This window comes from Dendropsophus ebraccatus, chromosome 9 (assembly GCF_027789765.1).
Source record: "Dendropsophus ebraccatus isolate aDenEbr1 chromosome 9, aDenEbr1.pat, whole genome shotgun sequence".
Lineage (NCBI taxonomy): Eukaryota > Metazoa > Chordata > Amphibia > Anura > Hylidae > Dendropsophus > Dendropsophus ebraccatus.
In genome coordinates this window covers 40126086-40255354 of record NC_091462.1, presented here as the reverse complement: position 1 = coordinate 40255354, position 129269 = coordinate 40126086, and the positions used below count along the sequence as shown (strand labels likewise).

The window sequence follows — 129269 nt, the reverse complement described above, 5'->3', positions numbered from 1 at the left end:
ATCAGTGCTGAAGAGGAGCACTGATTGGCTTAAGAGGAGCTGTTTGAAATTCCCGGCTCCCCTCTTCAGCCAATCAATGCACTGAAGAGGGGAGCCGGGAATTTCGAACACCCGCTACGCCGAGCAGGTAAGGTATGCCCATGGCGGGGGCTATCGGAGCGGTGGCGGGGGCTATCGGAGCGGCAGCGGGGGCTATCGGAGTGGCGGCGGGGGTGGCGATCGGCGTGTCGATTAGGGTGGCGATCGGGGCGGCGGGGGTGCTGATCGGCCGGCGGTGGTGCCGATCGCGCCGGCGCAGGGGGCTGTAGGATGTGTGGCTGGGCTGCGGATGAGCGGGGGGCCGGGCTGTGGGCAGGGGGGGTCGGGCTGCGGATGAGAGGGGGGACGGGCTTCGGGCGGGCGGACTTTCGCAACGACTGTTTACACGGAATGATCTGCGAATTTTTTGCGAACGACGATTTAAGAACATGTAGAAAGATCAAAATGAACAATTTCTCGTTCTTCGTTTGATCGTACGCTGCGTTTACACGTACGATTATCGTTCGAATTTGATCGTTATCGAGCAAATTCGCACGATAATCGTTACGTGTAAACGCACCTTAAAGCTTTCTTCCAGAAACAGCGTTACTCTTGTACTTAGTTTGTATGTGGTATTGCAGCTCAGTTCCATTAAAGTTAAAGGAGTAGTAATAATAAATAGTTAGAGTCTTACACACAGCCTGAGGACAGGACTGGTGCTGTTATTTGAAAAAAATAGCTATGTTTTTCAAATACTGAATAAGCACTTTGATATATTTTATTTATGGTAACAGTACTGTATATTTTTTTCTTTTACAGAGCGGATTGCTGTGACTTGTCTTTTTCACCTATAAGCAACCATCAGTCAACATCCCACCACAAGTAAGAACGTCCATTTTCTCTGCAGTAGATATCGAGGGGTTTACATCAGTTTGTACCTTTTTTTTTTTTTTTTTTATTATATATATATATATATATATATATAATCACTTATCCTTGAAGAAACTTGTGACATATTTCTATAGGCTTTGACCCCAAACGGCCGGGTTTCCTCCATTTTTCATAATTTTGACCACAAATCAAAATTCTGAAACTAACGGAGCCCCTTTAAAGTCAATAAATTATTTTTGCAGCCATTTAGTCAGACATAAGATCCAGCAGATTATATAAGTAGAAGATATTACTCCGGAGAGAATTTAATCTTATAATTGTTGCATTGAAATAAATAAATAAATAAATATATAGATATATGTATTCTAATGAACACTATAAAAAAAGTCCCTAAATTTTATAAGACTGTCCAGGAACTCACAGATGATTGGTAGCTCTGCTTATGTTCTTATCCATCAAATTTCTGTTGCAAATGTGTTGGATGACTGTCGATGACTGATTCTTTACTGATAGTTTTCTTTACTGACACAGAACACCTTACTTTCCTTATTTTTGGGTTGTGGAATGAATCGTCTGTTTTTCAATTACTTCTTATTGGAAAATTAGCTTTGATATGAGATAAACCACCGTGGTATAAAATGGATTATAACAGATTAGTTATAACATGAATATATTCTGCATAAACTGAGTATTCCCTATTATGTAATACAATACTTCTATTGCAGTTTTTCCATTAATTTCATTATAGATGTCATTCTATTTTTTTTATATATTTTACAGATGGCAAACTACCCCATATTAACATTAAAATTCATTTTATTTTCTCACAGGAAAAAAAATAAGGATGATTTCCTGGAGTATGGTAAGTGTTATGTCAGTGGGCTCAATGTCTTCTATATAGAGTACTGCACCTAAGGGTCCTTTAATATGGACAAACTCACGCACGTTATGAGCACCGATTTAGTAGATGTATGAGCCTTCTATATCCCCCTGTTACATGGTCACACATATGATTGCTGATCATATCTGTAGCCTTCACATACATGATTGTCTGCTAGACATCCCCTGTATACAAGACAAGAAAAATTGGTGCGTCCCCTAGGGTAGCATTCTGAAACGCAACCTCCAGCCATGATATTTAGTTAAAAAACTAAAGCTTCCACCTACACCAACCAATAGCTGGTTATGTTCTACATTAAAAATCATGGTGTTAATCTGATGGGCTAGGCGAGGCAATACCTCCTACTTTTGGCACAATTATTCATTAATAGGCGCCTATTATGTTTTCTTCTTTCAGAGACTAAGGATGAGTGGCAGCACGCTCAGGGCCAGTTACTGAACGTCAGCATTATGGCAATCCCCTGCCTTTGTTCCATGGCCCCAAGAGGCTTGGCACCTAATACCAGGTCAGTAGAGGCTTACAAGAATTACACTTCCCCACACCACCAGTTTGTTTAAAACCTTTCTAAAAATGTTTCTGCAGATTGCTCAAGGATTCATGATCTCCCAAGATAGGTTGCCGTCAGTCTAAAGGATTATAAGCAATTATAGGATCTGCAAAATTAGGTCAAGCAGTCTAGCTGGAATATTTCGGATATAATTACTGTGATCGTATTACTTATAACAGCAGGCTGGGCTAAAACAGTTCCTTGTCGTACGCTTACCAACACTTGTTCACAGCTGAGAATTCAGTTTGAGGGGAGATGTCAGAAGTGTTACCCCATGCCTAAATGTTACTTACTGTACATATGGCTTACTAGGCTTAATTCATTGGAAATATTGTATATTGTATATTCTCGGTCATGGATCTTGTACTATCTTCCTATATGATGGTGGGGTTGCGTGTCATTGTAATCTTGCCTATAATGGTTATGATGGGATGACTGCTGAGAAGTGATCTCTACAGAACAGGAAGTGTCAGTCTGTTATGAGACTCGCTGATTAATGTAAAAATGGCAATAGGGTTGAATTTCCTGGAGGTGTCTGTAATATGGAAAATGATTTAGCTTTACTAGATATGTGGTCAAAACAATGGAAACTGCAGTTCAATGTTTCCAAATGTAAAATAAACCACTTTGGGAGAAGGAGTCTTCCATCCTAGTATCATATCAGCAGACTTTAGTGCAGACTTCAGAAGAGAAGGATTTAAAACCCTTATTACACTGAGCGATTATCTGCCGATTCAGGCAGATATCAATCTGTGTAATAAAGAAAATGATCAGCTGAAGAGCCAATCATCAGCGGATCATTGTCTTTTAGCATGTTTAAAAATCAACGGCCACCGGCCGCACGTGTGGCTGCGTATAATAGGAGGTGTGTGGCCGACAGCTGATGACAGTGTAAAGAAAATAATAAAGTTTATACTTTCCTGTCCAGGCTCCTGGTGTACTGCTGTCTTTTCCCACATTCCTTGCAGCCGCCACTGACACTTTTGGCTCCGTCTCTTCAGTGACAGGCTGCTCAGCCAATCACTGGCCCTGCTGTCCCGGCTTGTCACTGAAGAGACAGTGCCAGAAGTGTCAGTGGCAGCTGCAGTGAGCAAGGAATGTGGAAAAAGACAGCAGTACACCAGGAGCCTGGATAGGAAAGTATAAGCTTTATTATTTTCTATGTAAAAAGCTAGGGCTGCACAGACATCGCCGTTGAAGTCTGTGCAGCCCTCATGCTTGATTATCTAGTTGTATATAGGCTCAGTAAGCGAACGCTGAACCAGCTGATCGGCGCTCACTTACAGTGCAGTGTCGGCCTGTCTAATATGGCCCATAGAGGTAGTGATTTCTCGCAGCGCAACCAGGCGGGATGTAAAGCTAATCGTATGCTGGGCCGTATAGCTAGAGATATAACCAGCAAGGGAAGGAAGATTGTGAACCCGCTGTATAGATCTCTAGTGACACCGCATGTGGAATATGTGGATATTTCTTTGCACATATACAATTGGCCAAATTATTAATGATCTTGTTTCATCTCCTTATTCACTTCTAGGTTAAATGATGGCACAATGGCACTGATAATTGTACGCAACACTTCCAGACCGGAGTTTGTGAAGCACTTGAAACGCTACGCCACTCAGAAAAATCAGGTAGTGAAGCAGATTATTGCTGATGACCTCTTAAGACGTCTTTACTCCCCGGCCTCCATCAGAGTACATTAGCCATTATGTTACAGATTTGGAAGTTGCCAATCAGTTTAATGTAGCTTAATCCATTTTAATCCACCCCTATACTATTTAGAACATTTCAGTGCTGAAGAGGCTAGACAGGAAACTAAGCATATACCTTGTAGCACTAGGAATGGCTATATACTATACAAGCAGCTTACACCACATACATGCCATGATAGTAATTTGCTCCACCATTTCTCTGTATAGTGGGTTCAATGTATATAATGTAGCAGATACAGTGCTATAAGTGTTAATGGTATACAACATTTATCATCATTATAATTTGTTCTAGTTTGACTTTCCTTTTGTTGAAACTCACCTGGTTAAAGAAGTTAAGCTCCGCACTCAGAGCAATAGTCATTATGAAAATAGCTTGTATGAAAACCATGGGGAAGTACATACAGGGCTCAGCGAAGATCTCCATCCATGGAATATTGATGGGGATTTACTGGCGGCATCTTCTGAAGTTCACGTCCGGTGAGTAATAAATTCCTGTCACTACAAAAATGGATTCCATATGACTTATAATGTGGAATCTGCATTGGTAATCCTCAAGAAACTTATAAACACACTGACTGTAACGGAAATGGAAAATCTGCGTCAAGAATTTACATGTTAATTCTTGATATAGATTTTCCCAATTAAGTCAATGGGACTTTAAAAGGCTGTATATCTAGAGGTATAACCAGTAGAGGGAGAATCAGATCCAGCCTTGTGAAACTGAAAACAAGAATAAGGGGACACAATCTGAGGTTATAGGCTATGTTTCCACAGCGCCTTTCTTTATGGACGTTATTAATGATTAATAGCGTCCGTCATTATCAAAAGACAGACGTTCACGTAAAAAAGAACATAGCCATGAGAACATAGCCATAGCATGGGGGGATATTACTTTACTGAAAGAGTAGTAGATGCTTGGCACCAACCTCCTGCAGATTTGTTAGGTAAATTCATAGTAATTGAATATAAGCCTGCCTGGGATCAACATATATCTATATATAATCCCATATTTAAAAATCTGCAAAAAAGAGTTTGTGTGGAATTGGGACTCACATCTGCTTCGAAGGCTTTTAGGTGCCTCCTATGCAGAATCTGCCTAGAGGACTGGCAAGATAAGCAGTGTCAGGATACAGCACCAAGGGTACACTAGAGAATCTACTTACAGCACATAGCAGTGGTAGGCAGTGAGTCAGGGAATTGTTATAACTCTGCAGCTAACCCTGGCTTCCTGATATCAGCAGCATTCTATAAATGGAGGGACAAACAGAGCTGGGTAATCTTGTAGTTCAGAGGAAGTCAGCTGATACAGAACAGACCACTTCCTGTTACACATAAAAGCATCTAATTTTTAGGTAATTAGACTGGTAGTTACAAAAAGAAATGTAAATTAATGTGGCTGAGCAGGGGTAAAACAGATGACACTGCAGGAATACAGTGATTGTATGTGCATTCTATGGGCAGGGAAAAAACATGGAGCTCCTCCTCAAGAAATGAGGGTCTTCAATGTGGGACCCTACTCATACCCATTCTCTATTAGATTTATTGATTCTTTTTAAAACAACCAGTTCAATTAAAAATATTCCCTGTGAATTGAAAACAACATATTCTTCTTTGCCACAATAAATCTAAAATGTGTGTTCTTTATTTTTCAGCTTGCATCCCGAGCTTATAAATCTGTATGGGTGTAACATAGAAGAACTAGGCGAGGTGAAAGCTAAATGCAGCTGTTTGTAGCCAAAGCTTCCTATAAAATCCACATCCCGATTTTCTACAAATGTCATTTTTATTGAATTGTGACAGCAGAGACATTTGAATGGCAATGTTTAGTTAGAAGGGATTGTGTCCCCGTGAACACAAGTACAGCCAGAAACATACAATGCATTGAAACTTTAGACAATAGTACAACATTTTTACACAAAATAAAGATTGTAGACAAGCCTATTTTACAATATATTTTTTATAGAATTTGTAAACTTGCACTAGTTTTTGTAGTAGCATTTTTATAAACAATGTGCAATAAACATCATTTTTGCAAAGCCGCTTTTCTGTTTTTCAGTTGAGTTTATTGATTTATGTCCTTTTATATCATATTCCTATCTCTCATCACCTGAATACAGTCGTTGTAGATTATGAGTTCTCTTAGTCAGCCTTAGTTAAAGGGGTTCTCAATTGCAAATATAAGGGCCCTTTTATATGGCCCAATCAGTTGCAGTCGGGGCAGCAAACATTATTGTAGAATCCATGACACATTAATGTCATCACTGTCGGATGTACACCCTCCGATGGCGATGTGCGGCCAATGACAAGATGCAATTAGCAATAAACTATATTTCTCTGTCGGCTGGCCCTTTTACATGAGCCAATTATCGGGATAAGGTGTTCATATGAATCCTTATTCAGTCAATAATTAGCCCAGGTAAACGGCCTTAAAGGGAATCAATCACTCCCCCAAAAAATCTGAAAGCTATATGGTGTAATGAAGCCCCCTGCACCCTCTTTCCCTGGGAGCTTTGGTGCTCAGGGACTGCCCCTTTGGGAGTTATTCTCAATGAAGGAGCCTGCTGCATGTCACAAAGGGGCTGTCCCAGGGCACCGATGCTCCCAGAGAGGTAGGATTACAGCCACTTCGAGCACTCCGTTAGTGACTAGTTTGGCGCTGATGAACACCCACATGACTATTTGAGGGTAATTTGCATACAGCGCAGAACATTTACAAGCTTCATTTTTTGGGGGGTATGTGCAAAGCTCAATGGGATCAGTTATTCATATGAAAACAGGGGGCTAAATGTGTCTACAAATTGATGACCATATTTCTCCTCGCTTCCAACATTTAATGGTGTTGTTGTACCATTTAAGGGTAGTGGTACCCTAGCCCTTGTTCTGCCTGGGTTTAACCCCAAGATCGTCCAGGAATATCCCTTGTAATACTGATAATCAAAATTTTTTCCCTTTGGTGGCCCAGTCCACAGGACAATTATCAGCCCTGTGTATACTTACACCGGGGCAACCCCTTCGAATATACAAAAGGTTTATGGAAAAATATTAAGTAGACAAAAGGGTATAAACACCATAAAAACATTTTTACCACAGTTTTGAATTTCACACAAAACAACCTAATGTATTAATTTGAAGAAAACTGGATAACCCCTTTAAGCATAGAAAAAGACTGCCTCCACAGTGAACAGCCTATAATAACTCATTGAAAACAGCTTTGATTGTCTTTGCAGTTTCCTGTTACCTCATCTGTAGTATTCAGTAAGTGGTACTTCTTATTTATCATATGGGTAGTATGGCTCAGGATTAGAGATGATCGAACATCAGCAAAAGTTAGGTTGTATCGAACTCGAACCTTGTTGAACCTTCTGCATTTGATTCCTGATGCCTTCCCAGTCCGTGGGGAAGGAGGAGACAGCCCTGGTACTGTCTCCTCCTTCCCCACGGAACGGGAAGGCATAGGGAATCAAATGCAGAAGGTTCAACAAGATTTGAGTTGGATAGAACCTAACTTTTGCCGATGTTCGATCTACTCAGGATCCCTACAGTGGAAAGGCATAAAGAGGGACATTTATCAAGACTATAAAAAAAAAAAAAAAAAAAAAAAGCCTGTGGAGCCTCATTTAAGAGTCTCAAAACCCAGGTCTAGCCAGATATCCCTTCGGGATATCCATCTGGCTAGGCCTGTGTTTCAAGACTCTTAAATGAGGCTCCTCGGGCTCTTTTTTTTGCATATTCATGTTTCCCAGGGGGCAATGCACCTAGGATTTCACTGCATTGAGCGCTTTAACAAGAAGCAGACAGTGTTATCTTTGGCTGGTGTCCCTGAAATCAGTGGTCTGTTTATCAAGACTGGCGTGCTCATACTTCGGTATTAAATAAAGCCCTGCCCCCTTTTCCTGGCCTGATTTACTAACAGTGAACGCCTCTTAGTACAGCGAGCCAGCCCTGTGCCCAGCGCAAGCATTTCTCAGAGCAGGTGTAAATTTCTGCCTGGTTTACACCTATTTCCAGGCAGAGCACAAGCATTTTGTTTGCATCAATAAAAGTCAAGTTTATCAGTCCCAATGGTGATGTCTCTGCTCACTAGGCTGCGTTACTGTAACATTCATTTCATTGTGCCAAGTTGAAGGTGTAAGTGTATGGTCTAACACAAAAAGTATCGACATCAGGGAATTCCATACAAAAATGTCCAAATACTAATTTATGAGAAGTTTCTACATGAGCAATGTGATTTTGTTTTTAACTTTTTACCATTTTACGCTATTGTCATTGAAGCCATTCCTTCTAAATATGATATTGCTTTTTTCCAGTAGCTTCACAGCAACACAATGTACTGATCTTCCAGTGTTGGAAAAAAATTCAAAATGGAGTGACAGTGCTTTAAAAATAAAAGCAAAACATACTCATCTGCCCTGATTCCCCACAACTACCCTTACAAGGACCCCCAGTTCTCGCTGCTCACCGCTGCTCTTTTCTACCTCTTATTTGTCAACCATGCAATAAATCAGCCAATGCTCAGTCAATCACTGATCAGTAGGCTTTTTATTTTTTATTTTTAAAGCATCTCAACTCCATTTTCCAACAGTGCAATACCCAATAAAGGGGTTTTCTACTGTGGACAGTCCTTTTATATTAGAAGGGCAGCATGATGATTACTAAAGCACTGCACAGCAGTCACTAAATTCAGTGAGTATTTTGCTTAGCTCTTTGCAGATTTCCTCAGAAACCATAATAAGCCTCGAAAAAAAAAGATTTTCAAAACCAGACAACCCAAAAGGCAGCATGAAAGTGATGACGGGTTCCTTTCAACAATATATGCTGGAGGCTACTGCAAAAGTGATGGACAAGTAGGTTCTCTGACCTATCGGTTACCATTCTTTGAGTATCATTACATCTTCTGATTTACTATATGTGACCAAGTTTTTGGTAGAATCTTCCTTCATCCTTACATAAGAGTTGTTGGCTACACCCCTGGCTTATTATTAAATAAGCAGGCCGGGCGAGGCTAAACTTTCATTTTTTCCCACTGTGTTAGATCACTGCCCTCATCTCCTTTTGTGATACTTCAGTCCAGTTTATTTCTAACCAGCTTTGTATATGGCGGTATCTGTAGGCTGAATTACAGTTTAGCCTGGTAAACAATGTAGGAATGAATATAATTCTAGTGGATTGTGGGTAGAACTTAACTTTTAGACGAGGTTTGGTACTACTGGTCAAGCAGCAAAAGAGAAGGTGGGAACTAAATGAACCTCAGTCAACAAGTAGCCAGGACCTATGATCAACGGATCATCACTCAGTAGGTCCTGGCTTCATTTTCTACATCACAAATTATTGCCAACTAATGCTGATATCCATAGGTGATTCCATAAACCGTAGTGTATTAAAACTAAATTGTTTCAGCTGAAGTGAAAGGCAGCAGTCTTAGAAGACCTCTATCACCAGGGATCCACCAGGGATCACCTCCACCAGTGATTCACGTCTCCCCTCCGGGGAATATCATTGCGCTCCATGGGATTCATTGCATTTCTTCTATTATAATAAAATTGTCACTTTCCTGAGATCTTTGGTTGAACATATCCATGTAATGAAGCCGTAGAACATGAAATAAACATCTTGGAAGGCCTCACAAGTTCTTCATAAGATCTAGATAAATATCTGAAAAAAATCAGTTCTCTTCTGTCAAGAAAAATAACTTCATTTCTTTTCCTTGTGGTTTTTCCCATAATTTATGGAGTATTTAAAATTTCTATAAGTCCAGAAATATATTTATTTTTCTTCCTTCTCTTCTTGAGTTAGGAAGCTCCAACTTTCTTTTCTACTCGTGTCCTGATCCAGTGATTTGTATTTTCTCTTGAAGAATCCCACCTAGGAAACAATGGGAAAACTTAGCAAAGTTTGATACGACCCAATAGAACTGTCAGTATAAATTTTGTTAGCTGTTTCCTTATGGATGACATGCTTAATAGGTTTGATTTTTCAATTATCAAGTGCTATAAATAAGGCTACACATGTGAACAGAGCTATGATCATCTGTCACCAAGAAATCGTAGGAAAGAGAAGGTGCTAAAATCCATCTGGGTGACAGTGCGGAAGAATGTGGATATAGTTACACCTATTGTTAACTAGTTTTCTTTTCTTCATTTAAAATAGTTAAAGGGGTTATTATTTATTCAGCCAGTCCGTTTATTTGTTAAAGTTAACCTGTCAAGTCAAAAGATTTTTATTTATTTTTTTAAATCTCCACAATAATACTGTGACAAGAGGATTTTAGTGGGAGGTTTTTGACCTCCATGGTGCACAGCTTTTTTCTCCCATTCATTTGTCCATTTCAGAGGAAGATAGGCTGTTTGCCAGTAATAGTTACTTTCTTTCCCTTAGTTGCCTAGACAATCACAGCACAGCACTTACTCCTCTCTGCTATGTCATGACACAGTGCTGGTAAAAGTGACCTGGACTAAATAGAGTGCACTGGGTGATGAGATGCTATAGAAGGCATGTGGAGAGATTACACTAAGCACTGAAATGGTGATGCTAAGATAAAAGGGAAGCCTTGATTTATCTTTAAGGGACAACTGTGCCTTCACTTCCCAACTCGCTGCCTTTTCCATCTTGCTGCAGGAGACAATCTCTATTGTAAATCCATGGAAACACATTGCAGTGATTCAGGCAGTGAAGCTTAGCTTAAGTGCTTCTCCCGGCTCAATCTAACTGAACATTTAAATCCCTACTGAGAAAAACTGTGGACATGACTTTTTTTTTTTAGTAGTGTTGAAGCCAAAACCTTACCTTCCATAATACAATAGTTATTAACATGAATACCAGAAGTCCAAGACCTAAACTGATGCCAATGATTATATACATAACATGTCTTCTTGGTCTTTGATTGTGGACTGCTTCTAAAGTAACCTGCAGCAAAATAAAAAATTACACAATTTAAAAATAGGGTGAATTTCTCATTTGCGCCTTTTTCACTCTACTTTTCTAGCTTGGACTTTTTCCCTTGTGCCTATATTTAACGCCCAAAATTTATCAGATGAATCTGGCACGTTTTTCCAATTACTTTTTTGCTTTGAGGTTTTCTATGCCACCCATTCAGTACAGTGAGATTGCATAAACAAAATAGAATTTTTTTTATTGCAAGCTTAAACCATGCCTCTTTTGAAGAAACCACCCTCTTTGTTGTATACCACAGAGATAGAACTCCGGTTTCACTATTACTTGTTGACAGATTATGACTTGTGATTGATCTCCCCCAATGATATAAACATTTAAGTTTCTTACATGTGTGAAATGTTTCTGGTTGAGATAGATTATTTTAGAGCTTTCTCCAGATATCACTTTTCCTGTTGTATGGAACCGAAGCGATGAAACACCTTCCTAAATACATAAAAATGAGAAATTAGTAGTCATTTAATAAAAAAATATTCTATTTGATATAGGATATAAATTAAATGACGCATTTTAATAATTCAAATATATATATATATATATATATATATATATATATATATATATATATATCTTGTGTAGTACTTGATTGCAAAAACTAAGCTGCAATGTTCTATGTAATGCAGTACTGCATACAGCCTCTAGGTGTCACCCTTCTTGGTGTCAGTTTAGTGAAGGATCTTGAGCCACGACATACACAACAGTGACACCTGTTGGTTGCAATGATCAATACACATTTTCATGACAAATATTTATCCATCATAAACACTAAAGTGGAGATTTATTGAAACAGACATATATAGAACCAGAAATAAGTGAATCAATTTGATTACAGTGAAGAATCATCTCTGTACTGGACATAAGATGTTTAGGTCTCTAGTCCTACAACACTGGGAGATACATTGTACATTGACTTACAAGCTCCAGAAGCAGATGGTTCGTTTCAACCTTCACTTCCACAGTTGCCTCGCTGTCACTTTCCATGTCTCCAAAGGTGCAGTCAACACGTAGACAGGTTTCATCATCTTCAAAGCAGTACTGGAAGATGGACATAAGGATATATGTGGCTATACGTACAGTAAATGACCTGTTACATGTTATATGCAGAGCTGTATCCGGAAGCTCTCGGATACCAATGCAGTATATGTTATAGGGTCTCTGAACGATCACCTCATTTATACCACTGGTGTCCTCTTGGGGGACCTCTTGAGCAATCTCAGTCTTTGTTTCCTCTATAACATATGCATATGTATTTCAGTGTCCAGAAGTTTAAAGATCTTGGTCTCATTGAATGGAGATTGAAATGGCATAAGATGTTCATTTACAGCCCTGACATCCAATAACTCTTAATGTTAAAGCTTTGTTAACATTTCCTATTCCATGTCCTGAAGAAGTGAGCTGTAGATCAATCCCTTCCTGGAGACTGTAACTTACAACATGCCTTTGTTAATGCCTTGTAAAGGGAATCTGTCTTTATAAAATGCTTAGAGCTGTAGATAGCTGAAGTTAGCAATGAGCGTTGTACATCACAGGGAGAGGTAGGGAAGGAAGGAAATGTGCATGCTGCAGCTCAGCACGGCCTCAACAGCCTGAATTTCTACAGAAAACATAATTAACTTTGCAAACAGCCACCGACTAAGACAGGTATCCATTGTTCTATCTCCCTATCTGTCCATGCCTGCAGCTTTGAGCTTTATATAGAACTATGTCTATGCCATAACACATAGAGAACCAGTTTTACTATCTATGCGGACCATACAGGAAGGATTGTATTTCATATGGCTGCCACCATCAGAAATAAGTATTTAGGAAAGCATTTTTTTTTCTACAGATAACTTCTAATGAAATAACTAAACTTCAATACAAGAGCAAAAGTTTTCTTTAGATTCCCTATAGCGGTATTGGAACACCCTGTAGTTGAGTCTTCTTATCACAATGCTGTTGCATCAGTATGGACCATTAGGAAACCCCATAGACACGTAGAGTTAAAGGGGAAGTCTGGCGAAAATTTTTATTAAAGTATTGTATTGCCCCCCAAAACGTATACAGATCCCCAATATACACTTATTACGGGAAATGCTTATAAAGTTCTTTTTTCCCTGCACTTACTACTGCATCAAGGCTTCACTTCCTGGATAACATGGTGATGTCACGACCCGACTCCCAGAGCTGTGCAGGCTGTGGCTGCTGGAGAGGATGATGGCAGGGGGACACTGAGGGACACAGGGCACTGGAGGGACACTGAGCATCTCTCTGCCATCATCCTCTCCAGCAGCCACAGCCCGCACAGCTCTGGGAGTCGGGTCGTGACATCACCATGTTATCCAGGAAGTGAAGCCTTGATGCAGTAGTAAGTGCGGGGAAAAAAGCACTTTATGTGTCTTTCCCATAATAAGTGTATATTGGTGATTTGTATAACTTTTGGGGGCAATACAATACTTTATTAAAAATTTTCACCTGACTTTTTTAATACTACAGCGTATAAAAGGAGTGTTCATACAGTATGTGATAACCAATTGCTGGGCTTACCAAGAATCTACTTCCAGATCTCGTGAAGAAGGACACAAAATCATCAAATACTGTTTTGTTGGTTGACAATGCGCCACAGACATCTGTGTCAGAAGTATACCGGCACTTTCCTACATTTGTCTGGAAAAAGATTGTATAAATTACTGCTTAACCAAAATCTGGATGAATGAATGTTGTGAACAGAAAGTACATAGAAGTGTTGTTAAACTGCACTGCAAGATAAAGAGGTATATGCTGTGCCGGGTCTATATGGGCCTGGGCCGACTCACCCACTAACATCGATGGTGTACATCAAGGATGGGGAAACTTCGGCGCTCCAGCGGTTGCAAAACTACAATTCCCATCATGCCTGGACAGCCGGAGTTGTAATTTTGCAACAGCTGGAGGGCAGAAGGTTCCCCGACCCTGGTGTACGTTATCTCTGGACTGAATAAAACAGTGATTTTACATCTAGTTCAGTTTTTGATAATGTACTAACTATAAAAGGGTCAATAAACTAACATGGCCACAGTTTAGCCTTTTACTGTCCAGAACGATTACCTTGACTTCCAAAATATTAAACAGCTTGAAGTCCCTTGGAGCAAATATGTTGGGCATCAAGATCTGAAACGTAGCGTTGGAGACGAGACCTGGTCCAACATTGATCACCTTGATTGACACAGAATTTTTATTAACCAGGTAATATTATAACCAATCACCGATATAGTAAAATATCTATTCATGATATATGAGTGTGAAATCCTTACATTGAATGTATATTCTATTGTCTCCTTGATACAGAGCTTGTCCTCATCTTCAGGAGGTCCGTACAAAAATGAAATCGGAGAGGCATAGCTAAAACCAAGAAGATAAGGGAATGAGTTATATCCACACTGCCATCTAAATGAACATTATTGACTGAAAATACATTTTTCTGAAATAACTGTATATCCTAGGACCAGGAAGGGTCATGGCATAGGGATATATAGGAGAGTCATAGATTTGTGAAAATAACCAGAAAAAATTGCTTTTGATATGTTGCAGCAACATGTCAGAAGTTTTGATCGGTGAAGGTCTCACTGCTGGGACCCATCACAGATCGGGAAGACTTCAGGAGAGTTGTGTGGTATCACATTTCACTCCCCGACGTGTAGCGATCTCTGCCCAGGCAGCTCCATTATAAGTCTACAGGGCAGACTGGATGGAGATGACTGACAGCAGGAAAGACCCCCCACTGACATGTCCTTGAGTAAGAATTAGACAATTTCAGTTAATCTGGGCCATGGTGTTTCTTTGAATGGTGAGGCCATTGCTATATTATGCAAAAGAAGAGCCCGTGGAGCCTCATTTAAGAGTCTCAAAACACAGGACTAGCCAGATATCTCTCCGGGAAGGACCCAGCCAAGGAGTGGCTTCTGTAGGGAGACCACCAAAACCACCAAATTAAGTGGCCCTACAAGTCAATGTAATGACAAGGGAAAAACCAAGCTCAGATTTCCATACACAGACAGCTGTTTCGGGGTGTTGCCCCTCATCAGTGTGGAGCAGGATTCTGGCTAGGTGGGAGCAATGCCTAGTAGAGCCATAAGAGAAACAGATTACTGATCTCAGGGAGACCAGCCAAACGATAACACTGCCAGCTACCGGTTAAATCGCTCAATGCAGTGTTATCGTTTGGCTGGTCTCCCCGAAATCAGTGACCTGTTTCTCTTATGGCTCTACTAGGCATTGCTCCCACCTAGCCAGAATCCTGCTCCACACTGATGAGGGGCAACATCCCGAAACAGCTGTCTGTGGATGGATACCTGGCGTTGGTTTTTTCCTTGTCATTACATTGACTTATAGGGCAACTTAATATGGTGGTTTTGGTGGTTTCCTTACAGAAGCCACCCCTTGGCTGAGTCCTTCCCGGGGGGATATCTGGTTAGTCCTGTGTTTTGAAATTCTTAAATGAGGCTCCGCAGGCTCTTCTTTTGCATATTCATATTTCCCAGGGAGCAATGCACCTAAGATTTCACTGCATTGAGCGTTTTAAGCAGCAGCTTGCAGTGTTGTCTTTTGGCTGGTCTCCCTAAGATCAGCGATCTGTTTCTCTTATTGCTATATTATGGACTTATTCTCCCCTACGCTTTCAAAGAAGAAATATGTGATATGACATCCAAAAAGCAATGCCACATATATTTCGCTGTGGTATTCCATGTGTCTCCATGTGAAATTAAGACTTGGGTTCCTTTACTCCACATTTTTGGTGAGTCACTATTGAATACCTCTGCCGTAGAGCCATGACAGATGCCACATAGACTCCCATGCTTAACATAACCATGTGGTATAATTATTTAACTAGATCCTGTTCTATGGAATTGTACAGAAGTCTGTATTATTGTACCCAGAAGTAAAATGCAAACTCTAATAGAAACCACCTATAGATATGTTTGCCTTCCCTATGCATACAGCAGATGGACATTACAGATGGATATTACATGGACCAATCTGGAGGAGCAAGTGAGAGCCGACCTGTTAGATCAGCGCTCGCTTACTCCTCATACCCCACTCGCTACATGCACCGACAGCGAGTGGGTAAGGGCGCGGGGGATTTAATGATCGTCTGGGGAGCCCATAGGAGATAGTCACGGTCTGCTGGCCATCGCCCCATGCAACAGGAGCGGCTGCAGCAGACCGTGACTATCTCCTATGTTAGTTATCGTTAACGTTTTTTTCAACATGTTGAAAGACAAGGATCAGCTGACATTGTGCGTATCGACTGATTGCTGCCTTTTAACACTAGCTGTTACACCAAGCGATTATTGGCCGTAACTGCCGATAATCGCCTAAATACGGACGATAATGGCTTGCTGTAATAGAACCTTTACTCTCCAGCCTTTTCCAGCTGATCATTACTACAGAAAACCCTGTAACAGAGAGAACTATATCCATTGTTAGTGAGTAACTTGTAACTCACCCGCCGACATTGACATTGACTTCATATCTTGTAGGGATGGTGAAAATGGCTTCGTTGTTCCGTAAAGAGTTTGGATCCACTTCATTCTGACTGGTTTTAGATAAACAAATAATTTTCATATTAATTAACACAAATAAAAAACGACTTAAGGTTTCCCATTGTACTCCTCATGAATGTGATATGTGTTACAGATCAGGCGATAAATGGCAATGCCTCGGTGTTACTACGCCTGTGAGCTTCCTGGATAACAATGCTGACTACTTGAATCCCAGATCATTGTCATTCTCACATTATCATTCAAATAACTTTCAATATAAAGGAGGCGACAGATTTGGCGAGCCGTAAAATTCAGATACTTAGTATGATGTCTCTACAATGTTTAATGCTACTTACCAGTTCACAGTTACATTGATTATAAGATCATCCGCTGTGGTAAGGGAGCTTGTATCCAGCAAGAATGAAAACTGTTGCTGTTGGTATAAGAATTTTAAAAAACACATGAGACAATAAACTATATGTTGTGTTCATATGTTGTGTCTCTCGGTTTTTTACCTGTTCCTATTTTTATATAATATATACCTCCAACTCATCATTACAGCAACCATTTAATTGTGTTATTTAATTGGTAATCAAAGTCCTTCTTCTTACTGAGCTTCTGCTATACTGCCACTCCTGCTGGACACTATAGCACATGACTGTTACCTAGGCATCAAAGTTCCTCTTGAACCGAAGGTTCACAGGGCTCTGCTGATGGAGCGTAAAGGGGTTGTACTACAAAATCGAGTTATACTTTATCGTTATGATAAGGGATTACTATCTGATAGCAAGAAGTCTTACTACTGGAACCCCTGTAGTATTTAGAATGGGGACATGGGTTGTCTCTGAAAATTTTTGTTTTTAGTCTCCTATTCTTGAGATTGTGGCAGGTGTCAGTGGTTGGATACCCCTGTGAGCAGTAAGTTACCCCTGTCTTAAGGATAATACATAACTTGATTTTGTGGGTTGATCCTTTTAACCTCGTAAGCCTCTGTGATGTACTGTAACTATATAAAGCTATACTTGTGCCATCACTTCTGGAGTCTGGCATTGACTAACAGTCTTTCTTCCACAGTAATGGTTGGGATCAGATAATAATGACCTTGGCATCTAGGAGGTTTGACAATTGGAAAAGGTTCTCTCACCCAGGGGCAAGCAAATTTGATCATGGGCTTTTCATGACAGCTGGGGCCAAACAAAGGCCCTGTGATGGTGAGTCAGTTTTAATAAAATATTTTCTGTTACAAGTTTTTTTTATATATCCATCACAAAATAATTTATGTCCATCACAAAATAATTATTAATAAAAATAGTGACTACACTGATGGGGAAAAAAGTGATGGTTCTTGGAAAGTGATGACATAAAAATATTTTTGTCAATGAAATAAACCCAAAAAGTGAGAATGTTCTTATTGGCAGTAAATTTTTTCTCCACCAAAATTTTGCTTCTGTTCTAGTTGTGAGTAGAGAAGAACATTTAAAAATTTGGTTTGTGACATTCATAAATTTTTACTAAAACTTCGCAAACCATACTTAACAAATAAAATCTATACAAAATTATCATCTGCGCTCCCCCAGTGTCCTCTTCCAAGTCTTCAGCCAGCTCAGGCAATCACTAACTGAGGGACAGAGCCATAGCCAGTGATTGGCTGAGCAGGCTGTCACTCTGGAGTTACAAGAGTGACAGCCTGCTCAGCCAAGGCGGAGGTGCTGTCCCTTCTTACTCAGTCAGTGATTGTCTGGGTGGGCTGTCAGCCTCCACTCAGCCAATCACAAAGAAACAGAGAACGGATAACACCGCGGCCAGTGATTGGCTCAGCAGGCTGTCACTTTTGTGTCTGGGGAGTGACATTCCACTCACCCAATCACTGGCCATAGTGCTGTCCCTCAGTCAGAGATTGGAGGCTGGAGGTTGGCTGAAGGCTTGGAAGATGGTAACGGGGGAGTGCTGACAGGGGAATAAACCTTTTTTTTTTTGGAAATTTTATTGACCAACTTAGCAAAATTTTGCTTTGTCAATTAATAAAATTTTTTTTGCTAAATTCACAGCAAATTCATCGTTGTTGGCTTCGCTTCACTCATCTCTAGTTGTCAGTAGCAGGTCAACCCTGAAGATAAATTACTCCTACTGTACTCATCCTCACCTAATCTCTATACAATTTGACAGTCTAGTGACTTTTTACAGTATAGTAAATATGACTTCCACACTAGCAGTGATATCATAGTTCATGCTCTGTTTTCCCCAGTGCATCGGAGTGCTGCTACTCTCCTCCTCCCTCCCTGACACTCCTGGGTGTGATATTGCCATGTGTGACCAATTTACAAATTCACACGCTTTTCCTAATGTCATTTGGAAGCAATTTGTCACCTCTTCACTTAAAAAATGCTGATCATAGAGAATTGTGAAGAAAGACCTGCATTGCAAAACTACTGTTTTCCATCAATGAACATGAAATGAACCTCTGAACATTTTATTATGGTGCATGATGGATATCCAGACAAAGCGATTTTACTTTCATGACCCCATATATTAACCATGGTTACCTATCTGGAACTTACTTTTGAAAAAGAGTCCACATATAGATGACCCACATCGCAGTCCAGCTGATTGTCCTCCTCATTCATGGCACAGTTTATCTGTTCCTCCAACTGAGGAGAAAGTGCAGAAACAAATATATTTTATTATAACTATAATAGAATTTGGGTAAAATCTAATTTAATTTATGGCATGACTTTATTTTATCCAAATAGTCCTACAAGACCAATATACTTTATATCTGAAAAAATAGATTTTTTTGGGAATGTTCAACCCATTCTAAGATGGCATTGTACCCCATGAACCCTCTATGGGTAGAGGTATTGCTCTGCATAAAACTTGCTCACTCAACAAAGTAGAAGGGGTGTTTCCATCTGAAGAAGTCATCCCCTATCCACTGGGAATACCTGTCAGCCTCGACCAAGTGGTATATTATACAATACTTTTGCCTGTTTATTCATGCAAAAAGCTTATTGGGTTTGAAGAGTAACCACCATGTTGTTACTTATGTTGTATATTTTCTTTTAAATCAGCTGCTATCAGAGAGTTATGTAGATTTGTAATTTACTTCTATTTAAAAAATCTCAAGTCTTCCAGTACTTATCAGCTGCTGTAAGTCTTGCCGGAAGTGGTGTATTCTTTCCAGTCTGACACAGTGCTCTCTGCTGCCACCCCTGTCCAAGACAGGAACTGTCCAGAGCAGGAGAAGTTTTCTATGGGGATTTGATGCTGCTCTGGACAGTTCCTGTCTTGGCCAGAGATGTCAGCAGAGAGCAGAGTGTAAGACTGAAAAGAAAGCACCACTTCCTGCAGGACATACAGCAGCTGATAAGTACTGGAAGACTGGAAATTTTTAAATAAAAGTTATATACAAATCTTTATAACTTTCTAAAATCAGTTGATTTCAAAGAAATAGATTTTCACCAGGGTACCCCTTTAATGAAGGCATAGACATGGTCAGTGATCAGCTGTGACAGCGGGAAGCCACAACGCTGGCATGGCACAGGTATTAAAGGTCAGAAAATATTACCAGATCCACAACTTTAATGAAGTAGATGCCTTTAGGAAGTCTCATGTGTAGTGTAGACTGGTAGGCATCATCCCCAGCATTGAACAGGGACATATTGAGCATTACAGTCTTCGTGCCTCCAATAACAAGATAGGTTTTGTTTGCCGATGATCTGCAAATAAGCACATGGCAGGACAGCAAGATTTACTTCCTGTTATTTCTAAAAAAAAAAATCAATGAATTGCAGGGATCTAGTACAAAGCAATGTTTTATTGTGAGGCTATGGGAACATATACAAGAAGCAGTATAACATATATAACAAGGGTTTATTATGACACAAAGAATTTACATTGCCAAGGACGGCCACGTGTCTTATCACGTCATTGGTTAGATATAATATGGCAGCGTGGCAGGAAGAAAAATGCACATCCAGATGTTAAAATCTGCCTTCAGGAGACTGGACCTGGATTTCTGGTAAGTACAGCTTTGTTTTACAGCATGTTAAAAAATACATAAATAAATGAATGTATATTGCAAACTTGCTTTATATCACATCTATTGTTGATTTAGATTTTGAAAGTTACAACAACAGGTACACTTTAATAAAAGTTGACAATGTTAACTATTGTTTGATAGTAGTAGCTACCAGAGAGAGTAGATAATGGGATATTGTAATTAATATTAGTATTGTGATTAGTTATTTAATTAATTAACTAAGTTTTGCATAAGCTGGAGAGCCGAATGTTGGCTAACACTGCAAAAAAAGAGAGTTTGTATTCTAGGACGTTAGGACGTTTCTATCAATACTTGTATCGATTATAATGTATATCAAAATGTATGTCTCTTTGAGTAACACCCCTTGACCTCCCATTCTAATGCTGCCAATAAAGGTATTTGGGAAGATACTATTTGTGAGTACTGAATTATTTGCACTATTGTGGATTAAAGGGGTATTAAGGGCAAAAGTATTAGATTGCTTATGCTGCGTTTACACGAAGCGATAATTCGCCCAATCGATCGTTTACCGATTTTGAAGCAACGATTTGGTTTTTATAATGATCAGCATTTAGACGAATAAATCGTTCGAAAAATCGTAAGAAAAATCGTTATTGCAATCGTTTAAAGATCGCTTAAGCCCATCTTTTACATAGGATAAGACTGTTTACACAAAGCCATCTGTGAATTTTTAGCGAACAATGAACGACAATTTGAGAACATGTTGAAAGATCAAAATGAACGATTTTTCGCTCTTCGCTTGATCGTTTGCTGTGTTTACACGGAACGATTATCACTCAAATGCGATCGTTATTGCGAAAATCGGAGCGATAATTGTTCCGTGTAAACGCAGCATTAGGATGGCTTATCAATCGCTGACTGGTGGGGTCCCAGCGACTCCTTTGATTCTGTGTGAATATCCTGTGGATAGGCCATCAATCTTGCTTTCTTTATTTTATTAAATTTGGTACATTCTCAGACTGTCTAATCTAAGTTTACACTGTCTAAGGGCCTTTTTAGATGGACCAAGGCTGTTACATGGCTCAACTATCATACTTTTGTGTGGCTCTTTACCCCCATAGTTTGTCGGGCACACGTCATCTATTATATAGGAATAGCCGACAAACAAGAATTTTTTAATCTGCTACAACAATGCGATCAGTAAATGAATGAATGAGATTTCAGGCTGTATCACACATTGCAGTTTCTTTGCAATACTGTCATGGTACTGTACTGCGATAAAACTGCAATGTGACTGAACACAGCCTCATGGGCTGATTGCTGGGTCTACTACACAGGTAAGTTTAACCAACCATCTCTCCATGTAATAGCAACCCAAATTCTGGATCTCAGCCATTCTAGTGGTTTGGTAATTTAGATAAAAATTTAGATGCATAATAAGCAAATTGCATATAATTAAAATTGATCTATCTATTTCCTATCTATCTATCTACTATCTATCTATCTATCTATCTATCTATCTATCTATCTATCTATCTATCAATGATCTATCTATCATCTATCTATGCATCTATCTATCTATCTATCAATTATCTATCTATCATCTATCTATCCATCAATCATCTATTATCTATCAATGATCTATCTATGCATCTATTATCTATCTATCAATTAATTATCTATCATCTATCAATCAAATTAATTATCTATCATCTATCTATCAATCAAATCAATTATCTATCATCTATCAATTATCTATCTATCTTTCATCTATCAATTATCTCTCTATCTATCTATCTATCTTTCATCTATCAATTATCTATCTATTATTTATCTATCAATTATCCATCTATTATCCACCTATCAATTATCTATCTATCTATCTATCTATCTATCTATCTCCGATCTCAGAATAGGCTCGGCAATATCCCTTTAAATGTTCTATAAAAAGAATAACAAAACAGCAGGTTTTAGATGAAAAGTGAAATACAGATGTATTTAATTCATTTCAATACGGTAAAAAAAATCATGCAAATAAAAATTACATTTATAGAATGATCTGGCACAAAACCAAAACATTACTCATTGTACACCTTAGGGAGAGAAGCTGGCACAGACATAAGCAACAGAAGGTGAAAGCACTGCATAAACAGCTAGGTTCCAAGACAACAGCAAATTAGAGAGAAACATATTGCTAGCACTGTAGCAATTAAATTTCTGAGTTTTTTTTTTAGTCCTGGTGCTTATTTATATATATTTATTCCATTACAGCATTGTATCTGAGAGTGAGAAAAAAAATAACCTTTCAAATGAATGGGGGTACGATCACCTACAGGAATAGATTTCTTCAAAGTTTGTATTCATAATGGAAAATGTATTCAAAACTTCAAAGAAATCAGAGCATAATTGGCATATAGTCAGGGGATCCTGTATTAGTATATAGATAGTGATTAGACAGACAGATACAAGGAATTGCTAAAGTATGAGTGTTTTCCAGGACAAAAACAGTTCATGTTTTTATAACTTTTATATATTACATATTTATCAGCGTATGGGGGGGGGGGGGAGGTTAAGGATTGAATAGTTTTGCATGGCACTGTATACAGGCAATGATGGAAGTGACTGAATGTGGGGAAATGATGCTAACATGCTATTTATTGCAATGCTTCCATCACCCTTGCGTGCTATTAGTCTTTTTTTCTGGTCTAGCTGCATGTCTCATAGCACCCACTGGTTCAGGCAACACTCAGAAAGCTGATAAATAAGAGCAACTAATACGACTTACACATCTCAACTAATTCTGTCTAATTTTTCTATAATTTGAAGACATGGAGCACAAAGGATTGAACTGGGGAAGGCAGACCTGCTTCTTCCTATTAATAAATATTTTCTCTTAAAGGGATAGTCTGGGAAAAAAACCAAAATTGTTTTCAAATCAACTGGTATCAGAAATATATAAAAATTTGTAAAATTACTTCTGTTTAAAAAAAAAAAAAAAATCAAGTTTTCCAGTACTTATCAGCTACAGTATGCACTACAGAAAGTGGAGTTTATTTCCAGTCTGATATAATGCTGTCTGCTGCCACCTCTGGCCATGTCAGGAACTGTCCAAAGCAGTAGCAAATCTCAATAAAAAAACCTGCTCTGGACAGCTCCTGACACGGACAGCGGTAGCAGTAGAGAGCATTGTGGGGGAGACTGAAAAGAATACACTTCCTGAATAGAAGTAATTTATAAATCTTTGTATCTTTCTGACACCAGTTGATCTAAACATTTTTTGTCCTAGAGTACTGCTTTAGGCTTTTTTAATAGCTTGCTGCTGGTAAATATAATACAACAAACATATTGGGGGAGATTTATCAAACATGGCGTAAAGTGAACCTGGCTCTGTTGCCCCTAGCAACCAATCAGATTCCACCTTTCATTTTCCAAATAGTCTTTGAGGAATGAACGGTGGAATCTGATTGGTTGCTAGGGGCGACTGAGCCAGTTTCACTTTACACCATGTTTAATAAATCTCCCCCATTATCCTTACCTGTCTTTGCTCCCTCAGTGTCCTCCTCTGATGTCACTGGTCTCCTTGCTGACTGAAGAACCTGCACTTCCGAGATAAACTCATCTTGTGAGTGACAGCCCTGTGACAGGCTGTCCAATGTCAGTCAGTGATTGGATGAGCGGGCTGTAACTCACAAGATAAGTTTGTGTTGGAAGTTTTATATTCACCAGCAGCAAGGTATTAAAAAAGGCCAACCACCAGACAACCCCCTTAAGGGTGCATGGTATGGGGGGGGAGGTCAGGAAAGATAGCTGTATATGGCCAGTGTATTACACGGGACGATTATCAAGCGAAAAATCGTTATATCGTTCAAATTTAAACGATAATCGTTCTGTGTAATTGCAGGCAACGACTGAAAAATCGTTCGTATGTCGTTGATTATTGATTTAGATCTGAACCTAAAATCATTGTTAATCGTTCGCTGTAATTCCACATTCGTTCACTCTAGTTCCGCATTTTGTCACTAATCGTTCAGTGTAATTGCACATTGTTCATTGTTTGGCTGGGATCAAATGGAGTAAACGATCATAGTGACGGTCGCAGTATCAATTGCAGTAACGATCGTAACTAACAGCCATCCTTCTGTGTAATATGGAGAATGATTTCAGGTTAATCATAAACAATCTCGTTTGCGATCGTTTAGCATTAGTCGTTAATCGTTAAAAATCGATACGTGTAATAGGACCCTAACACTGTAGTGTCATCTCTCCGGCTTATAGAATGGATCCCTTGAATACAGCCATATGCCCTTAGAAGAGACAACTGCAGTGGCGTAGCTACCATAGAGGCAGGGAAGGGGGTTGCTATGGGGCCCATGGAGGGAGGGGGCCCAGGGAAGATAAGAGCCTCATGTGTCCTTTTGCTTAACCCCTTATATACTGCAGTGTGTAAGTGACCCAGTGTTCTCTAACATGCTGCAAAACAAAAAAAAGGGTTAATACAGAAAACACACACACATACACTCACACACACACATTAATGTGTAGGGGAGGGGGGGTCATACAGTTTTTTGCTATGGGGCCCCATGAATCCTAGCTACGCCCCTGGGCAACTGTCTTGTCTTTATGAAAGAACAGTAACCAAAACAATTCCGCTCTATGGGTGAATAAAAAAAGAACAGTAAACCAGTCTGATTATCATCTGTGTATGTTACTGCCGCTATATCCCTGCAAAATAAGACTGCAAATAATTGTGCTTGCCAAGACAAATAAACATCCAATCCAATCTCCATTCTAGCACTGTCCTCCATAGACTTTGCAGTATTACTTCTCTTTCTAACTTACTGTAACCAGCTCAGTGGATTTTGCGGCTTACTCTCTACCCTCCGGGAGGTAAACACGAGCAGTTCTCCATCTATGCCCAGGTCCCACCAGTGTGCCAGGTTGTTATTATTGGCACAGTAAGGGGAAGAGCTGGGAAATGGAGGAGTTTTTCATTGCAAACACAATTACTTTCCATGCAAAAATCACTGTTAATCCGTCCAAACCCGTCTTGATCTTTCAGTCAGATATAACATCAAGCAGTGACTGACTGTGTAGGGAGGTATCAGGGCCTTTCATCATTTATATGGGACTGAGATCACATAAGAACCTTCTTCTCCTCAAAGGATTGTCTCCCTTTTATAATAATTCCTTTATTTATATAGTGCCAACTTATTCCCAGCACTTTACATAGCTTATCACATAGCTTGTCATCACTCAGTTCAGTCTCTGTTCCCATTAGGGCTCATAAAATCACCTACATGTATATATTGAAGGAAACAAGGGAAACTCATGCAAACATGGGGAGAACAAACAAACTACTGAACCACCGTTCTGCCCAGTACCACAATGATCTATCTATCTATCTATCTATCTATCTATCTATCTATCTATCTATCTATCTATCTATCTATCTATCTATCTATAATCTTGGTGTTCTACACTAGTAGCATAGAATGGATACAGTGCTAATCATTGTAGAACGATGGATGAATATTCATGAGCAGGGGTGGATTGGTGCAGTGTGGGTGTAGAGTCCCGCCCCCAGTGCACCACCTGGCTAATTTACATATTAATTAAACTAAAGATTTAATGAAAACAGCTCTGAGGATTGAGGTAAGAAAATTACCTTCATTCTCAGTGTCCTTGTCACAGCCGTGGTGGCGGTTCATGTCCCGAACCACCGCTGCTGCTGCCCTCCCTGCCGGCTCTGCCTGGCAGACGCTGAAGCCCACATGCAGGGGCCCATGCCCAACCTCCAACGGTGTCTCAGATTTAAAGGGACAGTGCATCCCTGACTGGTTTATGCACCTAACACCTCCCTATAAATTCCAGCCCTGCTCTGACCCCTCTGTCGGAGCCTCTGCATGCTTCCATAATGTGTGGTCCCAGCTGTCTATGATTCCTGTCAATCCTGCTATCTGTGGTTCCTGCCTGTGACTGCTATCCCAGTTCCAGCCGTGTGTCCTGCTGTGTTCCTGCCTGCCAACCAGTCTCCAGCTGCACCTTGCCTGCTGCTAGCAAGCCAAGGGTAGTGACCTGGGGGTTTTCTGCCACAGCAGGTCCATACCGCCTTGCGGTGGGCACTGTGGAAGACCAGCGGCTACTTAGACTCTGCTCCCTGGTGCGGCTTATGCCATTGCTAGCAGCGGTACAGTGGATCTATGACTCCAGTCGTTACAATCCCTTTAAGGATCCTATAGAAGGAAGGTTATGCAACGCAGCTCTCTAAAGCCACCTTTTGGAGGTAATGTATAATTCAGGTCAATGTTCTGCACATTTCAGAAGCCTTTAGAACTGGAGATCTACTAAGCCAATTGAGAAACTCCTCCAGGTGACAGTCATCTGTTTTGGGGTTGTCGCCCCTAACCAGTACCAAGCAGGATGCTGGCTGCCTGCACCGAGGCCTATAGTGATGGGACCAAAGAGGTAATGTTTCTCCTTGCATGTAGAAGCACTCTTCTTTGCTCTTAAAGTAAGTAGGCTCCCTAAAGTTGCATCCCCACTGGAAGATTGCAGAATGCAATGGCAGTGTGTGAAGGATAAAAGTTTATGCTGTATAAGTTGAGCTTTGGGATTGTTTTGGACACTGTAGTTTACCTCTGTATGATAACCACATCCCGGTACATAACTGGGGAGGGGGTTGGCTCGCCAATGTACCGCACCGTAGTGGCTCTTACAGTTATTTCTAAATCTTCTTATGAAAAGAATTACAATATCTCCCTAGGTTATAGGAAAGGAAGCGAACAGAGTATATGATAAGCCTGGGATAACATTTCCTTTTCAATTACGTCTAATCCTTTTTCTGACTGGACACCATTAGCTGGCTGATGTGTTGCTGATAATGTAGTGATATGGGGTAAGTGTGAATGTGCCATCTTCCCGCACCTCTACAATGCCTGGAAGTGTTGGTCTCTTAGCGCTTCCTAATTGACTGATAAGCGCTACTGATATAATTGTTCCTTATCTACCAGTTTAGCCTCATCCCTATGATTAAACAGTCTAATCTAAAGCACAAAGCAAGTCAATACTCTATAACAATGCCATTCTCATATACATATGTAAAATTACAAGTGACTGCAGAATTATGGTTGATTGTCATTTTTGCAGCTATTAAAGTGACCACAAAAACCTACAAATATCCATTTCATTTCCAAAGGTATTTCAACATATACTACCGTATACTAGTATTTTAGCGGAATAAGGAGATATAAAACTAGATATCCCCTAAGGCATAGTGTAGATAAAAAACTCCTTTTCACCTTTCATCCATCGGAGCATATAGTATATAGGCTATTATGATTGTTACGCTGGTTTCCTTTATTTTCCGTTCACAGTAAATGAGGTGATATGTTGTTTTTTTTTTTTGTTTTAATATTATTACCTATGAACAGATGAGGGGGGGGATTTTTAAAGACTGACGTTCTCGCCCCCTCTTCCCTGGCCAAATTCACTGAAAGGCGAATATGGCTGGCCGGGCGCCCAAACCTGCGCCCGGCGTACCAAATCTACACCTGCTTCCAGAGGGTGTAGATTTGGATCGTCAGGTGTAAATCATGATAAATGAGGCACGGGAGGAGGCCACGCTTCCTCCCCACCTTGCTGCGCCCCCCCTCCCCCCAAGCTCCCCCTGCCCACCCATCGGGCTGATCAGAAGAGGGGAGGCAATCTGCGCCTTCTCCCTGGCGTACGCCTTAGGCGGGACCATCATAAATGTCCCTTAAATTGTTTATATCTTTATGATTCCTTTTGGTTTCTGTCCATTAAACATGTTGCCCGCCTCTGATTTTTGGATAATTTGTCCTTAAAATACTAAATCAGTCTGCAGCCATGTCCTCTGCCCTGTTATCCTGCGGGTTTCTTGGCTGTTAACCGACTTCCTCAGTCTTCCTCTCCCTTGATTTCTGTCTCCTGGCTGTTCATCTCTGCTTTGCTCTCTATCTGCCTGTCAGTATTAACAGCAGCGGAGACATCAAAACGCCATACGAGGCACTGAGGACTGAATGTTCACTCCCCAACCTGTCAGTAAGTCTTGACAGGTTACAATCTGGGTGGATCTTAGCAGGGACGCGTTGCATGACGTCTACATCCTATCCACTGAACATTATAGTGAAAACCTATAAAAATAATCCCATATACTACAGATGGAAAAAAAAAAATTGTAGACTGTCTGGAAATCCTTTGCCACAACTTCTGAAACTGGCAAACACAGTCCCGTCCCTTAGGTATTGCCAGAAATGTTAAAATTCAATTATGTATTTGTAAATGAAACGTCTATACACTTTTTTTTACACAGTAAAATCTTACATTGGAATATGTATTATATATGTATTATAGAGAAAGGTACACACTGTACATTGTAATAAGCTGTTAATAGGAAAAATGCAAAAAAAAAAGAATAATAGATTGACTCACCCTGGGAAGGAAACTTTTCCCGAGACCTGTAAATCAGCGGAGCAGTTTGCCAAGGCACAGTATCTTGCAAAAGAAACCTGACAAAAGAGTATAAATTTATTGAGCAATGTAAAATAAGCTCAAGGCCACACTTTATTTTTGGTTTCCAGGGCATGTATTATTTATCAGACAACCACAGACATAGGAGAACGTCAGGCCAAAGAAACAGAAAAAAAGGTTGTTCCCTCTACGGAGATTACAGGGTGCGGATCTGTCAAGACACCAATAAACATCTGTTATTTTGAGGAGAAAACATTGACAAAGTTTAGCAAAAATCTAACTTCTTCTTGGTAAGGGAGGGGAAAAACAATGAGGAATTCTGAGTGCACAGATATTTGTCACCCAATGTGGCCAGATCTGATGGTACAGTGATAGCGTAGTGTCTATGGCCAGATATACAGGCAGCCATTACTTTCACCAGGACAGGATTGCATATGACTAAAGCATTAGAAAACCATTTTGTGTACAGAGAAGAAAGGAGAAATACAACACAAAATAGGAGCTGTGCAAAATCTCTCTCAGGGCCCCTCAACTTTACAGTACTACCCACTTTATAAAAGGAAGAGAGGCCTTATGGGCCCCTTCAGGCACCTGGGCCCAGGTGCAACTGCACCCTCTGCACTCCTTATAGCTATGAATGGTGAATGGTGGATGGCCATAGAGGGAACACTCTAACCATAAGCACCACATGGCTACCTTGGTCAGACTGGCACTAATATTTTTTGCATGTAGCAAAAATTTTGATTATAAGTGTCACCAGGCAACAATATGATGTAAGCAGTTGAATAATCTAAGACAGGGCTGGTTTGCCCATCTGGAAATTCTGTCAGATGCCAGATGGGTTGGTGTTTGTAGTAGACCACTCCCCCCGACATTCTATTAACCAGGAAAAAAGTGGCCTGGCTTGAATCTTAGAATTGCCTTCAGAATGTCGCTGTCACTTTAAAAAAAAAATTGACATATCATAGAGGCAGTTAAAAAAATGTGATCGGTTTGGGTCTAGGTGTTAAGACCACCATGAACTGTTAAGGTCTAAAGAAGCACTTAGTCATGTAACATGACTGAGCGCTTCACTCTCTAGCTAATTGCCTTTTACGTCTCACTGCAAGAGACAAGTCTAAATTGTACATCTATGGAGCCTATCGTCGGCGGCATAAAGATGGAGATTAAATTGAGTAGGGGAATGAAGTGCTTAGCCAAGTGCTTCTCCCAGGTCTGTCTGATAACTGGCGAGAGTCTGAACACCTAGATCCTAACTAATCAAAACTTTTTTAGGACATGTTAAAGGGTTTATTTTAAAGTAGGCACCTATAAGTTATTTCTTCCTTTGCAGCCATATCTGTAATAGAAACCCCAATCTAGAGAAATGGTAAAGGTGGACAGCATATGCTTGATTGTTCTTTGATTGTTTGTATAGAAACCATGTGGTCTCTATTACAAATATGACCCTACCCCCTTCCAGTGCAATCACCATTTTCTTGAAGTGAGGTTTATATTCCACATGGTGTCATTTTCGTTTCGAGTGCAGTTCAAAGCAGTATATATCCTGTAAATGTAAGGTACAACCCCCCGCCCCCTCCCGATCAGCCATAGCGTACAAGTGTACAGCCTGTCCCTACATAGAAAACAGGCCTGTATGCATGATAATCTTAGGGCTGAATTTCACTCACATTCTGGCCCTTAATAATATGGTAAGTCTACCTCCACATTTCTTTAAGAAGTTTATTGTAATATTGATCATCTCATCCCTATTACATATTGGACCAATAAGATATCCTAATTCCAAATCATTTCTTTCTATTGGCTAATCCAGCTCTGAACAAAATAAAATCTTCAATGATTTAGTGATCCATCCAGTATGTCACCAAGGCGTTTCAGACGCATGCGAGCCCCATGACTATGAACGCTTGCATGCGTTGGTGACATACTGGCTTTTTAAAATGGATCAATAAGTTTTGAAGATTTTATTGTGTCTTGGAGCTGAAGTTTTTTTTCTTTCTAGACATCTACTAGTGTAACACCTCATCAACACAATAAGAATAATTATATCAACTATATATCAAACACCCTAACCTATCAATGAATAATGTATAAATTTAGAATTTGTAACATGACAAATAGGGGCCATTAAAACTCCCACCCAAGACTCAACAATTACATTTGGATCGGCAAGTCACAGTTTCCTGGGAGATCTAAATTGAATCTGTCACCAGTGATATTGAACCATCTGCTTTCAGGATGCTATATACCAGTAACTCATAAGTAAAGCCAGGTGTTTGGAAATCAGAATACATGCTATACCACGTGTATATTATACACAGAATAGGATTTTTTTTCTCTCTAAAATTAACACTCTGTAATATTGAATTTCAAAAAAATCAGTAAATTTAATTCTGTTCGGAGCAGTTGTGCGATAAGCGTTCAACATCATCTCTTGTATAGAGACTAATGGAAGGATACATGGTGTTTCTCATTCAAGTCAAATGTTATTAATTAAGCACCAGCAAAAGTGCCATCTGCCATCCATGAAGTGCGCCACTTCATAAAAACCTTACACGTTACTTGACATATTTTGACAAATACAGTGGTCTCCTACTGGCAGTGGTGGGCTTGTTTTACACGTTATGAGCCATTCATGTTATCAAGAACGTGACAGCAATAGAGACAGCCTGACATTGCTGAAAGTTAGAAAACTATATGGAAAGAATGGAAAATTTTTATAGTTAATGCAATTATAAAAAAATTCTTATATTAGGACCTATTTAAGCATTAAATGCAGCCATATAAGCTGAGCTTCTGCTCCCTTATCAGCATTCTACAACAGTTACATGGCTATAGGAAACAATAGATTGGAGAGGACTTATTGACTTCAATGGGAGAGTGTTGTAGGTATGCTTTGTGACTTGTTCAGAGGTTTTTGTGAAGAGAGGAGGAAAAGGAGAGATGTAGCCATCGCCTATTGCGAATGGTTTCTTCCTATCTTATCTGTATACTGGAGTCAGTTTTCAGTGTAATTAAACGTTTTTCCTCTACAGCACAGAAGTGTTGAATTAACTGAAAACAAAATTTCATAATTATTTAGAAATATTGATAGGCAGTGATAGAACTAGAAAAAAAAAGAAAAATGATGTCGGTGAAGATAGGGGTCGGGCATAATAAATTTTCACTGTCTGACCCCCTTGTTTTTGGAGAGATAAGCAACCGCCAGAGCAGTCTGGCTGTGCCAAACGTTTATGTGTATGGGGAGGACGGGAGAGATGACAGTTATTGAAGGTCAATATAGAATCTCAATCCTTTTGTTCTCTGGGGGAAATTAGCCACCAGAGATGTCTAGCAGCGACATTCTCCATTCGCCCCTTTCAGAATATATGCAGTGTAGGCCTAACCGAGGGTTCATGTGAATGGGGGATATTAAAGATAACTCATTAAGCCAATAGCTGTATGGCCACCTTTAGTGTGTACATTAGAGTTGATAGAGCACTTAAATGCTCCAATGCTCATTACTTGAGTCAATCATTTTTCAGTGCTCAAGTGCTTCAGTAACGAGCCCCATTGAAAACAATGGGTACCTGGTTAACCTAAAGTTACAGTCTGGCCCGAAGGGGGTTAAGTTAACTTAAGACTGTGCTCTGTTGGGATTGGGGGTGGATGGCATCACTCATCTCTAGTGTACTTTAAAAACAGAGTACAGTGTAAGGCTATGTTCACACAACGTATATTTTCGTAAAACCACGGCCGTTGTTGCACATTGCAACAATGGCCGTGATTATTACGAAAATGTACGTTATTACGAAAATATACATACCTTGCCATCTATGGGATCACGTCCGGAGCGTATACGCATAGTATATGCTCAGTCCAGGATCCCTAGCAGCGCCGCAAACAACTGACATGTCAATTTTCTGTGGCCACAATTCATTGAATAGCGGCCGCAGAAAACCCTGTCAGCGCACACTATGGAGTGAGCGGCTTCGGCCGCACGCTCCATAATTTGCGGTGGGGAGTTCTGATGTGGGCGCGCACGGATGAGCCCGCATCAGAACACTTCTGGGCTAAAGCTCATCCGGCCGCTACTGCAGTACCAGCCGGGTTGATCTTATTTGAGAACTGGCCCGTCTCTTAAGTAGTCTGCACATGGCCAAACACTGTATTTTGCCACCACTACTACTAAGGAAGAATTCATAATGAGACCAAACTTAATTCTTGACTAACTGGAAATCATACTGTACAAACATGGTAACCAATAATGCCCTGCAGACAAAATGGGAAGATAGTTTGGCACAGAATAAAAAATCATTAGTCTGTTAGCCAATGTGTCTAGTAATTTATTGCAGATCCTTCTGAGCAGTATAAGAAAATTTCATTCATCTGTATTTTAGGTATTTTCTGGTCCTCCCCTTGGTATATTCCATTAATGGGGAGATGACCCCTGGTTCCCTTGCTAATAAGGTAAATTAAAAGGCCCTCTGATTGTCTACAAGGATGCTGCAGCTTGTCCGGCATATACCGGCAGAGTAGTACTTAAAAGTGCAGATGGCCTCAGTTTTGAGACCTTCAAAAATGGGAAATAAACTTGGAAAAGGGCCAAACATAATCACTAGTAGACTTCATTTGGTCATTGGAAATCAATGGACATGCCATTGTACACCATCCCCATACCCTGCACCAGCATATCTCTCCTATGTAAGCTACTCAGATGTGAATGTAGACTATTTCGATAATATCCAGTACAGAAATAATATACGGTATTTAAGGGGTTAACTGAAATTGTCATTAAGGCTCGTGGAGAGAAGTTTTTAAAAAGTTATTTCGATAAAATCCTAACCCATCACAACAACACCCCATATTGTTCCATGAGAGTTATCATGTGCACCGTCTCTAGTATCACTAATGAAGGTTTTGGATTGTGTGTAATAGACACAGGCTGCTGGGAGCGATACACGCATGACATTTAGGAGCCACATGCAGAGCACTAGACAGCTGCACCAGACCTGATATTATCCCTTACCACCCAATGAAGCAAACGCCAGGAACAAGCTATGACTCCCTCTCCATATGTTTTCCTCAGTTCAGAAGCAATCGGAAGGTACTACCAGTTCCCTGGTGTCCCGTGAGGATCATCTATCTCCGTCTCTCCACTTTAACCCTATCATAATGTTCTTTTGTAATTTCTGTTTTATACATAGATCTTAACAAGCAGGAGGTGGAATTATGTGCAATTATTCGGGGGACGGTGCTCATTTTTGACTTATGAAATAAGGATTTTACATAAATAAGTACATTCTGCCATAATGTTATACTGTATTTTATGGACTAAGATTATGAAAACTTTATATAGGCATGAAAGGAGAATAAACTAACAAATCTTCCTAGCAGAACTGCATCTTATTATTAATAATCATCTGTCACTTGAAATAGCCATTTTCTACCTGAGGGACATCTCTGGGAGTATTCTTGCATATTTTGACCTAATATATATCCATGTTGGAGTGAGGTGGTCGGCAACCGAGATGAAGTTCTCCTGGGCTGCCAACCACTAATGAAAACACAGGTATTGGCATAGGGTCTTATAGGGCCTAGTACTGCCAGAAAGACTGAACGTGATAGGCCTGTGAAAGTGATAAAAAGGCAAAGCTCTTTATGCCAAAAAGAGATACGCTGAAGAGACCCTTGTGAGATGCAGGGTAAGTGGCTTCTGTACCTGGAAAAGTTGACCAGATCTTGGGTTCGGCTTGCTTCTTTGCATGGAGTATGGAAGAACTGCATAGGGGAGGAGGGGATGGTTTACTGGAGGCCAGGCTTTTGTATAGCTGATCAGGGGTAGCCTTCTCAGTATTACTGTTAGTACTGCTATGGTATGTAAGACATGCACAGTCTATTGGGGCTGTGGGACAAGGTCAGCCCAGTAATGGTAATCTGTAGGAAGAAAGCAGCCTGGAAGAGGATGTGGATGGATTCATTTAGGGGACTGAGGAAGAATCCCTAGTCTAGGTAGGCTGATGGTCATGTACAGTGGGGACAAGATGCCCTGCAGGTCTATAAACTATACTGTATATATATCTAACTGTAGGGTTGTAACAGTTGGCCTGGTAGGAAAAATCTGGTAAATACAGTAGTTGGCTTGGTTAAGTACACTATGGTAGGTGTGGGGAAGAGTCTATAGGAGTAGGGTCAATATATGACTGACTACCCTCTAGCTCTTTTGGAAGGAAACTAACAGCAGGTTCATACATATGTAGGGAAAGAAATCCTGATTCCAGTGCTTGTCTTCATCCATGGCGTGGTTGTGGGATATTTTTATTGAAAGGAAATACGTAACTTTGCTTATTTAATGCACTGAAGGTGTACCCCAGCCTCTCTGGTGTACAAACCTACTGTTAGTTTTCCTTTAAATAGATTAAAATATCTCTCCCTGATTTCTTAAACATTACTGGGAACATTTATCAAGACTGGCATACAAGTACGCCAGTCTTAAATAAAGCCCACCCCCTTTTCCCAGGCCACATTTACTTAGAGGCGCACACCTGTTAGTACAGGAGGCCGCCCTGCGCCCAGCGCAGGAATTGTTCAGAGATCTATACCTGCTCTGAAGCAGGTGTAGATGTTTGCCTAGTTTATGGGAGGAGGCCATACCTTGTTAAGCCCTCCCCTGTTCCCGCCCATCAGGCGAGCGGGAGATACAGCAGGCATACATCACAGAAAGGGGGCAAAGCTGACCCTTTTTCATGGCACACACCAGGGGCGCACAATTTAAAATCCTCCCCATGTGTCATATTTTTTCTATATATTTTATCCTGATTTTAGAATAAACACAAATAGAAATAGAAATCCCCCCAAAAAATATTTTTCTCACCTCTTTACGTAAAATATTTTCTTTCCCATCTTTCTTTTGTAGAATCGGTTGCATGGGCTTGAATTCATCTGCATTTCTTTTATATACAATATGTTTTCCAAGATGATATCTAGACTCCATATGTATGGGAGTCAAAATATCCCTTACATCTTTCTATTAAGAAAACAAAAAAAGTATATGAAAGTATATGACATGGTATTATTACTTTAATTATTACATAATAATTATCTACAACTTTAAAGGGGTTATCCAGCGCTACAAAAACATGGCCACTTTCTTCCAGAGACAGCCTCACTCTTGTCTCCAGCTTGGATGTGGTTTTGCTGCTCATTTCCATTGAAGTGAATGGAGCTTAATTGCAAACCGCACCTGAACTGGAGACAAGAGTGGTGGTGTCTCTGAAAAAAAGTGGCCATGTTTTTGTACCACTGGATAACCCCTTTAAGAAGAACATGTAATAAATCCTCCTGGATCCAATGTTTTCATGATTTTAAAATATACTTGCTGTATTGCTGATATTGACCTTAAAGGGATTGTATAGCTCAACAAAAATGTTGCAGTTTCCTCAGGGTTATATCAAACTATGTGTAGAAAGTCATACTCTTCTTCCCTAATCCCTCTCAACTGCTGTTCCAGTGCTGATGGTCTCCACTGCTTCCGACAGCTGTGGAGGGATTAGGGTGTAGGTGAGTATGACTTTTTTTTTTGTCAATTCTAAAATGTTTGCCGGTACTGGACAACTACCTTAACAGAATGTAAATATAAAAAAACACTTGAAAAGTACCATACTGAATAATCTTTCCATGATAATATTGCTAAATGTATATATAGAACATATCTTGACTACACAAGTATAATCAATGCTTCTAGGGCAGAATACCTCTGTAATAGGGTTCACAATGGAGAAACATATGACAGCCCACATATACAGCTCTGTATAATGAAGCAGCAGGGATAACTCCCCTATGCATAAGGCCTTATTGTTACAAGGGCTCATTATTAGTCAAAATATTCGTAAAATTGAAGCAACCCAGCCTACTTAACGTCACCCAGAACTACAAGAATTATAATTCGCAGTCAATGTCTTTTCTTATTCTATGAAGAAAATTAATTGGCTATTAATTATTCTTCTTTCAGATTTAATGAAATGTGAATATATTCCAAGGAATAAAAAATCAGATAAAAGTCTCCATGTTTAATTTACTGCGCTCGAATTTCCACCGCAGAGCCAAAGAGGTGAACATAATATATATTACATGAATATTTACAGTTTTATGAATACAATAATAATTTTATGATAATTTATTAATTGCATTGAATTGGAAAACATGACAGCGCTTAAAATTAATTAATCTGCATTTATACAATTTCCCGCAGGAATAGACTGTCTGCTAATAAACGGAGATACTTATTTGAACTATTAAAAAAAAAAAAAAAATGATTAAATTTGGACAGAACATTGTGCAGACGGAAATTTTACTTTTTATGCAGAATTTTCAGACGTTGTATAATCATTATATAATTTTACAATAAAAAAATGGCTTTTTGGGCACTATCTTGCTCGACTGTTTCTGTATATGGTCTGTATATGAAAGGGCAAAGGACAAGGCAAAGGACAAGGAATTTGTATGTCTGGCCACCTCTCCTTTGAGTCCAATAATCAATGAAATTCTGGTGAAATAGCCTAATAAGAGTAGACTGTAAAGATTCTCTATAAGCGAGGGAACTGATGAAGCTCTGGCTGGATTAGATAGTACAGCTAAAAAGCGTTCTGTGATGCCCAACACTAGGGAAATAGGTAAAGCCTCTATTCCTCTATTTATGGTGTAAAATAAAAACACTCACCCGCTCCTGTCTGTGGCTCTGCCTAAATCAGGGTTTTCCTTTAAAGTATTCTAATGACCACTTAAAGGAGAAGTGTGATAGATTATATAAAATCCGGAAGGGGGGGAAATTGATTAAAAGCACTATACCTCCCCGTGACCAGGGTGAGAGGCAGGGCCAGACATGGGATCCACGCCAGGCTCCGGGATCTCCGGAGCTGACACATCACAACAATGCTCATGGGCTGGCCGCTCAGCCCGTCAGTGACTGAGGTGGGGCTCTGCTCCAGTCACTGATTGGCTGAGCGGCCAGTCCATCGAGACAGGCCTTTTTACCCCTTTACATTATCACAACCCACTTCACAACCCCCTTCCAGCGGGGGTTCCGAGGCCAATCCCGACACTCACCACGGGCATGGGGAGAGGTAAGTTGGTATTTGCAATGAATATACCCCCTGTCGGCTGCCAGATTTTATAATCCAGCTTCACCTTTAAGTGGTCATTAGAGTGCCATGACCTGGTCATGGATAGGATTGGATAGTGGTTATGTATTTGTACACTACACGGGTTAGGGAGTATATCCCAACCTTTTGGGTGGACAATTTGGGACAATGGTTTACACGAATTTCTGTATACCTGTATACCACTAATATCATTATGATTCATCTGAATATAACAACACAGGATAATAATCTTGACAAGATTAATTTTTCTTCCTGCCCGTCATTTTGAGGCCTAATAGAAGTAAATTACATATTTTTGGCACCAGCTGACTTGAAAGAAAACTTTCTTTGCTGAACTTCCCCTTTAACATTTAATAGCCGACTTACCCTCATGAATGCCTGGTGTGTTCTGCAGCTTTCACTTGTCTGTCGAAGATCAATTTTCCCTGAATAAATCTCTGTTGTTCCATTAGCAGAGAAGTAGAATCTGGCTGGAGTGCCCTTCTTTCTTTTAACGTCGGAGCTGATATTATAATGCAGGACTGAAAACCAAAGAAATAGCTGGTTATTCCAGATTCTAGAGAAGTCACCAAAGATCCATTATTTCAGTGGGGGCGCTTTATGATCTTCCTCAGGGGTATTAGGAGCGATGCATGGTAACTGGGATCATGGATTTGGTGACTTGTGAGATTACTTTATTACTGCACTATTTTCACAGAATTTTTGCTTCATATTGTGCTTACATTTCCCTTTGTTTTGGGAGTTACTTGCATGTTTGACCAATAGGTGGTCTGACTCCTAGTAGGGTCAGAAATATTCCTTTTATGCCTGATGGTTTTAAAGTGACTCTGTACCCACAATCTGCCCCCCCCCCCCAAACCACTTGTACCTTCAGATAGCTGCTTTTAATCCAAGATCTGTCCTGGGGTCCGTTCGGCAGGTGATGCAGTTATTGTCCTAAAAAACAACTTTTAAACCTGCAGCCCGTGCCAAACGGGAGTATCTGTGCCCTAACTTTGCACCACCCCTCCGTAGCTTCTCCCCACCCTCTCCATCATTAGGAATGCCACTGGAACATTTTCTCCATGCTGAACATTGCACAGGTGATTAACGATCCAGCCCATGTGCTGGGCTGCCACAGGTGAGGAATAGGAAGCAATCTGCCTGGAGCATTCCTAATGAAGAAGAGGGTGGGGAGGAGGGACAAAGGGGTGGTGCAAAGTTGGGGCACAGATACTCCAGTTTGTCATGGGCTGCAAGTTTAAAAATTGCATCACCTGCCGAACGGACCCCAGGACAGATCTTGGATTAAAAGCAGCTATCTGAAGGTACAAGTGGTTTGGGGGGGTCAGATGGTGGGTACAGAGTCGCTTTAAAGTGTTGCAATCACAATTGAATATTATCTGCCTTATATATTTTTTTCATTTTTGTGTATTGGGCCATAAGGCCTTTTGTATGGAGTAGTTATACTTTGGGATGATTGGGATGTGCAGTCCATTTGTTTTTTGCATGTTGCTTTGGTAAAGGTTGTTCATGTTTTTTTTCACGCACATGAGCATATTTAGTGGTGCCCACCAGCCAATTACACTTACTGTATACGTCATTTGGCATACTTTATGCTTAAGATGCAATTTATTAATGCAAGTGCTTGCAGCAACCAGTTTTAATAGAAAACTACAAAGAAGACATCTGATCATCATAAGCTATTGTAAGGCAACTTCAAATCTGGCATAAATCTAAATAAACAGTCAGTGTAAGAGCCTTATAATAAGATATATGCACAATGACATGGTGTCTTACCAATGTGACCAGGAACACCCTTCCCTTTATATATAAAGCAAATTGTGACATTCATACAGACTGCCGGATGACCGTTCTCCACACATTCCAATCTTGTCCGATTCACAGAATTCGGGAGATTTAAGGTAGCATCAATGGTTACAACTGGTCTTGTTCTAAAGGGCATAGAAAAGAAATAATAAGATTTTGATCATTTATATGTCTTCTCTGTGTATGTTCTTTGTAGGTTCCTAAGTGTTTTTAAAACATCGGACCAAAATGATAATGCAATGTTTATGGCAATTTTAGTTCATTTCAGTAAACCCATAGAAGTTGAGATGCTAAAGATCACTCCTGAATTTTTTTCACTATTTAGCTAGTCAGCCAATATATATAATTCATCTACTATTACTTCCTTTAGTTTTAGTTTGGATCTAAAATTTCCTGTAATCCTTTTCTTCACTTAGGTCATATGATCTCATGGTGACCCCCTGGAAATTACATGTGTTTCTGTACTTTCAGTGAGATCTTAGCCAGAACTTCCTATGTAATAAAGTTGTATGGACTGTTCCAAACAAACTCCCCACAGGGAGAGTCAGAATCTCCCATTAGTCTCACCTTAGCAGGACAGCAGAGTCTGAAAGAAATGCACCAACTGCAATATCTGTAAAGGGAACACAGAATACAGGGAATTAGACAAGACGGATTACTGTGTAGGTTCGCTTATATACAGCTATGGCCCTATACAGTCATTTATACCAAATCATTGAAACAATAATATATAGGAGAGGTTGATCAAATATTATTGTATGAACAATTATTTTCCAACAAAGTTGTGTATAAAAACTAATGCAGTCAAGAACCTGCAGAGGTTTCACACATCAATCACACATCGTAAAGTGACATCCCTGATCCGACTTGTTGTTATAGATAACATCTCTAGTTGTTCTGCATAGGTCATAGTCTGGGATAGTCTTATGCACAGTACCCAGCATGGTGAGTATAGTGTATTTTATAAGAAAACCACTTTAAGTTTGTAATCACTGTGTCTGTTATTTACTGAAAAAAAGTTTTTTGCAACTTTTGGTCCCCCCATAGATGGATCAAATAACAGGTCAGTGTCGATCATTGCTACCCCTCAAGGCAGTCCCTATCCGTTGTCATCACATATTATGCCCTTGTTTGCTATATTTCTACACAGTTATAGTTCCGTACAGTAATATTTGTTTTAGTCTTTTATGTGTGTATATACCAATGCTAACCGGCCCATTAATTTATGTGTTATTAGTTTGGACGGATACAATACAGCTGGTGCTATCACACTGGGTTGTTACACTTTGTCCCTGAGATATCTCCCGACTGAATGGATAAGAACATTGTTTTACATTGTATGAATGTCTTCCCCATTGTCAGAGTGATGTATGAGGCTTGTTCTGTACTGGCTCTGTACACAGGAAGTTTCTATAATTGTCTGTTCGAGGATTGATGGTTAAAAGGGAAATCCAGCTTCAAATCTTCTGACATGTCAGAGTGATTGAAGGGTGTCAGCCATCTTTAGAGCCCGTACTCCTTCAGAGTCGGAGATTTCAGTGACTGCACCAGGGGAAGCGGAGCAGGAATAGTTTTTGGAACCTCTGTGTAGAATGCCATAGCACCCTCGCTGTCTACCACATGTCAGAAGATGAAGCTTGATTTCCACTTAAAGTGAGTTTCTTTACAAAAAAGTCCTCTATGAACTAGTACAGATCCTGTGATATCTGCTCCCCAGGTGCAGAGCTGCCTGAGATTAAAGGGGTTGTGGGATGACAGGGAAAGGTACTCTAAGGTTTTCAAATGGAAATGAATAAAACTAATATACTTTAATTTTTAAAACTTTACAGATGACCTGATTTCAGTCCATGTCACATGATCCTGGAAGTGGAGCTTCTACTGTTTCATAATTCGATGGTAAGCCCTTCCTGTGTGTTAGTGATGAGTATTGGTTGTATAGCACAGTTATTTAGCTAAGATGCCCCCCTATATTGTCTCTAGGTCAGTGTGGATGAGAATAGTACCATACACCCAGATTTGGAAACAGCTGGCTTCATTCACTGTTTAGTGGCCGGGCCTGGCAACTGCAGATTAGCTGCCATTCATTTGAACAGGAGCTAACCTGCAGTTACACATTACCACTACTACATAGTGAACAGAGCCAACTTCTTCCAGCCCTGTTCTCTGTGTAGTGAACAGCTGATCGGCATGGGTGACTGATGGCCTATCTTGTCTAATCTGTTTGGCCTGGAAAAGTTAGTATTATTTACCTTGATATCCGTTTCCATCTGCATCTAATCCTGCGGATACCGATTGTCCAAACGTGCTCAATGAGTAGCCAAGTTTCTTTCCCTGTATTCTCTATAAAATTCATAATACATAAATTGCAGTCATTCTACTTGTCGCAAATGATGTAAGCAATAAACGGATCTACATTGAGCACATTTTTCAAAAATTCAGTTTGCCAGGTTTGCAAAATTTTTGGTGTAAAATTTGCAAACTTGCGAATCGGACCTTAACAAATTGCAATAAAACAACTAAATAATTGTTCAGCTGTTTTGATGCAGTTTTGGTGCAATACTTACCTGCCAGTCACTCACTGATTGGCTGAGCAGGCTGTCACTCCAGAGATAAGTAAGATGGCCGACTCAGGCAATCAGTGATTGGCTTAGACAGGACAGCGCCACGACCACTGATTGGCTGAGCAGGCTGGCACCCTTGTCTGGAGAGTGACAGCCCGCTCAGCCAATCACTAGCTATGCTCTCCCACCTCAGTCAGTAAGTGGCTGAGCGGGCTAGAGGCAGCACAGAAGAGAATACTGGAGACACAGAAGAGAGCACCAGGGGAACACGGACAGGTGAGCATGTTAAAACGAAGGTTGCAAAAATTACCTTAGTGAATTTTTGCTAATTTTGCTGCATTCGCTTAGCTCATCTATTTTAATATAGCATAAAGATGATATTCTGTACTGTGATTAAACAGAATCTTTTACACTGAACATGCAGTCTGATCTGAGAGTCATGTCACAGAGCAGGAGGAGCTGTACAGATTGATATACAATTTTGTGGGAAAACATTCAGCATATCTTGTATTTTAGTCTTTTGAACCTCAGCTTTTTCTGGGCTTAGGAGTCCAGTGGGTGGTCCTAATTACTGACTGACACATCCCCAAATATATTCTTTGGCTCCGTACACACGTAGCAAAACTGGCGGAATACCGCGGCGGGGCCTCCCTGTCATATTGACAGTCTGTGGGAGGCTTGCTCGCCTCCTCTCTCCACGCTGAAGAGACATGAAGAGAGAGGAGGTGCGCAAGCCTCCCATGGACTGTCATTATGACAGGGAGGATGGTGGGATTCCGCCGCAGAATTCTGCCAGCTTTGCTCTGTGTGAACAGAACCTTATACAGGGAAGGCTACTAATCATTCAATAAGACCTTCACTGGACTCCTACGCATAAAATGAAAAGGAATTTCAATCAATAAGTTACACGTTATCCTTAACAGTGGCTGGTGTCGCTGGGGTCCTGGGTTCAAATCCCACCAAGGGCAACATCTACCAGGAGTTTATATGTTCTTCCCATATTTCTGTGGGTTTCCTCCGGGGACTCTGGTTTCTTCCCACACCCAAAAACATACAGATAGGCACATTTAGACTGTGAGCCCTAATGAAGACAGGGACCAAAATTGACAAATCTATGTGAAGTGCTGCGGAATTAGTTGGTGCTATACAAATAAAGGGATTTTTATTACTCTTATTATTAATAAATCTTTTTTCCACAACACTATATATCAATCTGCAAAGATCTTCCTGCTCTGTAATATGATGCAGGTAGATCAAACAGCACTTTCTCTTGAAATTATATGGCCATTCTTATCTTGAGATCAGACTATAGGGGGTGTGAGAAATTGGGATCAGTCCCTGGTGCCTATGGGGGAACAAAGATTCCTCTACCATTTTAATCATCACCAGAAAGTTGTGAGGTTAGGGACCCTAATCCTAATTCTAGTCCTAAATTAGAGTTAGGATCAGAAAGTGCAACCATACCCCTAACCCTACTAAGAACAACTTAGAGTTGGGGGAATGCTTTCTTGGCATTTAAATGCTTGGATAAAGTGTATACAGTCCTAGGATCTCAGATTACTGTTCTTGGGAATCTTAGTGGTTAGTTGTAACCTGTGATAGTTTCCTGCAGTGCCTCTACTGGTGAAATATAGCATTACATGGTGAATTAAGTGTCCAAGTAATTCACAGACATATTGGGTCCTCCAGAGACCGAGATGCTCCATATAACCTCTCTCTATTTGTCTCATAGCTAGAGGCCCCAAATGAAGGACCCAGTTTAGTAAGGTTAAATGGTGAGATAGGAGAAACTGCATGTCATAATAGGAAGAGATTCAGTAAAATGAAAATACCTGTGTAAATGAAGGTGTAATCCCTTGTTTTCGCCCATTATAAATATATATTGCTCCAATCATGTTTTCTTCATGTGGTGCCCCAATAGCAACATCTGAAACAAAAAAAAATGTATAAATTATTCAAAGAGATAAAGTACACTGAAATATATACCACATGTATGTTTCAAGTCATTCTTTGTCAGGTTTCATAAAGACATGTACAGCCCCCTGATGAAAATGAAGGAAAATGTGCTGTCTGCAAAGAAGGGCAAAGTACTTTTAGTCACTTCACAGACTTCACCAGAAATGTGAGAGATATCTTGTTTAGCCACAAGAGGGCAGTGTTGCACATCACCTATCTGATCGCATCATTTTCATTTCTCACACGCTGATGCTTTCAATAATATATATATTTTTTAATAATTTACGATTACTTATATATCTATATACCTATAAAAAAATATGCAGTAGATTGTAATATTCAGCATATTTTATAAGGATTTTAAAAAACGGATTTGGTGCTTTATTCACCCTGGCATTTTTATTTCCTTTTTCTTGACTAATGCAGTGTGTCCTCAGTTTCCTTCTCATAGAAATGAATGTGACCTGAATCATTCTATGCTCTTGAATCACGTACATGAAACCAGACCCTTTTCTCAGTATATTAAACACTGCTATCTGTACTGCAGTAGCAGGAGGGCTGAACAGATTCTCGTGATAAGGTTCAGAGTCATTTGCAATGGATTGATATAAAGCTGGTCCTCTCTGGGCCTCTGAGTCTGAGGTGGCTGTTACTCAATGACTGAAAGGCTTCCCTGTGTGAGCATGCATACAGAGATTGCTGTCAATCACTGAGTAGGACCACCCACTGGACTCCTGACACCTCCGAAAGAGCAATGACTTGCATCAATAACTTTATTAATTATTAATTAATTAATATAATATTTTAATCTGTTCAACTCTTTCTACTCCAAAATACACTTCTACATAGGAGGCAACATATTAGGGGGGGGAGGTATTATCTCTCTCTCTTTTTCTCTTTCTCTCTCTATATTAAGGCAATATCTCAACATTTTTTTCATGAGTATACTTTTTCAACAGTAAATGAAGATTTTTCCCACTTTTCTTTCAACAGATTCAATTATTGATGTAAAAAAAAAATAATAATAAAAAAATAAAAATAAATTATTGTCTGCCGGCTGTGCATTGCTACATGTAATAGGTGTGTGGCCGACGGCTGATGACAGTGTAAAGAAAATAATAAACATTATACTTTCTATATAAGCAAGGGTTGCGCGGACATCACTAACCCTTGCTTCACATTTAATAGGCTCTGTAAGTGAGCATCAATCTAGCAGTGTTTACTTACTGCGCAAATCGAACCATGTCATAACACCAATAGACCACAACGTCATGTAGGAATAATCTAAAACACTTCAAAGGGGTTTTTCGATTTAATAGATGGAATAGGTCATCAAAATTAGATCAGCAGGATGCCAACACCTGTCACCCCCCACGATCAGCTGTTTGCCAGAACTGGATAGAAAGGACTTTTATAGAAGGTGAGCTGCAGTACACCAGCATGGCCACTACACAATGAACGGCGCTGTCTGCTTCTGACTCTTTTTTGCAACCATGGCTAATCGATAGGAACCAATTTAAGCCCTTCTCCTGGCTAATAGAAAATCACACACTAGTTACTGTATATCTATATCACCCTTGACACATACCATGTAGTATGTGACAATATGACTACACATCTATAGGAAGCCTGTGGCCTACATGTTAAATGTGCATCACCAGAGCTGCTAGTTATTGTGCAGTAAAAACAAACATGTTTTGTATTCATATTAAAGGTGGTTTATGTTACATTTTCCACTGACCTTTCTTAATATTTTCACAGCAGGGATGATAGTGGTGTGCGGTTTTTATAAAGCATCAGAACTACACCCCTAAAATTCTTTAGAAAGGTCATTTACAATGAGGAACCTTAAAAGACAACTTCACATATGCCAACCCCACCTTACAATAAAAAGAAGTCTATATACTCTTTACTCTCTCATTGCTCTTCTTGTACTGTAAAAGTGACGGCAATGGAGAGCAGAAGTGCTGATGTTCTGCTTACTTTGCCTTTTCAACCCCTTGCACATTTTGCAATTTATGAAAATCTATGGGGAAATCATTGGATTTAGTTATGTAATTCAATTCTGTAGCTTTCCAACAGCTTCTCATGTCCACTTCCTTCTTGATGTAGTTCAGCAATATTTATTTCAAAGCAAAAAAAGGTTGCTACATGATATATATATATATATATATATATATATATATATATATATATATATATATATATATATAAAATGTGGGAGGTTCCTGCACCTATGCAACTGGCAGCATACTGGGTGAGCACATCAGCAGGGAAAATTAATCCAACCCATTGTATGCTGGAGTCACTGCAAATGATGAACTCCCATACATTTAACACATCCTGGATATTTCTTATTAGGGTTGACATCTGTTGCAGTTCATTGACAGTTTTTGTTTAAAATTGTAAAACTGTGAATTTAAAGGGGAATTCCATTCACTATGTGTGTACTAACCTTTTAAATACTAACTCTCAACTATTTTGGCATAAATGAACAGTAGAAGCAAACGTATAAAACTATAATATACCTTATCAGAGAAAAATACCTTTTTCTTCTCTTATCAGAGATTAGCTCAATGAAAGATCAAGTTACATGATGGCAATAGAATTCTACAGACAAGGAACAAAGAAGAAAGGGGGGTCAGAGACAAAGGGAGAGGCCCCAGCAGCTTGGTAGAGATTATAGTAAATATACCTCACCAAAGGACTTGAATCACAGCTTAGACTTCTCAATACTGCTATATAATGTTATCCCTGTTTCTGCTGTTTCCGAGAGTGTGCTATAGAGATAGAGGGGAACAGAATATTTATGTCTGTTCTATCTGTATGTGTGTGTGAAGGCTGTGGTTGGTGCCACTTTAAAATGCCGCCATACAATATTTGTTAGATTTTTAGTGTTATTACAGTCTGTTTATTATAATATCTTTGAACAATGTACTCTATATCTGTATTAAGAATCTGCTTCAAAACATTCAAAAACCCATGACCTTTTCAGTGTCAGCCTTCCTGCGCTTTCCAGAACACACGTTAAGTCAATCATTGGTCTAGGGAACGAAGAAAGAAAAAAAAAAAAAGCAGCTGACTCCAATCAACATATATAAAGAAAAGGATCAAATTTCAGAAAGCAAGCCAAAATCTGTGCGAGTGGTGCCAAACAGAAAATGAGGACTCGAGTGAGTTGAACATGATGCATCTTAAGGCCAAGTATAACCACTCACAGAAAATAATTATATGATTACATTGTATTTTCCAAATCTGAAAGCAGAATGAAAAATTAAGATATATAATTGCTAATAATAGTCTGATAGAATCTGGATGACTTATCACCGCTTACAGATTCAATCAAATCTTAGTGGAAGGCAGTAGTCCACATCCTGTAGTTCCCTGAAGGTAGCAAAACTACAATTCCCATCATGCACTGACAGCCTATTAGTTATCCTACAAGGCTATGTTCACACAGCGTAAATTAACGGCCGTTGTTTTCACCCGGCCGGACACGTATGCCTGAAACTACGGCTGTAGAAATACGAGCATACGGGCTAGTCGTGAAACTACGGCCGTTGTTTAAATTTGCTTCGGCAAGTTTAATTCGGCAGATATAAGTTTTACGTTCGCTGCCGCATTGAAATCCACAGCCGTTGTTGGAGAATTACCGGCCGTAAATAATTGACATGTTCATTTTTCACGGGGCCGTATAAACAACGTCCGTTGTCTGATACGTAGTGTGCATTGTACGACCGTAGTTCGTATATATTGCAGCCAAGTTTATAAACCTCAAAACAACGGCCGTAGTTTTGCGGCGAGGACTACGGACGTTGTTTTACGTAGTGTGAACATAGCCTAAACTTGTATAAAATCAAATAGCATATAGAGCTACTCCTTAACTCTTTGAGGACCAAGCCTAAAATGACCCAGTGGACCGCGCCAATGTAAGGGCTTGTTTTTTTCATGGTGATCGCTGCAGCCTGTCATTAACGGTGAGGGCTTGGGTGCTGATAGCAGTCGGCCCCCACCTGGTATGTACATTTACGTCATGGGTCGTCTGGTGACATCCATGATGTAACTGTGCGTCCAGGGTCGTCTAGGGGTTAAAGAGGCACTCCAGAGAAAAAAATGTTTTATACCACCTGGTGTCAGAAAGGAAGGCTGGGCTCACACTGCGTTTTTGCAATCAGTTTTTTATCCGTGTTCATGCATTTGTGTTTTGATCCATTTTTGCATTGACTTCCCTGTAAAAAATAAATTCAGCTCCATGTATAGCGCTTGTTTGAAAGTGTGCAATACAAGCATTCTTGGCAGCCCACCTACCATATGTACTTTATAATACTGTTTTTATGTAGTAGAGATACAGTTGGTCTCAGGGGTTGGGTACATCTTCACCTAGTATAGTTTAACCCTTGATTCCAAGTCAGTAATTATAATATTCTAAAATATTTTTATTCATTAAAGACACTACAAAGCACATCCAGCTATGCACAAAGTAAAAGTCAGGAGTATAGCATCATTACTGCCTAGAAATAATAATGAATCTGTTATACAGAATTCCGAGCTGTGATCCATGTGCTTCCCATAGCCTTTGGATATTTACATAGAGGTATAGTGAGCATATGGTCAGTGTTTGTTTATGTAGACTTGTAATGACAGCTGTAGAAAGTGACAAGCCGCCGTCTAGGAAATCACTTGGAGCGATTAGTCTCCTGGCTGTAGGTTTTACCCCCCACCGGTTTTTTAGGCATTTAAATAAACAGCAGCCACATGATGGGATAAGTTCTTCTGCACACTCTAGATGTGTATAGGACACACTGAACTTTTCACTGTCCCTTCAAATGAAGAATTTCATGTTCTCTACAGGATTTGAAAAACTACGACAAAATTACTGTCAGGAAGCCAACGCTAATGATACAGTCAGGTATTCCTGGTCCCATAAACAGGCAGTCATCTGGAAAAAATGGTTTGAACACTCGGAACACCACCAATTTCTAGAACCAGGAAAACAGGGAGCTCAGCGTGTTCACTCCCCGTTCTGTCCATGTGATGGGAGATAGATTTCAATAGAAAGTCTAAGGGCCTGTCTTCTGTCTTTGTATGCTGTGCTGTACGGGTATATAATAATAAAGTATTCTTTGCAGTCTGACGTCTGACACAGTGCTCTCTGCTGCTACCTCTGTCTATGTGAGGAACTGTCCAGAGTAGTTGCAAATCCCTATAGAAAACCTCTCCTGCTCTGGACAGTTCCTGTCTCGGACAAAGGTGGCAGCAGAGAGCACTGTGTCAGACTAGAATGAAAACACCCCTTCCTGCAGGACATACACCAGCTGATAAGTACTGGTAGACTTGAGATTTTTAAATAGAAGTAAATTAAAAATCTATATAGCTTTCTGACACCAGTTGATTTGAAACAAAAAGATTTTCGCTGGAGTACCTCCTATAAAGAACATGGTTTGGTTATTAGGCTACTTATTTGGGGTCCTATAGTCCAGATTTCCTGACACTATAGGAGTTGTTAGCTCTTCAGTTGAGCAGCCTTAGTTTTTAGTTTTTATTGTATTGATTTATTACCCCTATGAATGCAGGAAATCTTTTGTTCCTACACCAGTCAACAAAAGTCACACTGGATCACATTCATATCATAGTATAACCAGAAGTGATGAGCAAACATGTTTGTAAATCTTGGTACAAACATGACGCTAATTGTTTGTGTTCACCAATCAGGAACAATTTGTCAGATGATCAGAATAGTTATAACCATCATTTTCTAACATATTCGAACTTGCGAACGTACACCACTGCATACTTTTCGTTTTGCGCCTGATAATCTGTACGCATGTGTGTAACTCTAGGCCAAAACGCAATCTGCACGCAATCTGTACACAAATGACTGCAAATCTAATGCGTACACAATTGCGTAATTTAAGTTTTGCACCTAATAATCTGTACGCATGTGCGTAGACCAAAACGTACGCATCTACTGTATGTTTGTTATTTGTTCGTGAATGTTCGGCACACACAAACACAAACCGATCACGATCATTTTTTTTTTTTAAGTACATGATCGTGATCAGAAATGAACATCGGGATGTTCGCTCATCACTAATAACTAGAGATGAGCGAATCTCGAGCATGCTCGAGTCGATCCGAACCCGAACTTTCAGCATTTGATTAGCAGTGGCTGCTAAAGTTGGATAAAGCCCTAAGGCTATGTGGAAAACATGGATATAGTCATTGGCTGTATCCATGTTTTCCAGACAACCTTAGGGCTCGTTCACACAGAGCAAAAGCAGCTGAATTTCTGCGCTGAATCAGCGCTGAAATTCCAGCCGTTAAAATAGGTGCAGAGCTAATTTCCATTGTGTTGAATGGAAATTCTGCTCTGCAGTTCACACGGTGGAATTTCCGCACTGAACTAATAAGCTTTCCGCCAGAAGAAAGAACATGTTTATTCTCCCGCTAGCGGAAGCCTATACAAACTTATGGGGCTCTGATTTTCTGTTTCAGCGCGGAATACGTGCATATTTAGCGCGGAATACAAGCGTAATACAAGCGGAAATTACGCGCTGAATCAGCGCGGAAATGGGGAAAAAAGGGGGGGAGGAGGAATCTAGTATATATTCTGGTATAGTCTAGTTTACTCGCCAAATACTTGCTGAATTTCAGCGCTGAATGCATGTGGATTCAGCGCGGATTCCTCGAGTATTCCGCGCTGAATTTGTCAAGAGCTGATTACGAGCTGAACACTTTTCTAGCGGAATACACAGGGATTCTGCTTACATTCTGCTTATATTCTGCTCGGAATTCAGCGTCAGTTGATTTCAGGCGGAAATATTTCCTCGCGTAATCTGCCCCTTTTGCTCTGTGTGAACGTAGCCTTAGAGCTTTTTTCCAAGTTCAGCAGCCCCAGCTAATCAAAAGCCAATCGTTCGGTTCGGATCGACTCAAACCCGAACCTGGTTCGCTCATCTCTACTAATAACCTGTGATCATCAAACAGGGTTAAATGAGAGAATCTAAGAGACCAAGAAAGATAAGGGGAATACCATTCTGCAGTTAAAGTATACAATACTTGGAGTAGTTTGCTAACATTCACTCATTCTTTAAGGAATATGTCACGCTTTACTCTAAGGGAGGCCTAGGAATTCTGGGCTCCATGTCAAAAATGTAAAGTACTCCCAACCCATAGTCACACCCTGAAGGGGAGATCAGCCACGTCCAAACACAGTACACTACTACTGCCGGATCTATATCCATTCCACCTCTATCTGACAAGTTGCCACAAATAAGAGTTGATCATCCTGTGAACAACAGTTTTATCAAGGTCCTTTAAGATATACTGAATAGGAAGGACAGGATAACAGAAGTCCTAACCTGTTCAGCTTTGTATGTATTTCTTATTATTTGCTGTGTAACCTGCAATATCTGATGTATTCCCCTCCCGTCCTCCTTACCCCGCTTCCTCTTCTCTCTTGTCGGTTATTGAGTCGCTTTCTGTTGTGTCTTAGTTTAGAACATCTTGTGCAGCGGCCATTCATCTTGGTGACAGGCGTATCTCAGCATCTGCATCATTACTTGTCTCCTGCTCTCTGTAGATTTGTCGGAGAGCTGGTGACTACGTGATTTTTATTAACTTGCTAGTCTATGCGCTGAGGCTTTTCCATTTAATGCAACGCAATGAATTTAGAAATATTGAAAAAAAAAAAAAGCATTTAAAGGGGTTGGGCTCATGTATGGTATATCCACAGGGTAGTTGTGGGTCTAACCTGTGGCTTGCGCACCTAACTCCAAATGGGGGGGGGGTGGTTGTTCTCCTGATTCTGCGCTGTGAAAGAGGCTGCTGTGAATGGAGGGTCAGGATTATGGTAACAGCTGTGAATTGTAATAGTAGAGACAATGTAGCTCAGAGAACTATGCTATTTCTGCAACTCCCTTTCACTTTAAAAATTATGGAAACTCAGTAGCACAGTGACCTTGACTGTTTCTGTAGTCCTCGACACCTCTTCAATCATGGCAGCTGCTTCAGGGGGAGGGTTGTGGAACCACCAATCTGGAGAAAGCAGTTGAGACTATGACATGAAAGTCTATGATGAGAATACCCCTTTAAAAATACCTGGAGTATTCTGGGAATCTATCTTACATGTGGCATTACTTTATATGTATTGGGCATCTTAGCTGGAGATTCCACTTAAGAATCTCCTATTTAATTTTTATGGACAAAGGGGAAAGGGGTGTAATCTATTATCCCTCTGCCTGGCTTACATTGCCAAAAAGTTGCACTAAGGTGCTGGCATGTGGGTGCCAAGGCACAGGGATGAGGGAGAGGGGTTGGGGGGCATGGCTTCTCCTTCTGGGCCCAATTTACAATGTTTGCAGGTCATCCAGTTTACTTTTTAAATCCATAACTGAAAGATATAGTTACATATTCTGTTTCAGGTTCTGTTATTATTAGATGCCATGTTCATGTCTATGTCTATTATTTAAAACCCTCAATAAACATAAAATTATAATTTTTTTCTGTTGTATATTTTTTGTTTAAACTGCTCATTTTAGATCCATTGACCAATTGACTAATTTCTATGGGACTCCTTCCTCTGTGTGCCAGAAAAAGTCCCAGTAGAAAAGTGCAGAAGGGAAATGGATCTTTGAACTGATCCCATTCATTTAAATGGGACAGTGCAAAGCATCCGGCACTTCAATTGGGACGCTGGCTCCCAGGACAGGACAGATGGTGGATGCATCTTGTAGCATTTTGCACTCCGGCCTTGATAGTTAAAGCGACTCTGTACCCACAATCTGACCCCCCAAACCACTTGTACCTTCAGATAGCTGCTTTTAATCCAAGATCTGTCCTGCGGTGCGTTCGGCAGGTGATGCAGTTATTGTCCTAAAAAACAACTTTAAACTGGCAGCCTCGTGCTCAACGGCCGGTGCTTAGATTGTGTATGCATTAGGCTGGCACAACCTCTCTGTCCCTCCTCCCCGCCCTCTTTATCATTAGGAATGCTCCAGGCAGATTGTCTCCTATTCCTCACCTGTGTCAGCACAGCACATGGGCTGGATCGTTAAGGCACCTGTGCAATGTTCAGACAGGAGAAAATGTTCCAGTGGCATTCCTAATGATGATGAAGGTGGGGAGCAGGGTGGTGCAAGCCTAATGCATACACAATCAAGTTTAAAAATAGTTTTTAGGAGAATAACTGTATCACCTGCCCCAGGACAGATCTTGGATTAAAAGCAGCTATCCGAAGGTACAAGTGGTTTTGGGGGGTCAGATTGTGGGTACAGAGTCGCTTTAATAGAAAAAAGGATACGACTACTGATGCATTTTTGCTGTTACTTATCATCAAAACAAGGATGTCAGATCGCCTGATTTATATAAACCGAATCTTACAGGATGACTGGGGTGGATTAGATGGTTTATTGCAGGGATTAGCTTTGGCTGTCCAGGCATGATGGGAGTTGTATTCTGTAACAGCTGGAGGGTTGAAGGTTCCCTATCCCTGGTTTAACAAAAACTGACACAAGTTTTGGCAATCAATTCAATATAATTGTAAAGTCATCCTTAGTAGACTTGCATGGGAACCAATCCAGAACAATGAATACAGATTTCTAGAGGTTGATTATAACCACCTGTTAGGTCAGACTTCTCTGTTTTGGCTATTTTTGCCTAAGTGTCACCCCACACAAATCGCACCCATTTCTCACAATAGACAGCACGGTCATTTCTCTGTATTTTCTATACTACATGCTGTAACCATATTACGTGGCTCTTGTTTTTGGTTGTGTGATTTCTTATCAAGCTGTTGTTTTTCCAGAAACTAGAAAACAATACACTTCTTTTCTTTTTTTGTTTTAAAAATGATTTAATAGAAACGATTACTTTTCACAACTAAATAATCATTTATTTATTCTCAGAAGTTGCAGATTTAGTTTTATGTGTTGCACAAGTTAGATGTGCAGGTTCTCGGGAGGCTTACAATCTCCTGGTGAGAGGGTGGAGCAGCTCTTTAAGGGATAATATGGAGACACAACCTACACTTATCAGACTATATAAATGCCATATTGTGCCATATCATCATATTACTAGACTTCCCATTCCAGGATGGTAACTGCAATACAAAATGCAAGGGGGTTCCCAGCTCGACTAATATAGTTACTTAAACTTGTAGAACTTGGCAAGTTAAACATTTTTGCAAACACTTTTATTTAAAGGGGTTATCCAGCGCTACAAAAACATGGCCACTTTTCCCCCTACTGTTGTCTCCAGTTCAGGTGCAGTTTGCAATTAGGCTCCATTTACTTCAATGGAACTGAGTTTCAAAACCCCACCCAAACTGGAAACAACAGTAGGGGGAAAGTGGCCATGTTTTTGTAGCACTGGATAACCCCTTTAACAATAAATCTCCCCCTAGTATACATATACTGATATATATGCTATATATACACTAATACACCAGCCGAATGACTGCTAGAGCAGTGGCCGGTAACCTAGACAATAAGCTGTGAACAATCAAAGTGGGCAAATCACCAAGGAACAGACACATTTCTAAATAAATGTATCTGCATAAATATTTAATTTGATGAGTCCTACAAATTTAAATATGTTACTTCCGATAGAAATATCCCTTTAGGGTAGCTTCACACCACGTACCGGATCTGCAGCGGATTTCACACTGCAATTTGCAGAAATCCGCCACCTGTATGGGGCCCGGCTCCTTTAACCCCCCCTGCCGCCGGCATCCCGCAGCCCCGAGCATGCATTACCTTCTCGGCGCCGCGGCTGTGTGAAGCTCCCGGCTCCCCCCGCTCCTCTTCAGCCAATCAGTGCTGCCGAGCTTCACACAGCCGCGGCGCCAAGCAGGTAATGTATTCCGCTGCAGATCCGGTACATGTAAAGCTACCCTCAAAGAGGTACTCTTTTTTTTTTAAATAAACAGGTGTCAGAAAGATCAAGTTAAAAGTTACTTGTATTAAAAAATCTCATGTCTTCCAGTGCTTATCAGCTGCTATATGTCCTGCAGGAAGTGTTTTAATCTTTTCAGTCTGAACATGTTCATTCTTCAGCACGGGGAGAGCAGCAGCGCGCGCCTCCCATAGACTCCCATTATGAGAGGGAGGCTAACGGCATGTCCGCCGTGGAATTCCGCTAGTTTTGCTACGTGTGAACATAGCCTAACAGAAGCCACTCATTGCTCATTGCCCACACCACACTGTACATTCCTGTAAAGCAGTTCAATGTGACGGCTAACTGTGAGTATAGCAGGAGTCGTTCTCTGTTACACTGGTGATTGGGTGGCATGGCATCATTCTCCTTCAACCCCCACTGTACTGTCTAAACAATTAGGAGTCAAGTCCTCCTCTGTTGGCCCATAAATGCCTTAGGGGGTGATCCAACCATATGATGGCAGCATTTCTGTTACAGACTAGCAAAGGACACACAGAAAAAAATAGCTTTGCATGAAGCTTTCAGGTGGTATTGCTTCCAAGAAGAAGATGCCATACACAGGAGCCATACTGCCCTGTAGAGATCACTGAATTGTGATGATCTATAATATATATTAATATGGGGGGAGATTTATCAAACATGGTGTGAAGTGAAACTGGCTCAGTTGCCCCTAGCAACCAATCAGATTCCACCTTTCATTTTCCAAAGAGTCTGTGAGGAATGAAAGGTGGAATCTGATTGGTTGCTAGGGGCAACTGAGCCAGTTTCACTTTACACCATGTTTGATAAATCTCCCCCATGGTGCCCATACAGTAACCTGGTCATAATCAGACATAAATTAAATTCATTCCTTCTTAAAAGAATTGTTAATTATGTGTGTTTGAGGGGGTAATGTGTCCCCTTAAGGAGACCGTCACTCTGGCATTGGGCATCTTATAGGTCGTACAATGCTTCATGTATGTAAACCAGCTCTCCACTGCCTTTACTGCTTGCTCTCTACTGCCCTCTATTGGAGGCTGTGACTTTCTGTTATTCTTACTTTACATAAAAAAATACATTGGTTTGTCATCGAAAACAGAATAATACCTTCAAAGTTATCATTGTCTAGGTCTCCGAGATTGGTTATTGCTTCTCCAAACCTTGCTGCATACAGGTCGCTTCCAGAAAGTTGATAATCAAGTTCAGACATCTGCCCCTATGAGAGGAAGGTATAGAAATGACATATTAGTTCACATATTATTTCCTGCTGTATACTGGCATATTATCCTGCTGTATACTGGCAACAAAATCTTTAAATGTGATGTAAATGGGGCGTGATGGTCAATATTAAGAATTCTATAGTGATGTTCTTTAAGCTCTAAAGAATAGTCAATAATGTAACTTGGCAGCTGCTGGTTAATAGCTGTTACAGCTCAGTGGTCACAAAGGTTGAATATCTGTGTACGGTGACACCCTTATTGTTACAAATGAGTTGTTCTTTATTTCCTGTTGGGTTCAATCACATAGTATCATATGTCAGTAGAGAAATAAAAAAAAAATAATATATATATATATATATTTTTTTTTTAACCTATATGTTATACAGTACATATACAATGCCCACAATAACTGGTTTATGATATATGTAAATGTAATAGATTAATTTTTTTAACCATCTTTATAGCAATCAATGGTATGATTCTAAGAAACAGGACTATATGCTTCCTGTAGTCATAACTACCTAGAGGGAGCATAAAAGCTGACTCTATTAGACATACAATTATGAAGCAGTATACAGTAGGCACCTCTCGGGCCCTCTAGTGGTGGCTCTCGGCAGGCAGCATTTTATGCTTTGAATTATGTCTCTGCAGGGGAATTGGAATGGAAATTTACCATCAGGTACATGACTTTTTTTTTTTTTTACATCAGCAGAATGGCACTGGCGTACAGATCCCCGTGGCGTGGTCCTTTTTTTGAAATTCCGCCCGTTTCCTGTGCTAGTCTTTTGCAGTGCAACAACGAGACTCTATGCACTGGAGGCAGGCCCGTTTCCTCCCAGGGTGACGATATTCCCTCCCCTCTGTGATGCTGCTCCATTTAAATCAGTGGAGCCGCGTCACAGTGCATAGAGCCAGGCTGATCCACAGCAAAAGACTGTCACAGAGTGCAGGAATTGGGCGTTTAAAAAAAAGGACCATGCCACTGATCAGTGGCTGAAGGTGTGCTGGTGCTTATGAATATCCAGGGTTACTGAGCACATGCACATGCAACAGAGGATTAGTTATTGTCCATGTTATTCAGGAGGATTTCTCGGAATCAGCTGTATAGAACAATATAAGTGATACATCATTCTGTTCAGCTTCTCTGTCACTCACTCATGCTACCCTTAGATTGGACAGCATGCTACCCTTAGATTGGACAGCATAAACCTTCAGACAGAATCTCTTCAAATACCTGTTATGTCCATGATATAACACATAATTGTGCTTAGGTTACGTTTAAATTGACAACTAGGAGTTACAATTCCCCTTGCCAAAGAGATTTGTCCTACACAATCTGACACTATCAATACTGATTGGACTCTGTCAGAATATGCATGGACACCCCCCAACCAGTGGCATAGCTACCATAGAGGAAGGGTAGGCAGCTGCTATGGGGCCCATACAGCAGGGGGGCCCGGGGGAGAAGGTAAGAGCATCCTGTGTCCTTCTGCTTAACCCCTTATGTACTGCAGTGTCACACAATGTTTACTTACATGTTGCAACACAAAAAGGATTAACAAGCAGAAGACAAAGCTTCACTGCTCTGATAACCCTCCAGCACCTATGTATTTAACCATAAGGGCTCCTAATAGGCCCTTATAGTTAAAAATAGTGGACTGACAGAGAAATCAGCCATTGAAATATTGTAATCTCATAGGGAATGCAAGTATTCACTAGAACAGAGAGCTGTCAGGTTGTCTTTAAAGAATGTCCATAAAATGTAAAAAATGTGCAAAAAATCAGTTCCTCTATCTGCATCCAAATGGTAGATAAAACAGATCATTTCCTTGATGCGCCGCCCAAGGCACGAGGCTTTCGTATCTGAGCCTATAGATAGTTCTCTACAAGCAACTGAATATTATCAGACTTTATACTGATGTTCCTTTATCTTATCTCATAGCAAACATTTCAAGATATTCACCCAGAGAAACAAAGGAAACCGGAGCCTTAGCAACAACAAATATTTCCATTCATAAGTATAACAGTAACTTTTTCATTCCGGAACAGAGTAACAGAGTGGCATTCATACTAGGAGAGAGAGTCTGCATGACGGTTTGGTTCTTGGTATGTAGAAACTCAAGGTATTTCTTAGTAATCGAGTGTCCTATATTAGCTGAGCAAGCTTAATGGTGGAAATAGTGTTATAATGGTATTATAGTCGTAAAGATTGTTTACACGTATCTAATCTAACATGGTGAAAACCTATAGGATGATGCAAAGTTATTATACCTCCCCACAATGCACTATGAAGATCCATGGCTACTTCCAGCCACTAGAGCTGCCAGCAATTCATTGAAGCACAATGGCGGTGGTATGTGAGGCCGCCATATGTATGTAAAGTGGTGTTAGGAAGGCTTGTAGGTCATGAAGCTGTAAATAATTACCTTTCTGCTACAGATTTTCAGATTCAGGCCCCCCCCCCCCATGAATATGACTAGAAATATATTCAGGGCTGTTACGTATGTCTATTACATGTATGGGTAAGCAGGCTGGGTTTCACTAAAGGGTGGCTGTTAGGGCAAACTTTTTGAGATAAAAAAAAAATTAAAAACTAAAAAAAGGCAATGTTGAACATAAAATAAAAAACAAAGCAAAAAAAAAAATCAACCTGATCCCATAAAAATGCAGAATAAGGCTATGTTCACACAATGGGACGGCCATTAAAAAGACAGCCATCTTTAAAGGGGTACTCTGGGTTGGGGGGTATTTTTGAGGATCACCGGGGCGGGGGTGAATATTGAAGCCGGAGGTCACTTACCTCTCCCGTTCCACCGCTGGTGCTCGGATCGCGTTGCCGGTACTCCCATCCTGCGGCCGCTTCCTGGTAAGAGCTGCCGCATGAGCATGACGGGAGTACCGGGCAGCGCAATCCGGGCACCGGCACTGAAACGGGAGAGGTAAGTGACCTCCAGCTTCAATTTCTACCCCCTCTACGGCGATCATCAAAAATACCCCACGGCCCGAAGTACCCCTTTAAACAATGGTGGTTATTAGAAAAACAAGGGCCATTATTTCCTCTATAAACACATTATCAGAACATAGCTTTAATTTCAAAGATTTAAGAGACACGGGGGGGGGGGGGGAATTTGTCAAACATGGCCCCTAGCAACCAATCAGATTCCACCTTTCATTCCTCACAGGCTCTTTAGAAAATAGAAGGTGGAATCTGATTGATTGCTAGGGGCAACTGAGCCAGTTTCACTTTACACCATGTTTGATAAATCTCCCCCAGGGTGTAAACATATTTGGTTTATGACCATAACCACATGTGGAAGTTCTTGTACACAGGTGTCAAACTCAAGCCCTCCAGCTGTTACAAAACTTCAATTCTCATCATGCCTGGACAGCCAAAGATATGACTGAAGCTAAGGCTTTGGCTGTCCAGGCATGATGGGAATTGTAGTTTTGTAACAGCTGGAGGGCCTGAGTTTGGCACCCTTGTTCTAGCATGTCTACGCACTCCGATAGTGGTGCTGGTTGGAAGCAGTGACAAGTAATAGGTAGTATCAACCGCACCCTTGCCCCAATAAATGCCTATTAAACCATCTTTATTAATCAATATGTATCTGTGACATTATCATCTTCAGCGCAGTTATAGGTTTTAGAAGTAGATCAATAGTATACCAGAAGGTGGGAACATTTCTTAGAGGGGAGGTCTTAGAGACCGTTGTCATCCTGGTATACTGATGGTAAGTATAAGAAGAGGAGGTAAAAACTGAGCCTGAGAGATGTCTGTATGGGTTCAGAGCCAGCTGCCGACTAGAACCCATACAAACATCTCTCAGTCTCAGTTTTCACCTACTTCCCTCTTACTTACCATCAGTATACCAAGTTGGCAAAAGTCTCTAAGAGCGAAACGCCCCCTCCTTGTGGTATAAGGCTATGTTCACACAACGTCAAAAATATTGAAAAGGCGGACGATTTTGCTATTTAAAATAACATCCGTTTTTGCCGCAATTTAACTGACTACAATGGCAAAGCATTGAAGTCAATGGAAAGTCGGACGTCTAATGCACACAGTGTATTGAAAAACGGACGTTTTTGCCGCTGGCGTCAAAATAATGAACATGATCATTATTTTCGGACGTCTTTTGCAAACAGCGGACGTTTTTTATTTGTAGTTCACACACAGTTTTTCTTTTGTCACCGTTCTTTCTCCGTTTTTACTATTAAATTCAATGGACTTTTTAATTAAGCCGCACCCAAAGTTCAATTAGTAATTCCAAACTAGAATAATGTACAAACAGCCGTCATTGCACTAAGGGAAGGCCAGGCAACTAAATGATGTCCTGACGTTATTTTAAACGGAGCTGAAAAAATGTTGTGTGAACATAGCCTAACACTGACAAATCTTTGATCTACCGCTAAAAACCTGCAATATAACTGCGCTAAAGATGATGATGTTGCATATACATATTGATCAATAAAGATGGTTTAATAAGCATATATTGGAGCAAGAGTTCAGTTATACTACGGTACTTATTACTCATAACTACGTGTGAAACTGCTGAAATTCAGTAAAAGTTTTCTTTTCTTCATAAAAATGTTAGTTTTTTTTTATTGATTATGTATAGCAAATTTGTTAAATATATAATTTTGAGCGTATAAGACCACCAGTACAAAGATGACAAAGCACAACACTAGCAGGTAATCTGAAAGTGCACATGTCCCCGGCGGAAGTGCAGCCAAGAGGAAAGATGAGCTGTAGCAATCATGTCCTCCCACTCTAGCAGGTGCTGACTTCTATAGCTCATCACACCCATGTATTCACACTACATAAATAAATAAAAAATGTCAGTAAAGTAAAAAAAAATAAATAATGAGCGTATATATATATATATATATATATATATATATATATATATATATATATATATCTTATCAACTCTATCAATTGATATGCTCTGTTAATGTGAGAAGGTCTCACAACTTCTACAGGAAGAAACCTAAATAGCACGCTTCTTCACAGTCTTATTCACATTAACTGCTTATTTGCATAGTAGGAACAACAAAAGATAAAATAGAACCACTAGTTAACTAATCCGATATGCTGAGCAAGACTCTCACATCACTGCCATGGGCCTGCATTGACAAGAAGCTGCCACTGGAGGTACTTGTTATGGTGCGTTTACACAGAGAGATTTATCTGACAGATTATTGAAGCCAAAACCAGGTAAAGACTATAAACAGAGAACAGGTCATAAAGGAAAGATTGAGATTTCTCCTCTTTTCAAATCCATTTCTGGCTTTGACTTCAAAAATCTTTCAGATAAATCTCTCTGTGTGAACACACTATTAGGGTGCCTTCACACGTACCGGATCCGCAGTGGATTTCACGCTGCGAATTTGCAGGAAAATCCACTGCAGATCCAGTGCCTGTTCATCCCTATGAGAATACATACTCGTAGTGGAATTGACATCCTTCTGCACATGCTCCCGACCCCCCCGTTAGAGCACCCTATACTTACCTCATCGCGCCGGGTCCCGTTTCCTGAGATGGTCGGGTGACTGAGATTTCATCGCCCGAAGCCCGGTGCACGCACTCACAGGAGAGTCCGATGCCCATAGAGAATGACGGAGCATCGGACTACCCATTCATTCTCTATGAGCATCGGACTCTCCTGTGAGCGCGCGCGCCGGGCTTCGGGCGATGAAATCTCAGTCACCTGACCGGCTCAGGGAGTGGGACCCGGTGCGATGAGGTAAGTATAGGGGGCTCTAATGGGGGGTCGGGAGCCTGTCACCCCGACACGGGGGGTGACAGGTACTCTTTAAAGGGGTTATCCAGCGCTACAAAAACATGGCCCCTTTCTTCCAGAGACAGCCCCACTCTTGTCTCCAGCTTGGGCGGGTTTTGCTGCTCAGTTCCATTTAAGTGAATGGAGCTTAATTGCAAACTGCACCTGAACTGGAGACAAGAGTCATTTTGTCTCTGAAAGAAAGTGGCCATGTTTTTGTAGCGCTGGATAACCCCTTTAACTTCCCGGCCGGAGCATACATCACCTCCTCCCCGCTCCGACTTGCTTCATGGGTTTCGGGCGTCTGCTCGTCCCGCTCAGCCAATCAGCGCGCTGCCCCGTCGCAGCCACTGATTGGCTGAGAGGGACATCCAGCCGAGAACCCCCGAAGCAAGCCGATGCCGGGAGGAGGTGATGTATGCTCCGGCCGGCGGGAAGTTAACTTACATACTTGCAGAGGGATGTCAATTCCGCTGTGAGTATGTATTCTCATAGGGATAAACAGGCACTGGATCTGCAGCAGATTTCCGGGCATAATAGGGTAATCATCTCCCTCCTGATTACAGAGCTCAGTGGAGTTCGGGCATTAGTCCTGCATGGCAGAATTGAAATAAGAACACCATGCAGCAGACATCATGAGCAGGTAAGCTGTACTGCCGTGTGCATGGTTGTTTCAATGGTCCCTTTTTCTGGAGTTACACTCCATTTTTCAGACCAGTTTCACCATCATTGTATGTTTTGTCGAAAGATTGTATGTTTTTTTTTTTTAATGCATTTATTGAAGGTTATATTTTAAATGTACCCCCCTCTGTGATATTTTGATTACTGGAGGTACTGATGGGGATTGTGACCCCTTTGTGCTCTTCTTAACTACTGTCACTGTATATAGCGGTATAGGAGGAAGCAGGAAGGTTATATTAGGTACTATATTATATTAGGAGCTCAAAAATGGTAGAGTGGCGCTGTGCCCAGAAAAACACTTATCTCTTTCACCTGTCTGGCCGCCCTTGTATCCTACCGGTATTACTATACTTCCTTCTTTCATTGAGCGGTTTCTCACTGTAATCTGATGTTTTTTTATAAAAATTTTATTTGGTGTGCATTGGAAGAGGGGTAGTCTTATACGGCGATTATATTCCAAACTCTATATTTTAACTGGAAAAGTTAGGGGTCGTCATATACACCCAGTCGTCTTATACACCGGAAAATACGGGTATATTGTTATCCTCTCATTGTGCTTTATATTCTTTATCCCCCCCCCCCCACACACACACACACTCTACATTCATTACATTCTGGGTCGCTAGACTTGAGTAGTTTAGGTGACTCTCCTTCCAGTTGCAGAGTGTATTTCTTAACTGTTTATGACTTAATGTACAAGTATTCTGCAATGTTAGAAACCTTTATTAAAGCGACTCTGTACCCACAATCTGACCCCCCCCAAACCGCTTGTACCTTCAGATAGTTGCTTTTAATCCAAGATCTGTCCTGTGGTCAGTTCGGCAGGGGATGCAGTTATTGTCCTAAAAACAACTTTTAATCTTGCAACGCTGTGTCTAACGGCCGGGGCTTACATTTGTATATGCATTAGGCTGGCACCACCTCTTCGTCCCTCCTCTCCACCCTCCTCATCATTAGGAATGATCCAGGAAAACTTACTGCTGTTTAAGCTTTGCACAGGTGTATTAACGATACAGCCCATGTTCATTATACACACAGGTGGGGAATAGGAAGCAATCTGCCTGGAGCATTCCTAATGATGAGGAGGGTGGGGAGGAAGGACAGAGAGGGTGTGCCAGCCTAATGCATATACAAATGTAAGCCCCGGCCGTTAGACACAGCGCTGCAGGATTAAAAGTTGTTTTTAGGACAATAACTGCATCCCCTGCCGAACTGACCACAGGAAAGATCTTGGATTAAAAGCAGCTATCCAAAGGTACAAGTGGTTTGGGGGGGTCAGATTGTGGGTACAGAGTCACTTTAAGCTGAATGTATTCCTCAGTTGTATAATTTTGTAAAACTTTAAATTTTTTACAATTACAAAAAAAAATTATGCAGTAGTATGTAGTTCATAATCAGCTTGGCAAATATATCATCAGAGACTTTTACAGGGGAAATGATGTCACCTCACACCAATATATCAACCTTTATGAGTAAGAGAAGAGGTGGGAAAGGTAATGAATAACTGGTCTAATTACAGGTTATTCCCATTATAACAAATGACAATATCGTCTGGGAAGTGATGAACGCTTGGGAACATGTGATCTAAATATCATTATCACCTAATGTTATCACATTGCATTAACATTGTATTGAGTTGCTGTTTTTTTACTTGCGACCTGTGAAGTGGATTGTCACCTGATAAAGACATCAATAGAACCGCGCACAGGTGAGAATCAATTAGAGACGCTCCTGCTTGTATTTATGTCAGTGCCTGTTCACATGAATGGGTCGCTAATAGGTGATTACCTAATAGTGATAGGAGCGTGTTCCTTTCCACTTCTGTACAACACCTATACGAATGTAAGAATGGGAACTTTGGACAACTATGTGAGATTACTCATACTTTTATGTATGAAGAATGAACAGTATCAGGCTATGAGCAATAAACTAGGCGGCTATGATCCCACGGCAAGATTGAATGACAGCTGTCTATTGATAATGACATCCGGAAATAATGATCATAAACATTACTTGCGGCCGTTATTGTGAAAAGAGGGCCGTCCTTTCGCCATTTAAAGACGGTTCGTTGCCATAGCGGGAACATAGCCATGGACTGTGTTCACACATTGCAGTACTGTTTCAGCCTAATTTCAATGAACCAGATGCAGTGCCGCAATGAAACTGCAGCATGTATGAACACAGTCTAAGGGTTCTCTTACTTTTAGTTGAGGTGGCACTAAAGGGGTTAAGTTTCTCCTTAGGCCATGTTTGCACACAGTAAAGTAAAAGCAAAGTTGATTTATAAATATGTCCACCTTTATAAAAGAGGTTGTCCAGGTAAAATTAACTTGTCCCCTATACATAGGATAGGGGACAAGTAAGTGGTTGCAGGGGATCCGACCTCTGTACTCCCTCTTCGATCTCCGTATCGGACCCCTAGCTTCTTTGTTATGAATACAGCCGTTGGTGCGGCATGTGACCCACGGCTCTATTCATTCCTATGGAGCCGCTCGAAAGAGCCGAGTAAGCACTTTCCAGCTTAAGCCCCTATTACATGGGGCGATCAGTGGTAGCAAGCGAGTGCCAACCTATCAGGTCAGCCCTCTCTTACTCCTCGTTGCCCGTTCGCTGCTGGTGCTATTACAGATGCCAACAAGGAGTGGATAAGAGCGGAGAGCCACAGGGAGCAGGGATAGGGGCTCCCTGGACGATCTATCTCCATAGGAGATAGCGTCACATCGGTCTGTTGTTACCGATCCTATTACATAGGGCCACAGCAGCAGATCGTTGCAATCCTTGTCGTTTGTCTTTCAACATGTTAAAAGATAGCGAACAACAATGATCAGCCGACATTGTGCATGTTAGCTGATCGTTGCCTTTTATTGCACGAAGCGAATATAGTCCGTAATGGCCAATAATTGTCCAAATACCGCTGATGATCGCTTCATGTAATAGGGCCTTTACTCTGTATCTCTGTATGGCCGTACATTACATGCTCATTAATTATGACCTGAATTTTTTTTTGCCCCAAAATGTTTTTTGTTTTTTTTCCACCTTTTAACACACTGCATTATTTTTACTCAAAATGCTGGCCATATTTTGCTTTTATTTGACTGCGTGTGGCCATTTATTTGACTGTGTGTGTAAGGTGAGTGCCAGAACTTGTAGTCCTGAGCTTGTAAGCTTACTATCTGGTCCCATAGCTGGCATGTATGCACTTTAAGAATTCAGAGCATACAAACAAACTGAAGATAAAATCTAGAACTATGTAACACTCTAATCCGGTTTCAGTTCAGCTTCCCTTTGTATGTAACGTTCCCTCTTTTACCAAATCTGGTTAAGTGAAATAAAAGCAAACAACAGGAACATCGGGAAGTGCAGTTTATTGGTTCCGCTCATTAGTTTATAGTGCTGTGTGCCTCCAGGCGGTTATATGTAGTGACCCTCACCCCATAAACAGTGCATATGTATATAAACTTTCTATTTTGGGAATTTCTACTATAAACCAGCCATGCACAGACTTTTATTGGCCTAGAAAGCTGCACTTTGTGCGCTAACAAAACTAAGGAGAACAACTACTAATTCAAAGACATACATGGGAGGTCATTTATAAAAATTACCTAAAAGGAACATTGTCTTTCTCACCCGTATTAACCAATCACAGTAAGTGAGTGGGGTAGTTACTGGGAGAAACAAAGCTTTTCTTTTAGGCAATTTTCAAAATTTCATAGATGTCTGTATTGATAAATATATGGAAACCAATTATTTACCTTTTGAGGCCATGTTCATGCATTGCATTTTTTTAGTGTGAAACAATGGCCGTTGTTGGAGGATGCAACAACTGCTGTTGTTTGCGAATAGTGCTTGATTAAATCGCAGTAATTGGGACAAAAGCCGTAGTGTATACCCACAAAAGACGTTGTTCACTGCGGCTGCAGAAAATAATTGACAATTTGGTGAACAGCAGCCGTAGAAAATAGTCTGTGGTCACAGTGTAAAGTACGGCTCCGGACATACTTTACAATGTGGTCAATGATCAATTGGACCCGAATGTGCCCGCAGTCCAATTATAATAAAATGATGTTCATCCGGCTGATACTACAGTATTGGCCTGGTGAATAGGGATCATCGAACATCGGGATTTTTCAAGTTCGTTTGAACTCGAACCATCGGCTTCCCATTCAAAGTGGATGGGAAGCCGATGGTTAGAGTTCAAACGAACTTGAAAAATCCAGATGTTAGATCAACTCTACTGGTGAACATGTTAGACAGCGGCTGACATAACCCACCTGAACAGAAGCCAAAATACTACTCTTTGGATGTGTTTACCAGATACACCAGGAGATTTCCCAATGCATACAGCTAACAGGCACAGAACCTTATACATGACAGTATATGTGACAGATTTCATTATGTTATAGAATAGACTTGACTTACCCCTCCAAGGTTCATGTAGACGTACACTCTTCCTTCCTCTCGTACTGTGCTCTCCATTGGAGCTCCAACAAGCAAGTCCGACAGTCCATCGCCATTTAGATCCACAGCGCAAACAGAAGCTCCAAAGTATGAACCGAGCTACAGAAACAAATGTATAGTATGAGCAGCATATAGAATAAGATATAATGCATAAAAATGTCCGCCTTTTGATAATTATTATTTGTGGTCAATAAAAAAAGCTGTCCAAAAAGACGATTAGAAAATGACAGTGTGTGTGGGAACATAGCCTTACAGAGGCTGTCACTTAAAAAAAATCTTTGACGTCACACAGACATCTCAAAAGTTTAGATTATTCATGGTCTGGGTGTTCAATCCCCCTCTGATCGGATTATAGGATTGGGCTCCATAGATTACTATAGAACCTGACTCCTGTAGTGAGCTGGGGAGTGAAGAGTCCATTCACACGCTTCACCCACCAGTTTGAACACTTAAAACTAAAACATGTGACTTTTCTGTGTGATTCCTTCTTTATATGCAACCATATGTTCATTTTATTAAATTTTATATTTCAATGGCAACTGTGTCTGCAATTCATTTTATTTCATATAAAATACATTGGTGGCCTGTATAATCTGCTATCCCGCTGACATTGATATGCAGTATATATCACTTATCATGCAGAACCAGCAGATTGGCCACAGAGGGCTGTGTAACAAGCTTGTATTTCTATTCCCTAGCCATGAATGAGGCTTTTAATGCTTCCGGCATCCTAAAAATGTGTTGGTTAAAACTGCTATAGTGTACTTACTGGTTATACAGCTATGTGGAAAACTATTTACTGGCCTTAGTCATGGTGTTTATAAGGACAAAAACCTCGGAAACTCTTATTCTGTACATGGGCTGTGTGCGCAAAATGAAAGAAATGGGTTCTTAAAGGGGTTATCCAGTATTAGAAAAACATGGCCGCTTTCTTCCAGAGAAAGCACCACTCTCCAATTTGGGTGCAGGTTTTGCAACTTAGTTCTATTGAAGAGAATGGGGCTAAATTGCAAACCGCACCTGAACTGGAGACAAGAACGGTGCTGTCTCTGGAAGAAAGCGACCATGTTTTTCTATTTAACCCATTTAAAGTAATACTGTCACACCCCAGTTTTCCTGTGTGCTTTTATCATTGTTGGACAGTGAGCCCCTTTAAATGTATACTAGGGAATAGATTTTGGAATATTACACAGCAGGGCAAGGTTTTTTAATGTACCAAGCAGAATAAAGGCAAACAACAGGGACAGCTCACTTGGTAGAACTAGAGTTTATTGGTTACGCCAACTGGTTTACAGGCTACTAGGCCCTCAAACAACTTTGTGGGAAACCTTATTCCAGAAGAAGCTTTTATACAGGAATAAAGAGTCGTGACCAAGGCCTCATTCACACATTCTGTGCACAGTCCGTAATTACGGATTATGTGCTACGAAACGGACACGGAATGATGATGCCGGGAACTCTGAAGCTGATAAAATATTCACACTACTGTAGTGACACACTGTGGGAATGAGGCGTAACTTCTAGGACATAAGTCAAGAAAAGCCACCTACTGCGCCATTATCAGCAAGACCATGACCTTTAGTCACAGATTAGGATTACAATGTAAACATCTGTAACCATAACGTCTAACATAACAAAATAAATCTTATTATTACTAGAAGGGCTTCTCTCCCCATTACCAGGCTGTGATGGTTGTGATGATAGTGGCAGGGTTAGAAAGTTATTTGGTAAGAGAATGATAATATTAATAGAGATAATGGAGGAAACTTATCAAAGTGGTGTAAAGTAGAATTGGCTCAGTTGCCCCTAGCAACCAATCAGATTCCGCATTTCATTTTCCAAAGAATCTGTGAGGAAAGAAAAGTGAAATCTGATTGGTTGCTAGGGGCAACTAAGACATTTCTACTTTAGATGAAACTTCACACGTAACGTATCCACAGCGGATATTTCAGTGGTCAGCCAATTAGTGTGGCGGAGTAGCGCACTGATTGGCTGACCGCCGGAAGATGCCAGGAGCCCCTGAAGCAAGCCGAAGCGGGGACCCGGTAAAGTATCTCTCCAGGCCATGGCGGTTAATGGAACTGAGTTTCACATAATCACACAGCGGGATGATGATCACACTGTGAGTATGTCATCCCATTGGAGTGAATGGGTTGTGCCGGGACTGTCCCGATTCTGAGGAGACAGCCCCGGAAAAACCATGTCCCGGATACGTCACGGGAAGCTCCACCCCCTACCGCGGTAAGCCTGCCCCCTTCCAGCGTGAGTGATGTCACTCATGCATAGCATAGAGAGGAGTCCCTGGGGAACTAGAGTAACTATACTGGTGATGTAAGTAAAGCTTTTTTTTTTTTACAAATGAAGGGACAAGAGGATGCCGTAAGGGGTACTGGCATGATGATGAAGGGACAGGAGGAGGGAAGTAGTATGATGATGGGGGGGGCAGGAGGATGAGTGGGGTAGTACTATGATGATGGAGGGGCAGGAGGGTGAAGGGATAGTAGTATGATGATGGAGGGGCAGGAGGATAATGAAGGGGTAGTACTATGATGATGGAGGGGCAGGAGGATGATGGGGGTAGTAGTATGATGATGGAGGGGCAGGGGTAGTAGTATGATGATATGGGGTGCAGCTGCATATGGGTACAAACTACCAGTATGTACAGTCAGTCAGTAGAATACTATCTGAGTCTCAGTCTGCTCTGAGTGGGGTGTGTAATATACTGGGGACCTGAAACGGGGGGGGGGGGGGGGGTGTAATATACTGGGGACCTAATACTATGGTATATAATATACTGGGGACCTAATACTGGGGTGTGTAATGCTCCTTTTGTGTTGTTCTGACTGTAAATTCTAATTGGAAAATTTTGAACCCACATTCATGATAGGTCACACCCCACCGAGACCACACCCACAATAAGCCACACGCCCTTTTAACGCTAATGTGTCCCTGGAAAAAAACTTTCAGATGTTGGCAACTATGCCATACAGAGATTAATTTCTATGATCAGGCAATGAACAAGTTAAATACATTGACAGACAATATGTTTTTTTGTGCTGAATGTACCTTTTTGCCTTCTGCTTCAAACAATATATACAGCTGAATTCCATCGAATGCAAAGATGTAGGCCTGGGGAAAACAAAGAAAAAATACTATGGTGCATATGATTCAGCTAGTATCACAGCAAATACAATAGGGGTATGTTCACACTATGTACTTAAAAAAAATAAAATAATAAAAAATAAAAAACGGACGCTTTTTATAATTAAAACAGCGGCCGATCTTTTCAGTTTTCAGCTAAAAAAAACTGCATTTTTTTCCCCCCAGTAAATGAATTTATTGGAAAAATGGCTGACAATGTATTATTTAACGGATGCTATTTGAGAAAAAGATCTTTTGTGGGAAAAAGATGGGATCAAAAATCTGTATGAGGTGCAGTCTCCATAGATTCGACTTGTTTTACTTCATCCCATATACTGGATTGAATAAAAATCTGGGAAATTTAAAGGCCATGGTAACACCTTGAACTTTTTGTTAAGCTGTCTAATATACCCTACCTCCGGAAAGGTGCCATTGCCAAACTCAGTGCTGTTCACTATACCAGTCAGTGGTTTTAATGTTATGGCTGTTCATTGTACTAGTTTTGTCAATTCACTTTACTGGTGTTACAGTATATGCAACATTCTTAAGGTTAAAAAATGTTTATTGTTTTCAATTCTGGCTCCCGAGCCTAGATGTAACCTACTAAGACTGTTTCCCTTTAATCTGTGTATGCAATCTTCTGAAAGTACTTGGTATAGTGGTTTGACCTAATGCCCTGAAATTGTGGGTACATTTTCTCTTTCAGCCACAATTAAACCCAAGTAGTCAAACAGTTCCTGGATACTTCATTCATATATAGAGTATGAGAGATGCAGAGAATTTATAGCACTCAGAAGAAAATGGAAGAAACTTTTTATAATCATATATGATTTAATAACAACACTAATCACATTATATATATATATATATATATATATATATATATATATATATATATACATATATATACTGTAAACTATATTTTTGTAAAAAAAAAAACTGTGTGCAAACAGGAATACTCTTGATGGTTGTCTGTATTAGGAAAGCACCAACTTTCCTGGTTTATCGAGCAGGGGGCATCCTGTTCTACAGGAAACCTTTTTCTACCATAATGCAAGAAGCTCTGAAAAAGTTATATTTTGGGCAAAAAAAAACGTGGACTTTCTTTTAACAGGAATTTGTCAGCTCTAATTCCAGTTCTAAACTGCTGACACTGTTTGATACTGTAAGTAGACACATGGCACCTTTCCCATATCTGTCTGTGCTTCCAAAACATAGAAAAATGCTTTTATTTCCCCATGTAAAAAAACCAAAGAGGCATTCCTTAATTGTTCCTAAGTGCTGAAAAGTCTACAAGCAGTAATGCCCCCTCCCATCTCTAACCTTTTGGATTGAAGCTAAGCCCCAAGTAGGGTCAGGGATAGGAGAGCAAGCAAGGAGGCTTTTTAATTTGCAGAAATGTAGGGCAACACCTCTTTGACATTTTGCACTTGAGACTAAAACCATTTTTCTATATCATGGAAGCACAGATGGATATATGAAAGGTGCTATATGAAACGGCTATATAGCAGTTTAGAATGTGAATTGCGTCTGACACTTTCATTTAAAGTGATTTAAGTAGATTCTGTAGTTACACATTACATTAAAGGGAATCTGGTTTAAATAGCAGAGCTAATCACAGCACCAAAAAGCACCTTCACTAGCATTCCTTTAGATGTGTGATTGCTGTTTGGCTCCTCCTTCTACATTTGATTGACAGCAGTAGGGATGGAAACGTTTGCCCCACCCTGTGGGCACTGGCTGCTGCTTAGCATAAATAAAAGTCAAAGTCTCAGTTGTGATCTCACTGATCTGCATGGGCACTATGTAAGAGGGAGAAGAGTAGTTTATAGTTTGCAAACCAGAAGCTAAAATAGTGAAATGTGTCATTTCCTTACCCTACCAATCTGCTCTTGTTGTGGGGCTCCTCCTATAAATTCTTTGCTGCTTGGTGACAGAAAATGTCCGCCTCCAACTGAGTAACCTGAAAACCAAAATGTAAATAAATATTATAATATGACGGATAGGAAACACTGATTTCTATATAGCTGTGCTGACCTGGTGATTATACAACAGTTTCCACTCCAATTTATCACAGCAAACATCTCAGATAAAACACAAAGTAGCATTCGGTACACAATATATTTTAGCCCCATAAGGTCAGATGAAGCAGCCATGGAAACCATAGAGATTAAAGGGGTTATGAAATGAATGTCCTACCCTAAAGGCCGTATTATACAACACAATAGTGAGGGAAAAGTCAGTGCTGACTTGTTCTTTCCTCTTTCCCCGCTCAATGTTACACACACAGACAGCAAGTCGGGAGGAGCGGAAGGGGCCATGGGAGCAGTAGGAGGGGCTACCTGGATGATCCTTAGGTAGTTCAGGTTGCCCATTAAGTTAGCAGCGATCTGTTGCTGCTGTTCCTATTGCATGGAGTGAAGAGCAGCAGACAGCTGATGTTGGCTGATTGTGGCCACAATGGGTAAGGCAGATAATCATTAAGTGTAATAGGGCATTACCATAAGACAGTTTGGGTTCAGACATTTAGCACCGTCGCTGATTAGCTGTTTAAGAGGATGTGAAATCCAAACAAACGCTACAGTCTCCTTATATCTTTTATTTATTTGAGGAAATACTTTTTAATAGTGGAAATTTTACATCTTTGTTTCAAGACTTTTGTGCCTAGCCCTTGATTTGCCCAATACCTTAACCAATAAGATTCAAGCCCTCTAATGTCCTTATGAAGTCCTTGAAAGACAGGAAGCAATTCAAGTTGGCCTCAGTCTCTGCATCAGAACAGGTATGTACCCGGACAAAGCGTATGTCATAGATTTAAAGGAGAAGTTCGGCCAAAAGTATTTTTTAATATGTTATTACATAAGGAAAGTTAGACAAATTTCTAATATACACTTATTATGGGAAATGCACATATACTTCTTTATTCCTCAATTTAGTAGATCATGCAGACTTCTGGAGAAATATACAGGTACGGGAGGGGGGCGCTGGAGGAATAGACAGGTGCGGGGGGCGTCCGGAACTGCAGGGGGGGGGGGCGGTCAGCAGCATGAATGGGTGAAGGGGAGGGCGGCCAGCAGCATAAATAGGTGCTGGGGGCGGGGTTGGCCAGCAGCATGAATGAGAGCAGAGGGGCTAGGGAAAGGTGGCTGGGGGCATGGACCGGTCTTGGGGACCTTGGAGGGTATAGGGGAGCCTCTTCTAGCCACCCTGTCAGTGCACAAGCTGCTATGAATGACTGCAGCCTGTGCCAAAATTACAATGAAAATTCTCCATATACTGCGCCCCCTGCTGGTAGCTCCATAAAAATTACACCCAGCTCTGCCCTGATTCGTGACTTCACGGTATTTTTGAGAAATTGAGAAGTCTGCATGATCTATTAATTGAGGAAAAAAGCAGTATATGTGCATTTCCTATAATATGTGTATATTAGAAATGTGTCTAACTTTATGTAATAACTAACTAAATATTAAAAAACACTTTTGCCCGAACTTCTCCTTTAATAAAGGTAGGGAAAAATCTTCTACCTCTATAAGGCTGCTTTCTGTACCCCTCACTGAGAGATGTTATGGAGCATCAAAATGGAAGGAGTTCTATTTTATATCCTGCTCTAGGCTATGTTCCCATGACAGTTTTTTCTGTTTATTATTTTTTAAAATGACATCCATTATTTTGTGGTTTGGCCGCCCGTCAGTGCAGTGACGGCTGTTGGTTCATTATTGTAGTTTTAGAGGACTGATTGCCCTTTGGGTGTGTCTTTAATTAAGAAGTCCTTTGAATTTTATTGTAAAGGTGGAGAAAGGACTGTGGAAAAAAGAAGAACTTAAAAATTAACGTTCGTTATTTGCAAAAGACGTCAGCACATAACTGTCATGATCATTATTTTGACATTTGCACAGATAATGTCCATTATTTAATACACTGTGTGCATTGGACGTCCGTCATTCCACTGACTTCAATGCATTGCGGTCAATTAAAAGGCGGCAATACCAGAAGTCTTTTTTTTACGTGTGAACATAGCCCTAATCATAAAAACAGCAAGGGGATTTATGTCAAGTTACAGGGGGTATTGATCATCTGAACAGCTCAACAACTGTCCTGAGTATTCAGCCCAGTGATAAGCTGACCAATGAGCAAAGATTTTTTAGCTGATCACATGCTTTCAAACTGCAAAAAATCCTTGTTCATCAACCATACACTCTTTTCCCTTGGAAGTAAAACTAATTGCATGTTTTTTTAATTATATATATATATATATATATATATATATATATATATATATATATATGAATAAAAATGTATATATACTGTACATATCTGTGTACTTAAAATTGACTTTCAAATAGTTGTTTCCAAGTTAAACTTGCAAAAATATATATAAAAAGTCCAAACTGCCATAGAAACAGCTGACAAATAATAAAAAGAAAAAAAGTGAAAACCACTTCCTTTGTCTTATACATGAAACACATGCAAAACCTCTTTGGGTGAGGTACTTTAGATTTTCCTGTCTTATGCATTAAAAGTAAACAGAATAAAAACACTAGATAACGTCCGGAACATTTCAAGTGATTCGTCTTTTTTATGGACTGGCAATTTTTAGCTAATTTTGTAAAATGCGGAACAAGTTAAAATTAATCTCGGTGCTCAACGAAGATCTTTCAAGCTGTAAAATAGTTCAATGCACAGGACAGACAGTTGTTGTGAGCAGTTAATGGTTCCCCTGGTCTGTCTATTGGCTATGCTGCATGTGAACTCATAGAGAGTAGATTGTCAGACATGTAATTTACTCATTGTTTCCACATGATTTCTGGAAGGAAAAAGCATAATCAAAGCGACTCTGTACCCACAATCTGCCCACCCCAAACCGCTTGTACTTTCAGATAGCTGCTTTTAATCCAAGATATGTCCTGGGGTCCGTTCGGCAGGTGATGCAGTTAATGTCCTAAAAAACAACTTTTAAACTTGCAGCCAAACTGTGCCAAATTGGCTGGGCCTGGAGCAGTGATTCTCAAACTTTTTCTACTGGAGCCTCCCCCAACAGACCAAGGCAATGCCCGGGCCTCACCAGACTGACCAAGAGGGTGCATGGGCCTCACCATCTGTGGTGAAAGTCCATTTAAAAGCTGAAAATAATGCTAGGGCTGCCTTTCACCCATCTCCCAAGCTCTATATACTAGTAAAGAAAGTACAAAATAAATTAATAATGTTGCTAAAATGGAGATTTTGGAGGACTGTGCAGAACGTAGTTACTTTTGTAAGAAACTGGCTCCCCAGCTGGGCCTCACCAACAACTAGGGGGCGCCTCACTGGTGAAGGCGCCTCACAGTTTGAGAAGCACTGGCTTAGCGTGACTATGCATTAAGTTGGCCCAACCTCTTTGTCCCTCCTCCCCGCCCTCTTCATCATTAGAAATGCCCCAGGCAGGTATTCTCCTATTCATCAGCTATGTGAACACTGCACATGGGCTGGAGCGTTAAGGCATCTGTGCAGTGTTCACTGCAGAGGAATAGGAAAAATTCTGACAATGGCATTCCTAATGATGAAGAGGGTGGCGAGGAGGGACAGAGGGTGGTACAAAGTTCGACAAAGGGCTGCAAGTTTAAAAGGTGTTTTTTTTAGGACAATAACTGCATCACCTGCCAAACGGACCCCAGGACAGATCTTGGATTAAAGGCAGCTATCCAAAAGGTACAAGTGGTTTGGGGGGGACAGATTGTGGGTACAGAGTCGCTTTAACAGAACAAAGGGAAACCTATACACCTAAAATAATAAGTGGAGGTTAGCTAGAGGGGCTGCCCCATTTGTAAGGGAAGGGCATTAACAAGCTCCTTTGCCCTTGCCAGCTCTAGGGCAGATATCACTGTGCCACTGTATAAAGTGATGGAATCCAGTAGACCCCTTTAAGTCAATAGGGTAGTCAGGTGCTGGTGATATCATGAAAGAACAGTTCCAGTGTTGTGACTTCTAGAAAACCACAGTGCAGATGTGAGCAGCGCCTTGCACTATTTGACTCATTTCTAAGGGAGCAGTAAGAGGACAACATAAACTTGTGTGTGTTACATTTCAGGCCATCAGTCAGAATTTAGAGGGCCTCGTAATGGTCTCACTTGTATAGAAGAGCAGTGCATCATAGGGGCATTAAAAAAAGGCTATGATTTTAAAATATGGGATTACAGTATATTAGCATGCACAGAAAACTGTGACGGGTAGAAGAAAAATCTTAAAGGTGTATCCTTAGCCTAGGCCATCAACATTAGACCCTTTAGGTGATTAAAACTATGTTGCATATAGATGTAGTACCAGGTACAGCAACTAAATGTAGGTATACGGTATACAAATGTAAATGTATATTACTGTAAACAATGAAGGATATATGGTACCCACCAGAAGGCCATGACCCTTCAGCCAGCCATTGGTGGGACTTCACAATGTGGTTTCCTAATGGAAATCTTGGAAAACCCCTTTAATACATTGTATGTTTTGGCAGCCTATGATCTACATTTATCTTTGTAACAATGTCAACAGTTACTGGGCTATAGTATGTCCCATCCACAAAAACATCTTGTAGCAAAACATTCCTGAACTTTATACTCGAAATTCCAGAATGAACTTCCCTAATAAAATGGCCACACTTGGGGTTTAGTGACCATCTCTGGGGAATTGACCTGTAAAGAAATAGGTTGATGTACTGTAGGTCGTACAAGAAAATTTCCTGTTTTTAAACAATACATAGTTCCAATGTACCCTTTGCCTTTTACCCTTCGCCTGACTCTCAATTATGAAGCTAATTCTAAGAACATCCTTAACTCTTCCCATAATCTTACAACAACAGAATCATTTACCATATAGACTTGTTACAATCCGTCACTAGAGTGTGGGTATGTAGACAATTAACAACTATTTTTTTTCTGATGGTTTTGGCGTAATCATAAAAAATACCACATAGAATTCATTCATGTGTAAAAATCTGATCTGATGTACTGTATGTCAGTATCTTTTTACCTAAGTAGCTCCCGTATTTGACTGTGTTATTGTTATTGTTATATGTGAAGATCTTTTTCATATTTTTGTCATAGACAAAGATTGATCCAGTCCAGTAGTATGATCCTGGTGCCCCCATAATGATCAAATCCTAAAAACAACAACAACAACAACATTTTTAAAATGAATAATCTCAGTAGAATTAGGGCTATACATTTGAATTTCATTTATTTTATACATGTTGTTACTTTTATGTTTCATTTAGTGGAATTTATATAAACATCTGTATTATTAACAGGGTCACTTGGTTTAGAAATTGAATCCAGGAGAGCTACAGCTCAGCCAAAATGATCATCTGGTTCTTGGTCTCCTCTCTAAGGCTCTTCTCCCCCAATTATCAGGTTTGGTTAAGTCGGCAAGCTCTACGTAGAGTCCTGCTGGCATCAACTTTCTTCCATTTTACATGTAAGTCATAAGGCAGTTTTACCCATTCTGCTCATGCTTTCACCAAATAAAATAACAGTAGAGATGAGCAAACCTTGACCACGCTCGAGTTTGGCCAAACTCACACACTCTGAGTTTGATTACCGGTGGATAAAAAATTTGGATACAGCCTATGGCCATGTTCACATGGCATAAGAAACTGGGCGTTCCGTGACCTGGATGGGTCATGGAACGACCGGTGCCTGAGAAGATCATCCCAGCCAGTACTGTAGTACCGCCCGGATGATCTTTAGGGAGGGATCGCGGCCGGAGTGTATACCATGTGTATAAACTCTGGCCGGGATTCTATGCTTTCACACACAAAGTGTGTGCTGTATAAATTACGGCCATTGTTGCAACGGCCGTGATTTCTACAACACATACGTTGTGTGAGCATAGCCTTTGGCTGTATCCATGTTTTCCAGGAAGCCCTACGGCTGCATCCAGTTTCTTCAGCCACTGGTAATCAACTACAGAGCGTTCAGGTTTAGCCAAACCCAAGCTAGGTCGAGGTTTGCTCATCTCTACTGTTCTTTCATTTGGTCAAACCTGAGCGTGCTTGAGATTCGCCTCTCTCTAAAGAACAGCATAAAAGTTCCTCATTTGAAACACACAAGTAAACCTCAATTAAGAAAAATAATGCTGTGAACCTCATGGATTCCCTAAACAGAGACCACAGGGACAGAAAAACTAGTGAACAGAAAAAATATTGCGGAAAGTGACCATAGAAAACAAAGGGTACAAACCCACTTGACGTATTTGCTGCGTGAATCAGTCTTAAAAATAAGCAGGCAAAACGCAGGTTGGCTTTATACGATTGTTCTGCGTTAAAATACGCAATTGCGTATTTTTGAAGCGTGAAGCTTGTTGTTAGCAAAGCATCAGTTGTTAACAACCTGTGCGAAAAACGCATGTAGCTTCACGCTTCAAAAATACGCAATTGCGTATTTTAACACAGAACAATTGTATAAAGCCAACCTGCGTTTTGCCTGCTTATTTTTAAGACTGATTCACGCAGCAAATACGTCAAGTGGGTTTGTACCCTTAAACAATATTAAAGGTTTTATTTCACAGTGCAAACCCCTATAAGCCCAAGCACAGGGCAAGTGTTCTGGTGCTTTCCTAGAATCACTGCAAACGTGTTCTTGCAATAAGTGGTGGTCACAGCGATCAGGTCCCCAAGTCAGATGTTTAGCTGTGATCAGGCCCGCTTCTGCCATGAGGCGGAATGAGCCTTCCGCCTCAGGCGGCAGATTTTGCGGTCCGGCAGGGGGCGGCATTATGTCCCCCCTGCTGTCATTTTTGTTAAGTATCACTTAACAAAAATGACAGCGGCCGCTCACCTGTCCCTTCGCCCGCGCTCTCCACATCCCGTCAGGTCCCGCGATGTCACCCTACAGCTGTCACGGACCTCCAGGCTGTGGTGAGTGCCCGGGGTCGGTGGGGGACGCGCTGGGGTGATCGGGTCGTGCAGGGCTGCCCCGCGCGACCCGATCACCCCACTCACTCACCACAGCCTGGAGGTCCGTGACAGCTGCAGGGTGACGTCGCGGGACCTGACGGGATGTGGAGACAGCGGAGAGTGCGGGCCGGCTGCGGTGTGGGACAGGTGAGTAGATGGCTGCGGCGGCGGGGGGGTGGGGTCCGGGGGGATGCCGGCTATCACTCGGGGCGGCCGCCTGAGGTTTGCCTCAGGCGGCAGAAACCCTTGAATCGGCCCTGGCTGTGATATGACATTAATATTAGAGCCAAACATTCAAATGTGTGGGGGGAGTTAAAGAGGTACCACACAAATAAAATTATATCAAAAAGGTACAAGTCCAACTTACATCCAGGTAAAAGCTAGAGATCCCAATTTGACACGAGCCATGCCCTTCACCAAACTTCTTAACATGATCTACGAATGAAGAAAATATAATGCTGTTATGTACAGTGTGTTTATTCAGCTGGTGTTATGGAAAAAATAAAGGAATCTTAATCTATATTTGTTTATAGAAAAGAAAACACAACAAGGGTAAATTTGCCAGATCGGGACAACTTTATTAATATTAAACTGACATTTCAGTCATTGTTCACACATGTGCAATTTTAGGCTATGTTCATACTACGTGAACAACTGGCTGTTCCGTGACCCCGGCCAAGTCACGGAACGGCCGGTCTTAGCCCGGATCATCCCAGCCGGTACTTAAATACCGGCCGGATGATCTTTACGGCCGCGGAGCTCTGGTGCTAGCGCATCAGCGCGCGCCTGCATCAGAGCTTCCCATAGCACTCAGTGAAGCAAGCGACCGGAGCCGCTCACTTCACAGTGTGAACTGACAGGTCTTTCTGCGGCCGGAATTCACTGAAACAGATCCCGGCCGGAGCGTATACGATGTGTGTACGCTCCGGCCGGGATCCCATTGCACATAGGCTATGTCCCACCCAGCAAAACTACGGCCGTAGTTCTGCGGCGAGAGCTACGGCCGTAGTTTTACGCAGTGTGAACATAGCCTTAATGTTCAATGATGCTTCTACATGTTCACTCTTTATGTGCATCGTAACTACCAAAACAGTGGTCATGGCAGTTGTTATGTGGTCGGAAACTTAAAGGGGTTATCCAGGATTAGAATAACATGGCCGCTTTCTTCCAGAAACAAGCCTTTTCTCAGTTTGGGTGTAGGGTTTTGCAGCTCAGTTGTTTTAAAGTAAATGGAGCTAAATGCAGCAATACCACACACAACCTGAGGCCAGGGGTGGTGCTGTTTTTGCAAGAAAGTAGCTGTGCTTTTTTTTTTCTGATCCTGGATAACCTCTTAAAGGAGCCAGCTTGACTCATAAATGAGCCTTAGAGCCTCACTGTGGTAGCAAGTCTAGGAAAAGAGGGTGATATAATTTTTAATGTAACATTTTTAACAAATAAGTGAAAAAATTGACCTTCTCATATCTTTTCACAAAATAAGAAGAAAATCCACAGTTTTGATCACTTTTAACCTTACAGCAACACGTCACCTCACCAGACTTTGCCAGAATAACATAAAGCCACTTGTAAAATTTACCTCTATAGCATGGACATATTCTTTCGCTTACATCTGTACGCAAATTTGCAGGTATCAAGTAGCATACTCCGAGCGGCAGCTTGTTTTCATTAATAAAACGCACATTTTTCCATCTGTGACCGCAAACCTGCAAGAGAAACACTTTTCAAGGTACTGAATAGAGATGTTTAAGTCAGGAAGTAAAGTTTCCAGTTTCTTTCTTTTAGCAGCAGTAGGTAAAGTTCACCATTGTAATATTGGCCCTGCACTAGTATTTTTAGTACTGCACACAGCCCAGACAGCGTTACAGCTATGGTCCAAAGGCAAAGGCCTTGAATTAGTGTTTCTTGTATGTCCTTCTCGATGAAGCCTCTTGCTGAAATTCAACCCAGCAATCCTAATAGAGCTAAAGTTTTGAGTAAATTTTTTACCTTGGGTACGGCTTGAAGAATCAATAATGAATAAAAAATTATTTATCTTTGAGTAAAGATGATGATAGAAATGATCATGAAAAATGGCCTAAAATTAGAGATGATCGAACGGCGGAAAATCTTAGGTTCTATAGAACTTGAACCTTGTTGAACCTGCCGCATTTGATTCCCGATGCCTTCCCGGTCTGTGGGGAAGGAGGAGACAGCCTGGGTAAAGCCTGGAATTCCGGGATTCAGCCTAGGTAATAGGCTGTATCCCAGAATTCCAGGCAGTACCCAGGCTGTCTCCTCCTTCCCCAAAGACCGGGAAGGCATCGGGAATCAAATGCGGCAGGTTTAACAAGGTTCGAGTTCTATAGAACCTACGATTTTCCGCTGTTCGATCATCTCTACCTAAAATTATAACATGAAAATTATTATCTATACTAACCAATAGATTTCCATCTTTTGTTGGTTGACTTGAGAGGCTGACCCCCATCCACTGATCATCTCGCTCTCCTATACACGTCCGTCCACAGTTTCCACCATTTGGTTCACCTGAAGGAAAAACAAAGGCTTAGAACATCTTGTTTTTTGGGTCATGCACTTTTGTAAGCTACCTACCTACCTACCTACCTTAAAAGTATCAACATTTTATGATGTCCAACTTTAATACATGTTACTCTGTGCAACATAATGTTATGGCAGCTAGTGACTAAATTATTGTCAATTGGCCTTAGCATACATTGTAGGCCATGCTGGTTGTTACCGTTGTTCATACTGCCCATAAATAATCAGTGACACCGGCTGAAAGATGAATGATCTTTCTGGAATATTCTAGAAACAATGAGACTGCTGCGGACTGCTTCCCTTTTGTGCTTGTTTTGAAAAGCTTTTGTCTGCATCAGGTAACAACAGCTGGTAAGAACATCTGGTTGTTGTAACTTAAAGGAGAAGTCCATCCATTTTTAAAACTTGGCAGGGGGGAGTTAGATTCGGAGTAGAAACCTACCGCTCCCTGTACCCGCGCTGAGCAGGGGGACCGGCCTTGAACTGGCCAGTCAGTGACTGGGGCAGGAAACCACTCCAGTCACTGATTGGCTGAGTGGCCAGTCCATCAGCTGGGACATGCATTTTCGTGATCTCAAATACCTTCCGGATGGGGTCTCAAGGCCAGTGCCGCATGGCTCCGTGGGCACGGGTAAAGATAAGTTCCTACTCAAAATCAAATTCCCCCTGCAATGAGCACTGTCATTACAAATAACTTTTGAGGTGTCATTAGACATGTCAAAAGTTATTGATCACAGTGGGTCTCACTGCTGAGACCTAGTCTGATCAGAAGATATAACTGTGAAAAGATCACGGCGGCGCAATCCACTCCCCAGGCCGGCCAATACTTTCTCATAGACTTACATTAACTCATATTAACGGAAAGAGCAGTCGGCCAGGAATTGGATTGCGCTGCTGTGATCTCTCCACGGCTATATCTTCTGATCAGACCTTGTCTCAGCAGTGAGACCCACTGTGATGAATAATGTTTGATGACATGTCAAAAGTTATTTGTATTGACCAGTACCTTTTAAGTGTAATATGTCCAAATACAGGACAAAATTGTAGTATTTTAGGAGATGCTCTTCTCCCGCACGGTTGGTTTCTGCTTTTGTACTATCTGCCCCCACATTCCCTAAGCCCAAGAGGGAAAAATCAACACCAGAAGACTATAAAGCTGCAGCCTCATGCAGTCATATTTATTGAAAATGTAATTTAAGCCACATGCTTCAGCGCAATTATAAACTAAGAGACATAAAAGCAACCACAATCATATTTGGCTCCAGTTAAGAAGAGCCCTCATTTATAGGATCCCACAAACTTTAACTCACTCTATAAATGTATGAATAGCCAGGGAAAAAAATCATGCCCTTGGTAACAAAACCACTGATTCCTGAACAGGCAGCATTCGGTTTCATTTTTCTAGTATTGCTAAGTGACCAGAAACTTTCTAGTCTTGAACAGTAAAAATCAGCAAACGGAGCGATAATGGGAAACAGTAAAACCAATTGTAATTACTTTACACAATTTTGAAATTGGATTTTGCTTAGGTTTTAGGGTGTATTCTTGTAGCTGTAATGTGGCGCATGGTGATGAAGTCAACGTGTTTAACATGTAAAACCCACAAATCCAAAAACCACAGCAATTCAGGATGAAACATTTGTGGTGCACTACCGACACATGGTACTAAACCCTTAAGTTCCCACTTTATAGTAATGCTATATTAGTATATAGCACTTTATACTAACGCTTGCAGAACTTGCCGCTCGCTGCTAGCGGAAAACTACAGTAAAGTGAACCTGTAATCAGTCATTAGTCCGCTTTCGAGTGGGCTTCTCCATACCCCACCAACCTTAAAGGGGTTATCCAGTGCTACAAAAACATGGCCACTTTCTTTCAGAGACAACACGGCTCTCCAGTTCAGGTGCGGTTTGCAATTAAGCTCCATTCACTTCAATGGAACTGAGCAGAAAACCCCCGCCTAAGTTGGAGACAAGAGCAGGGCTGTCTCTGGAAGAAAGTGGCCATGCTTTTGTAGCGCTGGATAACCCCTTTAGTTGGTAGATCTTTCCCTCTTAAGGTATAGGGAAAGGATCCTCTTCTGGTTTTGGTACAAAAAAAGTAAAGCGGTCTAATTCCGTGGTGGAGCCCCTGCTGCGGAATCCCATCTGTCTCAGTGTGTCAATGGGATGCCACGAATACCTCCGCTCTCCGCCGCTTTCTGCCACTCTCTGCTCAAAGAATTGACATGTAAATTCTTTGAGCGGAGAGCCACAGAGAGCGGAGGCACACACGGCATCCCATAGACAGGCAGGATTCTGCTGCGGGGGCTCCACCACGCAATTCTGCCACTAGTACTCAGTGTAAACATACCCTTTGGCTGGGCTTAAACATATTTCTTCAGGTTTTCTTTTTGTGAAAATAAGGGATTAATTTAAAAAACAAAAATTAAAAAAATTTTCATTATAATTTTTCTTTTTATCATTTTCTCTCCTGGGTTTAGTTAAAAAGTTCTGATCACATACTGATCCAAATACTGATCCAGCCTATGATGGTATGAATAGAGAGAACATCATCTACCAAAATATGGGACAAGGGAGGTATTAAAAAAGACATATTTATAAAGCTACATTGAGGTTAAATGAAGGAATTTTTTATAGTTTATCCGAAAATCACGCAGGACTACAATCCCCATCATAATCCAGTGACTGCTTCCCCTCACAAACTGATCTCTTGTACTTTAAAAAGCAAAGTTTCTGTCTTAGTTGGTTTTAGATGCCAATGACAGAACGGATAGCGTGTCTTCAAAACAGAACGTGCTGTAACCAGGACGACTGTAAAAGCGGTGAATTAGTGGCTTGAGGTATGGTTAGTGGTCTGGCCTAACACGTATTCATTATCTACCCAACTGAAGAAGATTCCCGGTATGTAAGATTGAAAGTTTTCTGTGAAACTAAAAACATTGCGCTGCATATCATAAAGTATATAGAAGTGTGAAGCCTCTCCGTACCTTTTATATAGTCACTTATAACGGTTTCACATTTTACATTAGCAGATGATATTAGGCCAGCAGAAAATATAATTTTTTTTTTTTTAACTAGACAGATGTCAATGGAAAACAACTCAAACATTGGGCACCAACAGCAATTTTCCGGTTGTATTGGCTAACTGGTCCAGCCTTGTGTTAGAAAGTTACACAGAATAGGAATTCCCTAACCCTGAAGGTCCCCATACACTTTATATGTTGACCAAATACGCCATGAACTGTCAGTATAAGGTATATGGAGGTCTCCCGAGTCTCCACCAACAGATGAGGTTACTGACAAGAAGCTGTTATGTGTGATGAAACATGAAAGAAGGGGTTTACTTTTTTCCTGCAGCGCCACCATAGGGGGCAAAAAGAACAACACTGCAACCCTGTTCACACTCTTAGCTCAGTTTTCCTGATATGATGCTGAATCCGATCCCAGCTTCTCTTGAAAGGGTACTCCGGCAAAAATCTTTTTCTTTTCAATCAACTGGTCTCAGTAAGTTATATAGATTTGTAATGTACTCCGATTTAAAAATCTCAAGTCTTCCCATACTTATCAGCTGCTGTATGTCCTGCAGGAAGTGGTGTTTTTGTTTTCAGTCTGACACAGTGCCACCTCTGTCCGAGACAGGAACTGTCCAAAGCAGGAGAGGTTTTCTATTTGCTACTGCTCTGGAAAGTTCCTGTCTCAGATAGAGGTGGCAGCAGAAAGCACTGTGGCAGCAGAGAACACTGTGTCGGACTAAAAAGAAAACACAACTTCCTGCAGGACATACAGCAGCTGATAAGTACTGGAAGACTTGAGATTTTTTAAATAGAAGCAAATTACAAATCTATATAACTTTCCTAAGTTGATTTGATAGAAAAAGATTTTCACCAGAGTACCCCTTTAAATTAACCAGCTGAGTTACACAGTTTGCTGTGTGGACAGGAAGTAACCCTCTCAATGTAAGAGCTTATTCCCTCGTTCCATGAAACATAGACGACACCAAACAGGAGGCTCTGCAGTGGAGTCTTTCCCTATTAATATCATGCCGGGAGTGGGAGCAGTATTTGAATATTTCCGGCACTGTAATGAAGCCGTTCTTTTATACCTGTATATAACTCATCTGTGTCTTCTTTCTGCTCTAAAATCAGTTCATTTAATCAGCGGACAGTGTCATCTAGGCTGGGAAATGGAGTCCAACTGCCAAGAAGCCCCGCCTAGGTGACACTGTTGACCAATGAAATGAAGCAAGGATAAGTGGGGAGGAGGGGACAGTATCACTTTTATTACAAGCCCCCCAACCCAAACTGGAGACAAAAGTGATGCTGTTTCTGGAAGAAACAGGCCATGTTTTTTTCTGATCCTGGATAACCCCTTTAAATAAAGTTTTTATAAACTAACATCACCACCAGGAAGCCAAGAAATACCAGGTGATAGTAGGACCATCTTATCTCATCACCAAGCATTTAAAGTGTTAATATCATTTCTTGCTACCGTTAGGATATGCTGTTAGATTCCTGCCGCTGGCAAGTCTTTTCGGGCGCGTGCCAAGGATATAATTCATCCGGCAGCACCATTGACTGTATACACTCACAATGCCCACACGCAGGCTGCAGGGTTTTGACAGCGTATCCTGCCACCAGCAAGAAATGATAGTAACACTTTAACTATGTGAATGTTTCTTCTGGGAACTTATTTATTGCACCTTGAGGCTTCATACATTCTCAGCTATCACAAGTAGTTGTATTTTTATACTTCCTCTCTAAACGAAAACAATTGTTGTTTGTGTCGTTTACTACCGTGATTTGCATCTTGTATTGTAGTTGAGTGAGGTTAACAGATATTTAAAAGAAAATTATGAAAAATCTAAAAAAAAAAACTAAAAGGCGTGGGTCATCTAAATTTTGCTTTTAATTTTACTATTAGAGTCAGATACAAAACTTCCTTTATTTTAATCTCTTTATATTTTCTGACTGTAATTGTTTTTATTTCACTTTCGTACATTGTTATGGGGACTACCATATTGCCTGGGCTGTTCTTAACAGCATTTAGTGATACGCTTTACAGCAAGACTCATGGACATAGACAACAATAGACATATTCTTTCCCCTTGAAATGAATTTGAATCATTAGTGAGCATGCTCCCTCATGGTCATTCCACAGGGAGATACTACTGTCTCCTCTATCTACTGGTGGCACATTTTGCTGTAATTAGGTACAGATCACTTTACAGCAGCCCCCTCTTATCATCACAGACAGAATAGAAAGTCTTAGATTATTTTTAGCCCCAGTGTATATATATTATGGAAAATTAGTCACCAAGTCACCAAAAATTCATAAAAATTATTTTTAACATAACACATTATTTAAATAAGGCCATGTTCACACAACGTATGCAACAACGGCCGTGATTTATGCAAAACATATGTTGCATTAGAATGAATGGAATCCTGTCCGGAGCGTATACATATAGGGTGATATTTATTAAGAGACGCATTGCTTCTACATAAATCCAGTACGCACGGTGCGTGTCCATGCTCAGCGTTGGTGTAGGTTTCAATATAATTTTTCCTTTGGAAAAAAGATAAATGGTGTGAAGGCAGAGGCCGCACCCCTCTGCATGCTGCCGCACCCCCCGTACTGCCCCCTCCCTGCCCCACTGGCGCAGATGGACCCAATGCGAATGAAATATTCACAAATAGACCATTTGCATATATTTTAATGCTGAACAGGCCCATCTGCGCCTAAAAAAGTCATTTTATCCTTTTAATAATTGGGTTGTGAGCACACAGATGCGCCCGCATACCAATTAAAGGGGTTGTCCACTTTATAGTAAAATTGCCCAGTGTACAGTATTAGTAAGTGTACTCACATTACTTACTGACAGTAGGTCCCTGTGTACCTCATAGAGCTAATATCAGACTCCCCTCCTCCAGGCTGTGCTGCCCTGCTCTGTGGTGTTTTGGTCCATAAGATTGCTGACATGGAGGAGCATGTGACCAGGCCCCGCCCCCCAGTGTCCACCACTGAGCCTGTATATGTCTATGGAGAACACAGTGGACAGGGCATGGTCACATGCTCCTCCATGTCAGCCATTTTATGGACTGAAACAAAACAGAGCAGGGCATTACAGCCTGGAGGAGGGGAGTTTGATTCTAGCTCTATGGGGTAAATAGGGAACTGCTGTCAGTATATACAGTGAGTACACTTACTAATACTTTGTACTGGCCTATTTTACTATAAAGTGGCCATCCCCTTTAATCAGAAATGAAGATCATCCGGCCGATGATGATGATGATGATCCGGCCGATGATCTTCTCTGACACCGGCCGTTCTGTGACCCGTCTGGCTCACAGAACGGCCGGTCTCTTACGCCATGTGAACATGGCCTAAGTCTTTTTCTGATGACACATTCCTTTTAAGCAAACTGACCTTTATATATAATGATATTTTTTCTTTTACTTTCTAGGTTAAAATGCTGTAATATGCTGTATCATAATTGATTCTAATGGTGACAACCCTTAAGCCAAGCCTGGACATGAGAGGTTACTGATGGCTAGGTCAGGCCACAGCGATGCACATACCACCAGATGTTTACCCTGGGCTCTCCATATTAGTGTGCAGTTCAGGTTGTTGTCTCTGATCTTTCCTATCTTCTGGACTGGGGAAAGAAATCCTCATGTATGGAGGTTGCTGACCTCCATGGAGAACAGATGTCTGGGAATTAATGAGTGTATGTGCAAGATATTCATGATTTGTTTCTACAAGGCATGCAAGCTGAGCCCTTGACCTGCCATAAGGGAAAGTGCCATGAACAACCAGGGCAGAATCATTTAGTGTGCCCAAGACCTAAGGTCCCTAAAGGGCAATGACCTCTTCTTGCTGCATGGTTTTCAATTCTATGCAGAAGATGGAACTAAGAAGAGGGGACAACCTTTATTGCACACTAGGAACACGTCTCCACCGCTTGACTTTGATCATTTAGACATTACATCTGCTCCTTTACAAACCCCTTTATCTTGCTCTAGTAAGTCACACCGGCACGCTAAAATGAACACAAAAGAAGAGTGTTAACTGTATCTCAACCGCTATGTGTATTGTCTGACCACATTTACCAGCCATGGAAACCAAAGTCTGATTTATCTAAATCCAAAACTGATAAGAGTCTCCAAGATGACCCCTTACAGTGTGCATTCTATTACCCGGACTTAAAAGGGAAAGTCTTGCTTTCGCATAGTGTAGAGTATGATATGGCAAAGAAGATAACAAAAGATGTAGATCTTTTAGGAATTTAAAAATAAACAGGACACAAACCAAATGGTCAGTTGAAGAACAAAGGCTTCTGGAATTACCAACAAATGGCTAAAGAAATAAATTTACTCAGATAACAGTTGACTTAAGGTCCTGTTGATGTAAAGACGGACAGAAACCCTCACTGATGATAATCACCCCGTGTAATAGACCAGCGATTAGCTGGTGAACTAGAAATCTCTTATTCCTCAGCTGACTGCATCTTTTGTGCGACCATTTAAATCGTTGATAGTCGGCCACGCTATGATGAGGTTAATAGGCCACACAAATGATAAACTGATTATTCAAGTGGCCCGGCCACATGATTGATTGAACCTTGTGAAGGCTCTATAGACGAGCGCCAATCTTGCTGATCTGCTTTGGCTTGCAGTGATAGTTGCCTTAGGGCCCTATTACACGGGACGATTATCAAGTGGAAAATAGATATATATTGTTCAAATTTAAACGATAATCATTCCGTCTAATTGAAGACAACGATGAAAAATTGTTTTGTGTCGTTGATGGTTCATTTAGATCTGACCCTAAAATCGCTGCTAATCGTTCGCTAATCGCTCGCTGTAATTCCACATTCGTTCACTGTAATTCCATATACGTTCACTATTCAGTGTAATTCCAAATCATTCCTTCTTTTGCTGGGATCAGATGGAGCAAACGATTGTAGAAACGATCGTAACTAACCACTATCGTTCTGTGTATTGGTCCTTTTCCATGGAGCGATTATCGCTCCAATTTTCACGATTACGATCGCATTTGAGCAATAATCGGCTTGTGTAAACACAGCGAACGATCACGCAATAAACTACATATTCTCAAATCATCGTTGGTTGTTCACTGAAAATTCTTAGATCACTTCCTGTAAACAATCTTTCACAGATTCACCCTATGTGTGAGATGGGCTTAAGCGATCTTGAAACAATCACAATAACAATTTTTTTCAAACGATTTGTCTTTCCATCTTCACGCTGATCGTTATAAAAACAAAATCTTTTGCCTCCAAATCGTTAAACAATCTATTTGCTGAATTATCGCTCCGTGTAATATGGTGACCGATTTCAGGTTAATGATAAACAATCTCGTTTGTGATCGTTTATCATAAATCGATAATCGTCCTAACAGGACTCTTACTTTTTTTGACGTCAGAGAGATAAACCTCCATCAGAGCTGTCTGGCAGAGGTTTACCCCTTCTCTCCACATTAAGAACACATGAATATTTGACCAAACTTTAGGGCCGTATTACACAGAAAGATTATTGTGCGAACAATTGTCATATTATTTGAATTTACTTAATTTACTAATAAACTTTCCATGTGTATGCAGGCAACGATCAAATAACTAGTGAAAATTTTTTGCATGTCATGGATCATATCTTTTGAGCTGACCAAAAAATGATCGTTTGCAAATCTTTCGGTGTATGCACACATCATTTGTTTGTTATTTCGGTTGTTTGTATACTAAAGTATACAAACGATCGTAATTACCATCATAACTAACAACTATCATTCTGTGTATTTTGGTGAATGATTTCAAGCTGTTTGCAAAATCGCTTGTGTGCAATCTTTATTATTAATGGAAGAAAACGAAAAAAAATCACTTAAGGCCACACAAAGCGATTTCTGTCCGTATTTGGTTAATATCAGGCGTTACGGACGATAATCGCTTAGTGTAATAGACGACAACGATCAGCCAACATGCATGATGTCGGCTGATGGTTGTCTTTCAACACATTTAAACGTCAACGATGAGGATAGCAGCGCCCCCCTGCTCTTACCCACTCGCTGCCGGCATGTGTAATAGTGTCGGCAGCAAACAGGGAACGAGGGGCAAGGGAGCGCCGACCTGACAGGTCTGCGCTTGTTTGCTCCTATGAATCGCCCTATGTAATAGGGGCTTTAGTCTAACAGGAGCCTTATGCTCATGTATATGTGAAGGTAGCTGTCAGTGATTAAAGGTGTGCGGCCACCTTAAGAAGCAAACTGTATTTTTCACATGAGAAGTTTATCACATATTACATAACTGGTGAAACTGTAGCTTGAGTTTGTTCCGTGTTTTAAGGCTTCACCATAGACTTTATGAATTAGCAATGCCAGAGTTACAAAGCACTAGCCTAAACTCAATTTCAAAATCAACTTAGTGAGAACACTATACAGTGTGACCCCACCATAAAATGCAAACGTGGTAATTACCATCCTCAAGGTCCTTATAGAAAAGATGACTGTTCTCTGAGCTGGAACTAATGACCTGGAGACAGGATCACACTGGATCACACGCCGGCTTTGAACCTGTAACTTCAAGCATTGACTAAGTTTCCGGCTACTACTAAATTGGTTTCATGCTTTTTAATTTACACTAAAGAGTTTCTTATGATGTCTCTGGTAGCTCATCCCTAAACCCATCTATCTAAACCTAAATACACAATCCTTATCCCTGAACATAATATTTTAAGAGAAATTTTACATTTAATGAACGTTTATACAATAGGAGATTACTAGAGATGAGCGCAACTCAAGCCTGCTCAAGTCCGATCGTTCAGCATTTGAATAACCGAGGTGGATGAAGCCCTAGGAAGGTCATGAAATTATGGATACAACCATTGGCCATAGGCTGTATCCATGTTTTCCCGGACTTACTAGGGCTTCATCCACCTCCGTTATTTAAATGACGAACAATCGGATTTGAGCATGTTTAAGCTGTGCTCATCTCAAGAGAATACATTCTATTTGCTCTCATAGGAGAATTAGCCTCCACTGCTCTCCCTAAGCCACAGGAAAAATACAGTGCACTCTGTCAATGGAGAGAGGGGCTGGACGGCCTAGTCAGATGACAAGACAATGAAGACTTGTTTTAGTATCATGACTGAATAACATTTTCATGTCCAACTTCAGTCCCTCTGGGCTTTTGCACAAGAAAATCAGTAACATTCTGGTAATAGAAGAGTTTTGTCTATTTTATAAATGTATGTTTTACTATAAAGGACTTTATTTCAGAGTGGAGGACTATGGCTAGGGTCCCACCATATTCAACATGTATACACCACAAACACTTTCCTTTTATCTCTCTTTTATTTCCCTGACCATACCAATAGAGTACTCTATCTAGAAGTTATTAAAGAATTGACAACTGGGTGCTAACAGTTATGGGTATGTCCCTGCATATTTGAACAAGGTCCAATCAGTGATGATCATTTTAAACTGTGTAGGGACACGCCCCTTTGACAACACAAATAGAAACAACATTTGTTCATTAGGTTCTGGAGGAATAACAAAGAAATATGACAACACAAACACCAGACAGGTGTTTTATAAGCATGAATATATAGAAGAGATACAGCCACCGGCACTACTGAATTTTATATGAATTGTTCTCTGCGTATTGATTTGACCAGAAATATGAGTTCATACAAAATATGGGGTGCTCACTCCCACTATAAATATAGTAATACATAGTAAATACCAACAAAAGAGAGAAGTGTAGAGGGCACTCACCATTAAAAACTTTTTTATTTTTTATTCATTTTCTTCTTAAAAACGCCATAGCAGGATGAGCATGAGGGCAGACACCTAATCCTTCTAATCAGCGTTAGAAGGATTAGGCATCTGCCCTCATGCTCGTCCTGCTATGGCGTTTTTAAGAAGTAAATTAATAAAAAATACGTTTTTAATGGTGAGTGCCCTCTACACTTCTCTCTTTTGTTGTTTTATAAGCATGCTTACTTCTTCTCAGTAATAATTTGGTCTTGAACTTTAAGGCCACTTTACACAGTAAAGAAAAGTCAGCAATCCCTCCAATTGTGGCAGGACCAGCCAATTGTATAATGACTATGGAGGCCTCTCAACTCTCCCCTGATAGGTGATGTCAGGGAAGAGAAGGATCAGGCAGGTTAGATTATAGCTCCCCGATCCTTTTGTTTTTGAGCAGATAAGCCGCCTCCTCTCTTCCTATTCAGTGTTTAGCCAAGCCCTACATTTATGGGTATGGAGTAAATGAGAGAGATAGCTGTTGTTCAACCTACAACTATTGAAGATGTACGCAGTGGATTTAGGTGGTGTGTATGCGCTCTCTAAAAATACTGTACTGTTCAACTAGAAAGCTAAATAGTTAGGGTCCTATTACACGGTATTATCGGTAACCTGTAATCGTTCACCATATTACACAGAAGTATGGTCGTTAGTTACGATCGTTACTACGATCGTTATTGCGATCGTTACTATGATCGTTTATTCCTTTTGATACAAGCAAAACAATGAACAATGTGCAATTACACTGACAATTAGTGAAAATGCGGAAATTGAGTAAAGGAATGTGGAATTACAGCAAACGATTAGTAAACGATTAATGATAATTTAAGGTTCAGATCTAAATCTACGATCAACTACATACGAACGATTTTTCGATCGCTGCCTGCAATTACACAGAACAATTATCGTTTAAATTTAAACGATATAAAGATTTTGACTCAATAAAGTCTAGATTCTTGAGTCTGGACTATATTCCCCTACATGGTCCATACCTTCTACACACATGTATGTGGATGCCAGGGTATTGTGGGAGCTGTATTTTTACAACACCTGCAGGCCCACAGTAACATATCACCTTGCACAACAACCAACATATAAGCACTTAACAGATGCTTTTATAATTTTGCATCACATATTGCACATGTATTCACAGTACTGTTATATGTAACTGCCGTATATATTACACCGTGAATACTTTCTAATTTAGAAACTATTGTACAAAGCGAGTTTCAATTTCTGTATTGACATGTTTCTAATGTAGCTATATGCTGTATGGGCATGTGACTCATTGCACAATACCTAAAATTACTTGTCTGGGGTTATAACACAGCTACATTCATTTTGGGAGGTCATGCTCCGAGCAGAGAAAGGCAAGTTAGCAGAATTGAGTCAGACACCACGAGAGGATCAGATAACGGTTATCTGGTCTGCCCAACGTGTCACTATCAGTAACATTTACATACATCAGTTTCTGATAGATACCATCTTACAGAACAAGAACGAAGTCACATACAAAGAATATCTCCATAAAACTGATAACTGATACAGAAGGACTTACAGGAGTCTTTATTTTCTATTTATTTGCCTTCTTTCTCTTGTCAATAATCAAAGAAAATGGGGCAAATTCGATAATAGAACAAGGCAGCGTAAGAAGTAAAAAAAAAAAAAAAAAAAAAAAAAAAAAAAACACTCATTGTGAAACCAAATGCATACAGTGAGGTATCCAGGCTGTGGTTAAGGCCCAATACATATGGGCTGTATTCTATGCAAGCCTCAACCCTACCATGAGACACACCCTAACCAAATAGCCTGCACACACACAGTGCGGATATGATGCTGCGGATTGTATGAGATGAACAAACCAAACCTGCTGAACCCAGATTTGTTTTGAACTTTGCAAAAAATTCGGTTTGCTACCAAACTTACTTCTCAGCAAAGTTCGGAGGGGTTCGGCAAGATAAGCGGCGTCCTCATGTAAAAAAAACAAAACACGAAATATACTGTTGGCAGTCCTCTAGTGTCTTCTGGTGGCTTTCTGGTCTCATCTCGGCGTCTTCTGTGGTAAAGGCCAGCTCAGCCAATCACAGGCTGATTAGGACAGGACAGTACCTCAGCCTGTGATTGGTTGAGCGAGCTGTCACTCTTGTCTCAGGAGTGACAGCCTGCTCAGCCAATCACAGGCTGACTGGACAGGACTGTGATTGGCTAAGTGGGCTGTCACTCTAGAGACAAAAGCGACAGCTGCTCAGCCAATCACAGATCGAGGTGCTGCACCATCCTAGTCAGCCTGTGATTGGCTGAGTGGGCCTTCACCACAAAAGAAAGCAGTTGTTTAGCGGTTTAAATGTGATTTGTTAAAGCTTGGTTCAGCGTGAACCCAAACTTTACATTAACGTTCACACTACGTATAAATTTATTAAACAACGGCCTTAGTTGCAGATTTGCAACCACGGTTGTTATTTAATAAATTTACTTATCACATTCATTGCTATGAAATTCCGGTCGGAGTGTATACTGTATACACTCCCGCCAGAATTCCTTGCAGCCGCATCAAAAACTGACATGTCAGTTTTGTGCAGCCGCTACTCATTGAATAGGAGCCACACAAGACTGACAAAGCAGACAATGTAAAGTGCGGCTCCAGCTGCACTTTACATTTATGGCTACGGCTAATTTGGAATGCGGGCACACCCGAACGCGCCCGTGTCCTAATAAAAAAAATTAAAGTTTATGAATGAACTTCACTGACAGCGGCCGTTCTATGACACGGCTGTGTCACAGAATGGAAGGTGTCATACATAGAGTTAACCCAGCCTTAAATGTTTGCTCATCTCTAATTATATTGTTTTTTTGAATCATTTATGTTCAAATATAAGAATGTGTATTATTAGGCTCGGAGGTTCTCCCCTCTGCAAGGGGACTAGTTGAGATGTAGTGTGGCCCTCTCTGCGCAGCAGGCAGCACCAGCACTAGGGGACTGACATTCCTATTGACTTCAATGGGATCTTTAAAATCAAAGAGAGCAATATAGTTTTATAGTTATAGTATAGTTATAGTATAATTTTTCTGTATTTTTGTTTATAAAAAAAAATCACTGAAACCCAAATCAGATTCAGACTTGTGGTTGCACAACATATTTATAGGACCATGACTGTATCCAGAAAACATCTGCCAAATAATTAATTTTCCCTAGGATTAACTGCATGACTTTTTCCCTCCTGAAATACCATTTCGCAGAACATAGGGAGCTGATAACTGTAGAGGGTTGTAAGTTAAGTCATAAAAACGCTGGGTTTCACTGGCATGGTAAAGATAACTGCAGCGACCAGTGTCAGACAGCTGCTGCATAAGCAATTAAAGTCATGGCATGCTTCAAAAGGCCATAGATGCACACAATGAGGAAGTCGTTCTATCATTGTACAAATCACTAGTCAGACCGCACACAATATTTTTGTACAGTTTGGGGCACCACTGTACAAGAAAGACATATAGGAGTTTGAAAGGGTTAAAGATTGGCAACCAGAATAATACATAGAAAGGAAGGACCTAATAACTATGTATAACTATATGAGGGAGCATTACAGAGGTGTCTCCTATGATCTATTTAGACTCAGGTCAGTATCTATAACCAGATGCCTTCTTTACTGGGGATTCTTTACTGTAAGGGTCGGAATCGGCACAGAAATTCCGAGCGGAATCCCCGTCGCAGACTCCCTTCGGAATTCTGCCTGCCTTAGTGCCTCAATGTAAGGTCTATTGTCAATTCTACATGTCAATTCTTTGAGCGGAGAGGTGCGGAGGGCGGAGACGCCAATAACTTACATTGAGGCACTGAGAGGTAGGCGGAATTCCGAGTTACAGTGACACTGTCACCTCCTTTTTGCATTCTGACATCTCTACACAGGTGTAAAGGGTAAATTTAGCGTTTTTTAATAACTTTTTTTTATATCATACGTCATGGTGCTTGTTCAAGTAAAAAGTCATCTTTTATCAACTGCAGATTATGTTAACGCCACAATTGGCCCCGCCTTCTCGCTGGCCATTGAAACCGGCTGGCCGAAAGGTCTAGACCCCACCCCCTTTACGTCGGCCAACCAATGGGCGTCACGGGGGCGGGGCCAACGATGCTGTTGTGGGCGGGGCTAAGTGGCGCTAACGCCCACTTAATACAATCTGCAGTTAATAAAAGGACACTTTTTACTTGAACAAACACCATGATGTATGATATGAAATAAGGTATGAAAAACGCTAAATTTACCCTTTACACCTGTGTAGAGATGTCAGAATGCACAAAGGGGATGACAGTGTCACTTTAAGTCCGCGGGATTCTGCTTGGAATTTCGCTGCCAAATCCTTAGTGTGAACTGACCCTAAAAGCAGTGAGAATATGGAAATCTCGGCCAGAGGAAGGGGTCATGGTGAACTCAATAAAATAGTCCAAAAGGGACTGGATACATTTCTGAAGTATAATAATATTACAGGATATAGTCACTAGATTCTGGAGACGGGTTGTTGATCCTGGGATTTATTAGGATTGTAAGATTTGAAGTCTGGAAGGAATTTACCCTCCTAAAACGATGAAAATTGGCTTCTACCTCATGTTCATTTTTGCCTTCTTCTGGATCAACACTATAGAATAACAGCTAAATTGGATGGATATTGTCTTTTTTCAGCCTTACGGACTATGTTACTTTGCAAACCCAGTCTCTCTAGTGGGAAGCCAAAATACATTCCTCCCCAATGGCCGACTCCAAGCAGAGGTCACCAATTTTAAAAACTTGAAAGTCCTTTAAATTTTTTGCTTATGTTGAATAATGTGCAAAGCTAAAAGGTTTAACCCCATAAGCAATGCCATCAGTCTTGGTGCTCATGTGCCATCTCATTTCAGCTCTTCACCCACTAAGATGTGGTAAAATAATAACTGGTATGTGGGTAACAACTGAAAGCTTTGCGGCCCTATGAAAGGCAGCTGCTTTCTACAATTTCCGGATGAAAAGTTTATTTTTTCTTTTACCTTTTTTTTTTAATACATGGTTACAGGATGTATGGCAGTCTGAGAGGTGAAGAGGAGTCATGCTCCCTGTTGACTGTAAATGTAACATCCACTTACTTTACTTTGTTAATGGCTTAATGTGCTTTCATTGGTAATGGTCGGCCACTTAACGACCCTTTTACTATTGTGCAAATCTGTGTCAATGTGAGTCGCAGACAAAGCCAAACACGTTGTCTACCAGATGACCCTCATGTCACAGGCACATGACAAGTTTGCTTGCTGTTAATATGTTACTTTGGAACATTACTACATACAGGCAATATTTAACCTTTGTTACATTGACTTCTCCATGTGTTCCGTTATAAGCAGAGCATAAGCCACACAGGCAATTCATTAGCAAGAATAAGTGACAACGCATGCAACCCCCTGCTCTATTGACCAGCCATGCATTTCCTCACACAGGAGGCTATTTAGAGCTATTAGTGGCCCATAGTAATGTCATTTATGCCATCCTTCTAAATCCCTCTTACAGTAAGTAAAGTCTCAATTTCAAGCTATCCCTCATATTAGTGTAACATATATGACCAGTCCCTGGGATTAGTGATAATAGTTAATCCGCATATTTTTAGACCAGAATGCAAAGCAAAAGTTATATAAGGGCCAAGCAGTAGTATGACCTGTATGTATGAGCAGATCTATTATCCCCCTACAAGATATAACTAGAAGATATATAGATATATTTGAGATTTATATCTCCCATGTCATTCATAATGTGCCATATTGTATTCTTACTACTGGGAACCCTGCCCTCCACAAGATATATATCAACCTTAGAGTATCACACATACAGTGACTATATTTGTGATGTATCTTGCTAAATTGTTACTGTCACTTAAAAAACCTTTGACATGTCGTGCAAACCCTCATTGATTGCTAGATATATCTGGGAGAAGTGTGCAGTTGAGAGCTTCACTCCCTGCCTTACCCCTTGATCAGACTGGACTGAAGTCAGATCGAGCAATAAATTGGGGAGTAAAGTGCTTATTTTGTATATATCTCAGCCTACCCATTAAAACTTTGGTATGTCTGTTCTAAATGGTGTTGACGCTAATTTTGCACAGTTAGTAAAGGAGAGAATATGATAATACTATCTTAAATCTTTCATAGCTTTGGTCTATTTGCTACCTTATAAAGTGGTACTGTCCCTTTAAATACTTCCGAAATATCACATTAACATGGCAAAAGTTTTGATCAGTTAGGGTCTAGGTGTTAAAACCCCCCTATACATTAAAAGTGAAGTCCCATGAAAAAAAAAAAAAAGGTAGTGTGTGTGGGGGAAGGTGCAGTGTCCCTCTCCAGTGACTGATCAGATGGGTATGTGACGTAGTGGGATGCTGGCCGAAATGACAGCTGGCGGCCATCAGTGAGAGCAGGAAGTGGTGCAATAGAGGCACAGGGACGGGTAAGTATCCTTTGTTTATTATGTTCCCTCACCCCCGCCTTCCTTTTTAAAATGTTTTTGCCAAAACTGATGTAAAATTCACTTTTGCCAATTTTTTTCTTATGTTTGCATCTCTCTAAACTACAATATAATGATTTTGTGGCAACTATGTAAATATATAGAATGAAGGATTGCAACTGCATCCAAGTTTCTTCAATAAACTTTGATATTTATTCCATAAGCAGGAAAATCACAGCAACGTTTCGACCCATATGGTCAAGGACCCCTATCCCAAGTTTCAGTGAGTTTATCATCCCAGGAACAATTGCTACCCCTTGAACCCCTATAATACCCGTTCACTCTTTTCCATTTGTGAGGGGGATAAAGACAGAAGAACCCACCGACCATGAGTAAGCGCTACTGCACGAAACGCGTAGGTACAGTCATGCATTTTTTAATTTATGAATAAAAGTTAAGTTTTAGCTGCACATATGTCCTGGAGTGCTGGCTTCCACAACTTGTTCACAAACATTCTTCTGCATATGGTGTTTGGCCGACGCCAAGAAGCTTGTGCACCCTCTTTTGACTACTCTTGATGCTGCTTATAGATCCTACTAATGGTGAGCTGTATCTTTTCTATTTTTCTCGTTTTTGCAACAAGAACCCATAACTGAAGCAATAATAATAATACAAATAATAATAATAATAATAATAATAAAAATAATAATGGGGGGTGGGGTAAAAATCTGTACAGGCAGGGGGTGGGGGCAATATAAAAAACAATTTACTTATATCTCCCAGCTGCGCCGCATAACCAAGCTCCCGGACCCCGCTGACTGTCATCTTCTCCAGGGTTCTGGGTATGTCATGACCCGGGTTTGACGTCACAGACTGGTGGGATTTAGCCGACTCAGCCAATCAGTGAGTGCAGCAGTGTCCCGCCCCAGTCACTGACTGGCCGAACAGGGCATCAATCAGCCGGGTCTTGACGTACCTGGAGGGAAGCTCAGAAGACAGCCGGCTGGGGTTTAGGAGTGGGACGCAGCTCTGCATGGACACCAAGACAGGTGACTATAACTTCTTTTCTATTTTCCCCCTACCCGTAATGATTTTTTGCGTTATATCTCTGAAGCAACAACAAAAGTCATTGTATAAAGTGATTTATTTATCTTGCTGGATGTCCAGACAATTCCGATATTTAGGGCTGGTGGATAGGGGGGGGCATAAGTCAAGTAATAGGATGTTATTGTGAGTGCAGGAAAGAGGAATTCCTATTACTGTGATAAATAGGAAAAAGGAAGTGGATATTGTAAGATCACTCCATTTTGATCTGATAGCGAGCTGCTTCTATACTTGCCACAGTTCATCTTTCTGAAAACATTTATCTACACCAAGTATGATCCATAGCCCACAATCAATTCAGCCTATCTACAGCCATCGCGTATTACTATGTTATACTTGTATTCCATAGATCAGCAGTGAAGCAACATATTACACATAGCGGATAGAATTCAAGATCAAAGGGGGGGGGGCTGTCATACTCTGTAGATGTCAGTAAATGAGTAATGATTCAGTAATTAATGCTATATACTATATCTCCACTTAAAATTAAAATTAAAATGTTATCAGTGCCAATTAAAATGATTTGCTGTTGATCCATGTCTGATCACCACAGGAGGCAAAGTGTTCCTATTTACAGCAGATTGGTTTAGTTCTTACATTTTTTTCTTTTACCTAGCTCTTGATCAACCAAGCTTGGTTTAGCTTAGTGGACAACTTAAAGGGGTGTTCCACTCAAACATAACTTTTCATATCTTGCTGCCCATTGGGCGACTAACAATTTCTTCCATTATCTATTCAGCCTCCTTCCCCCAGTTCTGAGCTGCTGCTTTCTGCTGGAGACACAAAAATCTGTGTGTGATCTGTTCTTCTCTGTCTTCCCCTCCTCTTCCCTCCTTTCTGAGACTGCTGATGTAAACCAGTACCTGACTGGCTTTATCTACAACTTTGTAGTTTCTTTGTAATGCTGGGAGGGTTAATCTGAGGTCAAATTGCTAATGAACTCACTGTGATTATCCCTCCCAGCATTACAAAGAAGCTACAATGTTGCAGATAAAGCCAGCCAGGGACTTGTTTACATCAACCATCTCAGAAGGGAGGGGGGGGGAGGGAGAGAAAAGCTCACATGCACATTTAAGTGTCTTCAGCAGAAAGCAGCAACTGAGAGCTGGGGGAAGGAGACTGAATAGATAACAAGTAGGGAATGAATTGTTAGTCTCACTATGAGCAGCAACATATGAAAAGTTATGTTTGAGTGGAATACCGCTTTAAATTAAATTTATCCAGGATTAGAAAAACAGCTGATTTCTTCAGAAAACAGCACCACTCTTTTCATCTGATTATGTGTTGTATTACAACTGAGACCCCCACCACCACCCCTACCCCCACCACCACTGATCAGTGAGAAGCGAGCATCTCAGCTCCGTTTCTCTCTACTATTTGTGCAGGAGAGAGGCTCATAGACTGTCTAAGTATCTCCTGGATCGGGGAGATAGAGTAGAGAGACTGCGCTCGGCTGAGCACTTCCCCATTTATTTTAGAGATCAGTGGGGTCTCAGCACCCAGACCAATAGAGACATATCAGAAGCAGTTTTTTTTAATGGTAGTAACACTTTAATAATGGATTCAGTTTATATATAATTAATATAAAACAAAGGCAAAATATTTAAACATATTATAATGTAGTTAGGGCCTTATTATAGTATTGTATATATATTAGGGTCAGTTCATTGTACTGTTGATTCTGCTGCAGACCCTCCTCCGTCCAAGCCTAAAAAAAGATATCACCACTATCTATAGGTTCTTCAGCTGTCCTATTTTCTCAAATAATGAAACACTGACAGGCCTCAGTATAGGTCACTGTAGTCTGTCAGGTGCCATTGGGATCAAATGTACAATGACTTTGGCATAGTGTTCTGTCCGCTATGAATGGGAAGAGTAGAGTGTAAGACGCAGAGACCCTACTTCTTCGCTACTTAGCAAGTCACTCATTCCCATGTCCTGGGACGGTGGGGCTGACAATGCATTGTGATGTCACAATAGTGGAATAAAGTGCACAGTAACAATAATGCACAGTGATAAGACTGCATAGATATAATAAAATTGTGATGTCACAGTACAGAGATCATGCACAGTGTGATGATACAGCATAATAATACTTACATACAGTGATGTGACATCACAGAAGAGGACAAAACATAGAAACATAGAAGCTTGATAAAAAACAAAACAAAAAGCAATGTGTTCCATCTAGTCTGCCCACTTAGTAATTCCTTCCTTCCTTCCTTATTATGGTAACTGTACCTTGGTTTAAGAGCATTGCTTTGGCTTAAGAGCTCCCCGTACTGGGTGGGAGGGGGGGCAGGGGAAGGGCATGGTCTGCATAGGTGGTCTACAGCTCTATACTCTGACCCAGGAAGTCTCCCCCACATTCCCAATCAGGGCAGATCCACATCCTTCCTACTTCATGTTCCCTGAAGTCTCTGTCAGCCCTTGTGATTCCCATCATCTTCATTCCTGTTATAATGTGCCTGCACTCTCACTCAGCTATACACACTGCTGCTATATTGTGCCTGCACTTACACTCAGCTATTCATTATGAACTTACCATACATTATATACCACATGATGATTGCTATACTGTACAGTAACTTACAATATAACATATTCAGCTGTTTCTCATTGTTTGTTTCATCTGCTCTACATGTTATTCAGAATTTAAAAAATCATTATTTTGGGTACATGGAACCAATTGTCTGCTTTTCAGTGATTTCTTATGAAAAATTTGCTTTGGTTAAAGAGTGGATTTGGATTACAAGCATGGTCCCGGAATGGATTATACTTGTAATCCAAGGCACCACTGTATATATATTTACTCCTGGCATATTTAAAGGGGTACTCCAGCCAAGCTTACTTTGAATGGAGCTCAGCCGCTGGAAGTTTGACGTTACGGCATGGCTCCATTCCAGTGCCACCATTTGTGCCGTGACATCAGCTGCAGACTGCTCCAGGCACCGCCCTCCTCTTTAGAGAAGGTGCTGTACCATACTATCGCAAGAGTAGGGCTCAGCACCATCTCAAGCTCTGCGGCTGATGTTATGGCACAGAATGGCAGCGTAGGAATGCAGCCGCGCTGTGATGTCAGACTTCCAGCAGCTGCGCTACATTTAAAGTAAGCTTGGCAGAAGTACCCCTTTAAATTCAGTTATTATAGGTTTACCTGCCACATCTGCTGAAAGTGTGTGTTTCAAACATTAACTACTCTTTCAGCAAAGTAAAATTTTCTTAAGTTGTATTTGACCTTTCCCACAACTAATTTCAGAACCGAGATTTGTTACGAACTTTTTGCATAGTTCATAACGTTCATAAGTTCATAAAAATGGTGGCCACACAATTTAATACACATAGAAAACAAAATACAAAAAAAAGGTTAGTGCCCCTGTCCTCTTATGACCTGCCCAGCCAATCAATGACTGAGATGTGACAGCGCATCAGTCCTGTCTCAGTCAGGAAGTGGAGGTGGCTTTGATCTACGCAAGACACTGGGGGAGCTTGGACAGGTAAGCATTGAAGAACAAACTTGCTGAACGGCACTAGAACAGCCAAATAGCTGCAATTGTTTAGCTGTTTTAGTGCTGTTTGTTTATGGTTCAGATGAACCTGAACTTTGCTTAAAAGTTTGGCGAGCCTGCGGAGCCGAACTTTTGAAAAGTTCATCTGTAGTTACGTCCATGCCTGGGACAATCTCAGGTGGATCACAGTCCTCTTCTGGTATTGGATCATTTCTACGAGCCTCCTAGCTAGGATTACTCTTTTTCTTTGAAGATAACAGCATCCTTCATTACCACTCACAGGGCTTGTGTGTAGCTAAATTGGCTGCTTATGTGGTAGGCCCACCAACAGATTTCATATATTTAATATATTACTTACTGAACTTTTTCCACGTTTTCCAAATTTCTACATGAATGCCTCATGCACTGTGAGGAATTGCCTTTAGAATAGTCTATATACTGTAACGGCCACATTATCAAGCATGTGTTTCATCATACTGCATTCCTAGCATGTAAATTATACTTAAAGCGAATGTTACATCAGGTACATTCACTTTAACATGACCCATGGATAGAGTGGCGCTGGGAAGCCGATGCTGCGGTCTATTTTTTGAACCGCGGCCCAGTTTTTGTGTGCGGCGCCATTATATCCACGGGTACTGGGGCCGAAGCACTGGAGGCAAGTCGGGCCGCCCCCAGTGGGAGATATCCCCCGCCCCTCTATGACGCGGCTCCGTTAGCACCTGGTTCAGCCACACAGTGTAACACAGAGGAGTATAGACTGCCTGCCCCTGTACATATTTTCAGGGCAACAAAGGTATCTTGGATTCTGAATGAGAAATTAATCTGAATCAAATTTGTCATGTGGCATTTGCTTATCTTTAGTCGGATTTGTGTGTTTTGCAGATTAAAATATTGATGTATTTAAATTTACCAGAAACTCCTAATGTCGCAATAGATACTACGTCTGCTTCCTCTTCACATTGGCTTGTATGTTGTTGCTGCCATCAGTGAAAAGTTTAGCTCTTCACGTGCTCACACTTTGTAACACTGTGGGTCCACTACCAGTAATACATACAGAAGCCACCCCCTCCCCCCCTTCTAGCTGGACCTTTGACCCTACATTACAAGCTGTAGCTGGGCTATAAGACAGCACTTACCAGGCTATAGAAAAAAGCATTTGCATGTCTAACCACTACCTGTGATATTATATCTTATTTAAGGCATAGGTATATATGTTTATATATACATTGCCAAGTTTACAACATACCAAGATAAGTCCTGATATTGTCCAGTCCATCCATGCTTGTTAGGACATACTACAGCAGGGGTAGGGAACCTTGGCTCTCCAGCTGCTGCAAAACTACAACTAAAGCTAAAGCTAAAGCTTTGGCTGTCCAGGCATGATGGGAGTTGTAGTTTTGCAACAGCTGGAGAGCCAAGGTTCCCTACCCCTGTACTACAGCATTGATCCCCAACCTGTGGCTCTTCATCCGTTGCAAAACTACAACTCCCAGCATGCCCAGAGAGCATGCTTGATAGTTTTGCAACAGTTGAGTAATCTTTCTTTTAAAACTGGTGACCTTGTACCTTACTGGTATGTCTACATGTAGGTATACACAGATCTATGACCCCCCACCAGGTCGGCGAGCACTTTAGTAAATGACTCCAAGAGACTTAATTACAGACAAAGCATTTAGAAGGTTAGGTTTGCTATCAGCTGTAGAACCACAGGATACCAACCTCTTCTTTAGAACTTTAAGGAAGTTGTGTTTTTCAGATCAACTCTGTTTCCTGCCCAGAACATCCCACCAAAGGCATGTTATGTAGCAGATGTGATAAAATCCCACCCCCACCTCCTTTCCTAAACATACACATCCTTTACACATACACTACAACAGGCTTCCTTGCGTTGCATCTATTTGCGAAATAGCATAATGGATGTAATTGTTTACATGCCGTACTAAAGCTAATACGGTTATATCATTCAGTCCATGGTTCATTCATAAAGAACATGTGACGTAACAATTCAATTATAGATAATACAAGAAAAAAAGATTCAGATCTTAATTTAAATTTAGAATTTCATTCAAAAGTATTTTGAGGAAACCAGTCAACCATAATGCTGACACAGCGAAGTGCACCCGCCAGATCCATTGATTTAAATGCCCTGCATGTAGTCTAATATATGTGAGCATATACTGTTAGGCTATGTTCCCACAACGTATTTTTTGAATTAATCATGGCCGTTGTTGCAAATTGCAACACCGGCCGTGATTAATTCCAAATATACATTGCATTAAAAGTTGGTACGAAGATTTATGTAGAGGCGGACTGCCTCTACACAAATCCCGTGTGCGCGTGGCAGAAAACCTACGCCAGCTGAGAGCTGGAGTAGGTTTCCTGCTTATATTTACGGAAAAAAAATCGTTGTTCTGTGACATGGCCACGTCACAGAACGGTCACTGTCTTACTGTATGTGAACCCAGCCATATACTGTTGTGGAACTCTCAGGGGGAGATTTATAAAACATGGTGTAAAGTGAAACTGTCTCAGTTGCCCCTAGCAACCAATCAGATTCCACCTTTCATTTTCTCACGGACTCTTAGGAAAATGAAAGGTGGAATCTGATTGGTTGCTAGGGGCAACAGAGCCAGTTTTACTTTACACCATGTCTGATAAATCTCCCCCTCAGACTCTATTTGATAAATTGACATCAATGGATCTGGGGGAGGTACACCATGGTATGATGGTTTCCCAATGTATAGCACAAATCGAGAGTCGTTTTTAGAGGTGAACTTAGCGTTAGACATTGCAAGAGATGCCAAAAGGTAAAAGAATATAAAAGTCATAACTGATATTAAAGTGGTATTCCAGGAAAAATAATCTTTTCCCCTATCTACAGCGATTGCCGGGGGTCTGATCCCTGTACCCCCTGCCGATCTCCGCATCTATAGAGTGACAGAAAGGGCTGAGTACAACACTCTTCAGGTGTACTTGACTCTGTCACTCCATAGGAATGAATAGAGGTGCGGGTCATGTGCCGTACCTGTGGCTCTATTCATAATACAGAAGCAGGGGGCTGATACGGAGATGGTCGAGGGGTGCAGAGGTCGGAACCCCTGCAATTTCCTATCCTATGGATAGGGGAAACATTTATATTTCCTGGAACACCCCTTTAACATTCAGGAGATGGCTTATTTAGTCATAATTTATCAATACAAGATGCACAAATCTGGCCCATCCCATGCTCTATGGACAGGCTGTGTATAAACACATTCTTGACCTCACAGTTATTGACTAACACAGAGAACTAGATGTTATTTTATCTCTACTTACTATGTGGAATCCCTTTAATATGCGTCCAATAAACCTAAATGTGATTGACATATTTTCAAACCTCCAAAAACTAAACAATATGTTTGACAACTAACATGCAAATTCAGGTCGGGGTATGCTGGTTGTTTTAGTTCACCTCCAGGGTCACAGACTACTTATCTTTTCTGTGAAGTCTGTATGACCAATGAATTGTTATTTTGGCTGCTACTGAAGAATATGGAACAGTAAGAATAGTTCATAAGTTCATCATCTGTTCCATAAATCACATGGCATTGCAATGTCTAGAATTTGCAAAAACTATTCTGTAGCAGATTATTTTTTCAGAATACAAATTAGAACATGTTCCTCCTTTTATGAACTACAGTTCCTGTCTTCCATGATAAAAAGCATGTCCATTCATATCAATGGATGTTTTACTACTACTGTCACTTAGCTAGGCACCCTGCTAAATCAGATGGTAATGGGGGTTCCCCATCATAGCCTCATCTCTAAGAGACAGACTAAAAAGGGGTTGTCTAAAGTGAACCCACGTGTCAAGAAATATTCAGAGTCAGCAATAATCTGTTTGGCATAACCTCATATCCTGAAAAGACTTCAATTAAATCAACCTTAGATATCCAAATAGAGAATTCACTCATGTTTATCAAATAACTAAATTTACTATATTGCAGTGTGAACCATAACATCATCTAACATACTGTAGGACTTTATTCACACTCACCCACATCTATTGGTTCACATGTACCATTGATATTATCTCCAATTTTGCATTTAAAAATCGCTCCAGGGTTGTTGGTATCTGCGCGTGTGGTCAGGTTGGACTTTGGAGCTCCAACTACAACCCTGACAGTAAAAATAAATAAATAAGTAAGTAAATAAATTAGATACATTTAATAAAAAATAAAATAAATAAATAAACATTAGAATAAAAAATTATTAATATTTAAATGCATATAAAAACAATAAAAAATCCAAATAAACATCAAATTATATAGCTTTCAAATATGAACATTTTAAATATAATAATAATATAATATTTAAATAAATATAAAAACAACAAAAATTCTAAATAAACATCATATTAAATATCTTTTAAACATAATATTTCTTTTAATAGAATAGACTATGTAAGATTGCGCTGATAGCAACCAGACTCACATTCTTAAACATGATGTCATGCAGAGGTTGTAGCAGCCAGCTACATGATAGCAAACATTTGCAAATATTTGCTATATGTGAACACTCACCACTTATTGTCCCCATAGCTGTGGAAAACCACAGAGTAGCCAAACAGGGATCCATCTGGTCCTTTAAAAACCAAAGGGTTCTCCTCATCTATATTGTAAGATCCAGCAGGGTTTGTAGTGAGGACACAGAACAGGGTTAGACTCCACAGTTGGGAGAGTTTAAAAAGTTTGCAGCCTTCTCCCCTCTTCATGTTCATTCTGTAACTTTTACAGCTTTCCTGACTGGGATGTCTTCATAGCAATGGAATGATAGTTGTGTGCACTGGAGCCTTGTGATTGCAGGGTAACTCTCTGTATCCAGCATCCAGCAGCCCATGTTGTATAGCTGATGAAGAAAACTTTTTTTAGGGTAACGCCCACTAGTCCCTGCTTCCTCCTCCTTCTCTCTTTTAAGGCTGAGGCTACACACAGACTTAACTAGATTTTCCAATTTTAACCATCTCTGAGTTACAGCTGCTTTTTTTTTTTACGGAAGCTTCTGCCAGCAACTTGGGGAACTACAAGTGTAACTTAAAAGTTAAAATAAGAAAATCTTAAAAAAAACTTCTGGCACAAGAAATCTGCTATTCCGGGACAGAGACTACTACTCCTGGATGTGGGTCCTCTATAGTAATTACAACTTCTGCCTGCAGCATGGATAATATAGGACTACAACGCATTATTATTTCCACTTGACTACTGCAAAATCTTGACTATACTTATTCAAACAAGAAGTTACACGTAGAGCTGTATTGCTCATATCCTTCACATAGATCTATGGTTTTTGCAAATATTTCTCATGTAACAGGGCTCTAAGTGAGCTTTTAAGAGGTTATCCTGGAGGAGGAAAAGCAGAGCTACTTGCATGCAAAAACAGCGCCACCCCTGTCCTCAGGTTAAGTGTGATATTACAGTGCAGCTCCATTCACTTTAATTCAACTGAGCTGCAAATCCACACCCAAACTGAGGACAAGAGTGGCGCTGTTTCTGGAGGAAAGGGGGACATTTATCAAATTAATTGTTTTTAGTCTAATATATCTAGTTTGTGCTCAAAATAAATCTAATATGAATTTATGAAGCTTTTTTAGACAAGACTATCCAAATTGGATGCGACTTTTTGAATTAAATTTTTTTGTTGTTAATTAGATCGAAAGTGCGCCAGAATTCTTTTTTAGCAAAATTTATTAACTGCTCAATTTTTTAAAAAGTCGCATATATTGGCGCATCGCTACGTCTGCTCCGAACCAGGTGAATTTATTAGACTAATTAAAAGACCATTATTTTTAAGACACATTTACTATGCTATTAGACAATTTACATAAATTTGACTAAACACATTAGATTGGAAATTATGCCAAAACATCTTTGACAAAATCGTGTTTTTAGATTTGTTAGTAAATATCCCCCATAGTGTTCAGGTATATGGGATATATTTGTATTAGGAAAGAAACACTAATAGTAAAGATTTACATTCGAAGCCAATGAAAATTTGCAAGAATTAAAAAATATTATTGCCAGAATTGTTAGTGGTTAGAGGAATAGTAAAATACTAGAGGATTGCCCTGCAGTTTCCCCGAGTATCTGTCAGCATGGTGAAGGCTGCAGGTTGTGCCCTCCAGCAGTGGAAGAATGAAAACCAGATCCAAATTGTAAAATTCCCTGTAGCCTGGTGAGAGATACTGGAGAAACCACAGGGGGTATGGATTTTCCCTGCAGCTCTTCACTGGATTTGGATTGCTCCAGAATCTGAGGGTATAGTGTTGATGAAAAGAAAAAAAAACTTTCGGGAAGTTGCTGTTGTAAAATATTTTTGGAAGCGCATTAATGTTATTCTGCCAACTGCTGCTTTGTACTCCAGAAAGAAAAAAAAAAGTACTCTAGTAATACATAATTCCTAAACTGGCAACTATTTCCCATACAAAGCAGGCTGAAGAATTCCTGGGGATGCCAGTAAACTGATCAGCATGGGTGTCAGTACAGAGGCCTATTGGGTTGGGCTAATTGCCAAGGAATCACCCGGACTCATGTGAGGATCTCGGTGCCATGTAAAATGTTTTAGTGTGGACAGTATAAATGTTTGGTTTCAATGAGTTTCCTATCATGAAAGGGTTTAAAGGTGATATCCATGATTTGATATAGCAGAGCTACTGTCTTGCAAAAACAGCACCACCCTTGTCCTCAGGTTGAGTGTGGTATTACAGTGCAGCTCCATTCACTTCAATGGAACTGAGCTGCAAAACTATCCAAACTGAGGACAAGAGTGGTGCAAGAAAACAGCCTGGATGACCTCTTTAAAGGACTTTCACATCAGGAGCCAATCCTTGGTATAGGTCATCATTATTCGATCAGGCACAAGGAAGTCTGACCTCTAGGGCTGCTGCCAATTAGCACAATGAAGGAGTCATGGCATTTATGTGAGTGTCATGTACAGAGGCAATGTCTCTCATCTACTTGAACGGCTGGGCCTTAGGCCATTTCTACACAACGTATGTGTTGTAGAAACCACGGCCATTGTTGCAATTTGCAACAACGGCCGTAATTTATACAACACTAATGCTGTATGGGAATGAAAGGAATCCCATCTGGAGTGTATACACATAGTATACGTTCCAGCCGGGATTGCGAGCGGCGCCGCAAAAAACTGACATGTCAGTTCACTTAATGGAGTGTGCGGCTCCGGCCACACGCTCCATTGTGCGCAGCAGGGAATTCGGATGCGGGCGCACACTGATACGCCCGCATCCGGATTCATCAGAAGTGAAGTACTGCAGCCGCACACCCGTGCGCACATTATGTGCAGCCGCACGCAGTACTGCAGTACCAGCCGGGATGATCTTCAGGCCGGGTCACAGAACGGCTGGTGTTATACATTGTGTGAACATGGCCTTATACTGCATTTTGCCCCATTAACATCCTAGAAAAGCAGTTGCAATATTTCACAAAACTGACCAGCAAAGTTGGAGCATCACGTTAAATGTTGATTATAGAGGTTGTCCCAACATTAGAAGTTATCCTCTATCCTAGCAGTCGAAACCCTACAATCGCAAGTATGGGATCCAAGTCTCCTGTTTGAATTGTGGGGTGAGTATGTGTATGTACTCACAGTGAACTCATAGATCACGGACCACAGAGCTCCAGCAGGTCGCATAGAGAATGAATGGAACGACAATATATATGTTCTGAGTGCCCTGCTCTGACTGGAGACTCAGGTGACTGTTCTTGGGATTAAGGGGGGTCCTAAGATTTGGCTCCTCCAGCAGCTCCCATAGAAAATGAATGGACTGGCAGTGCTCATGTGTGACTAGTGATGAGCAAACATGTTCGTAAATGTCCGTATGTTAATACAAAGATGACGCTAATTGTTTGTGTTCGTGAACAATTTGTTCGATGATCGGAATGGTTATAACGATCATTTTCAAACATATTTGAACTTGCAATCGTAGACCACTGCATAAATTACGCTTCACACCTGATAATCTGTACGCATGTGGGTAGACCAAAGCGTACGCATCAACTGGACGTTCGTTACTTTTTGGTGAACATAAACCGATCATGATTGTTTTTTTAATGTTCGTGTTCTGAATCTACAATTTACCCACATTATGTTAACCTGGACTGGAAAAAACAGGAAGAGGATGCTATGTTTTTTTCTTTAGAATTGTCAATGATGAGAATATCGGAGGCAGCACTGGACGCTGTATCTCTGCTTTGACTGGGATGTAATCCAAGAAAAACTGAAATCCAACTTGGACAAAGAGTCTTGTTTATTTCTTAAAACAAAACAACGAAACAACTCAGCCCTTATTAGATACATAAAACCCTGGGTTACATATCAGAAAATTATCCGATTGTACAACTACTGGATGGGGTTAACTCAATTGACTTTGTTATATCTGTACAAACATTTTAGATAAAATAATGTTTGACATGTGATACTCTGATATGTCCAACTACACTCCCTGGGTGGGAGCTCCTTCTGCCTACAGCTGTGTCTCGAGCAGGGCTTCTTCAAGAAAACTGAAAAAAGGAACTGCTCCAAATAGGCTAATTTATGGGCTAAGACATGGCACACACCCATAAAGTGAAAACCCAAAATGACCTTTACAATTATTGAAAATACAGTTTAGTCATCACAAGAATCATAGCAACGAGAAACAAACGTGGACAGAGCGTTCTAGTGTTATATTTATCACTGGTCCATCATGCGCAGTAAGTGCGGAGTACATGAAAGACATGATCAGTCATTCATTCCTGGTAAATGTTCATATCCTTGATCTAGATGACATGTACCCAGGCCAAGTGGAAGGAGTCAAAGTCAACATTTTTAACTGTTTAACATTTAAAGGGATTGTATGCTCTAGAAAACTCCTTTCCATTTCTCCAATTCAAAGCCAATCCTATGTAGTAACCCCATCATGCACAGTCCTCTTCTACACTGTTGGCATTCAGGCAAATGGAGGAACATCCATTGATTTTTAACACCTTAAAGTTAAGTTAACACCTTAAAGTCAAGATGAAAATCAAGCCTTGTGTGACAATTTATCCTGGCTACAGGAGCTTAATTCAGGAATTGTCAATAAGCAGCTTCTATCCACACTGTAACACACTAGGGATGGTAATGGAACTAAATAATTTATAACAGATGTAGTGAAAAACATTGCTAAACTTACTTTTAAACGCAGGAGTGTGTTCCCTGTTCTGCTCCCCCCCCTTTTTTTTGATGGGGGGTGGTGGGAGGGAGGGGGGGCAGACTTTTATGTAATATTAATTTTTAGAACGGCCGGGATCCCATACGGCGCCGGAAAAAACTGACAGGTCAGTTTTCTGCGGCCGGAATTCAGTGAATTTCGGCTGCAGAAAGACCTGTCAGTTCACACAGTGAAGCGAGCGGCTCCGGCCGCTCGCTTCACTGTGGGCTATGGTAAGCTCTGATGTGGGCGCAAGCTGATGCGCCCGCATCAGAGCTCCGTGGCCGGAAAGATCACCCGGCCGGCACTTAAGTACCGGCCGAGATGATCCGGACAGAGACCAGCCGTTCCGTGACCCGGCCGGGGTCACGGAACGGCTGGTCTCATACGTTGTGTGAACATAGTCTAAATGAGCATCAATATGCTAGATCAGTGCTCGCTTACAATGCCTACTACATGGCTCGATGATCGTGTGGCCAGGGCTGCACATCTCCTTTTACACAAGCAGGTTTAAAGCGAATGTACTATCAGATACATTCTCTTTAAATTTTGTCCATGGATATAATGGCGCTAGCATAGGGAAGCCGGTGTTGCTGTCCTTTTTTGAACCGCGGCCCTGTTCCCGCATACAGCACCATTCTATTCACGGGTACCAGACCGAAGGGTGAGGCACTGGAGGCACCCCGGCTCTTCCCCAGTGGGATTCAAATGGAGCCGTGTCACAGAGAGACAGGGGTTTCCTCCCACTGGGGGCGGGCCGGCCCGTCTCCAATGCTTCACCACCAGCGGGTGCCCATGAATAGAACAGCTTCGTATGCAGGAACCAGGCGGCGGTTCAAAATAAATGACTGGGGCATCGGCTTCCCCGTGCCAGCACCATTCTATCCATGGGCAAAACTTAAAGCAAATGTACCTGATGGTACATTCACTTTAAATTAAGCAATCAGTCAGCAAACAATGCCGCTGATTGCTGGCTCTATTACAGGTAGCGATATCTGCCCCATTTGGCAGATTATCAATCTGTGTAATAGGGCTGCTGTAGTCAATCCAGATTGCTCAGATTTTGAGAAGGATTGTTCTACTGACTTTGCATCCCACTACAATGGCACCATTACTGCTATACAATGTCATTGCTCAGTTTAGGGAGTCATATTGTGCTTATTCAATGCTTCTAAACTGCGCCCAGTTTATTTCAACAACAATTAATTCATATTTGAACCAGTGCTTGACTAATGCTGCCATATAGTGCCCAGGTAATGCTGCCATATAGTGCCCAGGTAATGCTGCCATATAGTGCCCAGGTAATGCTGCCAGAATGTGCTCAGTTAATGCTGCCAGAATGTGCTGAAATAATGCTGCCATAGTGTGCTCAGTTAATGCTGCCCCAAAGGGCCCTGGTAATGCTGCCATGCCATGCTGAAGTAATTTAAGCATATTTTCAGAAGGTTTAGTAGTCTGTACAGATGTATGGAACTAATAGTTCTTAGGTACATGTGGCATTATTATAGTAACTAAAACTGGTGTCATAAAGATATTTCATGGAGTTAGTAAGCCAATAGTTGAACATGCCGATGGAACCGTACCACGAACAGCTGTCCCTTCACAGACTCCTTGTTGGCAGGTTAAACACAGTTTGTGACTCAGCAGTAACATCAGTGAGATAACGCCTCCCAGGGGTCTATAAATGGTCGTTTATCTGGAATAACGGAAATACCTGGTTGCTTTCTTTGTACCAAAAAAAAAAGCATTGATGAAAAATGCTTATAAGTAATAATACCTTTAAAATATCGCTGGGAGAAGCTTATGGCTGTGCACTTCACTCCATGGCTTACAGCTTTTTCGACGTCCCTGCAGGAGATTGTGTCCATTGTAAGTCAATGGAGCCCATTTCGGGAAGTGAGACAGAGAATGCAGAGAGCATGGAGGGAAGCGCACTCGGTCAAGTGTTTCTCCCGTCTCTTTCTAACAACTTATGGGGGGAGATTTATCAAACATAGTGTAAAGTCAAACTGGCTCAGTTGCCCCTAGCAACCAATCAGATTCCACCTTTCATTTTCCAGAGAGTCTGTGAGGAATGAAAGTTGGAATCTGATTGGTTGCTAGGGGCAACTGAGCCAGTCTCACTTTACACCATGTTTGATAAATCTCCCCCATGGGGTCTAAAAACTTTCAAAACTTTTGTAGATTACCATTATGCTGTCTTCCTGTACTCATAAAAGAAATAGACCTACAAACCCCTCAGTCCTATCCTTCCTATACATGGATTGCTTCTAGCTATCAGAAACATGTCCTGTGGACTGGAGAGGAAGTAGTGGACGGCAAAAGTCCTGTGAAAGGACAAAATGGCAAACTCAGGATGTATAAATAAATCCTTTCTGCCCTCACTAGTTTATCCTATACATATGAAGTGTTATGTGATCACTGGGCCTCAAAGTGCCACCGCCACCAATACCCCTCTAGGCCTCGTGAATTAGGTGTGATTGCAGAGATGTATACTGAATAATGTCAGATTCCAGACAAGAACACCATTGTATCCTGTCAGATGAAGAAAATAGCAAAGAACATTTGCAAAGTATTATAAAACAGCTCATTTACAGTACAAAACATATACCAAACAAAAAAAGCTACAAGATATGCTGCTTAAATGATAATATAACATATACCCTGTGCTATCAGATACTCCTATAGACTATGGCTATGTTCACACTACTTAAAACTTACTTACGGCCGTAGTTTTGCGGAGTTGAACATAGCCTTGTGTGCAATGGGATCCCGGCTGGAGCGTACACACACCGTATGCGCTCCGGCCGGGATCTGAGCGTCGCCGGAAAAAACTAACAGGTCAGTTTTCTGCGGCCAGAATTCAGTGAATTCCGGCCGCAGAAAGACCTGTCAGTTCACACAGTGAAGCGAGCGGCTCCGGCCACTTGCTTCACTGTGGGCTATGGGAAGCTCTGATGCGGGCGTGCGCTGATGCGCCCGCATCAGAGCTCTGCGGCCGGAAAGATGATCCGGCCAGAGACCGGCCGTTCCGTGACCCGGCCGGGGTCACGGAATGGCCGGTCTCATACATAGTGTGAACATAGCCTATAGATGTATAGAGTATATGGACAGACCCTGACCAATCAAACCTTTCGGCATGTCTCTGTGACATTTCAAAAGTTTAACTTTTTTAACATGCAGGAGTGGCTAAAGCTCCATAGGGGTCCAAAGTAGTTGATTTGAAATAAGCCTCATCACCCTCTATCCCCACAATACAGGTACTATACCTGACTAATAATCATTCATTTTATTTCCACTTGTGTTTCCTGCTCATTTCTTCTCAACAAATCAAGAACATGTAGGTTATAAATAGAATCTTACTTTATATAATCTGGGAATGTACATAATAGTGACAGATAGCCAGGAGATATAAAATGCAGTAATCCTTTATTGTCCACCTCAACAGTATATACGTATACATTCATTAGCTACTTTAGTGTTCCATGGAAACATGTCCCAACATCTCCTCTAGGCACACCCGTCACAAGGGTAACCCAAGACCAGTGCATCCTTACTGGCAGACATCATTAAATATTGTACAGTTTCTAATTTAGTCCCAATTGGGTTCTCCCTTTAAGCCTATCTGGCACAATGTTACCCATAGTCCCACTGACCCACACATGTGTGTCACTCCACAGAGCAGGCCTGCTCACCCACATGGTTCCAGTACGTCACCAAGTACTGGTCCTATCCACAGCATCTGTGGCCTTTCCCTTGCAGTTTCAAACACCACAACCCCTGTCTCCTTGTTCAGAGGTGGCCTCCTTGTTGACAGGGCTTGTTTTGGCACTAAGAACACTATGGGCACAATGTTCTGTCTCAAACTGAGAACCACGTGTGGCAGGAGGGATCCTCCCTCTCCTCCTTGGTTGAGTGTGTGTGTATGTACTGTAGACTTCCTCTTCTTTGTCTACTACTTCCAATGGCTTCCAGCTATGCTTGTTTCAGGCCCTGCATGTACTGCTTTCTTCTGCTTTCTTCCCTCTGCCAGGCCCCCAGCAGGCAGATCCACTTCGCTCGCCACTCTACGTCCACTAGCGCCCACCAGCATTTTTTAATGGCCCCCTCCTTTTCTCCCCCTGAGTAGGTGATGTGCTAGCTTAGTCACCCCTTATATTAGGAAAACATTACAACGTTCCTGAGTGGTGAGGTGCTAGTTGCATCACCGCATGTGTCCTCTGTTGGAACTCCCTTCCTGCCATGGTCCAACAGATTATAATTTATCCTAACACTGGTGTAAATTATAGCTGAAATCTAAGCCAGCTGGCAAAGATTTCAATTTAAAGGCACATAGATACCAAAGATGTCCCAAATGCATTAGGTCCAACAGATGAGCCTTGACTGCTTTGTTAGTGACATCATGGCAGCCATTATATGTATATGGGGGGCAGCATATGTATATACGGATGTATAAGATCTAGTTCAGACAAACCAAAGTAAACACCCTGACAGGATGCATATCAGGGTTATAGCCCATGGTAGACCTCACGGGATGCCTATGGCACTGTATGTTATTTTAGAATTACATTGCTTTTACTGGAGAATATCACTATAGTATATTATCCAGTGTCATTTGGTTTTCCTATTTTCTGTACTAATCTAATCTAAATAAATATCCTGTGCATGCCTCTATATATAATTAAAGGTATAAGGAGGCATAATACCATATATCCCCATAGGTTTCTATAGGCTCCAGTAGAAGAAATAGGCCTCACATCATGACATCTGATTATACACCCCAGGGCAGAAAGGACTGGTGTTTATTTTCCCTCACTTCCATGACCCTTAGGTCAATACCCCCTTCCTTTTATTTGCTAACAATATAATTCTCTAAGTTCGGGATTACTGCACAGTTTTCTATTGGTCGCAAAAGAAATAAGACCTACCAGGACTGGGCCCCCTCATCCAAGGGTCCCATAGCAGCCACATGTTCTGTCCCTATATTATGTGCGCCTATGACATTCACCATGTTATTGCTCCTCTGACTCTGACCTTGGACAAAGCTGTTGACAGCATAGCTGCCTGCCACTTATAGAGTTTTCTTGATGTCTATGCAATGGCTCAGTATCCTACAATGTGATATATTAAGAGAACTTCCTATGAATGAATTCTCTGCTTGCATACTTTTACGTTCTACATCTATTTTGCTGACTTGCTATAAATTATATTATACCGCATCTCTGTGAGGAAATATATGATTGCACATCAGAGCTCTTCCTTTTGGCTAGGAATGATTTAGTGGAGGAAGACTGACACAATGACTTTCGGGAGGATTTAGCTTTATAGATTATGAAGCATTTGTCTCTAATAATAACCCTCTAAGCAATGAAGTTCAAAAGATTTGTACTTGAACTCCTCTGACCTATCATAACTCTATTAGATTCTCTACGGAGTAAGTGATATTGTCAGCAACAATCTAGAGGAGTAGTTCCTGTGATGGATGAAAAGGTATGGCGGCAAATTCTCCGACCTAGCATTATGTAAAGCTGGTTTGGCAATGAAATGACGGTCTTATAAACCACGGTTATTAATGTAGCAGTACACGGGGTAAATGGAGCTCTTGCTGAGATCTTTAAACTCTATAAAACCAAAGGAGTGAAAATAAAATGGAACTCTTTGAATAATAAAATTACTTACAATCAAAAACCATGGTAAAGGTTCCATCCAAGCAATTAGATCCATATATTACTAATCCAAATACATAGGCGGCAAACTACATACCGCTTTCTGTTGGCGCTATTCTCATGCTCCCCATCAGTCATTCAGCCTAAGTCTAAGTTCACACACTGTAAACTATTAATTAATCATGGCCGTTGTTGCAATTATCAACAACGGACGTGATTATTTGATAATTTACATTGTGCTGCAGGCAATGGAAACCTGGCCAGAGTGTATACACATAGTATACACTCTGGGTGGGATCCCTAGCGGTGGCAATGACAACTGACATGTCAGTTTTGTGCGGCCGCTATTCATTGAATAGCAGCCACACAGAACTGGCAGTTCAAACAATGGAGAGTGCGGCCCTGGCCGCAATTTCCATTGTGTGCAAAGGTGAATTGGGATGTGCCCGCATCCTAATTCAATAGACATGAAGTTTATCCGGCCAGTGCTCCAGTACTGGCCGGGATAAACTTCATTGACACCGGCCGTTCTGTGACGCAACCGGGTCACAGAACGGCCAGTGTCTTACGCTGTGTTGATTCCGTCTCCATGGCAACCCTATAGGAGGTCATTATAATCAGATAGGTTCGTAACGCATTGGTTATTTTAAAGATTTCCAATAAAGCTGAATGAATTTTATGAGCTGAAGGAATCCAGTCTTTTCTTCTAGATGTTCACCCCAGAATCCAGGGGCAACTCATTTGTGCTCAAGTCACCAGCTAAAGCACCTAGAAGCCTATTCAGAATGGCTGAGTGCTGACCAAACTTTCTTTTCATCATATTTCTGGCAAACTATATATAGATGGGCAAATGAGTGAACTATCCACAAATAAGCAGCCCTACACTGAAACCCTACTCTACTACACCTCGCATGTCCCTGACCTCCCAGCGTGTTTCACCTTTCTATAGCATCAGACTCATCAGAGGGTACAACGATCCAGGATCATGACTTTATCACATAAATACAAATATGATACCAGTATAAAAATCATATACTGTAGGTTGTAATAATAGTCTATAACAAAGTCATGTACAGTGCAATAGAATATATAGTAATCCCCAGCAATGCTCACACAGTAGACATATAGGTCACCGCCTTGGTCTCTTATTTGCAATACTCTGCCACATTTTTTTCTGACCTCAAGTATTGCATTTTTGCATTGACCTATATCTTCACCGATTGCCAAATATTCTATTGTTGACCCTAAACTATAAATAATGTATACACGTCAATTGTTTCTTCTGCACCTTTGAACACAATATCATACCTTCAGACATAACAAGGAGACATGTTAGAAAATAGAATTGGAGGCATCTGGGTAATGAGACGCCAATTGTCCTATCTTGACTTCATTTATGAGAAAAGCTAATGGGTCTATGTCTATTGTTGGGCAATGTCTCTTCTGTGCAAAGTCAAGCTGTCTGGATCCAAAGGGGCATGTAATTCCCGATGAACACTACGGTCTCTTTGTTCTAGAAATCACTGGGGGTGTCTTCTCAATTTTTTTAAAAATGGTACTGAGGTCTGTTCAAATAAGCCTTTAAAACTTTATATGCCATTAGCGGAGATCTCTAAGATAGTCAGGCTATTTAAGCCATTGTTTAGTGATCAGTGGGTTTGTTACAACTCTTTATCTGTACACACTGGCTTAATATCAAGTTTGGTACAGAAGAAAAATCCTTGCAACAGTATAAAATTATAATAAAGTACCACCTACTAATAAACTCCGACATATACAGACTAGCTATATACATGTGTAAGACATGTAGCAGCAAGAACAATTAGCTTAAAGACATACTAGGCTAGCAGATAGTGGTGTTCAGTACTTTAAACTGACACATTTTATTTTTCTGAATTATGAATCATAACCTTGGCCAAACACATCATAAAAACTATAACAATTATACTTAAAATCATGTTCCAGAAAGGTCATAGAAAATAGAGCAGTACCAAAGCACATTCAATTGTTTAATATTATTTGTTGCCTTTGGCTAAAATATAGAGCGTAGAAAGAAGAGGTGTCTGAACGAATCATCCCAACAGGAAGTGAAATAGACAAGGAAGAATATTTGGGCAAGTAGTAGTGGCGGAGGTCATGTTTGATTGCTTCCATTATTTTGAATAATGTGAATGTGCTAAATGGTAAATGGTAGAAGAGTATTGCATATCTATTGTGCCTACTGATAAAATAATTCTACTACGGCTGATCCTTTGCAGGAATTCTTCTATAGGTCCTGGAAATGTGAATTCAGACCAGCAACAGTGCCATCACCAGAACACTGCTGGTCTGAACTGTCAATCAAGTATGAATGTCCCGCCCTTGAAAAACCAGAAAGCGAGAGCAGGACAGAGCACAAAATTAACCTGAAAGACCAAGGTCGAAAAACCCCTTTAAAGTCTCCATCATCATGTTTGAGAAATAAACCTCCTATTGTGTTTTAATTGAATGCATTTTATTAATTGCCATTTTTGCTAGTGGTACAAAAATGATTCCAAGTTATGGAACTGTAGAGGTGACAAAGTTGTCCTTGCAAGGGAGTTACCTTTTTTTTTACCATGTTTTTGCTACAGATGAGCGGACCGTCGCCTCGCCGCATCGCCGCTCTCTCATCATGCCTTTGATCCCGGCTGCATACTTGCGCTCCCGCGAATATGCGGCCAGGATATTCCAGGGAATTCAACAGGGATTCCCTGGAATATCCCGGCCGCATATTCCTAGGAGCACAAGTATGCGACCGGGATCAAAGACATGATGAGAGAGCGAACTACTTTCGGACCAAAAGTCCAAGCAGTTAGCTAATCTCTAGTTTTTACCATGTTTTTACCATGTAACAGAAATTTTTAATTTCTAAATTCAAATTTGATCTCGAGATGAAAGCTATGTCAGTAATACCATGAATTGGGAAGTAGAGTACAAATCTGAGAAGTTACGTTAATGTGGGAAACATGGAACTAGATTAGATGCAGTATTGCGCAGAGATGAAATAAAGGGAAGAAAGAAATGAAATAGTTACATGTTTTTACTTGGTGAAAGTAAAATCTTACCACAACTATTTTAAAGGATTTCGAAACGTTTCAGCTTATATCGTCACAGACAGGGCCGTGTTTACAGCTGGTGCTGATCTCATAGGGTCATTGCACGCAGCTAAATTTTTTATGCAAACCTGACACACATGTGCAGAAAAAATGCACATGGGTTATGTGTATATTGCATGATTGTTGCAGATTGTGGATCTCACCCTATACACAGAAAGTAGTTAAAGCCATCAAAATTTTATAGTTCTGACTAGAGATGAGTGAACCGAACATGCCGAACCCAGATTCATTTTGAACTTTGCTTTGTCACCAAACAGAAATTTCTGCACAGTACGGAGGGGTTCAGCAAGATGGCAACACTTACGTAAAAAGAAAAAAGAGAACATTCTCACCTGTCCACAGTTCCCTGTGTCTGCTGGTGGCTCTCTGGTCCCGTCCTGGCATTTTCTGTGGTGAAGCCCCACTCAGGCTCACTAGGATGGGGCAGCACCACAGCCTGTGATTGTCTGATCACGCTGTCACTTATGGGACAAGAGTGAAAGCCTGATTAGCCAATCAAAGGCTTGTAAGGACAATAGAGTACAGTGGCCTGTGATTGGCTGAGCAGGCTGTTACTCCTGAGACTAGAGTGACAGCCCACTCAGTTAATCACAGACCGCAGTGCTGCCCCATCCTAGTCAGCCTGTGATTGGCTGAGTGGGCCTTCACCGTAGAAGACGCCAGGACAGGACCAGAGAAGAAGGACCCAGAGGGAGCGCGGACATGTAAGTATAAAGAGCGGCCTTTAGAAACCACATTAAAACAGCTAAAAACCTGCTTTTGTTTAGCCGTTTTAATGCGGTTTGTTAAAGTTCGTCATCTTTAGTTGAGTTGAGTTCTAGTCTGACCCATTTTTTTTCTGCAGGCCACAGCATTATGATAGCAGCTACATCTTATACATTATTATTTTTTTAAACTTATTTAGCATCTTTCTCCTTCAACCATGCCACCTTAAGCACAGGCCCTTGGATACCTGGTGGTAAGTTTGGCCCTGGTTACAGGATGCACCTAGTAGAAGTTTATTTTCAGAAAAATTCCTGGAAATTTCTAGAAAAATTCTAATTTACAAGCAATTTAATTTTAGAATTCATAGAGCAAGACTATTAATGCATATCTGTCATAGTGGAGCATTGAGCTGATACCAGATACCCTGGAGCTGATACCAGAAGTTTGGGTTGAATGTGTCAGTGAGTTCTGTGCACGTTCTCCATAAAGTTAGAATTGGGCTCATGCATAGAACGTGTTAACAAGTTGGGCATTTTCACAGTGAACTGAACTTTAGGCCTCAGCTGCATCTGCACATGGAAGACTGCACTGTTATAGATGTACTTTAAAGTGTCACTGTCATCATAAAAAAAACTTTTGACATGTCAGAGGGACATGCTAAAAGTTTTGATTGGTCCAAGTCTAAGTGTTCAGACCCGTACTGATCGTAAGAACGAGTTTGGAGAAGACCGGGCCCAGCGCCGTTCTCTCTCCGCTGTGTCACTTGATCAGTCGGTCTCCGACTGATTTCACTGACAAAGAGTGGACGTGCTGCAGATTGGTCCCCTCCTGGCTCATTCTCATAATTCGTTTGAGTTTGAACACTCAGACCCGAACAAACTTTTGACCAGTCTCTCTGACATGTCAAGAGTTTTTTATGATGACAGTGACACTTTAAGATGGGTTATAGCAAGGAAATATATCACTGCTAGACTAGAAAATAACATCTTTAATCCATTAAGCTTCATTAGAACTCTCTAAAATGTCTCAAACAAGACAGCACATGTATAAACAAATTTTTGTGGTTCAATGGTGTGGGGGTGTGGGGTCTTCATGCTGTCACAATCCAGATCACTATACAGATACAGTAGTTTGTCTCTTGAATAGCCTGGCAGTGTTATAGCGAAGGGTGGGACTTGGCTAGGAGCCTTCACTATCAGGGAAGTTTCATCACTCAGTACTTTACACTCTCAAAAGTCATGCAGGTCCTGAGCTAGGCATGAACTAGGTAAAACTTATAACTAAGTTTCAGTTTTTCCTTTAAACTGTTTATGTCTAGAGACTGATCTGTCTCTCTTGACTCAGCTTTTCTGTTCAAATGTGGACTGGCACTGTGCTGACAGCAATGAAGATAGAACTGTAGAGAGTGTTTTGCAGCTGACAATGTCCATTTAAACAGCATTACAAGTCTCCTTGGTATCCAGCAGTGCTCTGGTGCTCGCAGTTCTAGACAGAGTCAATTTAATATTGCTTCTTTATTCGCATGGATGCAGAGAAAAAAAAAAATAAAGAGACTAAAATGTGTGTAGTATACCAGACCGCAATTCCTGCGGCTGAGCCAAGTGGTATTTTATATTGTTATAAGGTAACATATTCTTATGCAAAACTATCCTTTGCATTCTCTGTACCAGTGTAACTGACAGGCAAGGAGTTAACTGTTGGATTACAAGCTCAGCAGCAAAGAGGAACACAGGTGAGGTGAGATTAATGGTGTGTTGTCAGATAGATTTGTCTGACAGATTTTTGAAGCCAAAGCCAGGAACAGACTATAAACAGGGAACAGGCCATAAAGTCACAGTGGGAATCCTCAGATCAGGAACCCAAGACAATGCACTTGAGTATACTGAGCAGCAGAGTTAACTTAGTGGTCACTATAAAGCTATGTTCTTTTTTTGGCCATTTTGAGGCCAAATAATAGTTATTATTTTATAACAACGGCCATTAATATACAAATAACAGCCGTCAAATGGCTCAAAAAAGACGGTGTGTGAACGTAGCCTAATAAAGAGAAAGATTACTAACTAGGGTTAAGAAAACAATGGCCTTTTCAGGGAAGTAAGAAGATAAAAGAAACTGTGAAACAGCAACCACAACCAATACAGGAAAAAAACACGGTAGAAGTAAAGAAGTAAGCAAGAGGATAGTTCATTGTAAACATCTTAACACATTCCTTGCAAAACACGCTTGGTTTTTTCACTTTTAGACTTTAAAAAAAAAACAGAAACATTCTAATAACATAAAGCTGTGTGTCCAGTGTTGCATACTTCTGGTCAATTGTAGAATATTATCACAATGTTTATAAGTGCAATACAAAATGGTGTGTGTGCAAGGCAGAAGAGCAGCTTACATATCACATTTTGATATGTAGTATATCAGGTTACGGACTGCCATGGCAGTTGGAAACACAGATGAAAACTAAGACGTGAAAAGAAAATAATACACACAATATACTATTTCAAGCCTTATAAAAGTGGTTCCTATGGTTACCTTCCGAAATGGTTATCTTCTGGCGGCAGGAGTGACTGCACACCAATTGGGAAAATCTGTAGTACATTCTTTTTAAGGCTCACCCACTTGACCTTTTGCTTTTCTCCCCCTATTCTGTTCTATGGTTAAAAAGGAGAAGTCCGGCGAAAGTTATTGTATAAATTGTAATTTATAAGTATTGTATTGCCCCCCAAAAAGTTATTCAAATCACCAATATTATTACGAGAAATGCTTATAAAGTGCTTTTTTACCTGCACTTACTACTGCATCAAGGCTTCACTTCCTGGATAATATGTAATATGGTGATGTCACGACCCGACTCCCAGAACTGTGTGGGCTGTGACTGCTGGAGAGGATGATGGCAGGGGGACACTGAGGGACACAGGGCACTGGAGGGACACTGAGCATCCCCATGCCATCATCCTCTCCAGCAGCCACAGCCCGCACAGCTCTGGTAGTCAGGTTGTGACTAGTGTTGATTCAACCTTGGGAAATCCTAGGTTTGATCGAGCTTAAACATTCATGAACCTGCTACATTTGAATGCTGATGCCTTCCCGGTCCATGGGGAAGGAGGAGACTGCCCGAGTACCACGTGGAATTCCAGGATACCTAGCCTATTACCTAGGCTGAATCCCGGAATTCCAGGTGGTACCCGGGCTGTCTCCTCCTTCCCCACGGACCTGGAAGGCTTCAGTAATCAAATGCGGCAGGTTCGTGAATGTTCGAGTTCGATCAAACCTAGGATTTCCCGAAGTTCTATCAACTCTAGTCGTGACATCACCATTTTATCCAGGAAGTGAAGCCTTGATGCAGTTGTAAATGCAGGGAAAAAAAGCACTTTATGTGTATTTTCTGTAATAAGTGTATATTGGGGATTTGCATAAAGTTTGGGGGGCAATACAATACTTTAATAAAAAGTTTAGTCATAATTCAGCATTGCTATGGCAAGTGACACAGCAGTGGGTTTTGAACCTCATGTAAATCCTGAGCTACTGGTTAGAGACCCGTTATAATAATATATATACTGAAATACAACTAATAAACTAACCAGCCTAAAGACAACAAAAATATTGGCGACCTCCCCCTTTCAAGGTGAGATAGACAGTCTCTAACATGGAGGGGCAACTAATCTGGTTTTCATTTGGCCACCTATTTTGTATGACAGATGCTGATGGTCAGTGTTCCCGTCTATTCCAGGTTGCATCGTACTATGTGCAGGGAGGATCAACCACAAACAGGAGTAAAGTCCATTATGGAAATGATTCTGCTAGATCTGTATGTAGAGAAAAAGAGGGATTATCCCAAATATGCCATCTACCCTCTGACCTTTATCAGCACTGTGATCTGTCCTTGAACATCTTAAGGGTACAAACACATACAGCAGATACGCAGCAGATACGCAGCAGATTTGATGCTGTGTTCAGTCATTTAGATCTAATCTGCTGCGTATCGCAGCAGTAAATACCCAGCGTATATGCCGTGTGTGTTTGTACCCTTATAAAGTTGTAAAGACTGGTGCTAGGCTGGAAGGAATCTGAGATGAAAGTGATTTGATTACTAGTTAGAAGTATTTATCTGTAAAGAGGGGCTGGGGGGCTTCTCATGGCTAACAAATATCAGCTTATACATATTGCATAGTTACACAAAGGAAGCACACAAATAAGAACAAACATTCATGCACATTCTACACTGTGACACACACACACAAAAATATATATATATTATTTTTTTTTAACATACATACATTGTGACACATATACAGACATTCATGTCCACATATACACATATACATATATTGACACATACATACATACCCTCTGCAATGCACGTACACACAAATGTATACGTTTTTTCACACATTGCCCCCCATTTATTATTCATGCTATATTGTATGTACTGTACAAGTTGCGATTAGGAAATGGGGATTTTCTGGGATCCAGCATGAACATTGGAACAGCAGAGGAGAATAGGCAGATGACCATAAAAAACATAAAACAACAACCCTGGCCATCCCCTTTATCTGCTGTCTGTATGCAATAGTGTCTGCCATCTGCTGGATAATGTTGAATATCTCTCATACATCATTATTCACCTTTCACCAGATGACAATTAACATTACATATAGACTATAAATGTAATTGAGCCAGAGGACGAGATCAGCTTTGAGGAGCCAGGGGGAGTAAAGGTACAAGGGGAAGTTTTTAGCCCTGTATATACCCCTGCTACTTTGTGTATCTGAACCTATATTTTCTTAAATGTATGGGGAAGTATGTATCTAATAAACAGAGACAAGCCAACTTGCCGAAAGTTCATGTTTCCACAAACTCAAAGGATTAATATTTGAATCCTGCTGCCTGGAGAAGGTGGATGGAGCCTGGAAAACATGGATACAGCCTATGGGTCTTTACTAATAAACTCTAAAGAATCTGAACTTGTAAATGAAACTTTGTTCTTAAACGGATTTTCCTATAATTGAACACATATTTTTAATTAAATAATGTAAAACAATAGGAATACTCAAATCATGCCTCAATCATGCTGGGCGGGGCATGCATGTTGAAGCTCATCTCATCTCATCTCATAACTTGGCAAATAATCTAAGCCGTCATCTAAGAGACAAGTATAATTACTTTTACCTTCCTATCAGCTAGCTACTAATGTCTGCAGCGCTGATACAGAGTATCAGGAACGTACCTACACACAATTCTGCGTTGTCGCCTCCCAACTCCCCCCGCCCGGAGCCAAGTGACGGTGCCGGCGGCGTCCATGGTAACCAGGGACGTCATGGGCTCACGTCACTCGCAGCCGGCCAGCCATGCAGCTGAGTGGCATTGCACTCAGGCTGAGTGACAGATTGCTCTGCCATTCAGCCTGTAGTGCCGCAACTGCAGTGTGGCTGGATTCAGGAGGCCGGATCAATGAGCTTTTGGTCCGGGCTCCTGATCCAGTATAAAGTGGAGTCATGGCCAGCATCTCATTGCTGGCTATTAGTGTTAACTAGTCCTAGCTCCACTGCTCCTTTCCCAGCGTTCCCTGCCCTTATGTCCTTGCTGTTGTTCTGCCCATTTCCTGACCTCCTGCCTGACCTCTGACTATCCACTCTCTTCCCGACTTTGTACCGTGTTGCCCGATTGGTTTTGACTTGGCTAGCTTACTGTTCTATACTGTGTTTGATTTTCCGTCTCTGTTTTGTGTCACACTTTTTCAGTGTAGGGATCGACCCGTTTAGGGCTGTCCGTGGCAAGTGGGCAGGGACTTTGGTTGGGTCGAGCTTCAGGGCTCACTGTTTCGTACCGTTCCCTGTCCCACTAGCCGTGACACAGAGCTTACACATTCCGTATAAGTGTCTAAATGGTATGTATGTGTGTGTGGGGGAGCTGTGACCCCACTCATCATGAGGCACCTTGTTAAAATGTGCGTGCATTACTGTTCCGCCTAAGGGGCTGATAGCAGGAAGGAAGATAGCAGAGTACAGTGCTTGCACCCTACTGGTCCATCTATAAATATGTTGAAGAATTATTTCAGAATACCATCCATTGGAAATATTATACCTTTATTATACATAAAAACATTAAGGCTATGTTTCCACTTTGGATTTCACTAATGAAAGACATCTGTCATGATTTGCATCTGTCATTATCAATGGAAGCCATTTTCTGATAAATGCCTACCTGTTTCTGAACATTAACACATCGGACACCTTTAAAACAAGCACATGGGTGGAGGACACTGGGAAATATTAATTGTTAACTGAAAATCCCATAAAGTACCAGTGGCAATTTCTTTTTCACCAGTGCATTGTATATTGACCCATTCAATCATGCTACTTCTATGGTAATCTTCATCAATTGCTCTGTATTATGTGATCTGTTGGGGATATTTCTCCTTCTTTTGTGGGCTATATAAATGGGCAAGTTCTGGCCATTGAAATAAGTGAACAATATGTAGTCTAGGGTATATGTGAATACATGACCATTGCTTGCAGAGC

General features: G+C 40.8%; 2 protein-coding genes across 2 annotated transcripts in view; one reads left to right on the top strand and one right to left on the bottom strand.

Moving 5' to 3' along the window:
• CERKL (CERK like autophagy regulator) overlaps nt 1–6102 on the top strand; it is a 98593-nt gene extending 92491 nt beyond the window's left edge. The window contains exons 4-9 of the mRNA XM_069984859.1: nt 793–900; nt 1740–1771; nt 2207–2315; nt 3892–3988; nt 4362–4546; nt 5722–6102. Coding sequence (XP_069840960.1) covers nt 793–900; nt 1740–1771; nt 2207–2315; nt 3892–3988; nt 4362–4546; nt 5722–5803 — 613 coding nt within the window. The 3' untranslated portion in view covers nt 5804–6102. The remainder of the gene's footprint in view (nt 1–792; nt 901–1739; nt 1772–2206; nt 2316–3891; nt 3989–4361; nt 4547–5721) is intronic.
• Nucleotides 6103–7588: 1486 nt separating this feature from the next.
• Nucleotides 7589–108894, bottom strand: ITGA4 (integrin subunit alpha 4). Its single transcript, XM_069983057.1, has 28 exons — nt 108580–108894; nt 108054–108175; nt 82008–82114; nt 81168–81294; nt 79959–80026; nt 77668–77797; nt 72546–72631; nt 70594–70656; nt 67489–67626; nt 56496–56604; nt 44351–44445; nt 42207–42297; nt 40525–40570; nt 39928–40082; nt 38515–38669; nt 35862–36014; nt 28970–29046; nt 20084–20234; nt 19077–19166; nt 16875–16951; nt 16482–16571; nt 14290–14377; nt 14084–14191; nt 13544–13663; nt 11933–12052; nt 11348–11443; nt 10853–10972; nt 7589–9931 (listed from the first exon to the last, which is right to left on the bottom strand). The coding sequence occupies exons 1-28, from the start codon at nt 108774–108776 to the stop codon at nt 9833–9835; spliced, it is 3078 nt and encodes a 1025-aa protein (XP_069839158.1). The 5' UTR covers nt 108777–108894; the 3' UTR covers nt 7589–9832.
• Between the last annotated feature and the right edge of the window lie 20375 nt (nt 108895–129269).

Coding starts and splice junctions, on each gene's coding strand:
- ITGA4 (XM_069983057.1), bottom strand. CDS start 108,776: ATGAACATGAAGAGGGGAGAAGGCTGCAAACTTTTTAAACTCTCCCAA. Junction 13,664..14,083: donor TTAATATTTTGGAAGTCAAG/GTAATCGTTCTG, acceptor ATCTTTTTCCAG/ACAAATGTAGGAAAGTGCCG. Junction 11,444..11,932: donor ACCATCTGCTTCTGGAGCTT/GTAAGTCAATGT, acceptor TTATGTATTTAG/GAAGGTGTTTCATCGCTTCG.